This window comes from Typopeltis vanoorti, unplaced genomic scaffold (genome assembly GCF_054136105.1).
Source record: "Typopeltis vanoorti isolate ZY-2024b unplaced genomic scaffold, IOZ_Tvanoo_1.0 HiC_scaffold_24, whole genome shotgun sequence".
Classification (NCBI taxonomy): domain Eukaryota; kingdom Metazoa; phylum Arthropoda; class Arachnida; order Uropygi; family Thelyphonidae; genus Typopeltis; species Typopeltis vanoorti.
In genome coordinates this window covers 2,361,431-2,505,609 of record NW_028328064.1, presented here as the reverse complement: position 1 = coordinate 2,505,609, position 144,179 = coordinate 2,361,431, and the positions used below count along the sequence as shown (strand labels likewise).

At 33.9% G+C, this 144,179-nt stretch overlaps 1 protein-coding gene across 4 annotated transcripts; it reads left to right on the top strand.

The window, feature by feature from the left end:
* Positions 1 to 69,578: 69,578 nt before the first annotated feature.
* On the top strand, positions 69,579 to 139,254 carry LOC150092171 (ETS homologous factor-like). Of its 4 annotated transcripts, none has more exons than XM_090415226.1 (10): positions 69,583 to 69,850; positions 106,722 to 106,830; positions 125,063 to 125,219; positions 127,779 to 128,036; positions 131,904 to 132,035; positions 132,557 to 132,670; positions 133,141 to 133,218; positions 133,329 to 133,524; positions 134,972 to 135,135; positions 136,802 to 139,252. In XM_090415226.1, exons 2-9 carry the CDS (start codon positions 106,798 to 106,800, stop codon positions 135,072 to 135,074), a joined length of 1,071 nt encoding a protein of 356 aa, XP_090271352.1. In that variant the 5' UTR covers positions 69,583 to 69,850; positions 106,722 to 106,797; the 3' UTR covers positions 135,075 to 135,135; positions 136,802 to 139,252. The 4 variants fall into 4 exon arrangements, with proteins under 4 accessions (XP_090271353.1, XP_090271352.1, XP_090271354.1 ...); XM_090415225.1 differs by having other exon boundaries at positions 69,584 to 69,850; positions 134,972 to 135,473; positions 136,802 to 136,861; XM_090415227.1 differs by lacking the exon at positions 134,972 to 135,135 and having other exon boundaries at positions 69,579 to 69,850; positions 136,802 to 139,254.
* Positions 139,255 to 144,179: the final 4,925 nt, after the last annotated feature.

The window sequence follows — 144,179 nt, the reverse complement described above, 5'->3', positions numbered from 1 at the left end:
CTTTTAATCAATGTAATGTTACAACTGTGTATACTCAATAATTATTTATTGAGTATAGTGATTATAAAAGGGTGTTATTATAAAAATATTTTTTACAGTCATTAATAATAAAATCATTAAGATTAAATAAAATATATCTTTATAATTTTTATTTATATTCTTATTATATAAATTGTTTAAGATCGTGACATACGAAACAAGATTCCAATAACTGCGACATTTTTGATTATATCATTGTCCGAATATGGCAAAAATATGTATAATAGATTTAGTGTGATTTCTGATAAAAGTATGTACAAAAACTATTTGAATTCGTCTCTTCATTTCCTGTACTGGAGAGTATGGCTAATTCAAATATATGTTGGAGGAAAACAATTTTGCCATCTTTTCAAATTGAAAGATATTCTGCCATTTTTCTTGCTTCAAAGATTATAAACGCATATACATTCAAGTATCATGACCTGGATAAGTTTTTATATTTTTTGTTTTTAATTTTTATTTTATAACTTTTTATATTTTCTATTTATTTATTTGCATAATCCAAAAAATCTTAAATTAGAAGCAACAGTTTAGACCTTAAATAAGTAAGGCGATGGTCTCACATCAATTAATAAAATTCATCTTATCTAAATTTATATCATAGACGCTTCCTGACGGAATTGAGGATTGATTCATTCACTCCGATATCCTTGGAGGGTAATGGATGGCAATGCTGTAGCCAATGAAGTTCTAACTGAGGCTCGGCTATTGCTGTTACTCTCCTGCAATGATCAGAGCTTTAATTGCTTAAAAACACCTTATCCATACACTGTCCTCTACAGATAACGGGGAATATGAAAAGCATTCTTGCTTCGCCCCTTTAAGCCAGTCCTTATAAGGACTATAAGGAGGGAATTGAATCAATCGACCGTCAAATGCGGTGATTGATTCATTCAATCCAATACCCTCGGAGGGTAATGGATGGCAGTGCTGTAGCCAATGAAGTTCTAACTGAGGCTCGGCTATTGCTGTTACCCTCCTGCCATGATCAAAGCTTTAATTTCTCAATAACACATTATCCCTACACTGTCCTGTACAGATAACGGGGAAGATGAAAAGCATTCTTGCTTCGCCCCTTTAAGCCAGTCCTTATAACGACTATCAGTTATTAACAATCAGTTGAAATTGGATTGTACTAGAAAATGAAATATGTGGTCGTGAAACAAAGAATAAAAGGAGGAAATGTAGAGATACTTAGCAAATCGAATATTAAAAGTCACTTTTTTATTATTAAAGAATTACGAGCTTTAAGTTCACACACACACACACACACACACACACACACACACACACACACACACACACACACACACACACACATATATATATATATATATATATATACTGGACAAAATATAGTAAATAAAATAAAGTAGATAACTAAATAAAAATATTTAATAAAAAAATAACTTAATAAACAAAGTTTTAGCTTGGAAAATAACACATGCAGCATCACCATTGCAAGTTTATGGAATTCCTACTTATCGAGACATACAGTATCATAAAACTGGAGTCTTGAGCAAGTACTATTTTTGCGTAGCGAGTAGGATTTTGCATAATTTGTCTAGCACAATTAATATGAGAGGCGGATAATGGAAAAGTTTATAATTTGAAAACTAGTCATATCTTACCGTTTTTAAATTGTGCAGTTACCACAAGACAAAGAGCTGGGTCACTAACGTCTGCCTATTCTAATAGTTCGTTTTTAATCATTTGTTTTTTCGGTATAAAAACGTTCTATTTTTTTCCATTATCTTTTCTTTATTATAAATTACTTTGGTTACTTTCTTTTGTTAGTTTCTAACTTCGACCAGTTATTTGATTTTACTTAAATTATCTCAAGTTATTTTATGAGCTTAAAAGTAATTATAATCCAAGGGCTGCAGTATTAAAATGACTTTTGACCGTTGATTATTGCTTATGAAAAGAAATTGAAAGCTGTTAGGATTTTTAATTGAAATCTGCGCAAAACTGCAGCATAGCACCATTTGTTTACATTTGAAAAGGTACAGCTATTGTTTGATCAATCACTACCAGAAGCAAGTTGTTATCCAGTTTTTATATTGCGGTGATGATGGTGAGGCTTTATACTGTTTTCTGAAAACACTTTGATATTCATATACAAAAATATAGAGCCAAAAGGCTTCAATTTGGTAATAATACAGAAATGGAGGATATTATGAAAAGTTTCGAAATTTAAGAAACTTCAACAACTCCAATGCCAAAGGTTATGTTCTCATAAGCTATTTTTTAAAGTTTTCGATATTTAACTATAAAATTTAGATTGATCTATAATATTTTGTACTATAATATATATCAATTTATTTTTAACTGTTTTTTTTAACAGTAAATGAGCATCTATCAGATTCACTTTTCCATCTACTGTATATCATTTACTGAATATATAAAAGAAGCTCTTAAATCTAAATAGAACAGGAATCAATCGACCGTGAGATGCGGTGATTGGAGGGTAATGGATAGCAATGCTGTAGCTAATGAAGCTCTAACTGAGGCTCGGCTATGGCTGTTACCCTCCTGCCATGATCAGAGCTTTAATAATAGCTCAATAACCTTATCCCTACACTGTCCGCTACAGATAACGGGGAATATGAAAAGCATTCTTGCTTCGCCCCTTTAAGCCAGTCCTTATAAGGACTATAAGGATAAATCTAAATATTGCATGGAGGCAGATATATGAATACCCTTGGAGGGTAATAGATGGCAATGCTGTAGCCAGTGAAGTTCTAACTGAGGCTCGGCTATTGCTGTTACCCTCTTGCCATGATCAGAGCTTTAATTGCTCAATACCACCTTATCCCTACACTGTTCTTTACAGATAACGGGGAAGGTGAAAAGCATTCTTGCTTTGCCCCTTTAAGCCAGTCCTTATAAGGATATAAATATTGCATGAAATCCTGTATGTTTGGGATATCTGAAATGTTCCAGCTACTCTACTTTTAGTTAATCGGAGCTTTCAATACTGCAAATAGTTCGCAATCACAGCTCACGATTAAGAGATATTAAATGACCAACGGTATTGAAGAAGGTCTTGTATTTTTGATATTAGGAGAAAAAAAACACTAGTGACTACGTTGATTCGAAGGTTTGTAACATTTACAACACGCTTGTTGCAGAGAATATGTGTTATACGCTATGAGATTTTACCTTTATGTAGTCATCCATCAGTTAGTATTCTCTCGAATCAATTCAACTTGTCTATATTTATTTCTTGTCTTAGTGGCTGAATCAGTAAAAGACTAAAGAGAGTTTCATTTGCCTGTTACTGAAATTTGTGTATGTAATTAGACTATTTATTTTTGGTTTCCTTGGGCCTCTCTTTCATTCCTTTCAGTGCCACTTAAAAGTATTCCTCATGACATTCCCTTTAAGTACTGTTTAAATCTCTTCTGAGTTTCCATGCGACTTCTCGTGAATCACTTTTGTTTTTATTTCATTTTATTGCGAATTTAATTTCAAATTTATTCGCTTTTTTTGTTTTTTTCTCTTTTACCACCTTCACTTCACCACTGTGCAACGACGTAAAAGTAAAACGGCAGTTTTATGACATCTTAAGTTCTTTAAAACAACGTTTCCTTCTACTAGGTGGTTTCTAATTTCTTTATATATAATATCAGAAATATTCTGAGATTAATAACTTGTTTTGAATAGTTTAAAATGTACTTCAGGATCTTCAAGTAATGTTCTTAGTTAGTTAAAATTATGAAGTTATTCTATTCGATTATTATTATTATTATTATTATTATTATTATTATTATTATTATTATTATTATTATTATTATTATTATTATTATTATTATTATTTCATTCACATAATTGATACACAGTCAAAACAAGATATAATATAAATAAAAATATGACTGGTGATTCAGAACAATTTAGATTCTACCCAAGAATCTAAGAATAGTCCGTCAGGCAGTGTCGTAAAATATGGACTGTTCCAAATAATGCTATTTTTGTAGGTCATATGGGGTCACTTCATTGATTTTTAATTGCTGTAAATAGTTGGACAGCTTCTTTGAAGTTGCACCAAGTGCACCGATAACTATTGGAATGAGTTTGGCGTGTTTAAGTCACAGTTGGCAAACTTCGATTGCCAGATCTCGATATTTAGTAATTTTTTCCAGTTCTTTGTTGTTGATGTTATCACTGGGTACTGCAATATCGATAATCCAAACCTGTCGATGTTCGATAATTGTGATGTCAGGTCTATTGTGTTCCAACTGCCGATCAGTTTGTATTCTAAAGTCCCGGAGAATTTTTGCTGTTTCGTTTTCCAATACAGTCTCTATTTTATGCTGCTACCAGTTATCAGAAGTAGGAAAGCCATATTTTTTGCATGCATGCCAATGAACTATTTTGGCCACTTGTTCATGGCGGTATTTATAATCAGTTTGAGCTATTTTGCTGCAGGCACTGATTAAATGATCTATACTCTCATCTTTCTGATCGCATAATCTGCATTTGCTGTTATTATTGATGTTGAAAATTTTTGCTTTGATTGCATTAGTTTGTAATGCCTGTTCTTGAGCTGCTAGAATAAACCCTTCTGTGTTCTTTTTAATGTATCCGTGTTGTAGCCATTGCCATGTCTTGTTCACGTCATTTTTGTCCTCAGTATCTTGAAGAAATTGGCCATGCAAGAGTTTACTTTTCCAGTGCACACATCGGATATTTTGTTGTTCCTTTTTGTAATCGTATTTGTTTCCTGTTGCTTTTAGAAGGCCTCTTGTGTAACTGCTTGAAGCATTGACTCAGAGCTATCGTCGACGTAATTTCTTAAACCAATTTCTTCTTCTTCCACAGTCTGTCTCACTTGCAACAAATCCCGTCCACCTATTCTCCTCGGTAGGTACAACAGGTCAACATCACTTCGTGGATGTAATGTATGATGCATAGTCATTAGTTTTCTATTTTTGCGGTCTAGTTTGTCCAGGTCTTCTTTTGTCCAATTTATTATGCCAGCTGTGTATCGGATCACTGGTATAGCCCAAGAATTCATTGCTATAATTGTGTTTAATCCATTTAGTTTTGTTTTCAGAATATTTCTAACTCTTTTGATTATTCTGATGCTGCCTGTTGTTTAACTTTCGAGTGGAGAATATCATTGGCTTCTAATATTCGTAGGCATTTATAGTGTTCGTCAGCTGAAATTGCTTTTATATATTTCTCTTGATTAAAATTAAAATTTCTAGTGTCATTAATTTTTCCTCGTTTAAGAGATAAAATTGCGCATTTATCTAAACAAAATTCCATTTTGATATCCTGATTGAAAATACGAACTATGTTCAATAAAGAATCTATTTGCTGGGCCGATTTTCCATATAGCTTCAAGTCATCCATATACAACAGATGGGAAATTTTAATATTACATTTAGGAATTTCATATCCAAGTTTTGTTTTCTTCAGAATCATAGACAAAGGTGTCAAAGAAATGCAGAAGAGCAATGGTGACAAGGAATCACCTTGGAAAATTCCACGTTTAATTCTGATATCTCCAAATCCTTCATTATTCAATATTAAAGTTGTTTTCCATGATTTCATAGCAGTAGCCAGAAATGAACATATGTTTTTGCTAATTCCAAATATTTTTAGTGATTTTAGGATCCAGGAGTGTGGGAGGGAATTGAATGCTTTCTTGTAATCTATCCATGCCATGTTTAAATTAGTTTTTCGTCTTTTTGAGTTTCTGAGAATCATTTTATTAATAAGGATCTTGTCTTTTATTCCTCTAGATTTTTGAAAATTGCCTTTTTGTTCAATCGGATAAATCTGATTATCTGATAAGTAGTGGTATATTGAATTTGCTATAATTGCGGTGAACAGCTTAAGCATAGTTGGTAGGCATGTTATTGGACGATAGTTACTTGGGTCTGCATCCTTATCTTTCATGAAGAGAAAAGTGCGCCCAGATATCATCCAGTCTTCCACTGAGCCAGACTGCAACAAATAATTAAATTGTTCCACCATTGGATCATGTAGACTGGTTAGATGTTTTAACCAAAATCCATGTAGTTTGTCTTTGCCAGGTGCACTCCTGTTTTTTAATTTTCTAGCTTGAGAACTGACCATTTCTTTAGTAATAATGACATTTTGCATTTGTGTTTGTTTCATTTCTGATTCTATTTCATTAATCCATGAAGCATCTTTATGGTGTTCAATAGTATTATCCCAGATTGACTTCCAAAATTTGAGTGTTTCTTCTTTTCCGGGTGAATGATGGTTTGCATTTGTATTTCTCTGGAGAGACTGGAAGAACTGCGTTGATTCTGTCGAAATTGCATATTTTGTACATATTGGTTTATTCTTGCTTCATATCTTTTAATTTTCTGTACAGTCGCTGTAATTCTTTGTTTTAGCTCTTCAGTAACTTCAGCAATTGTTTTGTTGGTCAAATTATATGTGTTAATCGGTTTGTTTTTGATGTTATTATTTTCAACCGTCCTTCTTTAAAATTCTTTAAGTTGCTTAGATCAGCTCGAAGCCTGTTGACCTTTCGTTCTAACCGGATTTTCCATGGTGCAGATTGTTTCATCCTCGGCTTTTGCTCTTTCGGTTTGCAACCAAGCTTCACTGAAATGATATAGGCTGTGCTGTATAGGAGCTGATTTGTTTCCTTTATACTGTTGGTTGTGATGGTTTCAATTACAGCATTTGCGTCTAAGAGTAGCTGTTTTAGCTTAGATTGTTGTAAAGTTTTTAATGATGGTAGTCTTATACGGTCGTTTATGGAGTTCATATGTTTCAATATCCCTGACTTCATTTTACACTGCCCTTCTGTCAAAACATTCTGAGGTATGTCGTCCGCTTGATGTTTACTGAGTTGAATTCCAAAGTTTGATATAGCTACCTCCTGATGATTTTCTGTTACTGGAGTTGTTGGTTTATTACGTAACTCTTGCAGCTCAAGTTCAGTAAATATTTTGTTAGAAAATGGAATTCTTTTGGTCCATAAGTCTTTGTTCTGTTATTGCAGATTCTGGGAATTTTTGTTTCGAAATTAAATGCATACGCTTTCTGAAACCTCGTTTTTCTAGTGTTTATCTGTAAAAACATTTGATAATTTCTCGGTTTTCTTCTACAGTCCATTTTTTACGTTTGGTTTCTTCCAGTCGCTTTTCAGCTTCCTGCCCTGATTGCCCAGCAAGGAGAGCTGGGTCCTGTAGCCCACTTGTCGCCTGATGCCCAGGCTCCCCAACATCTGACGCAGTCCTTGATGACCCGGGCGTCGACTGATCCGGTATGGATCTCTTCTTCCTTTTCACCATTAAGATTGGGGATGGAACACTGTTCGTCTGGCTCCGCAGTTGAGATCTGCCTGACAAGGGTGGCCCTGCTGGCAGCTATGCAACCACCAGAATAGCTCTCAACATCACTGAAGCACGCAAGCCCCTCCGCGCCACGAAAAAAACGTGTTCCTTCGGGGGGATTATTATTATTATTATTATTATTATTATTATTATTATTAAACTACACTACATAAAAAGGAAAATCCGATGAAATTATTACAGGCCTATATCCTAGCTGTCAGTAATAGAAAAAATCACAGAAAAAATAGTGAAAAAATATCTACATATCTAGAGAAATTCGAAATAATATCCAACACTCAATACAGATTTCTTAAAAATTAAGAAACCAGTATCTTATTGGAATATCTTTGTGATATAATTAAACTCTTTCCTGGACAAAAACTACTTCGTATTGGCACTTGCTCTTGACTTATCTAAAGCTTTTGACACCATAAAGCACACAATTCTTTAAAAAAAATAAATAAATAAATAAAATCGAAGCGTAGGCATAAGAGGAAAACTCCACAACTGGTTCGAAGACTTTCTGAAAAACAGAACCAACATTACAAAAATAAATCGTACACACAGCGACAAAACTGAAATTAATTGTGCCATTCCTAAAGGGACAATCTTATCGCCATGCCTTTTCAATATTTTTGTAAATGATCTCTCCAACCTACTGCTATATAGTCACATCTATCAGTACGCATATAACACACTATTCATATCCATATGCAAAGACGAGTAATAGGCTTACAACATGACTACAGATGTCTCACACATATCACTGAAATGGCGTACCTCACATTGTACAAAGAAAACAAAAACCTGTCCTCACCCAAAAAATCCAGGAAGGTGCAAACCTCAAATACTTAGGCCTGCACTTTGACTACAATATATGATAGAACATAGATATTATTCTTTAAAATGCATCACTTACAAGACATGTTACCTTCAAATACTATGAAAATTATCTACAAATCCGTAGGTGAGCCTGTATTGAGATATTGTGTATCTTGCTATAGTTCTGCACAGCAATACTTAATGAAAAAAACTAAACTAATTACAAAACAGACTGACAGCAACAACAGCTATTAAATGCCAAAATAGTTCCCCTCTTTTTCATCCATCAACATATACGAACAATCGACTTCTGACTATGCCAAATCTTAGACATTACGCTATCATGTTAAGGCACTACTTTCCCGAAAATACAGAACAGCAGTAACAATTCCATATCAAATAAGATCTGAGCATATGACATACATTACAAGTAATTATAATAATGCATATATGGAAAAGCAACCCATTAATTTTATGTACCAGATCTGTTAAGTAAGTTTCCATACAGAATGAAGAACCTAAGTTCATATACTGCCCTAAAGAGCGCTTTACGGTCCCTCTACTCACACACGGTGATAACAATGCCTAATATTCAAGTTGCCACGTGGCAAAAAAAAAAGTAATCTAATTATATACTTATTCTTCTTCACATAAGCCATATATCGCCTTCGAAAGATGTGAACAAAATGACAAATATACTGCTAAATATGTTGTACTTGATCTTACCATTATTATAATTACGTATATTAAAAAAAATGAATGTCCTTATCATTATACAATAAATATATCAGAAAGGTAATAATTATAATACCTTAACTGCACATATATCATAATTCTGTACACATAATAACAATAATAATAGTATTAAGCATACCAACTGAAGTGTATAAGTTTCGTCTTTCTAGAATACTTAATCGGGTGCATAACACATAAAAGATAAAAAAAAAAAAAGAAATGCATTAAAACAATTACTTGGTACATCACCGACGTTCTAAATTTGCTCACATTAGAATGAATGAGGGCGTGATCTCGCGACCCCCCCATAACTGAATAGCAGAGGAGTAACCATCAGAAAGGTAGACATTAAGGTCAACAAGATTTGTAAAATTTCTGTTGATTCTAATATTTTTCTTTCAAGTTCATCATAGCATTTGTAAATGATTTCAGATCCATACACGTTTACTTGTATAGATCTGAAAGTATAGTGCATTGATGGTCATTGGGATCAGAAGAATTAAGCACATGACTGGATAAGGCCGTGGCCCTGGTTCTACCATAGGAGATTATCTCTGAGATGTTCTTCCATACGAAGCTCAATTCATTTTTAGTTTGTCCATAATATGGGGAAATTGCAGCCACACCAAAGACGGTACACATCTGGATACTTCAAATTGTTATGCTCAGGTTTTACTGGTTGAAGCCAGGGTGGAATATTTCTTAAGGGGATGAATAAGGTACGACTCTTATATTTCTTGAGGATTTTTGTTAGAAATAGAGCTGATATACGGAATGGTGATATAACCTTTCACATCATTACTCTCTTCGGCAATGTGTAGGAGGATTAAATAGGGGTTTAGAAATAGACTGTTTACGATAACCATTCTTCTCAAAAAATTGATAAATACAGCTTTAATTCTTTGGCGATCTCTTCTTCATCGCTGATGAGGATACGCACACGAGTGCCTAAAGTAGAAATAATACCAAACTTCTGAGGTGGATAATAATGGGACTGAGCGTGAAGATATCTGCTGGAATGTGTAGGCTTTCTGTAGATGGAGATTTTTAGTGTTTCAAATGAACAAGTAAGTTTTACACCAAGAAAAGGAAGCGAACTGTTAACTTCTAGTTCAGCTGTAAACTTTATTCTAGGATATCGGTTGTTAAGATGGTTCTCGAACTCTTGGAGCGAATCTGGACCATGATATATCTTTTCCACAATCTCGGTTTCAATGATAAGGAGTTTATTGCTTTTTTTCTGAAAAGCTTCTAAGTATATATTTGCTAGTACAGGTGACAGAGGGTTGTCCATGGCTATCCCGTAATTTTGCTTGTAGATCGTGTTTCCAAAAATGAAGTAGCCTGAATTTACACCGTAACTTAAGAGTGTCAAGATTTCTTTTTAGATAATTTATCCTATAAAAGAACTAATACTTCTTCTGTGGATACATTAGTAAATAAAGAAGTGACATCAAAGCTGGCTAAGGTTTCATCCTTTTAATAATTTTGCCAGATGTTTGGATAACTTATAAGTAGGGGGGAGGGGGTCAATACCATCTACAATTGGTCTTAGTGGGGTGTTTTCTTTGTGTATTTTGAAACCTCATACATGCGAGTAATGAGGAGATGCAGGGACCGGAAAGATAATCTTAATTCTCTAGAGAATTTTAAAATATTATTGTTTTCTTTCTCTCTCGGATCTCCTCATGTCTGAGGACTCGTGATCTTCTTGATGATGCTTCGCCATTTCTTTCTCTCCTGTGTTTCTCTTATTGCTTATTCTAGTTTAAGTTAGGTGATTCTTGATATTTTTGGTCAATCCATCTGTTGGGGGTTTTCCCTCTTTCCACACGAAAAAAAAAAAAAAGATGGGAAACCTTACTCTGGATGATTATTTTTTCTAGGCCTAAGTTCACTATTCACATTACTGTTGAATTTAGAAGTAAAGTAATAAATTTAGAAGTAATATGGAATGGAATGTTCTTCCACATTATTATTAAGGATCCCTTTTATTTAGATTTTATTATGGTTTATAGATATCACTCAATTTTTAAAATGTTTTTTTAAGTAATCTTTGAATTTTTATATTATATTATATTATATTATATTATATTATATTATATTATATTATATTATCATTCTAATTAAATTCAGATTTCTGAAAACATAAGAATTCTTATATCCTAATATTAACATATTACATTATATACACAAAACTGCATTTTCTATAGGTATACAAAGGAATCATTAGATCCATTTAAAAACGCAACAATTTTTTGCATTCTTAAATGGAAACATATATGTAGTCGATAATATAATATAATATAATATAATATAATATAATATAATATAATATAATATAATATAATATAATAAACGTTTAACTCGGTTTTCTTGGAATTTTATTCATTAATAATTCACAGAAATATGAAAATATAATTGTATAGTCTTACTTTGATTACCGCAACAGATGGTTATTTATTTATTTATTTAAGCCCGTATTTGTAGTGAATGCGAAAACCAAATACCTTCAAAGTTATTCATGATTGCATTTATAACAACATGCAACTCGAGACAACTAAACAACTGGCCCTACTAGTTTACTGTAAACAGCAAGGAACATGACAATAAAAGTGTGATAAATAGCAGAGGTTAAAGACTAAAATGTGTAATGAAATATTTAATGAATTTTCTTTATAATGATTAGCATAACAGGTACACTGTCAGCTATAGTTTTATTCTTCGCTCATAGGTGGAGCTAGTCATTCAATTTATTGTACTAGAATCATCCACTTTTATTTATTTATTTATAATGGTCTTCCGTTACGCTTGATATATCATTCGTTTCTGTTTTGCTAGTTCCTGATTAACTTTGTTTTCACGGAAATTTACTTTCCCGTGTCAAGAATTTGTTGATGCCGTTTGCCGATTTGACTGTTCGTTGCGACCTAACGGAAGGATTTTAACTAGACATTTCCGTTTTTGTTTGGTCTATTGAACTTGAACGTCCGCTAAACTGTGGATATGAATATTTTTCATAACAAAACACTGGATATTACTTTAGATTTCCAGAATGATTGCTAAAATTTTAATTAATTTTATTCATGCTGGTTTAATAATGTTGCCAAGATATCACCAGATCACTTATTACATGTAGCTGTACGTGGTGTATATGCTTGACAATGTCAAACCACACACACACACACACACACACACACACAGTTTGAACATTGAACAATCTAATATAATCAATTATTAAAACTCTGAACAGTTAATAACCTCCAGGAAATGCTGTAAAATATCGATGGGTAATTATGTTAGACAACAATTAGGTATACTTAACGTAAGATGTGTGCAATAATTAATTCATCTATAAATAAATGGATTTTTTTAAGATTTTATATGGTATTCATTAAAGTCAATTTACTTTTTTTTTCAAGTTTTTATTTTATAAACATTTGAAAATCTAAATAATAATTTACACCTTTTATTAACATTTCTCAAATTTTTTATAATTGTTGAAAATGTTAATTACGATTAATTAAGTATAAATTTAAATAAATAATTTACACTTTTGTATTTAACTTTGTAAGTGTTAGTAGAGCAATTCGAAAGTCTAATGATAATGGGTTTTATATATGTTTTTTGGTTTTATTTTATATTTTATATATATATATTTGGTTTTATTTTATATATATATATATATATATATATATATATATATATATATGTTTGGTTTTTGCTAGCGTGGTAGGCTGTATCTTGTTAAATGTGTTCTGAAAAATAGATATATTTGGAAAAGCATCGGAAATGCAAGGGGGGGGGGGGGATGTCTTCTTTCAGAATTTACTCAGACTAGCAATGGACTTGTACGATTTGAAGTTAAAATGAACTTTTACTAGACAAAACGAAAAAAAAACAAAATCAATTATATTGACACAAAAACAGATGTAAAAATATTCTTTGAATCTCACATTTCTTGTAATTACTGTTATAAAAAAGAAAGTGATTTTTTCATCACTGTATTAAATAAGTATACTCATTATTATCTTATTTTTATTATTACTTTAAATACAAATATATTTCAAGAGCGCATGGATTCAGTACACTTTTCAAGGAAAATACACTGGGTTTATTTGGCCGTAATAATATACAAATTGAAACCAACTAGTTTCGCCGCAGTTACTTGTAACATTATTAATATTACTAATAATGCTACTCATATTAATGTTAGTAATATTACTAAACTTCAGAGCATATAGGAACTATAACAGAAACCATGTGAAATATGGAAGCTGGCATAGGTTAATTATTGTACAGTGATGTGTGCAAGATAGTTGACTGAAAAGAATCTACCATATCCGGTGTGCAGACTTTTTTCACTTTTCAGCTAACTATCTTGCACACATCAGTGAACAATAATAGCTAACGCTTGCCAGCTCCCATTCGTCACGTGGTTTCCGTTTTCAACTCGTATCGTAATGATTCCTTCATGTTCTGTATTGTATTAATGTTATGGTTCATGTTAGCCTTTTATTGTATTTTTTATCTTAACCAAGTAACTGCGACGAAACTAGTTGGTTTCATTTTTTATATAATTACGGCCAAATAAACTGATGTATTTTCTTTAAAATTGATTTTACTGGTCGAAAGTTTACCTATTCACCAAGATTCAGTACAGTATTATTGTTAAAATGCGCATGCATGTAACTATGGCAGAAAAATGTCATACTTTGATTTTATTTCAGCACTTAAATAGATTAATGTACTGTAACTTGTGGGCAGTAATATTGCAACATTTGTGTGAAATTATATAGAGAAATGAAGAAAGCGAGTATATAATGTTTTAGTTATATTAAATTATCTTTTAATAACATATTTTATTTTAAATAGACACTTCTTTTAAACAAGTATCTTAAAATTTCGATATCTTCATATTCAGGAAGAAAAAATTTTAATAACAGACTTGATTATTAAAACTGAATGCTGCTTTCATTAATGTTTTATTTTGATTTTAAAAACTTGTTTTAAAATAAAAATATGATAGTATTAAAAGTAAGATTTCTATTTTAACTAAAAATCTGTTAAAAATTTAAGAAATATTTCAAAAATTTATATTGTTTTCCTACACCTAAAAATTATTAATATCAATTTTAATTATCAGATCTGTTGCACATTAAAGTGTGTTTGGAGAGTGAAATTTTATTTTGGAGGAGAAAATCAATCGACCGTGAGATGCGGTGATTGATTTTCAATCCAATACCCTTGGAGGGTAATGGATAGCAATGCTGTAGCCAATGAAGTTCTAACTGAGGCTCGGCTATTGCTGTTACCCTCCTGCCATGATCAGAGCTTTAATTAATAGCTCAATAACACCTTATCCCTACACTGTCCTCTACAGATAACGGGGAATATGAAAAGCATTCTTGCTTCGCCCCTTTAAGCCAGTCCTTATAAGGACTATAAGGATAAGTGTGTTTGGATGGAAGTAATTCAATCCAATACCCTTGGAGGGTAATGGATGGCAATGCTGTAGCTAATGAAGTTCTAACTGAGGCTCGGCTATTGCTGTTACCCTCCTGCCATGATCAGAGCTTTAATTGCTCAATAACACCTTATCCCTACACTGTCCTCTACAGATAACGGGGAAGATGAAAAGCATTCTTGCTTCGCCCCTTTAAGCCAGTCCTTATAAGGACAAAGTGTGTTTGGGGATATATGAATCAATCGACCGTGAGATGCGGTGATTGATTCATTCAATCCAATACTCTTGGAGGGTAATGGATGGCAATGCTGTAGCCAATGAAGTTCTAACTGAGGCTCGGCTATTGCTGTTACCCTCCTGCCATGATCAGAGCTTTAATTGCTCAAAATAACACCTTATCCCTACACTGTCCGCTACAGATAACGGGGAATATGAAAAGCATTCTTGCTTCGCCCCTTTAAGCCAGTCCTTATAAGGATAAAGTGTGTTTGGGAAAAATTTAATTTACTTTTTGATGCTGATTAAGAAAAAAGTCCTTTTTAGGACTTCCAGGGTAATAAATTGCAATGCTGTAGCCAATGAAGTTTTAACTGAGGCTCGGCTATTGCCGTTACCCAGCTATGACTAGAGCTTTTTAGCTCAATAACACTCCATCCACACAGATTCACTTCATTCAGATAACGGGATAAAGAGTCAAGGACTCAGTCCATCGCCCAGTTCTTTTAAGAACTTTAAGAAAGTGTGTTTGGGTTGTGGACCGTGAGATGCGGTGACTGATTCATTCAATCCAATACCCTTGGAGGGTAATGGATGGCAATGCTGTAGCCAGTGAAGCTCTAACTGAGGCTCGGCTATTGCTGTTAGTCTCCTGCCATGATCAGAGCTTTAATAGCTCAAGAACACCTTATCCCTACACTATCCTCTACAGATAACGGGGAAGATGAAAAGCATTCTTGCTTCGCCCCTTTAAGCCAGTCCTTATAAGGACTGTAAGTGTGTTTTTGCGACTGGTGATGGATTAATTCCCTTGGAGAGTAATGCTGTAACCAATGAAGTCCTAACTGAAGCTCGGCTATTGCTGTTAACCTCCTTCCATGATCAGAGCTTTAATAGGTCAATAATGCCTTATCCCTACACTGTCCTCTACAGATAACGGGGAAGATGAAAAGCATTCTTGCTTCGCCCCTTTAAGCTAGTCCTTATAAGGACTATAAAGCGCGTTTTTGGGAGGGAAATGGATGGCAATGCTGTAGTCAATGAAGTTCTAACTGAGGCTTGGCTATTGCTGTGACCCTCCTGCCATGATCAGAGCTTTAATATCTCAATAATGCCTTATCCCTACACTGTCCTCTACAGATAACGGGGAAGATGAAAAGCATTCTTGCTTCGCCCATATAAGCAACTCCTTATAAGGATAAAGTACGTTTTTAGGTGGGGTGGGAGGAATGAAGTGAAGGGATAAAGAGTCAAGGACTCAGTCCATCTCCCCGCTCCAAACGTAAAGTGCGTTTTAACTGATCATTTTTTTTTTCCTTTACAGGAATTAGTTTTTGTTTTGGGTAGTAGGACTACCCAAACTTTTTAATTTTATAGTTTTAGTTAACAAATAAAATATTTCTCAAACACGACATTTGTCACTACTCCATATTGCAAAGTAAATAATGTTGCGTTATTTACTTCGCTGTTCTCGCCCATGTCTGCTTCCGGTTGGAAACCGGAAGTACAGAAGGGAGCAAACATTACGGATGTAGGCTAACATCAATGGGTTTGGAGTTCAAGAGAATAATGAGAAAATGGAATGTGTGGTTACGCACAGGAGAATAATGAAAGGTTTTACGAAATCCTTTGCAAATTTAAGGAATGCCAACCAACAGAAAGTTTAAAATGGAAAAGAAAATATTTTCTATCTCTGGAAGATATTATTCTAATTTATCGTTGGGGGGGGGGGGGTAGTTCCCCTCTAAACACATATTTGTGTGTTATGAGGAAAAACTGAAAACAGTGTTCTACTTGTCGGCAACATCCAAAATCGTATGTATCTGTCAAACACTCAAAGTAAAAATGATAATACATAATGTTAATCGATGCCTCTTCGCATGAACTTCTGATCTTACAAACTGGCTTACACTCCTCATGCTAAGAGTATCCGCAATAGTACCAGTTAGGCAGCAATCTTCATCTCATCTGTTCATAGCGTCTTCATGGTCGCGCGATGAACTTATGACCAGGTTGTGTGTGTAACCTGGTGCGTTCTCTTGACAAGCGAGTCCAATATTAGGAGAACAGAACGTTGATGAAGTTTTGTTCGTCATTATGAAAAGTAATATTGTACGACATTACAATTTGTTTACACTTCATCGATTAAAAAAAGCTCTTGTAAATGTTCTTTGCGTCTTGGAAGGAACTAGTAAAGCTAGGTGTTTCCATCTAAGAAGAAGAAAGCTGTTGACGGATTTGAGTATTACAGGGAGATCGTTCCACTGGACACAATTACAGAGAATAAATGAAGAAGAAGAAAAATTCGTTCTGTGAGTTTGGAACTGAATTACAAAGAGTGATGATTAGGCTCTGCCTGTGTCTGAATAGACTTAGGAGAATGGAGAAATTACTGATGTTATCTCTGATGAAGAGTAACCATGGAAATATTTGTAGAAAATGTAAGAATTTTACGAAGCTCTTAAGAAGCCGTTTGGGACATTTTATGAAATAGATTTGTGTCCAGAGAGAAAAAATAACACCTTCAACGAAAGAGAAAACTTAATTACAGAGGATTAAGTTTTCTTTCTATCCTTTAGGACAGGAAAGATTGACTGGTTTATGCCGAGAAGAGAAATCTCGTCTTGTATAGAGATTTCGAAATTCAAATGTAAGAGTATCAGAGAGAGAGAGAGAGAGAGAGAGAGAGAGAGGGAGAGAGAGAGAGTCTCATTTTGAAAGAAATAAGATAGTTTCGGCTTGCTAGCATGAAAGTTAATATTTTCAGAATACTAGTAAAATAAGGTTGTTTAGATCCGTATTTAAGTGTGGAAGTAGATCTTCTAGTAGCTTCGTTCATTTAAATAGTTTAATATTTGTTAAACATTAAAAAAGAGCCTCTGTATCTCTGTCGGTATAGACGAAGTCCTTCGGTCGGAAAGACCTGGGTTCGCTTCCCCCTCAGTGACATGAGGAACTTTATCTGGTAGTCTTTCGACGAAAGGTGAGTTAGCTGGTCTCATACAAAGGTAGGGTTTTTTTCCCACCCCGAAACTTGGGTTGTTCGTCCCCCAGAACAGGCAAACCGGCCCCGTGAAAACACATATTAGGGAATGCAGCAAGAAGTGGCGACCCGGTTGCATTAATTAGCTGTAAGCCTCCTCAATAAGGGAATGCGGGGAACTCAACCCATCCTAGGATTGGATGGACAAGTAGATATGATGAAACATAAAAAATGTTGACTGGATTTGCAAATTCACAATCGGTCGAGAAGGAAGAGCATTAAGGTAGGAATGACTTTATTCTCCTTTGAAAATATGTCATCACGAATTTATTGCATTAGACAAGTAATACATCATTAACTGAATATTAGTCATGTATTCCGGAAATACATTAAAAGTTTTAGCATTTTAATGGATTATGAATTCCAGTTTTTATTTATTTATTTAACTACGTGCTTGTTGCCCGTTTATATTTTTACGGCTTCATCCAATTGACAGTAGAATTACTTTGGCCATTGACGACTACACAAGCAGGACTACTTCCCATTAGTTCTTTTTAAAAAGGGATTCTGTCCGTCTTTGTTATTAAACAGGTTATATTTTTTAAATAAAAATATTTGTTTATTTTTGAAACATATTTTAAAAATATTTAATATAACACTGAAATTTTGTATCGTTTTTCATTTCATGTTATTTTATTTTTTCCTCTGGTTCAATAGATTGGATTAAAATATATAAAGTATATACCTTTTTTGTTTGTTTGTTTTTATACGAATTATCAGTCTAGGTCAGCTTCCGATAGATGGCGTTATATGCAAAGTGTTTTGTGTAGAGATCTCCTTTATTGCCTGCCACGAACGTGCTGGATTGTCACGTTCCCGGTGCATACGTTACCATTAACGATTTTCTACGCTTTCCCTCCCCCTCTCTGTTCAACAAACGCACTTCGAGCTCGTGCTTCTACACCTCCCCCTTCCTCCTCCTTTGTGTTGTCGCCATCACATCGTCGATCATACGATTACAATCCCGAGCACGTTTGCTGTCGAAGACAGTGGGATCCAGTTTTTGTACATATATGAACGCACGCGGCGAGCTCACTTGCGAGTAGTTAGTCTACTCTAGTGACGTCATCTTATTGTACTGGTGGAAGCAGACATGTGCACTAGATGGTGCAATATACCTCGAATATTTTGATACTTTATAGCGTTAGCATGCAATAACGCCCCCGCGTGCGTTACTGGTAGCATGAAAACCATGCAAACTATCAATCACCAATTTGTACCTACACTCACCACTTCATCTCATCCGTGTTCTTAACCTTATTTCTATGACAACCATTGATAAAAGTTACCGCAATCAATCCTAGTAAGCTATCCCAGGACGGGCAAGAAATTTTATTTATTTTACGCAAACAGCTTAATTTATAATGATAGTGGAAAGCCTACCGGATTTTTCCCCTTTTGTTAGCAACAGCATACAAACGTATCATCAGGAAAAAAAATCTTTTCAATAGGTTTCCTATTCCAGAGAAACCGAGTGGCATAATAACTGTTATTATGTTATTATATATATATATATATATATATATTTGTCAACAGAGATTCCTTTTAGTGTGTGATGCAGTTTTTGACCTTTCCAGCACCTCAATAAAATTAAACAGTTGAGAAGGTATTGGTACGTTGGTCCTTCAGAGGACTGGATGGCAGAAGACCTCTGTCAGCTTTTTTTTTTTTCAAGAATATATTCCAGAACAGGCGAATAACTGCGTATCTTCTGCAGAGACTTGAGAAAGCAAATGATTCCGAAAAATGTACTCTTGATTTCAAGGGAGACTAAGCCCGACCGCCCTTGTGGCATAGCTTTCAGAATTCTGAGTAGGATTTACAGTTTGGTTTATTTTGTTTCAAACTAAACGCGAGCATAATTACTGATTTCATATGATGGAAAAAGTCTGGTAAGTATTTTGAGAGTATGCTTCAGAACGCACACTACCATCTGGTTCATGATTATTACTCTTTATCTGAATGAAGAGATTTGCTCGTACATAATACCGTTTCCCAGGACTTTGTTGAAGGGGTTGCATAATTCTGTCTAGGTCAGTATTTTATAGGTTAGGTTGTTGCCCCATAAGTATTTCTATCCCTAACTTGATCAGTTCCATTTGATTTGGAAAGTCGGTTCTGGATTTCCCGTTTTTTCCCCTGTCAATAAGTTTTTTTCTTTTTCCTTAAGTTTGTGTATTTATTTATTCTAAATCGGCACCTTCTGTTGAATTGGTTTCAGTTATATTGACTGTTGACTGTTTCATAAAATAATAAATTCATTTTTGCAGACGATTTTGTACTGCACTTTTACAAAAGAAATAAAATATGCAAGTTTTTTCTTTTTTTTTTTCAATATCATATATCAATATCATATTTACAGACATTACCTACTCTCAAACAGCTAACTGTGAGTATTTGACGATATGGAAAAGAATTTAGATGAGCTTCTTTAAGGACATTAAATTAAGCATGATATAAATATATCATGGCTCAGCATAATAAATATCCAATTCTCTGAAATGCTGTTATTTCCAATGTTGTTTCGTTTTCACAGTTTTATTGAAGTCCGTATTCCAATATCCATCTTGCTTCTATTTTCTTTGAAATCCAGAATCTCTCGTACGATCCTCATTACACAAGAAGGAAACTTGTCTTCCATTAAGATATTTGATCCATCACTCTGAAAAAATCATGATGCGGGGAGACATTATGCCTAATGGAGGCTCCGAGCTACAAGTGCTGGAGAAAAGGACTACGAGTGGAACGATATTGCAACGAGGTTCTTCAACGTCATGTTCGATTGTTCTGTGGTGCTGTAGGCGAAGAAATACTTTTTATGGATGACAATGCCACACTACATTGTACACCAACAGTGCGGGTACTTCTGGAGACCGAGGATGTTAATCCAATCGAGTTGCCAGCGGGCTTCCCACATCTCATCCCCATAGAACACTTTTGGGACGCAATAGGGTAATGCATTGCAGCTCGACCCCTCCCTCCACAAAACAAACCAGGCCTTACTCTGAAGGAGTGGGGCAGTTTGCCTCAAGAACTCCTGAATCACTCGGTGCTAAGAATCGTAAATTGTGAGAGCTGCGTCGCATTTCAGGGGTGGACATATTCCATACTGAAATGTCTCTTCGCATAGTTTTCTGTAAGCACTGTACATTAATTCCTTAACTATGTCCTTAGGAAATTTGTAATGTTTGCCAAAAACGCATTGCAATTGAATTTGTACGAGATTTATAACACATTTTAGTATAATATAATTTATTAGTATGCTGGCAATAAATTTATGTCCACATTTGGCTGTAGGCCGGAATGTTTTTTCATATACAGGTAAAAATATAGTTTGCCCTTAGCTTTGGCCACTAATTTATATATATGTTTTATAAAAATATCGTAATCAAAACCTTTGTTCCTCATAGATCTGCCGAGATTCTGTAAATTCCGTCGCTTCAATGGTTCTTGTTTGAATAGTTCCTTATGGTAAATAGGTGTACTTATCTCTCTCTCTCTCTCTCTCTCTCTCTCTCTCTCTCACACACACACACACACACACACACACACACACACACACACACACACACACACACACACACACACACACACACAGGTATTATTTCCCCTCATCTTACGTTTTCTTGTTCTCGATTGTGCTGAGGTCACGCAAAACTATCGTAGAAGAGCGTGAGGTTCCAGCCATGACCTTGTGGGTTTCGCCAACTAATTATGGTGATAACGGTGTCTCCCACCCTCTTGTTATCTGGCATAGTTTGTGTCGTATCTTCCCGATTTAGGTCGCTGATGGCAGTGATAAAAATGAAAAAGTATAGGGCGAATTCCCCTTTCGTATATAGCTTCATTTAAAAATTATCCACTTGGGGGAATGCACACACAAAAAAAACATCCCCTTTAATTTTAGTACATTTACATTTTCCTTTACATTTAAATCTCTCTCTCTCTCTCTCTCTCTCTCTCTCTCTCTGTGTGTGTGTGTGTGTGTGTGTGTGTGTGTGTGTGTGTGTGTGTGTGTGTGTGTGTGTGTGTGTGTGTGTGTGTGTGTGAGAGACAGCATGCACTCTTCGTTTGCCCAAAAGGTGGGGGAAGTAAATCACGATTTAAATGATATCTCGAATCATTTGGGAACTCTTGTATTGATGTTCGTTGCGCTTAATATATATTCAAAGATGGACAGATTATTTATCTTTGCAGCTGAAGGTCTGTCATATGAAGAAGGTTCAATACTCTATGACAAACTAAAAGTATGCACTAAGCTTGCTCCACTTACCTTACCTCGTACACTTCTAATAGATGGAAATTTTATTTATTTATTCGTGTGGGGTTCCCCCCGTTCCTCTACCCCCCTCCCTTAGGATTGGTTGGGCCCTCCTAATGAGGGATTATGTACTGTATCCTATGACTGTAGCTTGTGTGTGTACGCGGGGCAGGTTTGCCTGCTTGCGGGATGAAAAACCCCGAGATAAACTGAGGGGAAAAAACCCTACTCTCCACGCCCAAGACCGGCTAACTTTGCTATGTCTGACAAAGATCCTCTAGCTTCTCATGTCGTCGACGGGAATCGAACTTAGGACACTCCTTTCCCAGGCATATGGTTGCGAAGAGCATAGCCACTAGGCTAACCGCGCGGACATAGACGGAAATAATAATTCATAAAGGGAACAAATCTTTGATCATATAGGAAATGTCCCTAGTCATGGTTGAATGTCTTTCGTTATTCAGATATAAATGGTATACTAGAATCATAATATACATCAAAGAAACAAAAAAAGTGTATTCTGAGAGGCTACTAATTCAAAATCCGGGTATTATTACCAAATCACAGTATCCATAAAAAGTTCCCCAGATTGAAGAGGGGAAATTTTTAGGGCAACAGGATAAACTTTTCGTTGAATGTTGATTAAAATCTTTCTATCTCTCTTTGCAAGTTAAACACAACCATTCTTCTTCTTATTATTATTATTATTATGTGACACCTCCAGGGAGTTCAGAGATACATCGAGGGAGAGTGTGCCAACAGCATCGAACGATTTACACCCTTCCAACTACTAACCGCGCTCAAACTTGCTTAACTTTTTGCGAGCCATTAATAGCAGAGGGTCTACCAACCTTTGCTAAAGTTAGTTTTCGAAAATTCCCTCAATTTTAAACTCTTAAATGAATTTTGTTTTCTGTTTAAAACTGAGTGAATTTTTGAAGACGTTTCGATCACTTTTTACCAATGCAAAACTGTTACAGTATATCAAGACAGTACATCGATATCCTTGCAATAATTAAACATTCGAAATACATAAATAAGTCATTCAAAATAATCTAATTTTAACTTTAGGTCATATATTATTTTCTTAAGGATTCATTTAGCTGAGCTGAATTATATTTAAAATGTAATAAATTTGACATTATTTAATTTATTACATTTTAAATACTTAAAACATAATTGATTTAATTTCATTATATATTGCAACAATCCAGCCAACTTAATTAATTAGTGTTTAACTTGATTAGAAAAAAAAGTTATTTAAATGTATAATTTATTCAGGGAACGTGTTTCCTAGGTTTTCTGTTTTAGCGAATTCACGACAGAAATCCTTTGATATGGGGATTTTATTCTCTAGGGAAAATTGGCACAGTCTACAAAATATTGTCCTTGGAAGTAACTTGTTTTCGTTCTACTAAAAACAACAAAATACTCTGTTAACGAGAATATATATGAGCAAGTTCAGTTCAAATTTGTATTCAAATTTACGTTTGACTTCAATGTATTAAATTAATAATTCACTGATCATGTATAATTCCAATAATTAATTATGGATTTACAATGAATTTTAAGTATTAATACTTCTAACCAAAATTAAATAATGATACATATAATAATCTATTAAACAGGTTTCTCATAACGGACGTTGTTCATTAATAAGTAAAAGAAGCTTGCTTAGTGGGTGAAGCCCAGTATACTAAAGATATCATGTGTTATTGGGCAATCACTTATCAGTCGAAAACATGCGTGAATGCGTTTATCAAATGAAACATGGAAAATCCCAATATAGAGGGGACAAGCAATCGAATTACTTATCAAAAAATCTTTGGAAAAACCTAATCTGTTAACTTGCAATAATTATTTTAACTATTTTGGTTTATTATATAATAATATAACTCTTAAAAACACGTGAATAACAAAGTTATTCTAATACACTAATTTAAAGAAAATATCAAAATATAATAAAAACTCGTTAGTTGAGTGGTGAATCGGGGGATCGGGAAATTTCAATCGACCGTGAGATGCGGTGATTGATTCATTCAATCCAATACCCTTGGAGGGTAATGGATGGCAATGTTGTAGCCAATGAAGTTCTAACTGAGGCTCGGCTATTGCTGTTACCCTCCTGCCATGATCAGAGCTTTAATAATAGCTCAATAACCTTTTCCCTACACTGTCTGCTACAGATAACGGGGAATATGAAAAGCATTCTTGCTTCGCCCCTTTAAGCCAGTCCTTATAAGGACTTATAAGGTGAATCGGGGATCGATCGTGAGATGCGGTGCAACACCCTTGGAGGATAATGGATGGCAATGCTTTAGCCAATGAAGTTCTAACTGAGGCTCGGCTATTGCTGTTACCCTCCTGCCATGATCAGAGCTTTAATAGCTCAATAACACCTTATCCCTACACTGTCCTCTACAGATAACGGGGAAGATGAAAAGCATTCTTACTTCGCCCCTTTAAGCTAGTCTTTATAAGGACTATAAGAGTGGTGAATCAATCGACCGTGAGATGCGGTGATTGATTCATTCAATCCAATGCCTTTGGAGGGTAATGGATAGCAATGCTGTAGCCAATGAAGTTCTAACTGAGGCTCGGCTATTGCTGTTAGTCTCCTGCCATGATCAGAGCTTTAATAGCTCAATAACACTGTCCCCTACAGATAACGGGGAAGATGAAAAGCATTCTTGCTTTGCAACTTTAAGCCAGTCCTTATACGGACATACGAGTGGTGAAATGAAGAAAAGTCCTTTTTAGGACTTCCAGGGTAACGAATGACAATGCTGTAGCCAATGAAGTTTTAACTAAGGCTCGGCTATTGTCCGTTACCCCGTCATGATTAGAGCTTTTAACTCAATAACCCCCTTTCCACACAGATTTTCTTCATTCAGATGGCGGGATAAAGAGTCCAGGACTCAGTCCATCACCCAGTTCTTTTAAGACTAACGAGTGGTGGAACGAGAATCTCAACTGAGTCCCGTTTAGGACTTACAGGGTAACGGATGGCAATGCTGTAGCCAGTGAAGTTTTAACTGAGACTCGACTATTGTCGTTACCGAGCAATGACTAGAGCTTTTAGCTCAACAATACCCCATACACACAGATTTTATTAACTCAGACGATGGGATAAAGAGTTAAGGACTCAGTCCATCTCCCAGTCCTTTTAAGGACTAACGAGTGCAATATAAATGGAATTTATTTTGTACGTTTCCCTATAAAAGATTTTCAACAAATTGAAGTTTAAAAAAAATTACGATTTAAAATTTTTAAAAAAATTACAGTTACAGTGATCTCGGAAAAAAGTTCATAAATTAGGTACATCATCTGGATTTATAGATAACATTTAAAATCACGGGCATCACCTGGATTTATTTATATATTTAATAGCTTAAATTAAATACTCCAACCAAGGAAGCAAATAAACTTCAATACCATTCAGAATACTCGACATATCTTAAATTCACGTACCATTATTCACGCTTGCTTACATGTGGCTCAGCAATATAAACTCCCACACAATCTATTTCGCTGACCCATAATATCTGTTTCTACAACAAAGCGGTCACATAAAAAGATCAAAGGTCTTGAAGAAACCATAAGTTAAATATAGCGTGCTCGTTTGTCGACCTAGGGTTACTAGTAGCTTTCAAGCATAATGTTCAAGTACAGCTTGCTTCAACATTCCTTTAGGCTGTGGAATGCAAATGAAATTAAATTTTATTTCCCATACCCTTGGTAGGGATTGCAATGATGTAAAAATATTTCATCATGGTCTACTAATTTTAGATAAGCAAACTTTTTATGGAATTCATTATTACTTTTAATCCAAATTATTAAATTTTAGTTCTAAATTTATCACATTTTTGGACAAAATTTAATCGAAATTATTAAATTTAAAACTATTTTTTTAAATATTTATTTAAAAAATGTATATATTTATGTAAAATATATAATCAGAATCGATCATTTTTAAATCAAAAATTAAAACAACAAAAAATGTATAAACTAAATCAAATTATCAAAAAAATTAGAGATAATTTTTTGAGGTTAAGTTTTATTGGATGGTTTTAATTTTTTTTTTTTTTTTAAAAAAAACTTAAGTAATTGTTTTACGTGATCAGACATATTAAACAAAGTGGTCATTTTATAAGAGCAAATGTGGGAAATTCACTCAGTAGTCTCCCAGTATCATAAATACTGTACGTTTACAAGTACACGGTTACTTCATATTTTAAGAAAGCATTTTGTAATATTTAAGCGATATCCCACATCGATGTTATCATTCAACTGAAACAAGTTTTGTTACACAGGCAGATGAATATGTGTCCAGAATATAATTAAACGCTTGCATATTGCATATCGGTTGCATTCTTTTGACACCATAATTGCTATTCTAATATATATTCTCAAATATGGTGTTTTAATTTGTAAAAAAAATATTGATTTTATAAGAAAATACAGTTATTTTTACAAAAGTTTCCTCTTTTTTTTTTCGTTTTTCTTAAGTTTTAATAATCTATTAGATTAACTCAGAGATATGGCTCTTTAAAATGCTTTTAAATGTAAGTATATTATTAAATATACTTACAAAATCATATAACTGGAAATTAGTATAACTTGAGAGATTATATTCAAATAAGAAGATTTATTTGACTGGTGAACGATTAAAAAAAAAGTAAATGCATATCCTCATTTAGCATTATATGAAATTACGAAAATGAAACAGTAGAAAGAAGTAATAAAAACAGTCAAGTGACATCAGACGACTGATTTTTTCATCTTTAGCGCCTTTTTGCCATTTTGTTCAGTTTTGGTGGCGCGCTTTCCCTTTATGTACTTCAAATAATGTGTTTGTATCTTTATGTGAACCCCTTAAACCTTTCGCTTCTTTTTTAAATGGAAAAATCTTCGGCTGGGTACACGTTTCGCCCTAATTTAAATATTTCAGTCATATTTAGCCTCAGGTCATCACTTTTAAAGACTTAGAAACGTTTAGAAATATTTCTCATATTATTTGAGTTGAAACGGAAATATGTTGTTTATTTAAATTCTCTTTTTTTTTAACTTCAATTTTTATTTATTTATTTTTTAATTTATTGAGTCCAGTCGCTAATTTTATAGAACTTTGCTCTTATTTCGAAATCATTTTTGTATATCGATCCCCCCCCCCTCGCCTTTTTCTTAGAGTATCGAATTTGTAAGGCGACAATGTTGACTAACACGTCAGCTTGTCACATTTTAATGAAAGAAAAATTTATTTCAACGGATGGAGTTTTAAGTAATCTTGCGCAAGGATAAAATCAATTTTCTGAAGTTTTAAGGAATACTATCGAATAAACTGGCTTGCGTAACTTGGTCGTTATAGTTCAACCTCTTCGGTTGGAAAGGCTTGGGTTCAAATCCCATCTGGAACGCGAAGAACCTTTATCTAGGACTTTTCGGCTAAAGGTCAGTCAGCCGATCTCGTATGCAGATTCTCTATAATAAGCGATCTCTCTAATAAGCACTAAATAGGAAGATAATGATAGAAGTGACATGCAAAATTCTCAAATGTTGTCAACAGCTAGATGATTTAAAAGCATAACGCTCCTGCCAGGATGGGTGAAGCAAAAATGTTTTTCATATTCCCTTTTGTCTGTAAAGGAAGTTATTTGGGAAAGGGAGTTTTGTAAGCTTTACGCTCGCCCTCTGGGGGCAGTTGTATTAGTTATGATCAACTAGGAGTAGAATAGCCTTCGGTCTTTTGTATTTGTAGTACTCTGTTTCATTGTAAATGACAGCTTGTACGATCAGCGGGTTTGAATGCGAACTTGACTTCAAGAAGAATTTTTCTGAGAGATCACGAAGAAGGGAGAAGATGTAGGGAATACCGGTTTCTCGATGAATCTGTGATTTTCTGATGAACCATGGGGCATCTAGATCATCCTCAGGCACTTATTTTGGATTCTTGGTAGTTTTGAAATATTCGATCGTGAAGGGTGACTCCATGCTGGTGAGGCGTAGGTAATCACTGGACGTATGACCATCCGGTAAAGTAGTAATTAATTTCAGTTAGCTCTTGCGGTTGATCATTGGGTAGAGCTGCGCTATTACTTTGGATGTCTTGGAGCCAATGAGATTAATGTGCTTGTTAAAAAGGAGTTTCTTACCCAGTTGTGCCCCAAGATATTTGGTCTCTGATTGCCATGGGAATCTTTTGACCAGAGAGAAAGATATATTCTTTAATGCAGACCTTTTTTCTATAGAACAGCATGACTAAGCTTTTGAGGGGGGGGGGGAATACTTGAATCCTCCAGTTGGTGAATCAGTTTTCCAGCGCGTTGATACTTCCTTGGAGTCTACTGATTACCAGGCGAGGGCCGAGAGACCTTACTAGAACGTCGGCGTAAACGGCTGTAATGGTTGTTCTTGAATTTAAAGGGATGTCAGATACGTAAGTTGTGAACAGTAGTGGGGCCAGAAGAGGGCCTTGAGGTACTCCAGCTAGAATTTTGCGCCTTGATGAAACAATTCCGTTAATCTTCATTTGCATGTATCTTTTTCTAAGGTATGAGAAAATAAGTTTCATTAACTTAATTGGAATGTTGTTTTCAATAAGTTTGAAGATAATGATTTAAAGGTGGAAGCTTGGAAAATGCTATTAGAGGTAGATAAATTAAAAATTATACTGTTTGGAATTATTGTTGCGATGTGATGGGTAATTTTTCTCACAGGCCTAATTCATTAATACATAGGTCTTCGATATATGCTGACCAAAGTAGGTTTACGATGAGATCTTTATTATTAGTAATGAAGGTCTACGTCCTCTAATAGAAATTAAAAATTTTTAAACATGAAAGATGAAAAAATCGTCTTATAAATATTTTTTGTTTGTTCTCAGCCGAAGTAAGTAGAACGGAAATAAATTCGTGGAAATTAGAAGTTAGTCACATGTTTATAGGCGAAGGCTTAACCTTCTTCTTCCCTTCAGGTATTAAGCCTGGTGGTCTGTTACGGAGCTATCTTTAGCCTTTCTAAGTTGTGCCCGTCTCAAGGATAGGGTGGCTAGCCCTATGTCTGTAGCTGCGTGTGTTCACGGGGCCGGTTTGCCTGCTTGCGGGAGGGAAAAAACTCAGATAAACTGTGTTTTAAAACTTAGGCGTGGACTGAAAAACCCTTCAGTCCAAGCCCAAGACCAGCTAACTTGATTATGTCTGAGAAAGATCCTTAAGCTCCTCACGTCGACGACGGGAATCGAACCCAGAACACTCCTTTCCCAAGCATATGGTTGCGAAGCGCATAATCACTCGGCTAACATCACGGACAACGCTTAACCTGATTTCTACAATCATAGAATCAGATCCAAACCCGAGAGTCTACAATGGTCTGATTGTGTTTGGTAGAAACTAACAAACACATCATCTCCGTATATAATTTGATATATATATATATATCCACTACTGTGAAGAGGTGTCTTGATATTTTTGATCAGATAGTAGTTAGTTGTCTGAGATCTTGTTATACGATATGTAGATGTGGCTAACCTGTAGTTGGCATCAAAGTAATATTTAGTATAGCTGCACAGTGACATAAGTGTTTTACTGTTAGTATTTTTATGTTCTGTCATTGTAATGCAGATGAAATTGGTATCATCTCTTTGTTTCTAAAAATATCAACTTCATCATTTTATATTGTAATGATATTAATCTGTATACATAAAATATAGTCTGCACAAAAGGGTATACGTTGTATTAGAAATAAAGTGAATGTGTAGCAATTGCTTGCTAACATCCGGAGTTTGCTTTTATGTAGGTATTCCAATTCATATGTTCATTAAGATAAATTCCAATGTATCGCATTGTTTCGAAGTGACGATGGCAATTTAATAATAAATACATAAATAAATTGTTGTAAAGGATTAGACCGGTCTTTCCCACTTGTTTTACTATTTAACAGCTACCGACAAGTGAGCGAATGTCCTACATATACTTCGTCCTAAATATGCCAACAGAAAGAGCTTAGAGAATCCGCCTACTTGATTTCATTCACGCGAGTAATAAGTTATGACTTGCACCTTGTGATAATTGCATAACGATCCTGAAACAAGGAACTAACCATTCGTAACGGTTATTGGCTGGTGAGGGAAAATGTGGCAGGGAAAGCCTATGTGAGTCCAGCGCTGTGTTTTTCCCGACACGTGACTCACTGATACTTGACTGGGAATATCCAACGATATCTTTATTTAAAGTTGCAGACAAGGAACTGCAATCTGTGGGCGTGGATAAAAGAACGTGAATAGTAGGAAGTGCAGACTTGACATCTACTGTTTCACTCGATATCACGGAGTGCAAAAGGTCGGCTACTGGAGGATCTTTTGATGTTATCGCAACAGATGCGGATTTATCTTTCTTCGGCTTATTTTTGTCCTCCCTGTCTGCACTTTCTTTCGGTTTTCTCTATCTTATGGAATTTCATCAAACCAAGTCTACTTAAAAGCATTTCTCGATGTCCACCCTCTTTAGAACTAGTATTTTAGATTTATAAAAAAAAAATATAAAGAAATGTATATTTGTATATAGGAATATATAATTTATATTCTAGTAAAATATTCTATATAGATTAAATATATAAAATAAATTTTAAATATACGAAATTTATTAACATATCGTTTGGTTTTTATACATATAACGGAAAAAATTTTAACACACCCTTTTGTTTTTTATATATGCATTACTGGATATGAAACTCCTTTTTAACAAGCTCATCAAGACAGGCGGTGATTAATACCCTTGGAGGGTAATGGATGGCAATGCTGTAGCTTTAACTGAGACTCGGCTGTTGCTGTCACTCCCTGGGGCACAGAGATTCGAGAGACTGAGTCGCTCTCTTAAGGTTTTTGCCTTAAGGGAGCAATTTCAGTCCTCGGGGAAAGTGTTCTCCGGTGAGGGGCTTTGTCGGTGAATGCTTTTCTTCGGAATATGGGCGGTTCTGCTCGGTGGTGGCGTGTGGGTGGAAGGCCAACGCTGAGATGAACGGTCTTTCGCCTACGATTGAGTGGCCTAAGGATCGTCCGAAGTTTTAGAGACCGCTTTATCTTTAAATAAATATGGCAATGCTGTAGCCAATGAGGTTCTAACTGAGGCTCAGCTATTGCTGTTACCCTCCTGCCATGATCAGAGCCTTAATAGCTCAATAACACCTTATCCCTACACTGTCCTCTACAGATAACGGGAAAGATGAAAAGCATTCTTGCTTCGCTCCTTTAAGCCAGTCCTTATAAGGACAATCTCGTTGGCTCCACGATATCCAAAGTAATAGCTTAGGGTTGACCATTCGGTAGACGAATGGTCAACCCTAAGAGTAAACTGAACTTACAAAATAAATTACTAATTTACCGGATGGTTATACGTCCAGTCATTACCTACGCCTCACCAGCATGGGGTCACACTTCACTATCAAACATTTCAAAACTACGAAGAATCCAAAATAAGTGCCTAAGGATGATTCTAGATGCCCGGGTTCTTCATAGATTCATCGAGAAACCGGCATTCCATACTTCTTCTTCCCAATCTTTCAGAAAAATTCTTCAAGTCAAGTTCGCATTCAAACCCGCTGATCGTACAAGCTGTCAATTACAATGAAACAGAGTACTACAAATACAAAAGACCGAAGGCTATTCTACTCCCAGCTGATCATAACTAATACAACTGCCCCCCAGAGGGCGAGCTTAAAGCTTACAAAACTCCCTTTCCCAAATAACTTCCTTTAGAGACAAAGGGGAATATGAAAAGCATTTTTGCTTTACCCATCTTGACAGTAGCGTTATACGTTATATACGGAGTGTCTTTTATGCTGTCCTAAACATCATCTGTCTTGCTTTATAAGTTTTGTAAATTCAAAAGTGTTTATTTTTCGAGAAGAGTAATAAATTCAACAGTATAAGGAATGCTATAAAATAATTATAAATAATATATAAAATAGTTATTATAAATTATAGCATTATTCAAAAATAAAATGATAAAATAATGAAAAGAAAATACGACTGTTATTTAATTAACTGATACTAATTACATTAGCTCAGAATGAGAATTCCGTTACTCAGATCCTGCTGGTTGTTGATCACTTCTATTCTATAGGATAATTATTTCTTCACCACGAACGATGTAATAAAACCGAGTTGAGTGGCATATCTGATCAAAGGGCCTTGCCATTAGCTAATGAAATTAAACTAACAGACATACCTTTAATACAGTTTAAAGCCCAAGGTCAGTCGTTATCTGTGGTTATTAATAACAAATTATCCTTTCATCCCACTGATTTGCTGTCGTGTTAATTTATCGCGTCTATTATGCTACATTCATATGGATTTATACCGCTTGCAATATTACAGCATACAAAATTCTTTTTTATAAAAAGTGAAAATAATAATAATATTATATTTCAGATAAAAAAATAAAATAAAATCACAATTCTCTGATTTGCTAATAGATGGCGCTGAGGCATCGAACTTACACAGCTTGTTTATAGCATACCATGGGTTTTCAGTAATTTACATCTCCTGTGACCGTATTATCGGTCATGGCTATGTTCGCTGGCAGCTGATGCGTCAAAGTTCTCTATGTAGGGTAATGATAGTGCCTACGGTTCTGCAATTGCACCATTTTGTCTGGAGCAATTTACCCATAAAATATAGAGATGCATAACAATTAGAATGGGGAACAGGATTGGGGGCGAGAACATGTCTCGCTAATTCATAATAAAAAATACCTTCATTTTACATGGCAAGAAGTAAATAATAATAATAATAATAAACTAAGAAAATCATGAAATAAGTATAGTTTTAATTCATTGTTCATCACAAAACTTTGATAACGCCAAAGTCTGTTGAACATGAATTCTCTATTCGACCTAAAGTAAATATATAGCAGAATAAAGTAGCCTAATTTTATATTTTTTTTATAGATTAACATTTGCTAATAATGAGTCTATTTTACATTTTCGTTTCTTTCAAAAATTTTACATTCCGTTTATATTTAACTGTAATATAAAGACTGCAATTATCTCACATGAGACCCCCAAGGTGTTCTGAATAGTTGAATAGCTGTTAAGAGAACTTAACTTGCGGCAAATTCTTTTTGAATATCTTATTTCAAAGTCGGCTTCCTTCTCCGGCCTATTATATATTTCATTCATCCCACCTCTTGCACTGGCGACCTTTCTGGAAGTATACCCAATTGTCACTTAAGTAGTGCCCTATTGCAATGCTTGTAATGTAGGCTCCCGAAATACCAACACTGTTCCAACCAGCATATACTACATGAATACCAAATAGTGGTCTAACAGCACGCACCAGTAATCATGGTTTAAAAATGCATCACATGAACTACAACTCAGTTCAAAGACCCTGGTCTGAAATTTAAAGGTCAGCTGACACATAACGTGCTGTTATCTCTCCTCATATGAACAATAAATAATAGTTATATGAACGTATTACCATTTAAGTTGAAAATATCAACGCCACCAACGTAAATTTACCCTCTTTTGTTTCAATCTGCATGCTTAAGAATGAAAAAACAAAGCCTGTAAGTGTAAATTATTATGATTTCCGATGTTCTACACTTGTTTTCAACCTTAGAAAAGTTTGGCTTGAATACCGCGCCAAAGAAAAAGCTTAGGTATTCACCTGCAATATCATTGCTGCTTCCTTCTTCTGATAGCTACAAAATAAGCTATGAACGAACAACTAGTATCTCAGTGCTCAGATCCAATGTTTCACAGCTCGAACCATAGAGTAGAATGAACCAAAGAGCGAACTTAACTGTAAACTACAGCTAACTTCATTCCTTATAAGGATTGGCTTAAAGGGGCGAAGCAAGAATGATTTTCATCTTCACCGTTATCTGTAGAGGACAGTGTAGGGATAAGGTGTTATTGAGCTATTAAAACTCTGATCATGGCAGGAGGGTAACAGTAATTGCCGAGCCTCAATTAGAACTTCATCGGCTACGCATTGTTATCCATTATCCTCCCAAGGTTTTTGGTTATATTCCTCGCTAACTTCATTCATTTTCTGATTCAAAAATACATAGAACATTTATAGATATAATTAAATGGTGTAATAATATATTTAAGTATTTTTTTAAAAAATTAGGTTATATAATTATTTTTTTAATATATTATAATGTAAAAAATATTTTATATTAACCTAAATAATCATTTATATATTATAAAAAATTGTGACTTTTCTTGAAATGAATTTAATCAGCTATATTTTTTTAATATTAAATTTTTGAAACAAGTGAACAAGAAGCAATTTTAGAAACAACTGAAGTAAAACGTGATTTTATTGCTAAACAAAGTTTTGTATCGAAGCCAAAATTAAGTGTGAAATAGATTTTTTAATAATTCTTTTTACATATACAAAGCACATATCAGTTTCATAAAATGTATCTAGGTCAACATCTTCATTAATTAATGACAAGCCGGACTTCAAAATTTCCCAAACATTAAAAACAAATTCATAAATTTGCAAATATCTTGATTTCAGATGGTGGGTTTTTTTGCCTTGGCTTGTAATGTTGTTAAGCTGTATAGCGAGCCCTTCCGAAAGCCTGCCAGCAAATTTCTGAGAAATGCAGTTGAACAAATAACATTCCAGTAACATGCTGATTAAATGAATGAATAATTTTTGTCCTGATTTGAGTATTAATTAGAAATAATAACGCTGACATAAATATAATAAAAGAGTCAAAATGCGTGATAAGATTTAATTATTTTATTGTGTCTTAAGAACAAGTTTAGAAAATCATTAAAAATGCATTTGAAATATAGACACCATATTTTTAAACGAATACTATACATATAAATAATACAGATGGGCGTTTTTTTTTTTTTTTTTTTTTTTTTTTTGAAGGAGGAAATCAGGTCGCCCGTGAGATGCGTGATTAATATCCTGGGAGGGTAATGGATGGCAATGCTGTAGCCAATGAAGTTCAAACTGAAGCTCGGCTATTGCTGTTACCCTCCTGCCATGATCAGAGCTTTAATTGCTCAATAACACCTTATCCCTACACTGTCCGCTACAGATAACGGGGAATATGAAAAGCATTCTTGCTTCGCCCCTTTAAGCCAGTCCTTATAAGGACTATAAGGATAAAGTGTGTTTGGGAAAAATTTAATTTACTTTTTGATGCTGATTAAGAAAAAAGTCCTTTTTAGGACTTCCAGGGTAATAAATTGCAATGCTGTAGCCAATGAAGTTCAAACTGAAGCTCGGCTATTGCTGTTACCCTCCTGCCATGATCAGAGCTTTAATTGCTCAATAACACCTTATCCCTACACTGTCCTCTACAGATAACGGGGAAGATGAAAAGCATTCTTGTTTCGCCCCTTTAAGCCAGTCCTTATAAGGACTTGCTTTTTTTTTTCTCTCTGAAATCCGCATATACGTCATTTTCAAATTTAAATAATAATTTTTGGTTAGTGTTTATTGATTAATATTATTATTATATTTATATTATTAATTTTGAGATTATTATTATATTTATATTATCAATTTTGAGAACTATTTCAATAAGTTATATTTCAATGTGGTAGCGATAGCACATTATTCAGTTGTTGCTGTGACAAACGGGGTTTCAAATTCACATGTTCTGCATTGTTTTATTCAGCTCAAGGCAAACACAGAACGTAAACGTACATCACCAGATCTAAGAAAACTTTTTTTTTTTTTGTTATTTGATTTTGTGTTATATTAAATGTTTAAATCGGGTATGAATTTCACTTGTCTAAATATGAGAACACAACTGTTATTCCTTGCTGAGACAGTATCGTTGATATCTTGTCCGTAACAATATATAAGGAAGCGATACCTCTGCTCTATATTCTTGGTTTTTTTTCTCTGAGAGAGAGATATTCGAGTTGCTCTTGGCTTCTCTCCCACCTACTTCTGGAAAACTCGAAGAGTTTTTAAATCAAGTTTTTTTGACTGTATAGGACTGGTATAGGACTTTGTATGGAAGTATCGCACGGTGTGCCTTGTTTTGATACTAAAAATCCTAAATTTGTTCTGAAACTTCCAGGAAAGTTTCTAAAAACGGTTTCTAAAAACTGGTAGAGATATTTAGACAGAGAAGAGTGTGGGAAGCAGGGTGTCCGCTATTGGGCTGAAGTGGTATTTTGCTTGTGTATCTTAAAAGATCCGTAAATTTTGGGAAGAACTAGAAGATGTCTAGCATCTAGATGTGAGAGATGTATGAGTCACGCCAGGTTCTAAATTTGAGTTCCAGCATTACTTAAAATCCTTAGTTCACGATACTAATGCCCTTTAGCATTTTGTGGCTTTGGTGGTATAAAATAATTTTATTTTTATGATTTGTTTCTATAATTTATGAGGCACATTTTTTCCCCATTTTCTAGGATTTAAGATTTTGAAAAAGAAACCTATCAGCCAGTGAGTTTAAGTACATTTTCAAAGAATTCTGTCCAAAATATCCAAATCTCTTCCCTGGAACATTGAAACAATAGCAAATCTCAGTGTTGTATATACGAAGGATAAAGTGTTTTATTTTTGATGGTGATGGCCGAAATTATTCAATATCATATGATGCAGTGTCTATATAAGAGTTTATTTGTCAGCTAACGTGGTCCTCAAGACCAGTAAAATAATAAACAAACAAAAAAAAAAAACATCTCGCTAGCAAACAGTAAATCTTAGTCATACTGAAAAATCATACAACGTTGGAAGTAGTTGAGAATTACTGATTAAATACAAAAGAGTACAATGATATATTTCTTCGGATCAACATTTCAATTAATAGCAATAGATTTAATAATAAAGTGAAAGTTATTTAAAGTTTAATTTCTTAAAGTACTCACTTAAGATTACGAACATTTCGTCTTTCAATAAAGATCCGATGGTAAAGTAAAGAAAATTATGCTGACCACACACACACGCGCGCGCGCGCGCGCCAGCAATTATATAGACCGCTAGTGTGTGTGTGTGTGTGTGTGTGTGTGTGTGTGTGTGTGTGTGTGTGTGTGTGTGTGTGTGTGTGTGTGTGTGTGTGTGTGTGTGTGTGTGGTCATCATAAATTTTCTTGTTTGGCCGAAGAGGAAAATAGATAAACATATTCCTGTCTGAAAAGGCTTGTCTTAGACAAAATTTGAAACTAGGATTTTTTTCCGTGTGATAAAGTGATGTGTTACGAAACTATTACGGCCACGAAGATGTTATTCTCTTCAGAATTGCGATCAATGTGTGTGTACGTGCATTTAAAAAACGTACACGTATTTGAACAGATGTAGCTGACAAAGACATTGTACCAGATATGAATAATACTGTGAACTTCAATAGGCAGCCTGAGTTCAAATACATCTCGTTCTTCTTCATTGATGCACTGCTCAATGGAGAAAACTGTGCAGTTCTTTTGTCTCTCAGTGGCGAAATATTTCTATTTGTCCAGTGAAGGTATGTATAAGTTCTTTTCACTTAAACTTTGATATCATCCAGGTCTATCTACTCACTGATGAGACCTCAAAAAAGGTTGAAACCGGTCTGGGTAGTGCCCTCTCCTCATAATGTAGGGCAGTATTACATCTCCTAAGAGCTGTGTTTTACATTATGAGAAAATATCAAGGATAGTGAGGGAGCTTTCTCCACCTTTGCTTCGAGTTGCCTTGGTGTTGTACTATCAGGTGTTCACTTACGCTTGGATTCGCCGATAGTTCTTCGGCATGAAACTCTTCGATCGTAGTTTTCAATCTTAGAGTTTCGCATACTGGCTGTAAAATAATAAGGGATTTTTATCCCCTTAATTTAATAGGAATATACCAGTTGCCTCAGATTTATACGAGTTGCCTCGGTATTGCAGGACTTACAAAGATCTTGAAATTATCTTTTTTTTTTCTCTTTTATTAGCAGGACGTTGGTAAGTACTATTAAAAATTGAATGCCTTTCGACTTTTAGTACACACTCGTTGTATTCATTTATCATTAATTAATTATTCCATATAATAATTTCAAGTTTTAAGATTTATCGAGAAATAACTAATAAAACTGGATGGTTTTTCCCTCCCGATCACTGTTTTTTTCTTTTGAAAGTACATTCAAATATCGGGTAATTTAACTTCCTGTGGAAAAAATGGGACCTCTGTAATGACGCAGGACCAATTTCTATATTGAAAGATTCGTCACTCAACATCCTTTATCTACACTCGGTCCAGGCGTGTGGTTGCGCACTGCTTATCAAATATTTTACCACCTTCCGCCAGCCAACGTCCGCCATGGCTATCAACATTTACTTCTCTCTTTTTTTTTTTCTTTCCGGAAACGGAAGTCGAACGTCACAATTTGGATATCCCTTTCAGTCGTCTGCATAGCGCATCTTATCGTCTGCATCGTAGATGATGTGTCATGTGATTATCCAAGCTCATGCGCAGCAATTACAGTAATTTTCCCCTGCATTTTTATTTTTGGAAAAATTTACTTCTCCCCTTTCCAATATAAAGGATATAATGATGTATTTACTGATCTTAGAAAACAATGACGTCAGTAATGTACATTATACCTTGCAGTAATCAAATGTACGATGCATTTTATTAACTTTCAACCCTCTCTTACCATGTCGCACAGTGTTCGTTTATGTTCTTTCTCAAGTTTCGTTCTCCTCTTCATGTTAATTACTAGACTGAAATCTATAATTTAATCAGCATCATATGTGAATTGTATTACATATGATAAATACATCATATGCACTGCTTGGAAAGAAATCAATCCTACAGTAAATCAGTGACCAATAGGAATTTTGGACCATTCTTTCTGTAGGTATTTAATGAGATCCTGGACTGCTCTGGGATGGACGTCCCTTAACCTCACCGATGCCCCAGTTCATTCCTCGGATGTTCAACAGTATTGAGATCAGGGTTCTGTGGAGACCAATCAAGTGTGGTGACGTTCATTTCAACAAGCAACGCAGTCACAGCAGCGGCCTTAAGATACGGTGCATTGTCTTGCTGAAAGAGACAATGGTCAGTTCCATAGAAAAAGTCGTAAAGTAGGAACCATTGCATTTTCCAGAATGTCCAGATACCTCTCGGAGTTCAACGTTCGTGGTACCACAAACATAGGTCCGAGGCCAAACCAAGAAAAACAGGACCATATCATAACACCGCCACCTCCGAATCTCTGGCAAGAGACGTTCACAGGGCATCTGCTCGGTAGAGGGCATAGCGTAATTCGTCACTCCATAACAAGCTTCCACGTCTCACTGTACGCGCTCATTGTACCACTGAAGACGACACTACATGTTGGTTCCCATATTACGGTCTTACCATGGAAACCCATATCGTGAGCCTCGGTTCTGAATGTGCAGATTCGTGTTCCAGTCGATGCTTGGAACTTTGCATTCAGCCTGGAGCTACGAATGGCGGTTTTGATGTATTATCCTTCGTAGCACTCTACGGTCACGTTCCATGAGTCGTCCACTGCAGTAGCATTTGTGGTTGACTCTCTGCACTTCCATCTCAGTATGGTATAACTGATTGTTGACCTGGGATGGCTCCATTTGTTAACAATTTGCAGAGTAGATATGCCTGCGACATGGCATTGTATCGCAACGCCTCTTTCAAACTCTGTCAGTTCCACTTCTCGCAGCCATATTCCTTTAATTTATACCGTGACTCATTACATGTCACAATGTATTTTGCCCATTGGGGGTGGGGGGTTTCTGTTCACTTTTTTTTCTGACCAGTGTACATTGGGTCAGTTTGTTAACTAGTAACTGAAAGGAAATTTTTTACAAAACAATAAATACTTTTTATTGTGATGTGTTGTTATTTTTAGCTTTTTGCTCTCGTAATTTTTTGTGTGGGTGATAGTTTTCTATCCTCTTTTTTTTTTTTTTTTTGAAATATTCGAATTTCTTTGTCCTATCTATCCCAATGGCTTTAACAGGCCTTTAAGGCCCACAACCTTCCAAGCATGCTTGGATTTCGTAACCAATACGAGGATAGAATGGTCACTCCTATGCCTCGAAGTATTCTTGGCTGTATCCCTGTGTGTTCACGGGGCCGGTTTGCCTGCTTGCGGGATAAAAAACACCAGATAAACTGGCGGGGAAAAACCCTGCTGTCCACGCCCAAGACCGGCTAACTTGGCTATGGCTGAGGAAAATCCTTCAGCTTCTCACGTCTCCGACGGGAATCGAACCTAGGACACTCCTTCCCCAGGCATATGATTGCGAAACGCAAAGCCACTAGGCTAACCGCGCGGAAGAATTTCTTTGTCCATCTTATCAAATGACTTTAATCAAGAAACAATATAAGAAAGTGAAAGTAATTGGTAATTTGCATTCAGATTCATGTCAAAACTTTGTTTCTATGTCACCTTTGCTATGGAAATATAAAGTTAAACGTGTCTTCTTACTTGCCGGTACTTGTTGTGTAACGTGCAATCAAAAGTACTCCGAGTTCACTGTGAATGAAAAATATGCTATCATTAAAGTTTTATAGTCAGAAGGGATCACATTTTCCTAGATCAGAGAAGAATGCCAGCAGAGTATAATAAAAAATATACGAGCTTAAAGAATAGTATAGTAGCGAATAAATTAATCTGAACACTCACATTTTAAAGAAAAATTTTAATTTCAAGAAAATAAATACAAAAATTAAACTCCTACTTTACCAAATAAGTTCATTAATTCGCTTAGGCAGGATTCTTCTAACATAGAAGACATTTTTCTTATTTCTGCATCTCGAAACCATACTTTTATAACGGATTGTATTAAATTATCCTTTGTGTTACAATTTAATTTCCAAGTCTCTTTTTGACTATGGCCCACAAATTTTCTATTGGGTTGATGTCAGGAGAGTTGTCTGGCCACTGAAATAATTGGATGTTGCGATTTTTGAGGAACTCTTTCATTTCATTTAAAGTGTGGCATGGAGCAAGGTCCTATTGGAAGATGAGTTCTTTTTCTTTCTAGATCTCTGGGATCACTCTTTTCTCCAATATTTTTATGTATTGGTCACTTTTCATCATACCATCAACAGTGATCCTGGACGATTGTGTAAAAATCTTTTTATGTGGGTGTTTTTAGGAGCGTGTCGAATGTGGGCGGGAGAAATCTTCTCAGCCGCTGATTTGCGAACATTGGGTACCGCTCTCCTTGGACAAATAAATGGCTCTCGTCTGAGAATATGACCTTCTATCACTTCTCAACAGTCCAATCTTTGGACATTTTACCCACTGGGGCCTCTTTTTCTGCATAGCCTTCGTCTACAGTTGTTTCTTTTTTCTGGTGTGGGCAACCTCCCTGCTTCCAACAATCTTCGATGAACTTTCGTGTCAGAAAAGCAAACAATCTTGGATTCATTTTACTTTTCCTAACTAGTAAACGATCTTGAGTAAGTGTAGTTTTCTTTTTTCGCCCACATTTTCCTTTTCTGTCAGGAGAAAAGGTACCTGTCTTCCTAGATCTCTTTTAAATTGCACTAATGTGGGCGAAAAAAGAAAACTACACTTACTCAAGATCGTTTACTAGTTAGGAAAAGTAAAATGAATCCAAGATTGTTTGCTTTTCTGACACGAAAGTTCATCGAAGATTGTTGGAAGCAGGGAGGATTGCCCACACCAGAAAAAAGAAACAACTGTTTCTTTTTTCTGGTGTGGGCAATAATTTTTTTACAATATTAAACCCACAACACTATTAATAATAATGGTACAGTCGGTTAAAATATAGCACAAAAAAAAAAAAGTAAAAGTAAACCGAAACTAAAACCAAAAGTATTATTAATTGAAACAAAAATCAAACCAAAATCAAAAACTTGACGAAAATTTGGCTAAATTTTTTTAAAAAAAGATTTGGCCATACGCAATTTATGACAATAAATTAAGGTGTATAAAATATATTTAATTGTTTTCTGATTTATTTAGTCTTTGTCGAACTTTAAAAAACGAATTTATTATTTTCTATGATCTAAACTTACATCATTAGAAAGTAAGCTTACTAAATATCTGAAGTTTTAAGCCCAGTTTTAAATTAAGAAAAAAAAAAAAACTATGATACCTTATTAGATTAAATTAAAGACAATTTATGACTCTTCCTTAGCTTTGAATATACAGACAGTTTCTATTTTTATAGGTTTGTTATTATTAATTTATTAAAAATATTAAATTAGTTTTTTTAAAGTTCGACAACGACTAAATAAATCAGAAAACAATTGAATATATTTTATACACCTTAATTTATTATATTCAATTCATATCTGCTAACTGATTAATTCATCAAATACGTACGATTAAAAATTAAAAAATATCCATTTAGTTAATTTTTAATTTTATTAAAAATATTATATTTATATTTTTAAAAATATTTTAATAAAAATTAGAAAAAAATGAATCGTTATTTTATACACCCTAATTTTTTTTATATTATATTGCTTAAATTAAAAGTGAAAAGCGTTAGTAGTTTATTTATATCTGTTGCCTAGTTTCACAATTGCACGTGAATCCATAATTAAAGCTAAAAAAAAATGTTAAAACTGTTACAATGGAATTAACAATGTTTACCATTTCATAAATGTATTAAAATGTTACATTCATTCTTTTTGAAATACTTTAATAAACTTTGACATTGAATAAATAGATTTTTTTATTAAAAAAATATAATATGTTTTATACGCCTTAATTTATTCTATATATAAGGGTGAAAACAATACTCGTTTCTTATACGTGCTGGCTAATTTTAAAAATGCACGTGATCCAGAACTGCTGGTGACACTGATAACAGTAGAACACTCGGCACAGTACATCTATCATCAACGAAACGAATGCACACTACTGGATGTACGTGTAGGACAGCACATGTCAATACAATTCTAGCAAGTGCTGTTTGACCTGTGTTGAAGAAATCGGAGAGTGTAGAAGCAGATGGTTGTCTGTAACGTGCAAGAGTGGGTGGGATTTATATAATGCAGTCAATATGACCCGTATTCGGTACTACAAATATGACAATTGTTGAAATGTTTTCTGCATGAATTTTGTTCACCAATTTTCGCATCAACAATGAGCTTATTCTTAAGTATATTGTATAAATATTTTATATATTATTCAGTAGGGAAAATTCTACCCCAGTCATCTTGAAGTATTCGACTTTCAGATTAGGCCTTCATAATTATGCAATGTATTCATGCAAAGCTTTTATTTATTTTTTATACACATATCTGAACAGTATGTATTCATGCAAAGCTTTTATTTATTTTTTATACACATATCTGAACAGTTCGGTCGAATATCACTTCTTCTAGCTGTCCACATTTCAGTAACCTGGTTTCTTGGGAATGTAATTAATGCTATAATAATCCTATCTATAGTTTAAGTTAAGGGGATAATAAATCCCTCATTATTTTAAAGCCGAATAAGAAACTTGAAGATCGAAATCTAAGAGTTTCATGCCGAAGAACTTTCGGCGAGTCCAAGTGTAAGTCAACACCTGGTAGTACAACACTAGGGCAACTCGGAGCAAAGGTGGAGCAAGTTCCGATCACTATCCTTAATATTTTCTCATAATGTAAAACTCAGCTCCCAGGAGATGTATTACTGTTTTACATTATGAGGAAGGTCGCTGCTACCCAGACCGGTTTCAACCTTTATTGAGGTCTCATCAGTGAGTAGGTAGACCTGGATAATACCAAGGTTTAAGTGAACCCAACTTACATACTTTACTATACGAATTGCCAGAAAGGTGTACTCATATATTATTACTACAATAAAGAGCCAAGAGGCTTTTTTTTTTTTGCGTAAATTAAGTTAAGGGGATAATAAATCCCTCATTATTAATCTCATTATTAATAAATCCCTCATAAATCTCCAGAACTCACTCGCCGGAAGTTCTTCGGCATGAAACTCTTAGATTTCGATCTTCGAGTTTCTTATTCGGCTTTAAAATAATGAGGGATTCATTCCCCTTAACTTAATTTACGTCGCCGAAAAAAAAATCCTCTTGGCTCTTTATTGTAATCCTATCTATTTTGTGATCTTTGTCAACTGAATGTATGCTACGGTTGGGCTGCTTTTTATTCCGTTTGATGATACAACGGCCGTGAGCCCCTTTTACTGGGAGGTACGACACCATCTCAATCCCCCTATTTTTATCCGGCCTCGGGATCAGCATAGCTGACGAATCAGACCTATGGCTAGAGGGACGTCTTAAGTATTCTTAACGGTAATCCGTGTGTGTGTGTGTGTGTGTGTGTGTGTGTGTGTGTGTGTGTGTGTGTGTGTGTGTGTGTGTGTGTGTGTGTGTGTGTGTGTGTGTGTTCCCGGGGACGGTTTGCCTGTTCTAGGGGGACGAAAAACCCGAGTTTTCGGGTGAATAAATCCCCTACCTCCGTATGAGACCGCTAACTCACCTTTAGTCGAAAGAGACCTCACGGGAATCGAAGCTAGGTCTTTCCAGCCAAAGGACTTCGTCTATATCGACTGAGATACGAAAGCTCAACTTCGTTGGATAGCTTGTTTTACGGTATGAATACGGATAACTTACCTTCAATTGATAACACGAATAACACTAATAAAGGTTATTCGTGTTGGAAACGGGATTCAAACCCAATTCTTTCATCGATACAAACTGTGCTATAGAGGCCCACTTCATGATATTTTCTGTATTATTTCCAAAATCTTCCTACTTTTTTTTTTTTGATTGGCTATTTTTACACATTACTTAACTTTCCTAGTTTGTTTGTTATTTTACTGTATTCTCTATGATCAGATGTGGTTTATTTAGCCAAAAACTTTCGGTATTGGCTTCTTTACACACACTTGCAAACAGGTCATTATCGACTTCTTATTTTTCTGTCCTCACACACACACACACACACATGCACAACTTCACCACATGTTTTCCTGTCTGAGTCAATGTGTTCTTTGGATTTTCCATATTCAGACTGTTAGATCTGGTTTTTGTTTTTAAACTCTATTTGTATCTCTGAATCTACAGCTCACAGCCGAGAGCTATTCAAGTTTGATTCTTTTTAAAACTTTATATATATAATATTCATCAAAGCTTGATTTGCTTCCTCAGTCTTAAGAAAAGGTTGGTTATATTCCACTAATTCGGGCCCTACCCAAGGGCCTATGAGTTGTGGAAATACTTTCTGAAAATGAATGCTGGGCCGAACAAAGCGGCCTTTTGCAGCTGCCCAATTTTTAATCCATCTAACTCGAGTGCTTCTAGATGTGTGTATATATATCACAAACCATTCCTGTAAGTTTGCAAGTCATTTCCTACTCTTCTGTTAGATCTCCAAGAAGAACTAACGTTTTCCTTTTCTTTATATCAACTACACTTTCTAATGGCTCAAACATTTCTTTTCTCTCTTCTCTACTGGTGCCTCCATTGTGTCTACAAGGACAATTTAGTCCCAGTGTTCAATTTCCTATTTTTAATTTGTCCAAATCACTCTTTTTCATGGTCTGCCTTTCAGGATGTTCATGTTTAATGTCAAGTGCGAAACAGCTACTCCTTTCCCTGATTCTTATTACCTAAATGAATTATCTTATACTTATTTTTTGAAAAATGTTACTTTGGTTAGTCCTGTTAATCACGATAACACCAATCATATCGACATGATGTTTCTATAATTAATCTACAAGCGTCACTTCTTTTTTTACTGCATTTTCTAAACTCCTTTTATATGAGAGATATGATCTTATGATACACGCGGAGATAATTCGAATTATTTAAATAATAAACCACAACCGAAACGAAATACAACATTAAACAGAAACGAAAATCGATTATTTATAAATCTCGAATTAAAAATGAACTTCAACGAATAACCGAAATAAGAAAAAAGGACATTGAATTGGTTAGCTTGTTTGAGCATAATTTTATGTTGTAAGAGAGAAAAAAAAAAGGGGGGGGGGAAATTGCAGTGTAACAACTTCAGAAATTTATACTAAACTCTGAAGGTGTCAATTGTTTTTTTTTTTTATTTTTTTAATCATCAGCTGGTCATTAAGCCCACCTTGACTGTGAACGCAAGTGCTGTAATGAGACAGTAGAGCTGTCTTTAGAGTTTTAGGTGTTCTTTTACTTTTGGAACCAAAGTATAAGAACACATTTCATCCATATAAACATGAATCATTATATGATTATTTGTCCTACAGGTGGTAGACGCTGTTGATAATTTTCATTTCATTAGATCAGTCTTTCTCAATTACTATTGCGACCCACTTTTCACTGTTAGCAGATACATTGTCCCGCATTAGTAAATGTCCCGGATAATGAACGTTTTTTTTTTTTTTTCGTTTCAGTTTTTAACAGTTTTTACCTTTAAGTCAATAAAATATTACATTATGTTATGATAATATTCGCAGAGACAGAACCGCGACCCATGTGAAGTCTTTACACGACCCAACATTGGGTCTCGGCCCGTATGTCGCAGTCTGATATGAGACCACTTTTTAGAAACCTGAAATGACTTGAAAAAATGTCATTTGGGTTCTCTAGAATAGAGTTCTCTGATGTTATGATCTTTAGCACGTCCATGGTATTAATGTGCTATAAGGTAGGTTTAGAGCTGGTTCATAGGAGGGATCATTGTTAAGAAAATGTCCCTTTCCAATCTTGTATATGATCCGAAAGTGTCAAAGATCATTTTCTTCTGAAGAATGATGTCTCTGTAGATATTAGGCTTAGGTTTCACCACGAAGAATATATCGATTTCGTGAGCATCATGTATTATTAATAATAATTAATAATACACTTAACATATACACAACCTTTTTTACGTATTATCAATACGTAAAAAAGGTTGTGTATATGTTAAGACATAAATTAAGTTGTAATACATACATTTACTTAATATATATATAGCGAACCAAGTTTCAAACCCTATATTGTTATTTTAATAAATGACAATAGCACTTTCTTCCCTTAATTTTTACGCATTATCCTCAAGGTTTACACATGCTTAATTTTTATTCAAAATAATTTTTTGTCATATCTAAAAAACGTTTACTTGTATCTACGAACATATGAACCAACGGAAAATCAAGTAAATAATGATAAAATAAATAAAGTAAAATGAAAAGCATGAGAAAAAGAAAGAAAATAGTTTAAATTACAGTAATAACAGCAGAAAGACTGTTTTGAAGGCCATTTAGAGCAGCCACTAATTTTAACGAAAAAATGAAATTCACGGTCTGTCAAGAAAGTCTGAATTTATCATTATATTGTTACGAAACAATACTAGAAAGAAGTTTTTTCCCCCCTCATCTAAAACTGCGGATGATGAAAATATGCATTAAAAAGAGATAAAACATTGTAAATCCAAACATTGGTGACAAGCTTGCTTGACGGTTATTGAGTTTCATAACAAAGCTCTCAAGGCTATAAGGCTACTTTATTATCTATTATTATGTATGTTGCTTATGCAGTTTGAATGCTTTTAAGGTTCGAAACCCAGTTTCCCGCTACCTTCTCATGAGACCAGATTCTCAACAGGATTCGAACCCAGATCTTTCGCACCAAAGCTTTTGCTGTTCTTCCGACTGCGAGGTGTATGCTGGCTTAATAGGGATAGTTTAAAATATGTGGATTAAATTTATTAAGTGAAGAATCCAGAAAAAGACCGAATATAAAAATGTACATAAAACATTCAACACATCACTGTAAATAAAAGTACGCATGGATAAGGAATAAGCAATTATAAAGGCTATTAATAGAATCCATTCCCTTTATTCTGACGAAACAAGACTGATGTCGATCGTTTCTGACAATGTGTACTGTATATTGTTTGCAAATGTTTGTTTGAGGAGTAAAGTTATTCAAGGTTTACCGGAAGAGGCTCAACAGTTGAATTTCGTAACTTGTAAAACACCGCTGACCAGTCAAACCACTAAATTATTGACTGGGTCTATCAGAATTTGCAGGGAATTTTTAGATACCCCTGGCTTAGAAGCATCCACCCATGAAATATCTTTCAGTCGTTTTTTTTTTTTTTTTACGTGAATCTCATTACCTCGGTGTCGCGGGTGAGCTAAAGGTCATATAATCCGAACGTCCTGCTACACAGATCAAGTATGGAACATCTTCCTGTTACATCAGGTCTCCGATAAGTGGGACAGTGCTTCCATCCCGGGTCATGAACCATCCTTTCCCTCCTCTAAATTGAGACGTAGAAAATTAGGAAAATACGATAATTGTATCATATTAAAATCGTTTTTCTTCGAAAGTTGTTAAAATTGTCTGCATATATATAGCTCATGATATGCAGAACATTTCTAAGCCTCATCCTGCTCGGCTTTGTTAAATAATCATGATTCGTAAATCAGATTCAATAAAAATAAATATGTATCTTTAAATAAAATATTTCTGTGTTAAATAAATAATATAAAAATTTCCCGACAGAACGTTTTCTCTTTATGCATTCTACAAAAATGAATTTACTTTCTACAATAATGCACATCTCCAAGTTACAAAGTATATACAACATTATTGAAATATTGAAAATTCATATTCTTTGCCACAACTCTTAGTTTTACTAAAATTAAGAGTTGTTAACAAGTTATCGGCAATGGTGAAGTTTTTTATTTTTATTTATTTATTTATTTATTTTTCGAAATAGAAGACAATTTTCGAGTATTTAGAGAAAATCTTTAAGTTTTTAAATATTTCATATAATTTTTTTTATTAAAAACTATTTACAGTAACTTTATATTGTATTTGAGTAAGAATTTTTAAAGTTATTTCGAAAAAAATATTAAGTAGCGTTTATTTATTTATTTATTTTTAAAGAACTAGGTGTTGAAAATGACAAAAACAATAATTTTATTGATTGGTGAAAAAAAAAATCAACTTAAAACCCCCACTTAAAACACTGGGTTTTCGCTAAGATACCTAAAGAATGATCAACATTTGATTGCAAAGAGAAAGAGTACAAACGTAGTATCCTATGCGTAAGGAAGATGCTACATTTCTTTTTTTTCTCTGGATCAAATAGGATGATCAAGATTGTGGTGAACGATCCAACGCTTCTCGAGATACCAACAACGAACGTCATAAATTTTGGAGATATATAAAATGAGTCAGATCAAGCCAAATTTATGTCAAATTTATGATAATGAGAAAGACAGTGAATCCACTCTCCAACCAATAGATTATTGAGCTTAAATCCTACGTGTGCAAGAATGTTTATGAATCCCTTTAGGTGATAGATCAAGACCAAGGTTTCGGTAACCCTTTGATTCCGAACTCTTGGCGTGTGTGTGTGTGTGTGTGTGTGTGTGTGTGTGTGTGTGTGTGTGTGTGTGTGTGTGTGTGTGTGTGTGTGTGTGTGTGTGTGTGTGTGTGTGTGTGTGTGTGCGCGCGCGCGTGTGTACATCATTATTATTTGATAATGTGCATGCATTAAACAAATTATATAATAATAGTAACGAAATAGTTTTTTTTTAATCCAGTTATTAAGCAGATGTCATCTCTCCATTTCAATGACATTTTTTTTTTATTAATTTACTAATTTTCCTAACTACTTTCGTTTTCTTCTTATTGCCACAATAACTTTTCATCTTCACTATCTTATTATAATTGCATTATGCATTGTTTTCCATTCTGTTATCTCATGTCAACATTGCGATTCATTGCACATGATTTTTTTAGTTCATGATTGATAATCTCGAAGAAATCCGTATAAATAACAACTGGCAACTTTAGCCTTTTGACTTTTTTTTTTTTTGATAATTTTTATTTTACATTATTTTCTTTTTCCACGCTTACTTTCGAATTAGATACATTCTAGTCTTTTTTATTCCACTTGTCACAACAATGGATTATCGAAAACTATTTGTACTGGAAAACAGACCACGTAATATGTCACATGACAGTATCATAGCAACGTAAACATTATTACGCTCTATGAACAGGAGTTTTAGGACTTAGTCAGTGAGGTCAAGCGAATATAAAGTAACCAAAATGTCTCACTCGAGAAAAAAAGAAGTTCACAAATGAATGCTTGTGAACACAGTAATGTAAACAAAATTACGAACAGGGTCGACATGCTTTCGTGGACCTTGATGTAAACAATAGCATCCTCTGTGAACTCTCCCAACTGGAACCAACTACTTTTCTTACGCAATGATTTTGTCCTAATTTTAACTTTCTTCGCGGTGTTATTTTTCATTCCCAGCCATCAATCAAGGACTCTTCGCTGAATTAAGTAATACGTGTATAGATGGTATTGAAGAAGCATTTGGAGTCAGTTCGTTGCTCTCTTAACATAAGTTGAGGCAAAGAGAACACTTTCATCTACGTAGTCACTATTTCCAACTAGTGATGTATTTAAATATAATGAAAAGTTTGCTGGATCTTTATTGGCTGCTTATGGAGCAATCAATGGACCTTGAAGCATGGCAAAGCAATCGATACCGCTTGTCTGATGTTAACTAATACTATTTTGACATCAGACAAGATGTCGAAAAAGATGAATAAACTTTTTTTTTCCTGTTTCAGGAAAGATACATTCATTTTAGATGTTTTCTTTCTTTCCTTTTTTTGGGAGTGGGGGGTGTTCTATTAAGTTAATTTGTTTTATATCATCTCCTCACACGAGAGATAGCGAACTTTATAGCACATCAGTGTCATCTGTGCACAAGTAGTCAAGGAGAAAGAAAGAACTTGTTCATATGTTATTCGAACAACAGGAGGTTATGATCCTTAGAGGAAACTATGTGGGAAAAACTAACACAGAGCTACACGGAATGTATGCGGAAGAAGAGAAGTCATTTAGGTCTGTTTGCAGCTGGACTGGACCGGTGTTGATCGGTAGTTGCTCCCTTGTTTATGGGGTTGAGGAAAAGTAGAATGGTGGCAGACTTTTTTATTGAAACTTTTCCTATGAAAATACCTGTAGAAGAAGTAGAAGTCTGAAAAAGTGAGGAACTTTGGGTAATATGGAATACTATTTTACACACAAAATGGTATTCGGTATTACTAGAAGTTTCTTTATGTTTATAAGAAAGTGAATGGAGTAAGTTCGAGCAGATCACCTACTTCTGGATAGCATCGATCATCAATAGGGTTTGGTGTCTCACTTATGACAGTGAGAACAATTTTCTAAGAAGGGAGGATTTTGAATTTATACATTGAGAAGTAATGTTTTGAGTGGAAAAGGACAAGTACTTTTTGGAAACATCGAAAGCTATTGATATGATGTGCTTACGTTAAATATCTGCTCACTTTTCAGGATCTCCGTATTATGATGGGTGAAGGAAAGATGAAGTGTGGTCTTTCTTGCAAGAAATAAGATAGGAATGTGTTTTATGAAAGATCTTAAATCTTGGGTTACTAAGCTACAAGATCTGTACTGTAAGAACTGTCACATGAGCACTGCAAGGATTGTCAATTGAAAAGAGGAAGGAGTGGAGAGTAAGGCCATAAACAAAACCGTGCATAAAACTTGTGGCTAGTGATAGAAGGTTAAACGCATATAGTTTTGGAGGAGTTTAAAGACGATATAGAATGGACATCCATACCGTCTTTAATTCTATATTCTAATTCTGGAGCACATGTTTCAAGAACAACCGGAGGGAGAGATGCTTTCAGGACCAGAAATTTTGTTTGTATAGCTATTTAGGATTATTCTGATATTTTTCTGACGAAAGAACTAGAGGAAGTATGCAGTGTGCACTTCTTTTTAATCTTCAGTGCAATAGTTGCGGGGGACTGCAGGTAAGCCTGGACCTTTCTGTTTTAGTTTGATGGGGAAGCCCATAGTTTTTGGTCGCAAGTCACTTGTGATAGGTCTCAATTCTTTTCTTCGCCTGCTTGAAACACATATTGGAAAACTAATGTTTGTACATTGGTCTGGAGTTCTGTGTGTGTGGGAGATAGTTTTCTTTCCAGAAACAATTACGTTATTTGGTAGAGCAGGTGTGTGGATTAAAAGATTATATAAACTATAATTATCCCAAGGAAGGAGGAGTAAAAATCATATAGATAATTCAATTTGACACTTGGATACGATACTGAGAGTGACTGAGTGAACGGGGGTCTAAGGAAAGGAGATCCGTATGAGAATCTAGCTGGACTTACAAAAAAAAAAAAAAGAATTGATATCTACAGTATTTTATCAGCAAAAGGTTTCAACACTCCCTAAACGAGATTACTAGGAATTTCAGACAGGTGTGTTCAAAAATTATTTTTTCCTTGTGTATATTCGTTTTATTTTCATTTATTTCAAGAAACGTTAGAGTTTTTCTAAAAAAAAAAATAATAATAAATATCTCTAACGATTTTTAGATATTTATTTAAATTAAATTCTAGCTTTAACTTAAGGCAATGAATATGAGTAACAAACATGGTTGCTCTCGGCTATAAATATGTTAAGAACCAGCATATTACTGTGCGCAGTAATAAATAAATAAATAAAAACCGAGTTCTGTATTTTTTTCTCTTCCTTCTTGTTAATTATTATCATTATTATTGTTGTTGTTGTGTTGTTGCTCTTCAGAAAACCTTCATACACGTTCCTCATAGCGGGATAATATTCCAATCCAAGTTTTTTTTTTTTTTTTTTGAAAAAACGGCTCATGTTAATTGACTTCTTCCAATTGAGCTTCCGTAAAAGAATAAAGTTTTAATCTCTTCCATAGAAATAAAATATATTACAGTTGTGGTCATTATCTATAACCATATTGTTTGTAATTTAAAAGATAAGGATTAAAATAAAGCAGCTTAGGGTATTGATAAAGCATCAGTAACTAAGTAACCACTAGACAGCCGCGATCTTAATGCTTATTGGAGCTCTGTTTTGTGTCTAGAGCAGAGTTTCAGATGTAAAAAATAAATAAAAAATACAAAAAATTCTAAAAAATAATAAATCATAGAATAAAAAAATCCTTAGCCCACTCATGATACTAATGTACTATAGAATTACAACCTTTCGTGAGTGAAAACAACATAAAAATTAGGAGGGGGGGAAAAAAAGGTAATTATACTTTTACCACATTGTATATAATAAGTAATTAAAATAGCAATAAATTGTATTTTAACCACAATTCAATAATTCGTACATTTGCTATCTATGGATGTGAAACCTGGATATTTACGGCAAGAATGGAGAATCTGATATCAGCTTTTTAACACGTTCATTGCCAATCACGAGATATCGCGCGATGCGAGTTCTCACCAAACGGCCGATCACGCGTTATCGCGTTGACGTCGCTAACTAAATAAAAAAATATAAAAAAATTTGGCCACCACACGAAATTCCAATGTTCAGCTTGGCAATGAAAGTGTTAAAGGAAAATCCTTAGAATTTGACCAGTAAATTATAACGGTCTCTGAGGAATGAGACACAACCATGAATTATATCAACTTTATACAAAGACCCCATAATATCCAGTATAATCAAATTCAAAAATAGGCAATGGGTAGGACATGTTTTTCATATGAAAAATGAATGTATTCTTAAAAAGACAATACATAGTACAATTATCAGCAAAAGACCAAAAGGAAAACCTAGAAAAAGATAGATAGTCAACATCATATTAAAATATCCAAACTATAGAAGTGAAGTTTTGGACAGACAAGGTTGGAGGCAACTAATCCAGGAGGCCAAGGCTCCATTTGGGCTGTAGATCCATAAGAATAATAATAAGTTTTAAATCATAATATGAGAAATATAAGAATAAAGATAATATCACGTCATGTGATAAGTTTAAAATTATGACAGAAAGAATAATATTCATGATAAAGATGATATTGGATCACGTGATGATAGTTTTAAAACATTCCAGTATCCTGAACATTAATCATGATAAAATTTATATTATTCCCGCTGTAGTCCTTATGAGGACTGGCTTAAAGGGGCGAAGCAAGAATGCTTTTCATCTTCCCCGTTATCTGTAGAGGACAGTGTAGGGATAAGGTGTTATTGAGCTATTAAAGCTCTGATCACGGCAGGAGGGTAACAGCAATAGCCGAGCCTCAGTTAGAACTTCATTAGCTACAGATTGCTATACATTACCCTCCAAGGGTATGGATTTTCTTTAATCCTCCCGCTGTAGTTGAAAAATATAAAGTAATTATTATATTTTATTCATAAAAAATTAATGGTGTAGCAATTAAACTAAAAAAATTAAATAAATTTTGCAAAAACTGATTTAAAGTTTTAGATTTTTATAAATATGTTAATTATTTCTTTATATATGTTATTAAATATTCTTTCTTTCTTTTCTTTTTCTTTACGCTTCCCCATAACAATTTATGGTCAGAACTATCACAGGAGGAATCACCATATACACTTTTAGAAAAAACAAATAGGCACATAATAATAAAGAAAAAGATATGTTTTTTATGTGGATCGCACCCACGAAAATTTGTATTTCATATTAGTACCGTGGATCGCCTTAAAAATGGAAATTCAGATTTACAAAGATTTATTTATTAAGATTTATTTCGAATTATTTGATATGAAGCGTGTCATTGTAATGCATGTTGCAGTTCAATTTACAATAAGTCACACGTCTAAACTCTTAAAAATTACAAATAAATAGATAAATAAGTCTTACAAACTTCCCCAAAGGAAGCAAGCAAGCAACGTTTATTATTATTATTATTATTATTATTATTATTATTATTATTATTATTATTATTATTATTAACGTCACCAAATTTGTTTAACAGCCTATCTCCACTCGCACTCATCGCCAGTAGTTCGCTACTATCGATGTGTAGATTTATGGATGATGAGATAGCTGCTGACACTTCCTCCATTTGGTGTTCCTTACCCTAACTAGGTCAAAATATGGCTACAACTGGAGCAAAAAATGCAGGATATCCGCTAATATCTCATGAGGTGGGGAAAAAAAGGAATACACCCGGTTAGAAAAATAATAGGGTTACTGTATAAGATGCACGGAGAAGCAAAGACCAATAAATGGTCGGTCAGAGGAGATGAGAGTAGACAACATGGAAGATTGTAGAATAAGGTATCACTTTAAAAGTGACATCTCACTTTTAAAATTTCTACATTTCGTGTTTATTTTTTATTAATAAGTTAATTAATAATTTTATTAATAAACCATGTCATTTTTATTGTGCGCGAGATAACAAGTAATCATATCTACTCTTTAGACCAAATGAAAGAACTTATTATTTGCAAACAAAGTGATAAATGAATTATTCACGCTTAATTTTAAGTATCTTTCACCCAAGAAAGGTTGTAAATCTCTCTTGGGTTTATAACTTTTCTTGTGCCGTGTGTGGTCTAATGATTTTAATTAATTTTAATAATAAAAAAATATTTCTTATTATTAAAGTAAATTTTATTAATCAAATTATGTGATTAAAAAATAAATATATAATATTAAATTGACTAATTATATGAAGAACCAAAGGCTTCATATAATTAGTAAATTATATATTTATTATAAATTAATAAATTATTATAAATTATAATTAGTGAACGGAACTTGCTCTACCCTTACTATGAGTTGCCTTAGTGTTGCACTACCAAATGGGTCATGTGTTGCACTATCCGGGTATTTGCTTACGTTTGGACTCGTCGGCTATGAAACAATAAGGGATATTACATTCCATATTGTTTCATAGCCGATAAGAAACTCAAAGCGTTTCATGCCGAATAAGGAAACTACATAAAGCATGAAACGTTTTGAGTTTCTTATTCGGCTATGAAACAATATGGGATGTAATATCCCTTAACTTAAATAACTTTATTAAATTTACTTTTACATAATCTGGAAACTTCAACTTACAGAAAAAACATGAAATATTTTCGAGCCTGCAATTGGAGAGGCTCTCACTGTGCTATTTAGAAGATCCATGATTTTCATTGTCTAGGGTAAAATCGAAACATCTAGATCTGGTCCAACCAGAATAACAACGTACTTATAGTCCTTATAAGGACTGGCTTAAAGGGGCGAAGCAAGAATGCTTTTCACCTTCCCCGTTATCTGTAGAGGACAGTGTAGGAATAAGGTGTTATTGAGCTATTAAAGCTCTAATCATGGCAAGAGGGTAACAGCAATAGCCGAGCCTCAGTTAAAACTTCATTGGCTACAGCATTGCCATCCATTACCCTCCAAGGGTATTAATCACCGCATCTCATGGTCGATTCTCCTACAATAATGTGTTGGACGCAGGACGCAGGACATATATGGCGTAGAGGGTGAAGCTTTACACTTTTTATATTCCCTGTTGTCTGTTTCGGGAGCAGTGATGGGAGAGATTTGTAAGCTATTTTAGCTCGTCCTGAGTGGGCAGAAGCCTACAACGGCGTGTAGCCAAAGTGGGCTACACGCCGTTGAGTGTTAGGATGGCTTTCGGTCTTTTATGTTTCCAGTGGTCATTACGGTCATAGTTTCCGGCTTGTTGTATTAGTTGATTTGGATGCGTCTTCATAAAGAATTTTTCTGCTAAGGAGCGTAGTAGTGGAGAGATGTAGGGGATATTTATTCCTGGTGGACCTGGGCGTTCCTGATGAACCACGGGACTTCCTGTATCATTCGCAGGAACTTGTTCTGTAGTCTTTGTAGTTTGAGGATGTTTGTCTTGGAGGTATGTCTCCAGGCTAGGGAGGCGTATATAATTGTGGAACGGATCACTGTCTTGCAGAGTAGAATTTTGTTTCTTGAGCTGAGTTTGCCTGTGTCTGTTGATCAAGGGGTACGTTATAGCTGGGCGATAACGTTTGAAGCTTTGGTGCATGTGCTCTTGATGTGGCCGTTGAAGCATAATCGTTTATCGAGAAGTATTCTGAGGTATTTTGTTTCAGTTTTCCAGGGAATTTTAGAGTTGAATAGGGTGATGCCTCCTTTGGGGGATGCACGTCTTCTTGTGAAGAGTATCGTTGTGCTTTTCTTGGGGTTTAATTGTAGTCGCCAATCTGTAAACCATTTTTCTAGATTTAGGATAGTGTCTTGTAGTTTTTTGGTTACGAGATGCGGTTGGCGGGATCTGGCTAGTAGACAACAACGTGCTTATAGTCCTTATAAGGACTGGCTTAAAGGAGCGAAGCAAGAATGCTTTTCATCTTCCCCGTTATCTGTGGAGGACAGTGTAGGGATAGGTGTTATTGAGCTATTAAAGCTCTGATCATGGCAGGAGGGTAACAGCAATAGCCTAGCCTCAGTTAGAACTTCATTGGCTACAGCATTGCCATCCATTACCCTCCAAGAGTATTAATCCACCAACCTTCCGCCAACAACAACGTGCTTATAGTCCTTATAAGGACTGGCTTAAAGGGGTGAAGCAAGAATGCTTTTCATCTTCCCCGTTATCTGTAGAGGACAGTGTACTGATAAGATGTTATTGAGCTATTAAAGCTCTGATCATAGCAAGAGGGTAACAGCAATAGCCGAGCCTCAGTTAGAACTTCATTGGGTACAGCATTGCCATCCATTACTCTCCCTGGGTACCAATTTTAGTCGCCTCGTACGATACGACATGCATTAGCTACATTGGTGCTATTCTTATCTCGGAAACCACACGGGGGAAAACAACGGGGTTAAACTTACTTAAGTAATTTTATGGTGTTGCAATAAAACTATTAAATTTTTTACGAAAAATTTAAGTTATCTTAAAAAAATTTCATGAAATATTTATTTACTTATTTAAATTTCTTTTTAATTGTAAGCAAATTAATTTATTAAAAAATTAATTTTATTGACAGTTGGAGATTAAACATTATGTCGTGATAATCAATTTTAATATTAATTTTTTATTACATGATTCTTTTATTATACTCTGTGCCGACTCATTTTTTATCTTTTATTTCAGATCGCCAAAATTCGTATACAAAAAAAAAAAATAAAATAAAATGACTGTTTTAGTAATTGTATATAATAAGAAATAGATGTCTGCGTGAAAACTAATGCTTGGTGTCGTAACAGGTGATGAACAATCTGTTGTAAACATTTTATTTGGATTGTCATCTAGATTCAGATTCTAAGATCTAGATTGTCAAAAAAAAAAAAAAAAAAAAACATACTGTTGTTTGCTAAGCAGCTGACAGTTCTTCAGGTGTCAACGAAGTTGACTATTGATAATCTTCTGCAATATGTTGGACAAAACTGAAGTGAAATCAATAGGTAGATAGCTCGATGGTAAACATTTACCACTTTTTTTAGGAATTGGCTATATATGTGCCTTCTTCCATGATAGAGGGTGGATTCTAAATGAGTATAATATAGCGTATAGATGATAAAGAACAAGTGTTGGTTCAGGAACATATTTTTTCAGCACAATGGGGGGGGGGATTCCATTAGGGCTAGCTGCTGCCTTTTTGGTATCCTGGCGGGAGATCACTGGAGCATGAACCCAGGACGTCAGCATTGTTTTTAGGTGATGATACAATGCTACCCTTAAGGTGAGAAAGAGGAGGTAGCAAAGACGAACTTCTGTTCATCTTTGCTACACTGCCGGTTGCACAGGCGGCAAATTTTATACATTTAGCGCTATTAAAGTCAGATTTAGTTGCGGCCAACTATATGGGTTGTGAAGGAAACTAGGGTTTTGGTCTGAAGCCACTTATGATAGGCTTTTTTTTTCTTTCTTTTTTTTTTCTTAAATCACCTCTTGGAAACCATGATTAAGATATAGTGTGGGAATTTTTGTACAGAGTGAGGAATGAATGCCTCAACTGAATTACGGATTATTTCTTCAACAAGATCATAACGAGTATTTGGATCTGAAGAATGAAAATTGAGTCTGACCATGGAAATTAGGATAAGATGATGTAAGTTCCCCAAGTGGAATTGTTGTAGTGCCAAAATATACGAGTATGTGAATGGTTGAGAGAAGAATGTTCCACTGGAGATGAAACTTGGATGAGATTTTGAATTGAATTACCAAAAGGAACAGTCGCCGGAACAATGCACTTCGAAGGAGGACTAGTAAAGAAAAGGTCTCCGAAATGTTAGGCGAGTGATGAGGATTGTCGAGAATTCTGGCAAGGAGATGAATGATCCGTTTTAGATCACTGCTTACAGCAAAAATAAATAAATAAATAAATAAAAAATGGAGAACGGGAGCAGTTAGAATTATAAACATTAGTCACCAATGAATATTACTTGACTGTTTGGGCATTTGGAGTGAATTAAATCAAACTTCGAAATTAAGAAGTCGGAGTGATTTATAGAATTGAGAGAACGGTAAAGAACTACAGATTAGTCATTTTTAGGGAGGAACATCCTCTCCCTTGTGTTGAAGAAAGAATCCTAGAAAGTATAATTTGAGCAGTTAAGATTGACTGTAGTAGATGAAGCAGAAATTTGAAGTTTAGTTCGAAATACAACATCCGGTTTGGATGTCTGAAGGTGATGATGCTTTGAAGTTAGTGTTGATGTCACAAATGGTAAGGTAAAGATGGAATTTTTTTTTTGTGAGATTTTTAACTTTTTAGGAATTTTTGAGGGAGGCTTAATTTTGATTTAACCGTAGTGACATTATAATTATTCAGATTTACTCTCATTTTAATGTTTCAAAAGTGAAGATAAAAAAAAAGTGGGGAACATGTAGTGAAAGAAAAACAGACTCTTAGACATGTCCCCCATACAGAGAACATCCAATCTCTAAAGCATGACATTGCCTCAACACTGACTCCCTCTCCACATACCATTATACAGCCTCCCTCCACGCATAACCTGGCTGTGCATATGGCAGCGAGATTATGCGTGACAGCTGATCAGGAAGCCTCTTACAAGACGCGTTACCATCTGGTTCGGTCCCGTACACTAACTGGCAGTCAGATGTGCGGTTGCTTTTCTGATGTACCTTCGTAGATAGGGGGAGGAGGGTTCTGGATCTTTGTCAGGCATGCCCTTGATGACTATCAGTCAAGGTACATGTTGAGGATTGGGAAGGAGGAGGGAATATATCTGCTTCTATCAAATGGATTGTTATTCACGCACCGTCTATTCTCTCTCTCTCTCTCTCTCTCTCTTGATAATGGATTTTTTTTGGTTTATTTTTCTTATTGTTCATCTATTCTTTTTGGTCAGTAACTAAGAAACTTTTATCCCAATCATTTTTCACTCTCTAGCTATTACGACATGTATGCTGATAAGAATAAACAATTATTTGCTTTCAGGTTTAATAAAAACCTGTTTCATTTTTCTATTACATTTATTTTCTGATAACAGTTATTCTTCAGCACCACTAACATTAGCATATAAAATGAACTCCTTTAAGTAATCATGAATTTCCTATCTTGGTATTAGCATTAATTCAACCTTATAATCTTTGTGAAGATAACTGAAAATCAAATTCTGTTTAATTCCGAACTATTCTCTGGTTAACAATTTTTCTTTCTCATTTAAAATGACAGTAATCTTTGGAAGTCTAGAAAGACAAAAAGTGTTTCTTTATCACATGAGAAACAAGTTTAATGTAGCGATAGTTTCCGTATGGATAAAATACGGACATCACATCTAGAACTAACATCATGCTTCAGTGATAAAGTCTGCTGCTAACATTGTGGAAATGGGAATAATTGAATATATATTGTATTTTATTCCATCTACAGTTACTGACCAGCTAGCAAAATGTACTCGCCATAAACGAGTGGGCGAGTGTATTTATCGAACCCTACACACGCTCGTGCGCGCGCGCAACATATATATATATATATATATAGCGTTTCCGAGTCTTCAATCTGTTAACACAGGAGATAACAAATTTTAACTGTTGGGTTCTTTACTGCAAGAAAACATTTTAATGACTTCAACTATACATTGGTTGTAATGAAAACTTTTTTTTTCCCGAGGGAGAGAGAGAGAGAGAGAGAGAGAGAGAGAGAGAGAGAGCGTTATTTTTCTTAGCAGGAGTTCTTAAGAAGTTAAAATATGCAAAACTAAAATAATAATTTTATAGATTTTTGAATTTTGTTAGCGATTTTCCATATCAAGTTTTCTGAAAATTTCACATTATTATGTATTCATATAGAAATAAATTTTATTAATAAATAAGATCGTATAATAAAAGGAATGTCCAGTCATAACAAAGTCAAAAATAAGGTTCCTACAGAACCTTATTTCTGGGTTTCTCTCCTGAGTCGTCTCTGATTTTCCGTAAAATAGGGTTTCGTAATTTAAAGGAGCCATAAAATCGACCAGTTCCAACTTTGTCATTGCTTGTGAGGTATATTTGTTTACTCGAGATTTGTGATTCAAATACATATTTTTTGTAATTTTCATATTTTTATATAAGATATATATTTATAAAATAAAACATATAAAAATAAAAATAAATTTTTGAATTATTTCGGGACATTATCGAATTATTTATGAATTTAATAATAACACCTTTTAGTAATTTTTATAATTTAAAATTAAATAATTTCCATTTTCAGGATCAGGGTCGATCATGCTAGTAGGCCATTTCAGCTTGAACTTCTTTTGAAGTTTATTAATGAGTATTTATTAATGAGTATAAGAGCAAATCTCTTCATCAGCAAAACCTTGTGCTCCACTATCAGTGATCAGATGAGTCTTTTCATCTTCAATCAATCACTAATTTACAACACCAATCACTCTGACAATCCTGAAGAAAACATCGTAAACTCAAATAGAAACGTAAACCACCTAATCATCCTCTCTCTCATGACTTAGAAAAGCAGCGCAGCCCATCTTATGATAACCTGAACTTCAGTCATATTTATAAAATCCACCGCCACGTCAGACACGTACTAAAACAGTGTGATACTTGTACCAGCCAACTCACACCTACTTCTCCAGCCGAAATCTACGACATCATACAAAATTTAAAAAATAAAAAAGCTCCTGGACCTGATAGCATCTGCTACCCCGAAAGGCCATTGTACATCTTACAACAATAATAAATGCCATGCTTAGATTCAAATACTTTCCCTATGCTTCGAAGTTGGCAGATGTGGTCCCTATTGATAAGCCTGGTAACAGCTGCCACAAAGTTATCGCCCCATCAGTCTCATTTCCAATTTGGGCAAAATCGCTGAAAAGTCATCCTCTCCAAAATTCAAGTTTCTGTTAACAAGCTAAATATCCTACCTATAGAGCAGTTTGGTTTTCGTAAACTCCACAGCACTACTCAACAGATCCATAGACTAGTTGAATACATTACCGCCAGTTTCAACTGGCATCAATACACCAGAGCAGTCTTTCTTGACTTAGAAAAGACCTTCGACAAATTATGGCACTTTGGACTCCTATATAAGCTGATTATAGCCGCCATTCCATTGGATCTGATCCACCTCATTAAGTCCTTTCTTTCTGGAAGACGCATGCAAGTTAAATTAAATGGGGCGATATCTACCCTGCAGCGGATCTTGGCTGGAGTGCCTCAAGGATCCCTCCTGGTGCCGATGCTTTTCTCGATTTACATGGCGGACATCCCACATAACCTGATGTCATCTATCATTGCTCTCTATGCTGATGATACAGCAATACTGGTCAGATCTCTTAAACCGCATCTTGTTACAGAGAAACTACAAGATAACCTGCTGAAACTGGAACGCTGGTTCTCCATTTGGAGATTACAAGTAAACCCTCAAAAAAGCAGTGCCTTTCTGTTCACAAAAAATTCAACATCTCCCAAAGAAGACATCCTTCTATTTAACATCAAGATTCCCTGGAAAACAGAAGCCAAATATCTCGGCGTACTGCTGGATAGAAAACTAACCTCCAGCCATCATACAAAATCCTTATGTGCAAAGGCATCAAAAGTCATAGCACAGCTTTACCCTCTTATCAATAGTAACAGCAAACTAAATATTAAAATCAAATTGCTCCTCTACCAGTTGATGATTCGTCCCATTATCACTTATGCATCCCCCACCTGGAGCCATACTTCAAGCTCAAATATCCTTAAACTGCAAAGACTGCAAAACAAATGCTTACGCATAATCTTAAATGCTCAATGGTACATTAGAAATGTTCAACTTCATCGAGACACAAATATCCCTTATATCTACTCTTTCCTGCAATCTCTCGCAGTAAAATACTTCTCAAAATCGTCCTCACATCCAAATGAATTAGTCCAACAAGCAGCAAATTACGATAAATCGGATTTATGCAAATATCGACGACATAAGGCCATCCTAGTTCCTTTTCAAGATCTATAACTTGCCCAACTCGGGCTGAGCACGTAGCTCATAAATTTTTCCCTACACAGTAACCTATCAGATAGCAGGGATTAAAAGCATTATGCTTCACCCTTATAGATAGTAACGTTCCGCGTTCTGCTGCGTCCATCATGAATCAGATTTCTCCAAAATATAGGAGACCTAAGGCCATCCTAATTCCTAATGATGATATTTAACTCGCACCCACCTGGGCAGAGCACTTAGCTCATAATTTTTCCCTACACAGCAACCTTATCAGATAGCAGGGATTATAAAAGCATTTCGATTCACCCTTATAGACAGTAATGTTTGGTTTTCTGCTATTATTATAAATGAATTATTAATTTATCCCAACTTTTTTTGTTCTTCATTAATCGCGAATTCGTTGATCGTTTTCAATGTATTTGCTAACCTTAAATTATTTCGCATTACTTTTTGATCTTTAATTTAATATTTAATGAAATAATATGAATAAAATTAAATATTGTTCCACGGTGCAGTCATCTCGGAATTAAATAATTAAAATTAACTAATTGATTAACGAAATAATTTATAATTTCAGTTTAATTAATAAAATAATTTATAATATAATACAGTATAATAATTTGAAATGAAACGATAAATTAAGAGTTTTAAGCACATGCGAAAGCGGACAGCATGTATTTAACATAGTATTTGCATGAGCAACACAAGAAGGGATGAATGAATTTTAATGAATTTTAATTTTAAATTTCCATGGGGAAAATTTATCGAGCAGATTTAATTTGTGTTAAAATAAGGTAATAATAGCTACCACATTGCATGAAGACCAAAATACATTTTTTCACTATGATAGCGATTAGAATAACCACTCTGCTATTCACTGTGGAATTATATTAATTCCACCCAGTGATTCTAACGTTATCCCTTTTGCTTATCGTCGTATCAAGCAACATATGATAACATCGCAAATGAAATTACAATGTTACTTTTGCAAGTTTATTACCCTCTGTTCCAGATATTTAATGGGTGTCCTTGGACTAGGGAGCGGGAAATCACAAAGTTGGAAAGAAGGATTGCTTAGAGCAGCACAGGCTTCTTTGGCTGGATCTTCATACCTTTGTAATAAGTGAGATGTCTCATTAAGGGTCTTGAGAACCTAGAGGATGAGAAACCCTGAGCGGTACTGGATCCTACTGGCCCAGAGACTTCGAGTCGCCATTCACATATCCAGCCGATTTCCAAAGTATTAAGTTCACGTATTACTTACTGATTTTTTTTTTAAATTATGATGCAAATCATCTGATTTTCTTTTAATAGTAAATCCGTTAGATTAATATAAGAATTTATCTGATTATTTACTGCTGCCTACTCTGAATTTCGACCAAAATTTCATATCTTTTAAATTTATGATTACCGCAGTACTTAAGGCTTCAAATAAATAAAAATTCTTGATCAGCAACTTGTAGTTTGGTTGAATAATAATAGCAAAATGGGCGACTGATATTTTTCTACCAATTTTCTCAAACTCGGATGAGGCGTTCGGTGTGAGTAGACATGCAAATCAGGCTGATGTCCCTCACTCCCATACGGAGGTAGTAGAGTTTTTATATTCAGTAAAACAGGAAGTCAGCCAGAAGAACAAAACAAATTACAGACATAATAACACTGGCCTAATAGCTTTAGTTGCTTCAGAAGTAAATCCAAAACAAATCTGAAGTAATAATTAAGATTATAGAATTTACATCCATAGGTGGGTAGACAGTACTTTGGTCTTTATAGAGGAGTTCTTTTTTGCCACAGAGTTGGATAAAGGGAATAGATCCATTACGATTTCTTTAGATTTTCAAAGGCATCTGAAGAACTCCACACATGAGGCTATAATACAAACTCAAACAGATGAGTATGTACTTTGTCATGGATTGGGGCGTGGTTATCTGACAGGCGTCATAGAGTGATATATGGAGGAACTGAATCTAAGAGAATGAGGGTAACAGGAATGGTTCAATTCGGAAGCTCTAGGATACCACCACAGGATTCCTTATGTGGACCACTTCTACATTTCAGATTATGCAAAGTTGGGTCAGATGATAAGGAGCATTTCTGATACAGATTGTTTTGCTGGCTAACTTGGACAAAATTACAAATGTCGATCATGGTATGTGTCAGTTTAATGTTGCTAGGCAAGGTTATGCATTTTGGGTTGACGACATTACAGAATGAGTATTATAGTAATGAGAATTTGTTGTATTTGGTTGATGAAGCTAGAAGCTATTAATGTATATATAGGAATAATATGAGTTAAAGTTTGGAGGCCATGCTGCCCAGGTAGTTACAAGATAATGTTAGTTGAAGAGCGGGCATGTTAATCACTCAGCTATCCAGGCTGACCATTTGGAGATGTGTAATAATTTCCAATGTCATATGGCTGCTTGTGTTTAACTTTAATTTAACATTTAATATTTTTATCCCTTGCAGTAATTACTATAACGAAAAATGACAAAATTATTTCCTACGTCGTTGTACTGCTAGGGTTTTTAAGTTATTCATCTAAAATAAGTTTATTTTCATTTAACTAAGAGCGGAATGTTTCTCTTTGCAATTATTATATGACCAGCACAAAGTTTTTCTAGCAGAAGTTATTTAAGCAACAAGGAAGCATTTTAAGTAATAAATTGCTCTTCACTTAATTGATAATTATTCTTGCTTCTTTGATTATATGACCCTTGCAGCTTGATTTCCGTAGTTCAGCTACCTGTTCATCAGTGATTTTAACGTCCCTAATTCTAACTCCAGTTCCACTGACCAATCTGGAAGAGATCCAGAGGCATTTTTTGTAAACAATTATCTAAACCAATCAACCTATCAACAACATCCTTTATCTATCCTCTATCTTTGGCTATCCAAGTATTTTACTACAGAAGTCACCACTCCTCTCGGCAACTCAGAATTCAGCACCCCCCCCCATCATTATTAACATCCTGTCCTTTGGATTACAATGCCATCAAATGGAGAAGCATTTCTGTTCTTCCTTTAAGTGGTCAGACTGATGTTTTCATTCTCCAGATCCAATACTTGCTCTCATTGAGTCACAAACTTGATGCTTATTGGAGTGAACGCTTTGATTTCTAATTGCTTCAAAATTCTTCCCTGAATACCAAGCCTTGGTTCTTCTGCAAGTGTACCAAAGGACCAGTAATAATAAATAAATAAATAAATAAATAAAATCGGTATATCGTAACAACCTTGAAACAAAAACTCCAACTATCAACTAATCTAAATCTGACCTCAAATGAGATAAATGCAGAAGATTCTGTCCATAGTAGCACAATTTACAGGAACATGGGACCTCATACACGCCACGTAGTATCAGAGGTGAAAGTTTGTCTTTAGGAGAAGGTAACCAACTGTCGACTTGGTTGATTGGTTTATAGGTAGCAGCCAATTTATATTTCCTCATAATTTTTGAAAGACGTTCGGAAATGCCTTTGACATAAGGTCAAAGGTATTTCATCAGTCACTTCCCCACACATTTGATGTGTGGGGAAGTGACTGATGATTTTTTGAGTTGTTTTTAGGTCGTATCCATTTTGTATGGCTGTATTTTTGATTGTTTCCAATTCTTGGTTTAAAGATTCTTCGGAGGAGCAGAGTCTGTGTGCTCTGGTTACTAATGATTTAACGATGCCAAATTTTTGAGATGGATGATGAGCCGAAGAATTGTGAATATAGCTACCTGAAAATGTCTGCCTCCTATAGACAGAAGTGAAGATAGAACCATCTTCTTTTCTTTGGATGTGTACATCCAGGAAGGAGATGCCCCGTGGAGATTCTTTTCTATCTCCTTCCTAGATGTACACATCCAAAGAAAAGAAAAGAAGATGGTTCTATCTCCACTTCTGACTATCGCAAGCCGACATTTTCAGTTCGCTACATTGGCTGCTACCTACAAACCAATCACTCAGATCAACAATTGGTTACCTTCTCCTGAAGACAAACTCTCACCTCTGATGCTACCTGGCGTGTACCATGTTCCTGTAAATTGTCCTAGTATGGATAGACAGGTAGATCCATTAGCAAACGCATTTCGGAACATCAAGACTATATCCCTCTTATCAAACCGCTGAAATCCGGCCTCGCACAACACGGAATTGAAAACCAAACCACAGGATCCATGAATATCAACATATAAACTGAAGCCCCTACGTCACAGACCCAGTTTGAACAGTAATGACGTTCTTACCATCCCTAAAGTCTGGAAAATTGTCATTCTAAATTGTGTAAAATTATTCTATATATGTTATCTCATTTTAATGTAACCTTTTTTTTTATCAGATATATTTTAATTTAATTCTGTAACAGGCTACTGCACGCATAGAGGGATTCCATTGTAAGCATGCGTCCTAACTGTACCTAGTATTGCTTGAATTAACTGTACTGAAGCTGTCCTATGATACTTAGGACGAAATATTTACTTATTAAAATATTTTATTCCTGGGTTACGTGTGTATGTTTAGTCACTTCTATCCTTTATCATTGCATGGCCAGTTTTTTTTTTTCTTTTCTTCTTTCCCCTGGATTCATTGTAATTGCAAATTCCAAATGCCACCAACTTTAAAATATTATTCTCAAATTTGATGTGATACAACAAAAATTTCCCTAAAAATTCTTAATACAGTTTCAAAGATGACATTCGGTTAATCGATATCCCCCCCCGTTCCTCAGAGACGCATTCAAGCCACAGTCTCATAGCTGTTTTTGCTTTATGCCTTTTCTGCAGATATCCTCCTCTCCCTATAGGCGGTGTACCACCAACCAGGAAACCATAATTTCCCTTTCCCCTCATTTCCGATAATATTTCTAATAAGACAAATAATGGCTGTCCAACAGATTTGCTGTCCTACTGTTAACCATCGAACCTCTATCTTTGTAATCCTGATGAAGTATATATATATATATATATATATATATATATATAATTTTTTTTTTTTTTTTTTGGCCAGATGGGTGAAGCAAGAATGCTTTTCATTCCCCGTTATCTGTAGAAGAAAATGTATGGCTGGGGTAATATATAGCGCTATGAGCTCTGATCATGGCAAGAGGATAAAGCAATTAAAACTTGATTGGCTACAGCATTGCCATCCATTGCCTTCCCTGGGTACCCATTTTGGTTGCCTCGTACGACATGCATGGGCTACAGTGGGGCTTTTCTTATCCCGGCCACTACACTGGGTATCGCTAATGCCGTATGTTTTTTTTTTTTTTTGGCTAGATGGGCGAGGCAAGAATGCTTTTCATATTCCCCGTTATCTGCATAGGACAATGTAAGAATAGGGTGTTATTGAGCTATGATCATGGCAGGAGGGTAACAGCAATAGCTGAGCCTCAGTTAAAACTTCATTGGCTACAGCAATGCCATCCATTACCTTCCTTGGGTACCCATTTTAGTCGCCTCGTACGACATGCATGGGCTGCAGTGGAGCTATTCTTATTTCGGCCACCACACGGGGAATATGCCGTATGTCCTTATAAGGACTGGCTTAAAGGGGCGAAGCAAGAATGCTTTTCATATTCCCCGTTGTCTGTAGAGGACAGTGTAAGGATAGGTGTTATTGAACTTTAAAGCTCTGATCATGGCAAGAGGGTAACAGCAATATAGCCGAGCCTCAGTTAGAACTTCATTGGCTATAGCATTGCCATCTATTACCCTCCCTGAGTACCAATTTTAGTCGCCTCATATACGACATGCATTAGGCTACATTGGTGCTATTCTTATCCCAGCAACCACATGGGGAATGCCATATGGTCCTTATCCTTATAAGGACTGGCTTAAAGGGGCGAAGCAAGATTGCTTTTCATCTTCCCCGTTATCTGTAGAGGACAGTGTAGGAATAAGGTGTTATTGAGCAATTAAAGCTCTGATCATGGCAGGAGGGTAACAGCAATAGCCAAGCCTCAGTTAGAACTTCATTGGCTACAGCATTGCCATCCATTACCCTCCAAGGGTCAATGCCATATGGAGTATTGATATAAATTATGTTTAGTAATTTTATTTATAATATATTTAGGTGTCTAGTATTAATTAATTTAAGTTAATTAAGAACAAAGAGTTTCTATTTAGTAATGAAAATCTACCTTATTATTTTAAAATTTCTAATTTTTCTTTTCTCCATACAATATATGCTTATTATATAAATAATTTAATTAGGTTGTGTAATATGTATTAATTTCAAGTCACATGACGTAGTGGAGATTGCGGACTAATTGAAAACGCCACTTTCTGAATGTGATAATTGTGAGTACTATTTAAAACATGAATTAATCGTTCACTGAATGTGATTGTTGATTGAAAACGAATAAATATTCTATAATTATTTGAAAGGAAAAACGAATCAGTTAGTTTCACTATAACAGTCCCTGGCGCTTTATCACTTGATATCGTATCTTGCTCTGTTATTTCGCAACTTACTGCGCGTTGTGCTATTGGCTTATTACTAGCCAATCACAGTGAAGATCAGTGACGACTTTTACCCCTAAGCGGTTTTCCCAACGCTAGCACACATGTACATTGCAACTCGGGCTTCGTAGACTTTCAAGTCTGATTCCATGAACTGGCGACGTTATAAATAAGACCCTACGAGCGGCAAGGACTTCTTATCTTGAAAATTTATGTTCAATGTGGACGCAGAGTTCTTTTAGCTTTCGTTGCTTGTTCGACAGTGTGTTTGTATTTGAATCTCAATGAAAAGTATCAGCTTAATTTTTCTGTCACCGATCCTGGTTTTATGAACGCAACAAACATTAGGGAATAAGGGCGTTGGTCATTACACGTGCTATACCGCCGAGGCGTCTATTAGGTAAGCATCTCCGTTTGTCAATATCATCTAATTTAAAATTTCGCTTTTAATTAACTCGATATTTAGGAAGATTATATGAAATACGATGATATCATTTTTACATGATATAAAATAAACTATTAAATTAAACAATAATATAATTTAAAAAATGAAAATTGAAAATATGATTTTTATCTTTTTAAGCAAGTTTGATTTTTCAATTATAAAATACTAAATAGTTCAATTTTATAATTGTAATAAATCTGTATCTTTATTTTTAAATTGTAACATAATTATTATTCTAAGTTTATTTTTTATTGTAATTGCAACTAATTAATAATTTATTGTATTTTTCTTTTGTTTTATAAGTATAAGTTAAATCAAATTGATTTAACTTAATTTTAAAGTTTTAAATTTAATTTCGATTGCTCTAAGTTAAATAAAATATAAGATAAATGATTTTTTGTTGCAGTTTAGGTTAATTAAAAACAAAATAAATTAATAAAATTCCAATACTTTAAAAATAATTTCTTTTCTGATTGGTTAATACATTTCGTATTTATATGAACAGACGAATTCATAAGCTTCCCCTGCTGATAATATTTTATGAAGATGATGTTTATGGATTCCAAAATTAGCATTTATTTATTGAATCTGTACAAATAAAGTAATTAATATGGTGTTTACGTAACCTGAATTACTTGTAGTAGATATGAAAAACACTTCATCACTAGTAGGAATAATTAAAGGGTCATTTACATTAGGCAATAATAGGTCTCTGACATGTAAACGATACGGTTTATTTACACTGAACATATAAATGAATCATTTGTAACAATCATTTATGACAAATAAATAAGATAAATATACCTCGCACGTGGATTTACATGAAGAGAATCACGGTGATTTTGATCAACCTCTTACTACAGAACTGAATGACAGGTTATTTATGCTACACAAAAATATGCGATCTTTAAGTCGTGGCTAACTGACAAGCTGATGTGCTCCAAATGATGAGTCAATCACTCAAAAGATAATAATCATCCTGATAATAGGACGAGCTGCTCAACTAGAGATGTGCAAGTCCCTTCTCTAAAAAGCGAGTACTGTACGTTTGAAACTGGTAACAAGCCTCGAAGGGTTTGCATTTATCTGAAGTGGAATAATTGAGACGATAATGTTGAAGAGATCTCTCTTGACAGCGGTAGACAAATAAGTAATGTACACAATTATGTCGATAATTTTTAAGCGGCTTTTTTTTTGTGCAAAATATCTTGGTTATTTTTGAAAATAACCAAGTGCGTTTGCACTTTTGAGATAAACATATATCAAAAATAAACAGAGCGTAGAATTATTTTCATTGCCTGTTTTAAATTTAAAAATTTAAATCCTCTGTAAGCAATTTGTGAAGTACTTCTTTTATATACTTAACAAAAATAAGTGGAAAACTTGTAGGACTTTTTGCTTATGAAAACAAAACAAGCTGGTCTTAACAAACATCTTTTAACTGTTTCGTTAATAATAATGATAATAAAAAAACTACATTTGAATTGACTTGTTAATGTTTCTGCTTTTAAATGTTATTTTATTTATTTAGCAAGATTAGCTAGGAGGTGCATTTTTTTTTTTTTCAATTTTATTTTCGTTAACTAGTTTGCTTATGTCCTTCCTACTATTGACCCCCTTTCTTGTACGGTCATTGCCATGGCTAACTGCACTATTCAGAATTCAAAAAGTGAAGCTGTGGTATGCTGCTATTTAGTCATGTGCTTTTTTTGCTTTTTTTTTTTTTGACACACTTTTCCATCCGGTATTAAAATATAAGAGGTCAGTTGCTTATCCAGATTGCAATCTTAGAGCTACGGTTATATTTTTCACTTCGTAGGTGCGATTTAAAAATCGTGGTCAGTCGATGTTCTATTTATCATCATAATTTTTAGCTATCGATAATCAAAGTAGGGAATGGTAATTTATTCAAAGCGATTAACTCTGATTACGCAATGCCAGATAGAACCCCACATTTTTTAATTTTTTTTAATGTTACCTGTAAAATCAAAGCAAAACTCGATTTCTCCAGCAATTTTTTATCATTAATATTTTTTACAAGTAAACTACTGATTGGTGCATAAAAAATAATTAATAAAAAAGAGCTGAATTGCTTAATTTGGCAATATAAATTATATAAAAAGAGTTAGAATTAAAGATACAACATTATTTCAGAGTAAATTATTTGTAAAACTAATTAAAAAGCGATTATATGAACGCTTGAATAGCAGTCGTGTTCTTTTAGCGGAAACTAAGGCAAATCTGGTGTCGAGGATCGTATTCTCGATAGCTCTCAGGTCAAACTTTTATAGGTTCTACAAAACTTCGACTCTGAAATAATGTTGGATCTTTAATATCCACTACTTTTATGCATTTCTTTTTTCTTTTTTTTCCCCATAGTTATTATGATGTAACAGCTCAGAAAATTGAGCTTGTTAACACTGGAAGAAAATTTGTTCTGTGAGTTTGGAGTTGAACTTTGAAGGAATGTTGAATACCTGTGTATTAACATATTGAGAAGAGAGAGTAGACAAGTATCGATACCAATTGACGAAGAGTGAAAGTTGAAATATCTACAGAAAAGATACATGGGGGAAGAAAGTAAACGTTGTGAAAAGAGCGAGTGGCCATTAAAAGATGGGTCACTTAACTCGAATGTACCTTCAGTTCTTTGACTTGTTTGCTTGAAAAGCGATAGGACAGCTTTCGCTCTTCAACTCACCAACAGGCTGGGATTCACATCCTACTGTGGTCATGGATGTTTGTTGAATGCCTTTAGCTAGGAGATGAATTTCATCACTACCTTGCTTATCGGAGGCCTAAATTCAACAAGTTCCACGTTTAGAGACACTAGACTAGCTATTCAGATAATATAGCCTTTACGCTGCTCGTGGTGATAATACTACAACTTTTCCTGGACAGAATTCACATAAAAAAGGTGAGAACAGTGTCCAATTGTTGGACTGATTTTTGATTATTTTGGGATGAGAGTTAAGAAGGTTATCAGAACCTCAATGAAGAGTGGTTTGGAAAATCAGAATTTCGGAATGTAGAAGAACGTTTTCTTGTTTATGATGACATTACAATGAGAAATAGTGTAGTGTAATGCCATAATGTCATCATCAAACTATGCAATCCAATAGAGAAGATCGTCGATATACAGAAGGTGAAAATAGTAGATGAGAGAACTTATCCTCGTGGAACCTCACCATTAATTGCTAAGTCTGAGAATAAAGATCCATTGACTATCCACTCAATCGATGTCAATGATCTTTTTCATCAAGTTAGCAACTCCGTGCATACGACAGACCACGCGATTGGAGTTCGCTTAATAGGCTTTTATGGAAACTTAATCGAGTGCCACAGAAATATCAAGAGCAATCATATGAGATTTCTCCAAAATTTTCTATGGCATTTATTCAAAAGTAGTAACTGTATGTGACTTGCCGTTTTGCTTCAAAGATAATTTTTGGCATTTTCTTTAAAAGTAATCTTAAAATAATGTATATCAGCGCATTATGGTAGGCGTTATGACACTGAAACGTTATAAAAATGGCTTCGACCTTTTTTTTTTTCCAATTCAGAAATTCACCTTTGCAACTCCGACTTGCAAACTTATGTTTATTGCTCAAAATTCCAAGACAATTCAGCTAAGAATTATTAAAATGAAGTCATTTTTATAACTTCTCCAAACAATCAAAGGAATGGGATGGAATAATTATGAAAAATCATTCAAGAAAATTAGAATTTTATTAAACTGATAACATTCTATAAGCATCAATGGTTCTTTTTTATGTTATTTGTAGAAATCATATACAGTATATTCATTATTCAGCAATACGCTGTCACAAGCTGGATATATACACCATAAACACAAATTAATTAGTGAAATAATTTTAAACATATTTTTAGTTTTTTAAAATAATTAATATCATATTATAAAATAATAATCTAATAAATAAATATTATTTATTTAATTTATATCTTAAGCAGTTTGTTTTAAGTAAAAATAACGTACTCTATACAAATCCACCTTTTTTCATTTAGAATATTCTAAGATATAAATTTCATGTGGGTGTTGATGGTTTTTATTTAATTTGGAGAATTTTTTATTATTTAATTATTTTCATGAATTAACTCTTACTGATAACTGAATAAATCGACTCAGTTCCTGCTTTATTCGTTTCACGTATAGTATACGTTTTTCATAACTTCTAACGCGGCACCATTTCCTGCAAATACCCTGCTGCTTTCTGAGAAATTGCGTTTATTTACTTTGATATGGCCTCATTCCACGTAGAAGCACCTTTTTTTCCCCTTCCTTACTGAGGAACTTGCAAATGTGTCCATTTACGTCATTTAAACAGTATGGTATCTGATTAAACACCATTAATTATTTCTCAGACACTGAAGTGAAAAGGTGCATAGACATCATTAATTGTTTCTCAAAGACTACGATAAAAGTTTTAATATTCTCAAAAACATGTCTGAAACACTTTGAATTGTTCGATACCTATTCTGGTGCACCGGTGAATGTATGATTTTCTTAAATATCATACAGCAAATTTCCTTTAGTCATTGCAATTTTAATTTCTGGAGCACTGTTCTCATTCTAGAAAAAAAGTTTGTTTTATTAAAAACTATAGATGTAAATAATATATTATTTTATATAAATTAATGTATTTTAATTATAATTAATTAGAAAACTTTTACTTAGTTTTATTTTTATACACCTACTTTAAATAGAAATACTGTTTATGGATATAAAATAGATGTGAAAGCTTTTTGTGTGTGCGTGTTGTGTGTGGGCAATTGAGAGAGAATCGACCGTGAGATGCGGTGGTTAATACCATCGATGGCAATCCTGTATGAAGTTTAACCGAGGTTCGGCTGTTGCTGTTTACCCCCCTTGGGCGATGAGATTCGAGAGTTTTTGAGTTCGCTCTCTTAAGGTTTTTGCCTTAAGGGAGCAATTTGGGTCTCCGGGGTAAGTGTTCTCCGGCACGGCCCGCTGAGGGGCTTTGTCGGTGAATTATTTTCTTCGGAATTTGAGCGGTTCTGCTCGGTGATGGGGGAGCCCGTCACTGAGTGGAACCAACGCTGAGATTAGGACGGTCTTTCGCCCACTATAGAGTGGCCTAGAGATCGTCCGATTTTTTGAGATTTCACCTTTACTTACATAGTCGGTGATTAATACCATCGATGGCAATCCTATACCAATGAAGTTTAACTTAGGTTCGGCTGTTGCTGTTACCCCTTAGCGCTGATATTTGAGAGTTTTGAGTTCGCTCTCTTAAGGTTTTTGTATTAAGGGAGCAATTTGAGTCTCCGGAAAAAGTGCTTTCCGGCACGGCCCGGTGAAGGGCTTTGTCGGTGAATGCTTTTCTTCGGAATAAGAGTGGTTCTGCTCGGTGGTGGGAGTGCCCGTCACTGAGTGGAACCAACGTTGAGATATGGACGGTCTTTCGCCCACTATGGAGTGGCCTAGAGATCGTCCGAATTTTTTTGAGTTTACCTTTACTTAAACAGTCAGTGATAATACTCTTGGAGGGTAATGGATGGAAATGCTGTAGTCAATGAAGTCCTAATAAAGGCTTGCTGTTACCCTCCTGCCATGATCAGAGCTTTATATATATATAGCTCAATAACACCTTATCCCTACACTCTACAGATAACGGGGAAGATAAAAAGCATTCTTACTTCGCCCCTTTAAGCCAGTCCTTATATAAGGATTTTTTGTGTGAATAGTTTTTTTTATTATTATTATTCTGTTCCTCTTTCTGATTTTGAGTTCACTGGTATTTTATTTTATTTTTAAGTAGTGAAAAATGTATAACGAGTTGTCCTATGAGACTGGTAATATAAATAATGGCTTTTACGTTACTGCAAAATTAAAGAACAGATAGTGGAGAAAAAAAAGAAACACGAAAGATAAATTTCCTTCGGGGAACGTTTATTATAATTCCGTTTTAAGAGAAATTAGTTAATCATAACAATAACAGATGGATCCTAATAAGTAAATAAAGATGAAATGAAATTACTATTACTTTACACCTCCACAAAGTCCAAGGTCTCATCGAAGAAGGGCATTCTATTCTATTACACACAACTCACCGTCACCCAACTGCACATAAAGTCGTTTCCATCGCCTACACACAACGCCATCTACTGCCCACCACGAATAATAAATTGTGTGTGTGTTCTCCTGGCCAATTTACCTGTATACAGGATAAAAAACCCGAGTTTCGGATAGAAAAATCCCTACTTATCTATTGTCGCCAGGATGACAATGGAATTCAGGTGCACGATGTTATAATATTGAATGTAATAAAATTCTTTCTTCTCTAGAGTAGTATTAATAGGTGAAAGGTGTTCGAGATCTGCCCTAGTAAGTGTGAAGGAAATAGAAAGGAATTAGGTGATCAATTCATGCAGCGAATATAGTGTAAACAAAGGCAATCACGCGAGGAACAACAACTCAAGCATTTTTTTTTTTTTTTTTACAGAATCGCTGCTTCAGTTTTTCATCAGGCTGTATCACAATAATTTGCAGTTTCCACACCAGTAGAAAATTAGATATTCCCATTCAAAACCGCTGATATATATATTTTTTAATTTCTTCATTAGCCGTGGAAATCTATTCATCCTTGGAAAACGTAACTAAACAGCTGTGATGATGGTATAGCTCTAGGAATAAGGAAGTTTACTTATTGCTTGTGGCAGTACAACGTACTGCCTTCAGTACGTTGATTGAGTCCTTGATCATTTAATCCCATTCTGTATTCTACATTTACCATTTTTACTGTCGTATAGAAATCTGGTCTCTCTTTAAATGATGCAATATTGTTGAAAAAAAAATTATATATTAATAGCTATGTTAATTACCAATCTCATAGATCTCTACCGACATAACATTTGGATGCAAATTACATACATTCCCAAATAAGTACGCGAATTATGTAGATTTTTTTTGGCAGCAGGAAAAGTTTACACGTAGCTTCTAATAATTTTTTATTTATTTATATTTAGTTGTAAACCAGTGGCTGCTCGTGGCTTGAAATCGTGGGGGTGCTGCAACTTTCGAAATATACATACACACTGTAAGTACAGTGTATACATGTTTGGATAAAATATCAAAATTATGGTCAAAATTAAAAAAAAAAATTAAACATGAAAAAATATTGTTTATTATCAATAACTTGAATATAAAATTATATTCAAGTTTACTTAAAAATAAATTCCATTCCTTTAATTGTAATTAAAGGAATGGATTTACAATTTTTGGGTCTAAATATTTAAAGAGACGGAGTAAACACGATAAGCACTACGAACACTCTACTACTGGCGCAAACTTCATATAAACAACAGTGGAACTGCGCGACGGACAGCGCCGCATTACGCTAATAGCTGTCATCTCACTATGACGTGCATATGCTTGCGCGCGTAGCAATATGACACTGTGGTAAACACAGTGCCGCTAGCGTCCTTCGCCCTCCTAAGTGCTACAAGATGGATTTTTATTATTTTTTATACAAAATAAGAGAATTGTATAGGATTGTTGATGATAAAATTAAATATTTCAAGCAAATATAAATAAATTAATAAATATATTTATATATCGAAAAAATTGGGGGTGCTGTATTTCCGCAGTGCTTAAGCACGAGCCGCCCCTGTTGTAAGCAATTAAGTGTACAGTAAAACCTCGATATAACGGACTAATTCGGGCGAGGGGGGGGGTGTTCGTTAAATCCGAAAGTCCGTAATATAATAAAGTAGATTTTCCGAATGCGTATGTTAAAAAATTGACAAATTAGCTAATTTACTTGTTTTTACTTATGTAGCAACTTTTATGTAATTAAAATTAAGTACTGTATCTATGAAAAGTTTAATTTCACAGAAAAGTTTTCTATATGTATTACTGCTTATAACCTCACTGTGGTTTTGAGACTCTAAAAACAAGTCTGCGATTTATATAGAAATAAATAAACATTTTCCCGAAAATAAGCTTTAATAACAGGAAATTAATAGCAAAAAATAACCTGTTAATTTAATTATAAGCAAATTTTGGTTAAAAGCATTTTAAAATGAACAGAGTGTGAATTTTCACATATGACATATGGACCGGAAATTTTGTTCATTAAATCCGAGGCCCGTAAAATCAAGAGTTTACTGTAATTTAAAATATTTTATTATTGACTTTGATTAATTTTTTATAGAATCTAATATAAAAGTAAATATAAATTTAAAGTTAAACAATTCCGTTTGAATTTTATTCTAACATTCAAATTTAATTTTAATCTATAATTCATTTTATCGGATCATTGTTTGGATCATTTTATCGGATCTATATGTTTGTCATCACTAAGTGGTTCATAATTAATTTATCAATCCTCGAGAGTAACTCAAACTTCAGATTGAAATATGTGACTAAGAAAATCAATATATTTATTTATTTATTTATTTTTTTGGAAATCGAAGTAAATGAGATGTGAAATAATAAAGTGGACTGTTCAGTGCCTGGTGGTTATTTTGATTTTTGTAATAAGACTACGTAACTCAGAGTTCAAATTTTCTCAATAATTTCATACATCTTGCGGTAAATCATTTGATTTTAATGATCCTGGTTTATTGGAATTTTCTCTAACTCAAAATCGCATGATATTCTCTAACAGTAACACATTGGTTGAGATGCAACGATTGCAGAGATTGAATCAAGGGTAGCATTGTGACGTCATTTCCTTCAAATAAACGTTTGGAAGTAAATGCTTATTAAAAATAACAAATATGAAAAATGACCGCGTATCATAAATAGATGGGTTCGTACCTATTTATAGCCTATGACTGATCATTACGAAACAGGATTAGCATTGCGGACAACTGAAGTCCAGTATGGAGAAAAGAGAGAGAGACGTTACATAACATAGCATAATTATAATTGATTTTCAAATCTGCGCATGATGGAAAATTTCCATAAGTAGTAGTAATTTTTAAACCTTAATTTTTCTTTTATGTTACAATATATTTCTTATATACTATAATAATCTACTTTAAAAAAATAAAATTTATTTGTTGATACCGAAATTTTGAATTTAATCAGAATATAATAATACACCATTTTATTCTTTGCATGATTAAAAAATATCAACTGATTTTGTATCGGCAATCATCATCTTTCATATCAAAACCACCATTACGAAGTATATATATATATATATATATATATATATATATATATACTTCGTAATGTATATATATATATATATATATATATATATATATATATATATATATATATATATATATATATATATATATATATACTTCGTAATGTATAATGTATATATATATATATACACCTCGTAATGGAAGGTAGTCTTCGTAATGGTGGTTTTGATATGAAAGATGATGATTGAAGGTAGTCATTGTGTTGTGTTTTATTATTAGTCTTGAGTTTTGAATTGATTGATAAAATGTGATTCAAGGAATTTAACAAGTATATTTACTGGCAGTGAATAGTTTTACTGGTATAGTTAACCGGTTTGGTTTTCAAACAGGTTCAAATAATCAGCTTAGTAGGTAAGTCAACCTTTTTTCAAAACAAGGGCGATACGCTTACTGCCATCAGTATCGCCATTGTTTCATTTACGGCATTAGAAACTGTCTATTATTACTATTGTAAAAAAAAAAAAGAAAGACATGTCTTGCTCTACAGAACAAAACTTGGGTCCAACTATGGATGCACCATATGAGGAACTTAATTTCAAGCAGCTCCTAGCAATTTTTAAGCAGATAGGAAATCTACTTCACACAAAGTGGTCAGGAAAGGTGGTAGTTCACGAAATACAAGAAGTTGATACAGACGACGCTCAACTTTTAGAACTTCTTCAAGACAGCACTACCGAAATAGCAACAACGGCTGAAGATAATTCCCTTACTGACCACACTGATTATCAGGAGGTTCGCGCACGCAAAAAGCGCAAAACTGCGACCTCCGATCCACCAAATGTGGATATAGTGGAAGAAGATGGCTCTGTCCCAGACTCTCCTACCTCTTCAAGGGAAAAGATCCCCCCGATTATTCTGCGCTAAAAGAATAAATGGATGTCACTAAAGAATACAATGAGCAACTTGCAGATCTCTTATCACTATGCAAAGAATGTCACAGAAGGTGTTAAAATTCACCCCAAGACTGTAATGGACTATCATCGGTTAACATCCGAATTAAATACCAGAGGAATTCAGTATCATACTTTCTCACTTGGTTCGGAAAAAAATCTCAAGGTAGTGATCAGAGGTGTGTCTGAGGGATGTCTCCACAGACGAAATCACTACAGATTTACACCAGAATGATTTACCACCAGTAAAGGTCAGCAGAATGATCAGGAGGGACACGACTCCAATGCCAATAGTGTTGATTGAGATTAGTCAAACCTACAAACACATATATGACTTGACGACCATCTGTGGATTGAAAATCTCGGTAGAGCCGTTAAGAAAAAGAGCTTCAACTGGGCAATGCCATAGATGTCAAAAGTTTGGGCATGCCCAGAAAATGTGTAGGGCCGAATTTAAATGCTTGAAGTGTGGGGTCGGTCACCCAACGAACACAATGCTCTAAGCCAAAATCTACCCCGGCCAACTGTGGCGGTCCTCATACTGCCAACTACAGAGGATGTTTGCATAATCCACTTAACAGAAAATCTGAAAAAGGAACATTCTCTTCCTCTCTTAGCTCACCTACATCAGCGACTACTTCACAGCCTCCTAAAGTTCAGAACAAAGACTCAGAAGCCCATCTGCTGAAAACTGAGGCCCCCCCCAAAAGAACAACTCAAAAACAGCAGTCTAGGACATATGCAGATATAACCCGCCCTAAACAGACATCCCTAGAACAGTCAGCATCATGCCGAAATCTGACAGCTATCATTACCGCTTTCTTGGCAAATATGCTGTTAGATTTTAGCAGATCCAATCCTTCACAAAGTTCTACTAACAGATTTCTAAAAGTCGCCCAAGTCATCATTTCAGCGTTCACTAATGAACGGTAAAAAATTAAAACCAGAATCCCTAGAGATCATAGCCTGGAATGCAAACGGCTTGAGAAATAAGATCCTAGAACTTCAAAATTTTGTCCACAGACAGTCCATCAGCCAGATGTCCTTTTACTAAATGAAACGCACCTAAGACCTGCAGACAATCCCAAAATTTATGGATATCAATTGTACAGAACTGACAGATCAACCCACAGAGGTGGAGGCACGGCAATTTTCATCAAGAATTTTATCTCTCATCACTCCACAAACATTCCTCCTGCCTTCAATCTTGAGGTCACTGGTTGAGATTCTTACGAGTTCTGCCGGCAAATTAAAAATGTTTACAGCATACCATCCCCCACAGAAATCATTATCATTTTCGGATTTGAACGCCTTATTTGATATTGGAGAGCCTACCATTGTGGCAGGTGATTTAAATGCCAAGCATTCTACCCGGAATAGCCACTCCACTAACAAAAATGGACAGATACTACAGAACTATGCTAGTTTCAACAACCTTCATGTAATAGGTCCTGCTGATCCCACCCATCACAACACTTATGGTAGGGCTGATGTATTGGACATAGCCATACTGCAGCACATCAGACTCCAATACAATTTAATAACAATCAATAATCTATCATCAGATCATAACCCCAATACTGTTAAAATTAGGAAATCTTGAAAAATTACCCCACACCTCACTCATTTATTCCTTGGGAAAGGCTCTCCAAGGTGCTTCCAAAATATATTGGTCCTGTTCCCATCATTAAATCAAAAGAAGAAATTGAAACAGCTGTCAAAAATCTAACAGAACAGATTACAGCAGCCGGTGTAGCAGTTTCTACCCCTTCAACTACCTACAAACCCAACACTTGCCTGAAGATATTATGAATCTGATTAGAGAAAAAAATAAGACTAGAAAAATATACCACAACACCAGGGCGCCACAAGACAAGCGGATCTTAAACAGGTTCAATTCTGCAGTGAGAGATGCACTCACAGCTCATAGAACTCAACTCTGGGAAGAAAAACTGACCTCCATCTCCACTGACAATCACTCTGTATGGAATCTTATCCGAAAGATTAAAAATAGAAATAAACCTCTTCCCCTCTTCAAACAGATTCAGGTCTCATCCACAGTGATGCTGATAAAGCTGAGGCAATAGCAAATCATCTTGAAAAACAATGCAAACCCGCATACGACCACCTTGACATTAGTCATATCTACAAGATCCACCGTAACGTCAGATATTCGCTCAATTCAGCTCTCACACATTCCACTCAAATTGCACCCACCTCACCTGCTGAAATATATGCTATTATTCAGAAATTCAAGAATAAAAAGGCTCGTGGATCCGATGGTATCTCCAACAAAGTTATACAACTTCTACCACGTAAAGTTATTGTTCATTTAGCAAATATAATCAACTCTATCCTTCACTACAAATATTTCCCTTCCTACTGGAAATTGGTGTACATAATACCAATTCATAAACCTGGAAAAGATCCCACTTTGCCTCAAAATTACAGACCAATCAGTCTCATCTCTAATCTCGGGAAAATTGCCGAGAAGGTAATTCTTACTAGGCTTCAAGATTCAGTACTCCGATTAAATATCCTGCCAGAGGAGCAGTTTGGCTTCCGACAGTTGCATAGCACCACGCAACAAATACACAGATTTGTAGGACATATCATCACAGGTTTTAACTGGCGTCAATGCACCGGGGCTGTTTTCCTAGACTTAGCCAGTGCATTTGACAAGGTTTGGCATTATGGTTTGCTATACAAACTAATATGATCTGGTGTACCAATCGGAATCATTCAGCTCATCAAGGCATACTTCTACGATAGGCGCATGCAAGTGAGATTGAGTGGAGTAGTCTGTACACAAAAACACATCTTGGCTGCAGTTCCACAAGGGTCCTTACTAGCACCAATCCTATTCTCCTTATACTTGCATGATATACCACACAACCCATTATTTTCAATTAAAGCTCTTACGCTGATGACACAGCGGTATTGGCCAGATCATTAAAGCCTCACCTAGCCATCAGGAAACTGCAAGAAAACCTGCTGCAAATTGAACAATATTTTTCCAAATGGCGACTCCTGGTGAATCCTCTGAAGAGCGTAGCCGTCTTATTCTCTAGAAGATCAGTGCTTCCTAAAGAAGATATTCTCCTATTTAACACAAAAATTCAGTGGAAAACAGAGATCAAATATCTTGGTATAGTACTGGACAGAAAACTGACTTTCAACTCCCATATCAAACTCTCTGTGCAAACACATCAAAAACCATAGCCCAACTCTACCTGTTAATTAACAGAAACACCAGAATCAAACTTCTCATATACAAACTGATGGTTCGTCCAATACTCACCTATGCCTCACCGGCCTGGAGTCATACTTCAAACTCAAATATTATCAAATTACAACGCATTCAGAACAAGTGTCTTAGAATGATTCTGGGCGCCCCATGGTTCATCCGAACTGTCCAACTGCACCGAGACACGGAGGTCCCCTATATTTATACTTTCGTGCAGACTATAGCAACCAAATTCTTCTCAAAAGCAACTGTGTCCCTAACAGACTGATCCAACTGGCTGCTGACTATGATGCAATGGACTATTCTAAGCACAAAAAACCTAAAGCTATCCTCAACCCCAACACTGAGGATTAATCTCCTAGCCCACTCAGAGCGAGCAATTAGCTCATAAACTTTCTCAACTCACAGTCTCTATTAAGATAGCCGGGAATATGAAAAGCTTTTGCTTCACCCGTTAAGTCAGTAATGTTAATAGTATTAAGTAGTTCATAATAGGGCTTGGCATTAACACTTTCTTTTTAGTACCTCCAGGGTAACGAATGGCAATAATAGAAGAATTAGAATATTCATTGGCTACAATGCTGTAGCCAATGAAGTTTTAACTGAGGCTCAGCTATTGCCGTTACCCAACCATGGCTAGAGCTTTTAGCTCAATAACACCCCATCCACACAGATTTTCTTCATTCAGATGACGGGATAAAGAGTCAAGGACTCAGTCCATCTCCCAGTTCTTTTAAGAACTAGTTGGCGATATTCATCATGAATAATAATCATAATGATTTAAACATGAGCAGATGTTAAAGCGGTTGAAATTGAAATTTTAATTTTAATATTTAATAATAACAGGAACATGAGTAAATATTAAATTACAGCGGTTGGATTTGATTTTTTTGAAATTGAAATTCTTGGTAGTAATAGCTTTATGGTGTAAAAAATTAGTGCAACGGATACAACGTGTGGTATAAATAAATATCACTCAAAAACACAATTAGTGAAATTAATAACTAACAGTATTTTAATTAATGAGTTATATATTTCAGAGTAAAGAAGATGAAGAAAACAACCCTAGCTTCTAAAAATAAATAATGATAACGAAATAAGTAAATGAATTGCAGCTGCTTACGTAAATCTAATGAATAGACAAATATTTTATCTATCTATCGTGGCATTAATTAGGTTCATGTGAAACCGAGATACTCCATGACAAGCAAAGTATCTTGGTTTTAAGACAGTTTTATTATCTTGAAGTTCAGCGTAACACGTTAAGGAAGAAGCAATGACTGATGAATTAAAGAAAGACAGAACAGAACAGAGGTAGTCATTAGCATAAAGAAATACGATTAAAAGAATCATGGTCAAAATCTAAACACATGAATTTCAATGCGCTTGCTTATAGTTGTCCAAAAATACAAAAAATGGCTCACTATTAGTCTCCCTCTCGGACAGGCCGAGTTAAGTTTCGATTAGACAGTTGGCACTAGATTGGACTAATTATCCTTTGTGCTAATTTATTTACTTGGCTATTTTGACATATAAATGTAAAGAAATTTGAACCATTTTTGGAAACTAGATTTATAAAATACTGAATTAACTTTCGAAATGCCAATTTATGTAAGCAAAATTATCATTACGTTGATTTGGGATATAAATTAGTTTGGATGTCAAAAGAAACACTATCTTGCAATATCACATGCCACTCTCAAAATATCAGAAACTGCTTGACTCTTCCCGATGGAACCTATCAACATTTTAATAAAATATAAATCAAATGTCAACCTATTGCCATGTCACCGAAACATATGAGCAACATTATAAGTCCGTTGGGGCTATCTCAACTTTGGATTTAAAATTATTGTATAGATATATTTTTTTAATTTTCTTGTTTCCAGATTAATGCTTATTTTATTCTAACGGAATAAGCCCTGCAATCATCATACTAGTACTGGCAGCAACTAATAATTCACCTCCCCCCCCCCCCGAAGTTATACACTGGAAACTGACATGAGTAAAAAAAAAAATTATAATTGATTTTACAATTAACAATTTCACACTGTGGGTTTACATAGTTCAATAAACAACACAATTAAAGTGCAATGAACAAAAAGTTAATACAGATTCGAGACGGACTTTTTTTTTTTTATTATTATTAACTGACAGCTTTCAGGGATCTAATCATGAAACTTGATTTCCATGTGGTCTCACTGTTAAAACCTTACAACCATCTGTCATTGATCTTTTCCGAAAATTGTAAATCCTGTGAATTTGATGGGAATGAAGTCCAGCTGTGGTCATATTTGACGTCTATAAATGTTTCATATTCGTAATCTTTTAAACAGAAAACCAAAATAATGAATACCAGTATTAAAACTGTCCACACTTTTTGGTCATTAACGGATATCATTTCCAGATTGCTTATGTCAACTTCAGTTTTTCTTTCAGTATTCCATTTACGCTATATATATATCAGCAAGGATAGATAGATAGATATAATTCGGGATAAGTGAATGATGCTTAGCATACGGTCTTCTGAATTCACTCCACTATATTTAAGGTTAGCCTATTACATGAAGCATTTACGTGTGCTGTCCCTTCAATTGAAAATAATATATTTTTATTATTTAAAGCTTAGCAATAAAAAAACACCTATACTGTCTCTCTCTCTCTCTCTCTCTCTCTTTTTTTTTTTCATACAAAGCAGTATCATTTATAGCGTGTTCAAGACAATGATAATTTTCCTATCATCTTCTGTGATCAATAAAGATAAAACATACAATGTAGATAAAAATTAACTATAGTTGAGAAATTAAAGAATTTAAAATGGAACTAATTAATTTACGCTGTTAGTTATTATTGGATGTGCTAGTAGTGTACATTAACAGTCTACTTGTTCTGTACGTGTACATTAAATTCTCTTGTTAGTTGTGGTTTTCCCTATTAACATTCCCCCCAACGTTTCCAATCAGTTGTAGAGTGTTGACACAATTCAGCTGATACAACAGTCAGCAGTAAGGCCGTATCTCGCTGCGAACTCCAATGTACCTGTTGAAGACGCCACCACCCATAACAGGAAAATGTGCTTCTTTTATGTTAATGATTTTTAAATTGGGAACCTAAATATAACTCACATTTCGTTTGTCTATGTTTAAAATTAATAATGCATTATCCAGTTTTATTTTTTTTAACTTTATTTGAGGTTTAACTTTAATAAGAAACGCAATTACTTTGTGTGTGTGTGTGTGTGTGTGCGTGTGTGTGTGTGTGTGTGTGTGTGTGTGTGTGTGTGTGTGTGTGTGTGTGTGTGTGTGTGTGTGTGTGTGTGTGTGTGTGTGTGTGTGTGTGTGTGTGAATACACCATAAATTATCCAAAATAACTGGATTTAAAATAATTGGAAGCAATTCCGGGGTGATTAATTGATTCAGTCCAATACCCTTGGAGCGTAATGTATGGCAATGCTGTAGCCAATGAAGTTTAACTGAGGTTCGGCCGTTGCTGTTACCCCCTTGGGCACTGAGATTCGAGAGTTCATGAGTACCCTCTTTTAAGGTTTTTGCCTTAAGGGAGCAATTTGGGTCGCCGGTGAAAGTGTTCTCCGGCACGGCCCGCTGAGGGGCTTTGTCGGTGAATACTTTTCTTCGGAATATGAGTGGTTCGGCTCGGTGGTGGTGTGTGGGTGGAAGGCCAACGCTGAGATGGACGGTCTTTCGCCCACGATTGAGTGGCCTAGGGAGCGTTCGAATTTTTAGAGACGGCTTTACCTTTAAAAATGGCAATGCTGTAGCCAATGCAGTTCTAACTGAGACTCGGCTATTGCTGTTACCCTCCTGCCATGATCAGAGCTTTAATAGCTCAATAACACCTTATCCCTACACTGTCCTCTACAGATAACGGGGAAAATAAAAATCATTCTTGCTTCGTCCCCATAAGTCAGTCCTTATAAGATGGAAGAGAGAGGTTTAGGGTTTGAGAGGCGGAATCGACCGTGAGATGCGGTGATTGATACCTTTGAAGGGTAATGGATGGCAATGTTGTAGCCAATGAAGTTCTAAGTAAGGCTCGGCTATTGCTGTTACCCTCCTGCCATGATCAGAGCTTTAATAGCTCAATAACATCCTATCTTACACTGTCCTCTACAGATAAAGGGGAAGATGAAAAGCATTCTTGCTTCGCCCCTTTAAGCCAGTCCTCATAATGATAATAATTGCAAATTGATATTGCCTTCAAATTAGTAGATGAATGGAGATGGCTTATGAAAGCATAAAAAGAGGAATATTGTAGGAAAACACTTGCTGTAAATAATTATTATCATTATTCGTTTCTAATATGCACATGATGACTCAGTAGATAATAAACATGCAGTGTGCCTGGAATTGCTTAACATTTCACAAAGGAGTTCGTGCAAATAATGAGAAACACTCATTATTTCCCAGGAGTTTTTATGTTTCGTATTTTTTCGTATTTTACCTTTCGTGACACAATTCTTTTGTGTTAATATGAACTATACTAATATATTGAATTCTACCTTTCAAAAAAAAAAAAAAAAAAAATGCTGAATCCTTAGATGTAATTTTAACAGTAGCGTATTCGATATTGAGTATCAAAATGGTTAACATTAATTCTCATTGAAACAGATTTTTAGCTATTTCATTTCAAATAATAAATTTAATTTTCTTTTTAAAAGGTGTATGTTATAGAATTCAAAAATCGAAATTCTAATTAGAAAAGATCAGAAATTATTTAATGTATTGTTCTTTTTTTAAATCGAAATACTATATTTCATATGAGATTCCAAGTTTTACGAAGGTTTTTTTTTATTTATTTTGAAAGCAAAATGAAAATACGATGTTAGCTGAACAGTAATCATCGGCAAATAATAGCCTATAGTATCGCATTGCTTAAATGACATGGGTTGCGAAAAGTCTGTATATTATTTATTTTATTTATTTATTTATTTTATGTTTCACAGTGAAACCTTACTATTTGTGCTTATTTATTTCAGTACAAATTTTTTTCCTAATAATTCTCATTAAAATTACTGTTTTAGATGAGGTTTTGTAATTGCTTATGAATTAACAAATTAATTTTAATTTAATAATTAATATACTCTACTCCTTTGAGTTGATACGTGAACATATTGATTTAATTTAGAAATATACGTTGTATTTTAAAATTATCAGTATATTTCATAATAACTATTAAGAATATATTATAAGTTGTTATATTTATTTAAGAATAATAATTTATAAATATTTTAATTTCGTAATTTTTAAAAATATTTGCTAAAATATTAGAACACCTTTTTAAAAAGCAGATAAAAATTATAAATTAATATTTGCATTTTTAGAATTCGTATCTGAGGAGGTAGAAAAAGAAAACATCCCAGTCCTTTTTAGGACTTCCAGTGTAGCTGACGGCAATGCTGTAGCCAATGAAGTTTTAACTGAGGCTCGGCTATTGCCGTTACCCAGCCATGACAACAGCTTTTTAGCTCATAACACTCCATCCACACAGATTTTCTTCATTCAGATGACGGGATAAAGAGTCAAGGACTCAGTCCATCGCCCAGTTCTTTTAAGAACTTTAATTCGTATCTGAGAGTCCTTTTTAGGACTTCCAAGGTAGTGGATGGCAATGCTGTAGCCAATGAAGTTTTAACTGAGGCTCGGCAATTGCCCGTTACCCAGCCATGACTAGAGCTGATAGCTTGATAACACTCCATCCACACAGATTCTCTTCATTCAGATGACGGGATAAAGAGTCAAGGACTCAGTCCATCTCCCATTTCTTTTAAGAACTTTAAGAATTCGTATCTGAAATCTCAAATGAGATATTCGGTATCTGGTATGGCTAGCTCGTTGTTTATTAGTGGATTAGTTTTCTCTAAGCTTTCATTTTTATGTTCAAATTTTAGCTAATATAATATATAATATAATAGCCATTTAAGCCTTAGAAAATATGTATGTTCAAATTTTAGATAATACAATAGCCATTTAAGGCTTAGAAAATTTCATAGACATTAAACTGGGATTCTACTGTACAATTCACATCTCAACCTTTTGTAAATTGAAGCTGAGTAGCCAGTGGCAGACAGCGGTGAGTGCGTATTTCTGTTCCCGTAAACAGGCGATAAGGCTTGAGAATAACGTCTGTCTTTTTTTTGCTCTCCCCCTTTCACTTTTCTTTCTTTCTTCCTTTACATCCGTCGCAAAATGCAATGTAGATCAAAAGAAATCTTTAAAATGCTAATTTATATTACCATTATACACATTATTATTACCTGGTCCGCATTTGCAAGCATGTACAGACCAGTCCTATAGTTTCTCAATATAGCAACAGAAACAAACCCGTTGTTAAAAGCATTGTGAGAGTACAAAGAAACCAACATCAAGGTTACGACAAAATAAGACACTTGGACGGCTTTCTGTCACATTTGAAGGCCATGCTATGAAGAACCAAAACGCATAGAAATTACTCTCTATGATGATTATCCGAAAGTAAAAGTAATATTGATAAAATACGAATTAATTTCTTGTATTATTATGCGTTTTTGAGAAAGAATAAATGATATTCGCCAGATGGATTAATTTTTTTTTCTTTAATATTGACTAAGATAATTATTTGAATTGAAATCTAAAGCTGAGTAGTTATATATTAAAGCATGAAAAACATTTGGATGCTTACAAATATTGAATTAAATAAAAACTGACTTTTATTCTGTTTCACATTTGTGAACGTTAATAAAACAACCTATGTTTTATTTTATATTCATAACACTGAGGTAGTTAGTCTTTTCTATGTGAAATATTGGAGAACTTCAGGTTTCGTTTACATCAGTTATATTCGAACTAGCTGAGTCAAGGTTAGAATCTCGGAGAAATTAGAGCCTTACTGTGAGTGATAAATGGCTGCAAAATGTGTCAGTGAAGACCTTGAAACGGGACGTGACTTGTGACGTTATGCAGACATTAACCATGACGGGAAAGAGAAGGGGATGTTTACATTACGAAATGCTGTGTGCATTATTATGAAAGCGCTTTTCGAAATCTTAAAAAAAAAAAATAATATATAAATAAAATGAACATACTGCTTTGCTAGACATGAAATATTAAAACTCTGATTACGCTAATTAACGTTCACGTTTCGTGCCGCCATCTGCAGGCGGAATGTCGAACTGTGAGTGAATATATTATTTAGTTTAGTAACTACGTCTGACGGACAACTTTGGATTTCCTTGACCTTCACGAAATTTCTAGGTCGAATGGAAAATATTATAATAATATCGTATTTTATTATGTTCATTTCCAAACCTGTATCAGTATATACGATGTATATAGAAAGGTCTTCAAAAAAGAGAATAAATAATTGTAAAATAAAGTGCTTTAAGTTAAAGAAATTAAAAAATAATCCAAAAAAATAAAAGAAAGGATAATAAATAGTCTGTTTACTACTGTAGTTGCAATTCATTGGCACATCATCGTAATAGCTTTCTGTGTAGCTATTCTGTTTGTCTTCATTTCTCATTTTGACTGATAACGTGACAAAACAGTGATTGAGCCAGCAGTTAAATCATAAATCGTACGTAAATATTGCACTTTGCTCAGAACCGCTCGTGACGATGTTTCTACGGAAAAAAGAAGAGGGGAGGAAAAGCTATGAACAACTAAACAACCAGCTAAAACAGCACTGCGATATCCCAGTAACTTGTGCGATACAAAGAATTAAACATAACTAAGAGGTGTCCAATAGAACTTTTTGTTTTATAACTTATCACTGGCATTGCTTCAGCAAATTCTCTGTCCTTTCTGCATAACAGACTGTCACTGTATATGTCCCGGTTCTCTTCTATTACCGAAACAAATAATAATTACTATTTACGTAAGGAATGACGTCATAAGCTATCTACAAGGATAGCTTTATTAGGAAACCTCAGTTAATTATTATTTTTAATGCGAATTTTAGCTAAGGAAGCATATAAACCGTTATTACATTAGTTCCACGGACTACTAAGGATCGGGATGCCTCCTCGTTTAGAGATCAAACAGGGACTTTTTGAAGACACTTCAGACCTCCAATAGTGGGATTTGAACCCACAACCTATAGGATGGAAAACAGAGACGTCATCCACTCTGGAATTAATTGTAAATAAATATTTTCCTTTATAGTTTCCCGACCAGGATATCTTTTGTTGTCAACAGTTTAGCTTTGATTAACTACCTATAAGAAAGCGAAAACTCTCTGAATTAATACTATATTTTCTTCATTTACCGCGATAGTTTATGAAAAGAAATAAAAAAGGCAATGTTTTTTTTTGTCCAGCAAAAACTGCGAGAAACACTAAAATATGAGTAACTACTTCAAAAAAATGACCGTAGAACACACAATTTTACACAATATATATATATCAGTTATGCTTTATGACCACGAGATGGCGGTACTTTTTTGCTGTGATCTCGCCTATGAAAGCCTTGATTCACTGATTGTTTGAGCTCACTCTTACTGATGGCTGAAGAGTGGAGACCGTCTGTTCTCGATCTTTAAAAGTCAGTAAGGCTAAAGGAGCTCCTGGCTACTACCGTTGGGAATAAAAGGGGTTATAAGATTTATGGGAAAGGGTCACATGGATTTATCGATTATGTTAAACAGACATTTACACAAAAATAAGTACGAAATTATTTTTGCTTGAATTTCGACCTTGTTTTCCATGTAAATGTTTAGATTACATTCCAGATTACTACTAAATAAATAAATATAAACAAAATCATAACGACTAGAACTCTCACGATACGCTGAAATCAAATGGCATCATTGGGTATTAGAATGGCTTTAGATCTTCTGTGTTTTGTAAACATCGTTTTCGCTGTAGTCTGTAGTTTGTTCTAGCAGTTGATTAGGATGCAAAGTCGCTTTCGAGAAGAATTTTACTGTAGAGAGAGCGAAGGAATGAGGAGAGGTGTATGGGGGGTATTTGTGTCCCGGTGAATCTGGTCATTTCTATCGAACCAAGGAGCATTTAGTATCATATGCAAGTATTTGTTCTGCATACGTTGCAATTAGAGTATGGCTCCAAGCTGGGGAAGCATAGGTGATTATAGCGCGAATCACCATCTGATAAAGTAATAGTTTATTCCTTGTGTTTAATTTGCTGTGTTTTTTGGATACTTTTGCACAGATGTTCCTAATGTGGCTGTTGAAGATCAATCTAGTATTCCAAGGTATTTGGCTTCTATTTGCCATGGAATTTTAGTATTAAATAGAACGATGTCCCCCTTTGGGAGATGCTAATCTTCTAGTGAAGAGTATGGCTGCATTTTTCTGAGGATTCACTTGCAGCCTCCAGTCAGAAAACCATTTCTGACTGGAGGATGGAGTGATCTGCCGTGTCATCTGCATAAAGGACAGTGATGGACAACATTGGGTTTTATGGGATATCTGTCATGTAGATTGCGAACAACATCGGGGCCAGCTGGGATCCTTGTGTAACTCCATCCAAAATTTTACGGTGAATTGAGTTAGTTCTTCCGCTTATTTTGACCTGCATTTTTCTGTTCATAATATATGATTTAAATAAATGCATCATCTTCAGAGAAATACCAGAAATAATGAGTTTGTGAATTAAGCCATAATGATAGATTTTGTCAAAGGCCTTTGCAATGCCGAGGAGTACAGCACAAGTATGCTGTCTTCAGTTGAATCCTATAATAATGTATTCGATCAAGCGATGGATTTGTTCAATAGTTTCGACGAAAGCCAAACTGTTCATGCTGTATGATTATTAGTTTACAACTGATTCTTGAATTGTGAAGAGGATGATTTTTTTCTGCAATTTTACCTAGATTTGACATCAGACTGATGGGGCAATAATTTTGAGGTGAATGTGGGTCTTTGCCCAGCTTATGAACTGGGACAATGTCAGCAATTTTTCAAGAAGGAGGGAAGTATTCCATTTTGAGGATTGCGTTTAATGTTGACTAGATGCGCTATGTGTTTTCGAGGTAATAATTTGATATTTTTGTCTTTAATGCCATCAGGACCTGGAGCTCTATTATTCTTGAGATACTTGATGATGTTAGTTATTTCTTCTGGTGAGGTAGCAGTAATCAGATTTTGATACTTATCAGGTTGTTTTAGTGTGAGTCTGACTTGGCGATGAATCTTATTATATATATATATATTACTGATATTTAGATTCTTATATGTGGGAGTGCACTGTTTTTCCAAATGAATTGCTATGGCTTCTGCTTTTTTCAGCATCAATGTGTGCTAGACCCTGATCTGATTGAATAGAGGGATGAGATTTACGTTTGTTTCTGAGACTTTTTTTGAATAATTTCCAGATGTAATGATCTGCAGGATCTATAGATGATAACTTGTTGTCCCATTGTTGGTTTCTATAATTTTTGAGAACTTCTCTAATTAAACTGTTCAGTTTGTTGAGGAGTTCTTTGTCCCGAGGAGCACGTGTGTTATGATGTCTTTTCCCTGCTTTGTTTTTTCCTCTAATTTTGTTTGATGTCTTCTGGAAAACGGTTGGGCTTAGGGATAGCTGTAGTTTTGGTTACTTCTGCTGCTGCTACGGCTTTGTTGATTTGATTCATGAGATTTTCTATTAGGTGATACTTTCTTTTGATTTTATATTATGTATACGGCCATTGTGTTCAGGAAGTATTTTGGATAATTTTTCCCAGGCTGTGAAGGAGTGAGAGAGAGAGTTGTTCTTGATTACTTAGAGTAAGCAAAATAGGGTTGTGATCAGAGGATAATTCATTCAATGATTGAATGTTGTACTGAAATTTAATATTTTTTAAAATTGCATTATCTAGGACATCAGCACACTCCCAGTAGGACTGTGATGAGTTGGCTCAGTAGGCCCAGCCACTACTGCAAAGTTTGAGCCTGTGTAATTAAATAAAATAGGCCCATTTTTTGTTGATTGGTTTACTATTGCGAGATAATTGCTTTGATTTGCGATTCCCTTGCGATGATCATGGACTCCCTTGTGCCAAGAATGGCGTCTAAATCAGTTGACAGTAAGGTACTTTTTTTTGTGGGTTGTAGGCAGTATAAATTTTGAGGTGGCATGCACTTCAATGCCTGTAATTTCTAGATTTGTAGTTGATGGGTTGAAAATTGTATTATACTTAATGTAGTTTTTGATAAAGATGGCAGTACCACCATCACCTCTGTAATCCAGTCTATCATTTCTATGTAGCAGATATCCTCTTAATTTTGGATTGTTTGCAGGTCTTAGGTGGGTTTTATTTATCAAAATGAATTTTTTTTTTTTTTGAGCGTCGTGAGGTTGGGGAGATTCTGTTTCCGTTATCTGTACGTGAGGCTGAGAGATATATTGCCTATTTCTTATTGTCATCTTGTTCTTTGGACAGCGAATGCACCCCTATAATTGGCCAGGGTGATTTTAGGCTTCGTGCGGGTGTTTGTGGGGTGGTCCTCACCACATTTCACACAGCTGTAGTCAGCTCTGCAAACACTTTTTATCATACCCATATTTCTGACATCTGTGGCACCATATTTCTGACATCTGTGGCACTGACGTGATGTGCTCGTTCCCTTAAAGGTTCAAGTGTGATCTTGAGACCACAGACCGATGTCAGATCATATATATTTTTATAGGAATTTTGAATCTCTACAAGAGCTAGTGGCATCAGGCTCTTGTCAGCAGGTAATATTCTGTTGACCTTTATTGGTGGTAGTCCGTGATAGCAGAGATCTGCTGCTATCTCCTTAGTGTTGATATTTTCTGCCACTCCTTCAAATTTCTCTCCGAGCTGAGAGAGAATGTGTGATATTGGATATGCCTGTAATTTCTAGATTTGTAGTTGATGGGTTGAAAATTGCATTACACTTAATGTAGTTTTTGATAAATATGGCGGTACCACTACCATCAATATCCGTAGGAGGCCCCTTCTCTTTAGCAGAGCTAGACGGGTCATCATTAGGGATGTCTTCCTCCATCCTGTCATTCCTTAAAGTCTGTTGTGGGTGGGTAAACCACCAAATCAATCTTTTCCTCCTCAGCTCTTATGTCTTCCCCTTCACTACTTGTCATGATCCTGGCCATTCCTCATCAATTTTTTTGAAGTAGCTCAAAAGCAAGCTATTATTTCTCCATGCTTTGGATTAAATTGTCCGAGTCGAGATTTTTCATATTTAAATGACATCCGTATATGTGCTAACACTTTTTCCTGATAGTCAAAAATTCCGCAATATCAAGTTTATAATAAAAAGACTACATAATTCCGTAATCACTAAAACACCTTCAATCGTATCAATGATGAGATGACACTCATCGTTTAATAAATATCTGACACTCACACTCGATACTCATCGTTTAATAGTTCTTAAAAGAACTGGGCTATGGACTGAATCCTTGACTCTTTATCCCGTCATCTGAATGAAGAAAATCTGTGTGGGTGAGATGTTATTGAGCTAAAAAGCTCTAGTCATGGCTGGGTCAATAGCCGAGCCTCAGTTAAAACTTCATTGGCTACAGTATTGCCATTTGTTACCCTGGAAGTCCTAAAGAGGACTGTTCTCCTACCTCGCTTATCTAAATACCCGTCTCATCGTTTAATAGTCCTTATAAGGACTGGCTTAAAGGGGCGAAGCAAGAATGCTTTTCATCTTCCCCGTTATCTGTAGAGGACAGTGTATGGATAAGGTGTTATTGAGCAATTAAAGCTCTGATCATGGAAGGAGGATAACAGCAATAACCGAGCCTCAGCTAGAACTTCATTGGCTACAGCATTGCCATCCATTACCCTCCACGGATATTGGATTGAATGAATCAATCACCGCATTTCACGGTCGATATCCATCTCTCTCCATCGTTTAATAATTAATTAATTTAATTAAAGCTCTGATCATGGCAGGAGGGTAACAGCAATAGCCGAGCCTCAGTTAGAACTTCATTGGCTACAGCATTGCTATCCATTACCCTCCAAGGGTATTGGATTGAAAATCAATCATCGTTTAATAAATATCGTTACTGTATAATTCAGTTTTACTGATATAGAAAATTTAAAGGTGTATAATATATTTTTTTAAAATTTATTATATTCCAAAAATTTTTAAATATACTTCAAATATTTGAAATAAATTATAAGTTATATTATTATTTCTAATAGAAATATAATAAAAATAATATTATAATTTTGTATAAATGATATGCACAATCACATCGCTCTCAAACTATCAAAAGATGTGTATAAGTATGGCGTGATTATTGTGGGAACTAAATAATATGATTATGAATTACTCATAAAGATCGTCCCTCAAAACAGGAAGAACATACAATTCACAGACACAGTACACTATCAGGTCTTTGGACCGTAATTCCAAACAACAACTCAGAAGGAAAGCAGATGTTGCCAAAATAGTGGAATATTTTTACGGATAGAAAAATGAAAACTTAATTTTATTAGCAATCTAAAAAGCTCAATGTTTCAGTTTAAGGAATTATTACCTTTTTTATTTATTTTATTAATTTTAAGATTTGTTTTATATCTTTATTAAGAATTTAATGTAACATGCTTGTATTATGTTTAAAAGTATATTTAAGGTCCAAAGTTAATTATAATAGTTATTATTAATCAATAAATACTTACACAATAGATTTTATAGAATATAACAATGATACAAAATAATGGCGATCCAAAATATTAACCTAGGGGAAGCGTGAGAAGATCTTAGTCCTTTTTAGGACTTCCAGGGTAACAAATGGCAATGCAGTAGCCCATGAAGTTTTAACTGAGGCTCGGCTATTGCCGTTACCCAGCCATGACTAGAGCTTTTTAGCTCGATAACACCCCATTCACACAGATTTTCTTCATTCAGATGACGGGATAAAGAGTCAAGGACTCAGTCCATCGCCCAGTTCTTTTAAGAACTTATTAACCTAGGATTAACGTAGGAGGAGACCCTGAGATGCGGTGATTAATAAATACCCTTGGAGGGTAATGGATGGCAATGCTGTAGCCAATAAAGTGCTAACTGATGCTCGGCTGTTGCTGTTACCCTCCTGCCATGATCAGCTTTAATAGCTCAATAACATTTTATCCCTACACTGTCCTCTACAGATAACGGGGAAGATGAAAAGCATTCTTGCTTCGCCCCTTTAAGCGAGTCCTTATAAGGACTACTAACGTAGAGAATCGACTGTGATATGCGGTGATTAATACTATTGGAGGGTAATGGATGGCAATGCTGTAGCCAATGAAGTTCTAACTGAGGCTCGGCTATTGCTGTTACCTCCTGCCATGATCAGAGCTTTATTTATATTTATATTATATATATATATAATATTATATATTTATATTATATATATATATATTATATTATATATATATATAGCTCAATAACACCTTATCCCTACACTGTCCTCTACAGATAACGGGGAATATGAAAAGCATTCTTGCTTCGCCCCTTTAAGCCAGTCCTTTTAAGGACAATATTAACGTAGAAATATTCTACGTCATATTCGTACTAATATTTAATGAGTCACTTAAGCACGTGATTTAGGAAGTTAGATATATAAATATAAATACAGGAGCGAGATAAGAAAAAATCGCTGAGTACATGCTTTGAATACATGCTTGGAGTAACTGCTTAAAACAAAATCCTTACATACCGCAGATTATTTAGGATGCATAACCCTTAAGCTATACAAGGGGATCTAATAATAATTAATGCTACCTGCTAGACTTCATTGAAATTCAGTCGGCAGTGCTATTAGGATAATCCAGGAAAAACATTGAGCTACTGAATTCAGGAAGTCATGAATGAGGATGCTATTATAGTAGATGGAGGAGAATGCTCGGCGAACGTTAGTTGTTTTGCCGTATTCCTAAAAACTATCATAATTTACTGCCCGCGAAGGTAGGAATTAAATCATCTTATCGCAAGCGAGCATAGTAAGTCCTTTTCTTACCCTAAGAAAAGCAAAAACAACGTTAAAAAAAAGTGATATATATATATATATATATATATATATATATATGTGTGTGTGTGTGTGTGTGTGTGTGTGTGTGCTTAAAAGAATAAAAGTCAACCTTAAAGGAAAAAAGTTATCCTTTAAAAACCTTACCTTTTGGCGGATATTAATCTTCACTATTTCAAAATTCACGCTATCCTTTAAGAGCTCAGAGTGCGTGCTTTTAAACGATATACTGAAATGAGAGATTCTTAAAGGGGGAAAAGATAGATGAGTGGTTATGTTAGGGTTGGCTTGACATCACATCACAACACCTCTCATAAGTGGGCTCCTTAGAAATCTATAAAAATAACTGCATTTACAAATAACAAAAGAACGTAAATATTTTTTTTCAAAAAAAAAAATAATAATAATTGCTTTTATCTAGAGCCGCTCTAGTGACTATTTTCTTTCTCTTTGTTTTCTTGTAGTTCCTCCTTATTCTAAGCAGGTACATCTTAATAATTGCAGGTCATATTCATGTAAGATATATAGGAAGGACTTAAAGCTAGTTATCACTGGGAATGCAGTGGGATAGGTCAAAGGAACGGGACGTGGGGGGTTTGTAATGATACTTAAGGACTGTTGTTCAACATTCAAGGTAAAGGGTCGCCCCTTTTCCCTAACGCTAATGTTAAACTTCCTTACTGATACCATCAGTAGGATTTTTAAAAACGTTTTGACCCCTTGTTTTCTTCAGCACCCCCTCATCCTCACATTTGTCATGGATAAACAGACTAAATATGGTTTTACCGGATCTTTCTGTGCTGAGATAAACAGATATTTGGGATGTTTTCTTGCTGTTCTGAAGAGTTGACTTCGTTGTTTACAAGTTCGTTTGCTGGAGGATGAGGGGAAGTTTTGCTTACTAAATCAAAGACTTAACATTCTCTCACTTAGTGAGAGAATGTTTTCTTTCCTTTTCTTGATTATTCTTCTTTTCAACCATTCTGAAAAATATTCTAGAATCGCAATTATCCTTGACTGTGTCTAAATAATGAAGTTATTACTCCACATAAACTGGATGTCTGTGGATATCTAGATTCGAATCTGTTAATACAGAGCTTGACCTTGTCTTTTAGCTAATGAGAGATAAACGTTGTTTAACTTGATCTTCTTTTTTTTACCATGTTTATTTTCTGGTCACGTTCTTGTTGCTGATTCGTATCGGTTAAACTAATTTAGCCTTGATCGCCACTGAACGAATATCGTATTTGTAATTCTTGGAAAAGAAATTCAAGTATTTCTGCTGTTATGAAATTTCTCCAGTATCCAATGCGAAGAGCAAATAAAATATTTCTTAACAACAATTAGATAATTTCTAAGCATCGTTTGCTGTTGATAATGTCCATAAGGTGTCTTCTTAGCAATGAAGTTTAAATCAGGTAAAATTAATCAGACTAATATGGTTAAAAAAATAGCTCAGATCATTATACAAATGAAAATTGGCTCAAAAAAAAATCATGTAGAATGAAAAGGAATACAAACCTTTCACTGTCGAACACTCGTCGAGACTATTGAACGATATCAATGTTACAGCAGTTATCATGATTCTTGAACGCTAATTTACTTGGTTATTAGTTTTTTGTCTGCATACATGTTTACGTATTGTTTATCTATGAGTTAGCTGATTTGTTTATTTTTTTTTTTACCTACTTACTAGTAGGTAAAAAAGAAACTAGTATTTAATATTTATCTACGAGTTCCTTGACTGGTTGTTTATTTTTTGTTTACTTGTTTATTTTCGTGTCGGCGACAAACATAAAATAATAGTCTAGACAGTATATTAAACGTTAAATCGGTTAAAACATTATATATATATATATATATATATATATATATATATATATATATATATATATATAAAGCTTCAGAGGTAAACGTTTCTTTGAGACGAATGTGCCGTAATATTTCTATGATGTCACATCCGGTTTAGTATCGTCAAATAACTAAGTATTATTTCGTGCAGCTAAAATACTGTATTGTGTCAAAATAATGGAACAAGTTCGCTAACGGACGTATGTTTTTAATGCGTTCGTATTATTTTGTTGCTATTTGATTTTTTATTTGTTATAGAACTATTCCGTTCCTTTGAAAATGAGTAGGTTTTTTAAAAGGAAGTCAATAACATCACTAAGAAAAATAGGCGAAGAGAGTCGAAGTTTTCAATATTAGCGCGATATGCGCACTATAAGGTGATAAACAGTACTGCGAATTAGTACAGTACGTGTGGTGAAGGACTTAATATAATAAAAATATTATATTGCTGTTAACTTTTGCAGAATAAATCATATACTGCGTATTCTTTTTTTTTGAATTATTTTCATTCCCTTTCTCCTCCTTCATTTTATTCTTTCATCGTAATTCTTTAAAAAAGTTTAAAGAATATATATATATATATATTCTTTAAACTTTTTTATTCTGCTCCATAGAAGCTTATCAAGGTCACTCATGACTACATCGCATAGTGTAGTCGACCTTCAGAATGTATATGCAATCACATCAGGCTAGAGTTTTGCCTCGTCATATGCGTGTGCAAAATGCCGTGTAGGATTAACCTATCAAGGTTATTTGAGCCTATTATCAAGATTACTAAAAAATAATAACCAATAACATCTATATGCAAGTAAAATGCATTGACTTATCAGGCTATTTCCATCTAAATCGTTGGAATTTCCTCAAAAACGTAATAAACAGATGTTGCTTGTTTAAGAGCAGCGTTTTATATTTTTCTGCTACAGCCGCCATCTAGCGAGAAATTCTATATAGTAAACTGATTTTCTTTTCAAGAGTAATATTCTTATAGTTGAATAATTCCTCAACTATTTCAATTACAGAATTTAATTTTATAATAATTAGGATTGTATTTTGATAATACTGTATTTTCAAATACAATATTAATGTGATATTTTTAATTCACTTATTTAATATTTTTACGATTTAATAATTTTGATAAAGCGAATATGTCAAAATTATTTTAATCTTTGAACATAATCTAAAAATATTTTTAATTTATCAAAATTTAATAGAATAGGACGAAATACAGTGATTTGAAAATCACAATGTAATATACTGTATTGTTTTAAACGTAAACACGATATTGATATAAGAAGTTCTGCGTTAATATAAGTAGTTAGCTAATGAACGGGGGGGGGGGGGAAGAAAACAGCGAATTCTTTTGATACGCAGCCAGCATAAGAAAGAATAATTATGGAAGGATGATACGATTGGCGACAATGGTAGAATGATAACCACTATGGAGATATTAAATGAGCAATTTATAAAGGTATTTCATTCTCATGAATATAACACCATGCAGAACGCAAGTGCATGGGAATAGAGAGATAGAGGAAGGTCTGATGGTGAGTGAACAGGAAGTATATGGGGGAATCGAGTAAACTCGATGTTAATAAAATGTATGGCTTAATGATATATCCCCGTATGCTGTGAGGGAATGTGCCATGGAGTTGATATCTGCCTTGACGTACTTGTTTATGTGAGTCACTGTCACAAATTCCATGGAAAGAAGGCAAAATTGTCTGCAAATTATAGGCTAATTGGTGTAGAGCGTGGTTAAAGCGGAGAGGTTAGTAAGGACCAACATTCAGAACTGGGTTGACTACACCAGCAATACTCTTTTGAATGGATAGCATGGGGTTTGCTAAAGAAATACCATGTTTTAATACTCTGCTTATTTATTATAACCACGTGACAAATGCATTGGACAAAAGTAATACATGATGGTGGATAAGGACCTAAAATTAAGGGGACACATCACTAAAATTGTTAGGGCAGCACATCGGATTATGGCAAAGATGCGGAGGACAATGACGTGTAGGCTGGTGTGGTTCCATTGTATAAGGTCTTGATTAGGCTGCGTATGGAATATTGTTCACACTTTTGGTCACCTAGTTTTCAAAGGATGAAGAGATATTAGAAAGGGTTTAATGACGATTGAGATGGTAGCTGGAATGTTAAGTATAAAGAAAGATGGAGGAAATATAGTTCAGAGTCTCGTAGATAGGAGGGAGAAGAGATATCATTGAGGCATAAGTTGTTAATTTTGTTACAAGATTAATCTGGAAGAGTGTTTTTCATATCCCTGGAAGCTGTATAAGGACGGTGAGTAGGTTTTTTACCTAGAGACTGCGGAGATGAAGGGCATTTATGGCAAGATATGTATGATGAGCTGTGTGTGACAGTGGGTTCTCTTACGATGAGTTTTTCAACTCCATGGAGGTCTGATGATGATGATAAGAGCCTAGCGTTAGTAAAAAAAATTTTCAAAATTCTAAACATTTTTTAAGTTCTTTTCTTAGGTTATCTAAAAATGATCACTAAAAAGTTGTACAACTAAAAAATTTGCATTTTTTTTTTCTGAAGTTATTATTTTTGGATGTTTTTAACTCTATACTCCCCTTTTATGCATTTTGTGTGTGGGTGTTTAAAAGTCCACCGCTTTTAAACGTCTGCCATACTCGGTGATACTCGAACGTCTACATTTTCAGCTAAACTTTTAAGTATTCGTGCGGTACTGGAAAGATAATATTCCCGAAAAGCCTGCGTAGTTCTGTGGGTTTTGACGAAGCCTTTTAGGTGGAAAGACCTGAATTCGAACCCGTTCTATGACGTGAGAAACCTTTATCAGGACTTTTCAATGAAAAGAGCGTTAACCAGTCTCGTATGGAAGTAGAGGATTTTTTTCTTCCGAACACTCAGGTTTTTTTTATATCCTTCAAAACAGGCAAGCCAGTTCTGAACACAGCCATAAAATATTTACCCTAAGAGAGTTGATGGATGGAATTTTCCAGTACCGCACGTATTTCTCAAATGAAATCATTCGCTAGATCTCCGTGCATCAATTTTAACTTTTTTTCTTGGAATTTTTTTCGAGAAATTTAATTTTTTAAACTTTCAACTGCACAATCAACAAAACAACATGTGTCCTTAAAAAGTGCCGGATTAGCATAAATTGAGTGAATCAATGTCAAATAACTGGCGATGGCATGCTATAATAAAATATTTCAGACTTTCTAAGTTTGCAGTTCTCAGGTAGAGATCTTCTCTGGCTAGGAAACATTCTTAATGAGCTGCATTGATTTAAATTAATACTGAAGCAGTTAAAGTTGAATGTATTATGTGTTCATCGGCTGATTTGTCTATTTTGTGAGGGGGGGAAAACCTTCTTTATCTGAAATAGCTTAGTAGAATAATGCCAATGATATCTGAGTTTACTGTCATATTCAAAGGATAGAATTTCTCCTTCCCCCCATTGCGAAAAAGAAGTATATGTTTAAGAGGGACCGCGTTGGAAATTTTGCATTACTTAACTAACGAACTCCTTCTAAACAAAGATATGAACCCATTTTCTGTTTGCCCCTATCTACGAGCTTTCCAGCAAGACCAACACATGTCGGCTTCGATCTTTATAAGTTTAACTGATTAGAGCAATGGGAGAAGGTTAAAATACAAGTACCACTATATCTTTTCTATAATCTATCCGACATAGTGAGTCATATCGCTTGGTAGGTGAGCACTGATAAATGCTGCTTTAAAGGTAATGTTCATAAAAAATATCTTTCGAAATGTGCTTTGATTAATTAAAAGTGTTTAAATTAACATAATGTGGATTCCAATTACTTAGGCTTTTGTAAAATTACCAAGACGCTATCAAATATAGGGATTAAATTTTTTAAATAAAAGAAATTTGAAGAATAAATACATAATAAACTTAGAATGTTTTTTTTTTTTTAATATGACGAATAAAATTTGAAGATAAATAGTTCCATTTTATTATCTGTTATTTATTTATGTGCATAAACACCGTTGCCTAGAGTTAATGCAGTTTGATATCTTGTTCTATGATAATGTTATCTGCATTTTACGAGTAATTCTCAAAACTTCAGAATTTGAAATGATTCAATTTTTAAAGTACATAAGTTGTCATAAATATTTGAAGTTTAATTTTGTTAGCGAGCTACACATAGCCTGGGAATTTTGTAATAACTAATAATTTAATATTTTTAAATTATGAGAAGTGCATTTTAGAACACTGTATACTAAACTCATGACTAGATTTAATTTGTATCATTATTCAAATAGTAAAAGTAATTCTTATAGAATATAATTGATATATTAATATAAAATTGAATTAAAGAGAAATATGAATTTTTAGTTTTAGAATTTTTTAGATTTTGTAATATAACAAAAGAAACCAATCAATTATATCTATAATATTTATATTTAAGATGTACTACTGAAATTAATCCGATGACGGATGGTAGACCGTGAGATGCGGTGATTAATGGATAGCAGTGCTGTAGCCAATGAAGTTCCAACTGAGGCTCGGCTATTGCTGTTACCCCAATGCCATGATCAGAGCTTTAATAGCTCAATAACAACTTATCCCTACACTGTCCTCTACAGATAACGGAGAAGATGAAAAGCAATCTTGCTTCGCCCCTTTAAGCCAGTCCTTAAGGACTATTCCGGTGACTATTGCGATCATAAAGTCAAAAAAGTCCTATGATAAAAAATTATTAATTGTAATTATGAGAACAAAAAAGCATGGCAAGCATTGATCTGTTAAAGAGGTCTGAAATAAAGACTTCCTTTTTGGAATGATATATTTTTGGAAATAGAAGGCGTGTGGGTGTTATGGACGTATATCACTTTTGCCATTTAAACAACCTCTGAAGTCTCTACTTGCCCGTCATATGCACATACGAATAAGTAGATACTGATACGTAATTTCTCATTTGCAAGAGCTGCAATGCACCTGTTCACAGCTTGTGCTTAACCAAACTGTCACAGCTGTATAAACAGAATCCCCCCCCCCTGCTAGAACAACAGAGCTTCACAGTTTCATTCCATATTATTTGGAGATGCATATTTCGATTGTGATTTATTGAACTTAAAGAATTATGTCTAATTATGTTCACACATAACAATCATAAATTTTAAAATAATTTAAACACACTAATTACTGTTTATAAAAACAGCAATAATATTATCAACAACACAAGGATTGAAATTATAGTGTAATAATCTTTTATCATATGAGGAAAGTTATCATTCCTGATTATATGTTCTGGGAAATCGAATTACTTTTTCTTAGAAGCAACATCAAGACAGCTAAGGTCATATGGCAGGTTTGTTTACCGTCTTCTGTTTTGCTGGAGGTAAATTGATGAAAAATATTGTTCTTACATATATTATTCCATTTTTTTTGTAAGGCTTGGCTGTCATGATTTCGTTCACCTGTTACTAACGAAAACCTCCAGTGAATTCAATAAATGATTTGACTGCTATTTTCGATTCATAGGTTTGTATGTTGAATATCCAACCAATTAACAAGCTCTGTGTTTTGAATAAACTATTTCTCTGTTCGTATCTGTAGTTTCTATGCATATTATAAGGTACAGGAATTTTCAATGTATAATGTTTTATCAAAATTTATATATTGATTTTGCAATATTCTGCAATTCTTATGACTGTGTCATGCGATTCACATAAATATCAACTTCCTTGACAAATATAAGAATAGTTTCATATGGTAATGAAAAAATATCTTTTATTAATATAAAAAGCCATAATTATTTCACAATAGTCCATCGTTGTAAAAGAAGTCATTTTTATTCTGCAAATGACAGTGGTTACCTTGGCAACAGTGAAATGTTCACTATTGTTACGTAGCGAAGTGTAAACGCGGTTTCGTACTTGAACGTAGGGTAGCAGTAGCAGATGCGCCTCTTGTACATATTTACCGTATTTCGCTTTCACTCCCTCCCCCCCCCCCCACCTCCTTGCTTGGGATAAAATAATAATACTCATTTTCGTTTATTCGTGTCATTCAAAAATTGATTTTCATCAATATTTTGTTATTCCCAAATGATTCTATACGTTAGTGAAACTTTTGTTTATAACGGCTTGTTGAATTTTTTTTTGATTTTGAAATGTTTTTCACGAAATTACATGTTGCACTTGTGTGTCAAGTATGCGTGTGCGTGTGCGTAAACGATTCTCTGAAACTGAAAGAAACTGCGCAACCGAACAAGTTGGTGACGTAACTTGGTCACCATAGTAACCACACAGAGAGCTCCAGAGCCTTGTCAACACGTGCATGTCTGGCGGTACTTTGTCTCTGCAGGTGTGCAACCGGTCGAGCTTAATTTTGAAAACGCCGGCGGGTGTGCTTCTCGCTGACGTCAGAACTGAAGTGTAACGAGTGGTAAGATTGGAGGGAGGGAGGGGGAAAAAAAACAGGCCTTGCCGACAGTGTGTGGCAATGAGGGACCAAATTACCTTGATCATTGCTTTTGCGACCTTGGGGGAGAGCGTCCACTAAAAGCCGAGTTAGTGTGCAGACAACGTTGGCTTCCAGTGTATACATACACACACGCACGCACGCACGCGCGCGCACGCACACACACACACACTTACCGAGCTTAGTTTGCTGTGGCACTAGTTGGGATTAAGTATTGCTTTCTTCTCTGTAGGAACTTCTACCAACAAGGAGCTCCGCCAGTTCCTCCTCCGCCACCACCACCACCTCCAACACATCCGCATCCTCGAATGATGTTGGGCCCCGAGCTACAAACGGATCAGGTAAGTCATTTAATTATTCTTCCTGTAGTGGAACCCCCTCATAGTGTACACGTGGCTGCAGTAGTGAAATGAGTAGATACTGTTCGCTTGCAAAACAACGGTAACACTGTTTAGATAGCATTTTCTCTTGGTTGAATACTTTCAATGTTTTCCATTCATTACATATAGCGTGTATATGTGTGTTTATATATTTATATATATAATTCATTTTAGTATATAATCTTTAGCTAAACATTTTTCTTAATGAAAAGTAATGCAAATATTATTAACTCTATAATTCAAATTCAAATATTAAAAGATATTTAATATTTGATCTTTAAAAATATATAAATTTAACAACACCTCTATAAATTAAATATATGATTATTCAAATTAATATTGTACCTATCGTTATTTATTCAGAATCGGAATTGAAATTGGTAGACCTCAATAGCCAATGTAGTTATAGCTGAGGCTCAGCTATTGCTGTTACCCTCCTGCTATGATATGATAAGAGCTTTAATAGCTCAATGACACCTTATCCTGGAGAAGATGAAAAGCATTCTTGTTTCGCCCCTTTAAGCCAGTCCTTATTATAAGGACAATACGGTTATTTATTCTGTGATAAATTCATTCACTGTAATAATATATAATCTTCAGATGTTTTATGTGCCATAGATTTGATTTGGTGTATTTGTCGGTAAGTAAATACGAATAACTGTAGCTACGATATGTTTCGGAAAAAAAGTTCACGTGCCGCAGCCTAAGAGAAACTCCTGATGAAGTTGTAGACTGCTGAGACATAAAAATATACATCATTCCTTATATGGGACATTCCCGTCAATACTTGTAATCGCGCATTTATGACGAAATGAATTTAATTTGTAAAGAAATGGCGAAAACTAAATAAACAAAGAAAGCAGTAAGAGGATAAACAATATTTGTATTTTTGACTGATTTACTTATATCATCTGTTTCTATGGACTCATCTGCTGAATCTTTTTTTTTTTTTTTTTCATTTTGAAATCAAAATGTCGCATTTAAATGCACAGACCTGCGCACTTAATTTAACTTCACTTTTAAAGAGCAAATAACAATAATAATTTGCTAATAAATAATAAGAAGAAAATGGTGTCTTACCCAAAACAGATCGTTGGAGTCAGCGTGACGAACACAAATTTTTCGAGCAAAACTATCTTTTATATTTATTTTTAAAAATGGTGTGTTAATATTTATTAATAATATTTAAAAAATTGATTTTTATTATTTTTTAAAGTTATTTGAGAATTCAACTAAAAAAACATTTAATATATATATATATATTCTTACAAACAATTGTTTATAATAATTGTTAAGTTAAATAGCATTACTTTTATGTTTACATTGTGACCTGGAAATATGTCACTAATTTTAACTAAGATAAATAACGCAGTTTAATCACTGAGCACAACGATGTTTGTTAATGTCTATTGAGTGATGCTTAGAAAAAAAAAAAAAAAAAAAAAGAACTATTTTTCACGGACCAACATCAAGTAGTAGCACACAGAATGCTAGACTTTGGGCGGCCTTGAGTAGCATATGAATTGTCTCAAATTTCTGACTCGGAATCAGCCCACTTTTAAATACCGGTAGCAGCAAATTGTAATAAATTATTTTACTTAATTTGGTTTGCAAATATTTATTTATATGTAAAACTATTTTTCTAGTTATGTTCTTAAAGAAAATTCTAAAAAAATACCATCAAATTAATTTTTTTTTTAAAAATTACTAACAAATAAATCATACACCTTTTTAAAAATAAATATGAAATATATAACAGTTTGATGAAAGTTAGTACTTTCATCAAATTGTTATTGTTATATATCTCAATAACACCTTATCCCAGATAACGGGGAAGATGAAAAGCATTCTTGCTTCGCCCCTTTAAGCCAGTCCTTATATAATAAGGACAGTCTTTAAGAATAAGGTACTTGAATGTGTTGAATACTGAAGTAGATTTTGTTAAAATCAGAGGGTGCGTCAGACGTCATTTCTTAATTTGCAAAGAGAGAGAAATTTTTAGTGTAAATGGTTTGAATGAGCAAAGTTGGGATTATTAATATTATTTCAACTCCATTTTATTTTGACAAATTTCTTCTCATATATAAACCACTCATTCTAATATACATTTCGCAGATTTTCAATGAAGTGGCAACACAAGATAACTATTTTACCGCCTATTTATTAGACTACTGACAAATCTAAGGTGTAAAGTATATTGCAATATGGCCATCACTTTCGGATTAGAAATTCAACATTACAGGACGTATTATGATATGAAATGTTGATTTAAACACAAGTTCTAAACAATGTTTCAGATATTGCTAGTTAAGTGTTACATGCGGAGACAATAGTGGAAATTAATTTAACTTATTTTGATTTTCCTACAAACACAGGAAGGATCCAATACTCACTTTTTTTTTTCTTCTTAAGAATTTCCATTCTTTTATTAGAAAGAAAAAGAATTTTGTAGAAAAGTGATTCAAAAACATTTAAAATCAGAAATTAAATCATTATTTTGTTTTTGTTTTGAATTTTATTTAGCAAAGATAAAATTTTAGGGTTACCAACGTGACAGTTTAAAAAAGTTAAACGAAGAATCTTGAATTTTTTTAGAATGTCTTCATTAAAGTTTTAAAATATTAATTACTTCTATGATATTGATGTAAGCTTCACACCAACTTTGTACATTGTCCAAAATATAGACGTACAAATAAAGGACTATAAAAAATGATGAAAAAAAAATCAGCTGTTATATTTATGAGAAATATAGACAATGCATAATTTCATACATCTTAGTTGTATTTCACGTTCATCCATGCAGAAAAGAAGGGTAAAATCTAGTACTTGAGTTTACTAGGACCAAAAGTAACTATATTAAGTATTATACAAACAGGAACAAATTAGCTCTCCCTGTAACAAATTTGTATTGACTGAGAAACTGAAATAATGTCATTGAAGAAGCTTGTGATGCAGTTATTCAAAACACGTATAACAAAGGCTGAGAAACAACATAGCTTACATTAGGTTAGAGAATAATAGAAACCAGTCCATTCAGTGCATGGTAAAACAGAAGTTGCCGTAGCATTATTAAGGAATGATGTTTTTAAACGAACAAGTGTGGTATACGCCATTGTAGAATAATTTGTTCGCTTCCCCTTACAAGAACTTCATCTTATGCATTCGTGTCATACCAGTAATCAGATCAGAATAACATTCACTTTTTGGCACGAATTGTAGCCATTTAGAACAGAATATGTGATAAGTATAAGGGGGTGTTTCATTCAAAATTTAAATGCATATGGTGTAGTTTCCGAGCTATTTTCATTGCTGATTTTCTGTTAGTTACCAGTGACATCTCTACATATTGATTTCCATTGGATTTTTTCAATTTCATCAGTTTCGATGAGACATCTCCTAACATTTGTCAGATCCGCGAAAGAATTGCTGCTACAACATTCTTTTAATGACAGGTGATCAATCACTCTTATCCTATAGAGTGGCCGTCCCGTACATCTGACCTCACTTCCTTGTGACTTTTCTTTGATGCAGGAATTAGCTGAAGGGCAAAATACACTGTGGACATTTTCGTTCCCTTGGTGGATCTCATTGTACACTGTAAGAAATCGATCCAACCATCCCCCAATGTCTACGTTTTGCTGTTAAAACCTTTGTTACTTGTTCTGGGTATACAATGTCTTTATTTGAATATACAATAGAAAACGTATAGAACAGGCTTATAGAGTGATATATGATAGCGCCACTTTTCCTCCTACTGGCGAAATGCAGTTTCGATGCATTTCATTTTTTACAGGTCGTTTTGTAACTCATTCCCAATTTTGATAAACATAAAAATTTCATGTCCCTTTTTTCAAATCCATCTTCCTCAATAATTTTATTTGAATATCAAAATGAACAAGAAAACTAAACAATTCAGAAACTGTAGTAACTTTGGAGTGTCTATTGATTTATCTGTTTCTTTGTACACTATATATGCTTGAATTGTCATTAATGTGACAATGTTTATGAAATACACAGTCATAAGTCTTTAATATGTTTTTACAAACTACACACATTCCTCATCCCCTCGAAATCGTGATATGCACGACAGGGCACGGGATACTAACGGTTATGAACCTCCATTCTATACATTTGAAACATGCTGTCTTGTCTTGTTATATTCCTCCCATACTTAGAATTCCATTCGGTTTTGAGTTCTATTATACTTTTCTATTATACTGCAACAAGGCTATGACATTTTGGAACCAAAATAATAGCAAATGTTTATAACAAAATAAACAGAAGACGAGCGTGTGCATGTGGGTCCAAATCCGCCTTCTCAGAGAAGTAAATGGTATTAAGCCTAGCAGAAAATGTCCATTAGCAACAAGGGCCACTTCATTCACTCTTCTGGATTTGATGATCGTTGTCAGATCATGGTCTTGAAGTTATGTTGAGGTTTTCCCACCAGAAAACTATTGCACAAATAGATTTCACACATAGCAGCAACACTACTTGGGCTATGTGCAAATAAGGGTTTTCCCCCCCTCGAGTTAGTAAGGTTTCCCCTCGGTTTCGATTATGATGATCAAACTTGGAAAATTCCACGCGTTATTTCGGAAATAAGGGAATAAAACAGAACATGAGAAGGTCGGGATGGTCATTACTTCCGTCTGCTTTTCATTTTGGCTGTTTTCCATAAAACAATCATTATCTGCATTCATTAGAAAAACGGAAAATACATATATTGATAATAAGAGTCAAGGTAGGAAAATAGGCAGAGTCACTGATTAAACCACGCATCATAATACACAGCATATCCGGCATAGTGGGTATCGTATCCGCTCTTTAATCGACAGGATGACGGTTCGACTCCCGCCGCGCGTGCCTTTAAGTGGAAGATCAATTTATATCCCGCTATGATATCACTTTTCCCGTTTATCTGAGGTCTGAAGTAACTTGAAAAGTTGCATTTTTGTCTCTTTAGCAGAGTTTCTGTATCCACCTTTACCACGAGTTGCCGGTCCTGCACTACCTGCAGGAGTTGCCTCAGTCTTGCACTACGTGCAAGCGCAAACTTGAAATACTTGTCTGTTTGTTTACTTGGGAAATAGAATTAAAAACCAAGTTTATATAAAATTACTTGGTATCTTAAATACATAATATACCCAAGTTAAAAATTTTCTACATATATAATATAATATAATATAATATAATATATATATATATATATATATATATATATATATATATATATATATATATATATCCTTAGCCTGCCCTTAGAAAAATATCCTTAGCCTGCCCATCCTACTAATATATGATACTATAGAATTACAACCATTCATGGACGGAAACAACATGAAACATCATATATTTGATTAAATACTTTCACTACACTGGAAGAACATCTTGTTTATTTATTTATTATTATTTTACGATCGTATTTCTGCGAGTGTGCTTGCTGAATAAAAAGGAATATTCGGTGATAATGCTAGGGCAAGGCAATTTCTACTAAAAATATTTTCTAGTTAAACTCTAACAAAAAGAGATTAAAATAAGTAAAACTTTTGTTTTCATAGAACGGTAAATCTTTCTGGTTAAAATTATATTAAAGTTGGAAAACAGTCCGATCATTTTCTACTTAACAAGCTCGAAGGTTTTTGGACAATAAATCAGACTTACATTAGAGGCATACATTGGAGAATTTGTAAATGTATTGAAGATCATATTACTCGAAGCATATAAAATACTATTATTTAATTAGTAGAAAAAGTGTTCTATATATATGTGTGTGTGTGTGTGTGTGTGTAATTCAAAAGAAAACGTTATTTGTTGTCGAAATAATCAAGCGTGACGTATTTGTTCCGTGTTTCCATGGAAACAAAAGAATCAATAGTAAATCAGGTTTTTTATTTCATTGATTTATTTTGTTTTAATTAAGTAATTTGATTATCTTATTTATTTATTTTTAAATTATTTATAATTAATTATATTGATATCGTTGTACAGGAATTTAAAGTGCTGAAGAACATTTCGCTATCATTCTATTGTTTATCGAAAAATATTCCGAATAACAAATATAATAAACATTAAAAAAAAAATAAAAATAAAATGTTAGTTTGCCGGAAGAGAGACAAGAACTATATGCTGATTCCGACCGGGAAGCGATGGGCTGCGGATGTCACATGTCGTAGATCGGAAAAATGTTCACGTGTAGAGTTAATATCGTCAGCTGGTGTAGTTATCCGCACTTTACAGTTGCGCTCTTGCACAGATAAGAAATAGTCCTCGTTCACAACGAAGCGGTTGTGGTTTTTGGTAATACACAAAACAACCAAGGCGAGTAATTCTTTTTTTTTTTTTTTTTTTTAATTGTGAGGGTATTTTCCCTGGTGGTTTGCAAGAGAAAAACCAGTTAACTGACCTTCAGAAAATTGTTGTACAGCATTCGAAATCTCATTGATCTTTATTGGCTATGTTGCATTGTTAGGTAAGTGCATCTACAATAAGCTGTCGTAGATTCACTCACTTACTTCTGTCAAAATAAACTATGGATCTCTCTCTCTCTCTCTGTTTTTTATAAAATAATCTTTAAGGATTTCTAGATATCGTACTTTTCTCCTCGTAACAAATATTACATCAGATATAATAGAATAACATTGAATCCTTCTTTATATTTTTTTCTATTTTGAAATCTTTTATGTGAATCATATAAAAGGATTTAAAAGATTAAACTAAAGGAAAGTAATTAAAATAAAGATGGAGAAGGAAACGTGTTTTCGTAATCTGGCATAAAATTGTGCTGACAATTTTCTTTTTTTATTTTAAGAAAATTTATTGAAGATTTTTCCTGTTATTTACAATATTATATGCTTCAAACTTATTACCTAGAAACAGGATATGGACTATCAAGCAAATATATTATTTTTCATGATGCCATTAAATATCAAATTACGCTACTGGTATCTATGGGCATGACGAAACTTAAATACATTACAAATTAATTGTGCTTGACGATTTTGAATTGAGTGTATCAATACATCATCAGCATTCATATGTTTCAGTTTCTACAGGATAAGCAGAAATCAGTACTTACTAAAAAGTACTGATATGTTTGTCTTTTTGTCCGTCTGTACGCAATAAAAACTCAGTTCTGGCCAGATAGATTTGACGCTTGGTATTTGCATCTTTACTAAAATGTTTTGTGTCATTTCAGTATTGGATCAAATCCCACCAGTTTTAATGAAAAAAAAAAAAAACTTAAAAATATTTAGTCCTGAAAACTTAAGTTAAATCTCGGCTATAGAATGCAAATTAAATAAGTTATTTTAACAAAGGTTAATATAACTTATTCAAAATGTTGCAAAAGGAGCTTTATTACCCAGATAAGACGGACTAAATTAGGTTTTCCCTTTAGAATATTAGAAACAATCAAGTCACGATCTTTTGGAATAAATATGCAACAAGAATATCTCATCACGTATCCATGTATATTTTGTTTGTTTTAATATCACGTTATCCAACAGTTAGTGATCATGGTACATAATTTAGTACTTGTGAAAAGCACCGAAAAAAAAAATCTAAGCATCATTATCTGTTGGTTATGATATATACTATGACAGAACATCATGACGCTTTGTTATTTCTTTGCAGTGTTACTTCTTTTAATCGTAATAGATGTGCAATTTTTTCCAAAGCATGTAATATATATATATATATATATATATATATATATATATATATATATATATATATATATATATATATATAAATAAAAGGATAAAATTTCCTTTTAATTCCGGATAAAACTTTTGGAGATTGTTATAATTTTCTGCAGTTTATGTCATTTGATATTTCATTAAAAGTGAAAAGAACAGTATCAATCGAGCGAATTTCTGAGAATACATATACAAAGTTTCAAAAGCGAATTTTAAATACCTAGATTGCGAAGTTCGATTAAAGAAAAAAAAAAAATGACATTAGATTCAGTTGTGTTTATCTTATGCTACTAATGAAATAAGGTGCTGATGTATTTCTCAATTAGGTAATTAATATTTTAATTTCTTTTAGTAATAGGGCAAATTTTGTTTTCACACTTAGAGAGGAAGTAAATACAGTGATAACTAGCGATAATAAATAATGATTATTTAATTAATTCATGTCACCTGGGCATCATGTCCTTGAGTTGTCAAAAGTTTTTTTTGTTTTTTTTCCTCAAAAGCGATGACTAGTTTTATTCTGAGATAACAACGGATTAGATATATTAAAACCTCATTAATATTTATATTATCACGAAGTTTCTTTTAATTATTTGTCAGGCTTTGCTTTATAATAAAATAAATTTTATAAAAAAACAACAAAAAACATAGCCTTTTAATTATTTATTTTACAAAAATAAATAAATAAAAGGCTACCTAAATAAATAATTTTAAATAAATAAAGATAATAAATATATTTTATTTATTTATTTGTTTTTGTGAAATACTATGTTTAATTATTCTTTTTGAAGGTATCGGTGTTCATTATTATTATTATTATTTGATAATTTTTAAAATTAAATACTGAGATTCAATTATATTTATCTAAATGAAAATTATTTTGCTAAGTAGACTCGAATGCGTCTGGAAGAAAAAGCAGGACTCAAATCATTGCGAATGATCCTCCTTTCTAAAGGCATTTTTAACTAAAAAGAGACAAAAATGGAAAAAAGAATACACCCAATTTGTAGAATACACCCAAAATTAAATTACAATCAGTGGCGATATGTTGCTACAATCTCGTATCTGCCTTTAGCATATGATCTCACGAATCTTCCTATCATGATACGCTAAATAATAAATAAATACACAGAAAATCCCATGCCTAAGGCAGTAGGGATTATGAAACCGACGGTTAGTTTCAACTGCACAGAATCGCTCAGTTACCTTTATCATCATCTTTTCAGGGATTTTAACCCACTGGCCTATTCTCTCATTCCATCTTTTCCTTGGTTGTCATGACTTCAATCTACGTCCTTCAACTGGGTAGCATTGATCTATCTTTGTTCATATATCTGTCCATTCTTTCGGCATGGAAGTATATCTTGTTCAATACTGAGTCTGTTTTTAGTTCTTTACGTATATCTGTGCACTCCCCCCCCCCTAAGTGAGTACAGCCTGCTATTTTCGTGGGAATTTCATTTCTTCTGCAGTTTTTTATGGTCCATAATTCAACTTCCATAGAGTAGACGAGGTTTTACCCACAATTTTATGAACTTTTATTCGTGAATACTTTTGAATTTGGTTAGGGTCTGAAAATATTATTGATCATTCCTGTTATCTTTAAAAGAGTCGGAAAATTTGATATCAATGTAAGCTTCTTTTGTACATGATATAACGCATTCAAGGTACTTGAAGCAGTTAATTTGTTCTAAATTTTTATTTTCAATCATGATTTTACTTCTGACAGGACATGGTCCTTTATGGAGTCACTAAAATGCGTTTGCCATCCATAAAATACAAGGAATTATTTACTTTCTTCTAGGTTCTGGTTTCGTCTATTCTTTTATACATGACACGAACACATAGGATGATAAAAGGCTGTGTCATCACAAATAACAGAATAAGTTATTTTGATTTCAACATTTGGAGCACTAAATTACGATAAATAACAAAAGCATCGGTGTGTGGGAGTCAATCCGACTTGTAGAGGATGCAGCTGGTAATATACATCTAGGGGTTGTCACCAATGTGATTTATTGTGAATCGATGGAAACTATCAGGTTTATTGGTTAGTGTCCTTAGCTCTGGTGTACCGCTAAGCATACTGAAGTTATGTTCTTGAACAAATACGAATACCCATTGGCTGGTTGCCAAAGGGATAGGAAACGGTACGCTATGTCACGAGGAAAGATGTACTAAAGTTATTTTCAGATTTCTTTTATTTTTTTTAATATACTGTCTATTTGTTTTTTTTTTTCATTGATAAAGATGAGTAGGGTTTCCACTTAGGTACTTTTAGGAGGCTAATATATATGCGTCAAGCTTGACAGATTGTTTGAATATTGGCGATATTCTTAGATTTTGGTTTCTAATATTAAAACACTTGTCAAGAACCTTCCCTTTAGATATCTAAACCTCCATAAGCATGTGCGTACTATTATTTGTATACAACAGGGTACTATCACACACAAATGAAAGAAAGAGTTACGATTTCCTGAAGCAGGCTGTTTTAAAACTCAGCTATTCTAACTGCTAAATGGCTCAGATATTTCGATGAAGTCTTTTCAAGTAGTCTCATAGTTATGATGAAACACAAATCCACGATTAAAGTGAGAGTTAAACATAATGGCTCACAAAATAATTCCCATTTGTCCCTGACAGAGAAACCAAATATGATATCGAGCAGTCAAATATATGATCCGATGTTCCCTTCCGTGTGTGTGTGTGTGTGTGTGTGTGTGTGTGTGTGTGTGTGTGTGTGTGTGTGTGTGTGTGTGTGTGTGTGTGTGTGTGAGAGAGAGAGAGAGAGAGAGAGAGAGAGATCGCTACCAAGATATGTTAGAGCGAGAAAGTAATATCAGTGAATTCGGCAGCTCTTATGTATTAAACATTATATACGGCTTTTTGGGGATATCAGTTTTGGATAGAAGGATGAGGAAAGTAAGATAGCATATGGTAGGAGTAGGTTTTTGATACATTTCTCGAAGCCCGTCTGGCGTCTTGTTAACTAAAATATCTAAAAAGCAGTTTATTATTGTGCTAAATATCAAACGTAAATACAATAACAAAATCCAGAAAGTGATATATTTCAAAAACCTGGCTGCTCAAATCTGCGGGAAAAAAATCTCGTTGTTAGAGGACTATAGTGGCTTGAGGACAGTTTTTTTTTTTTTTTTTTTTTTTGAGCACACTGAACTATGCAAAATTTAAAAATAAAAAAAGATAATAAAAATAAAAAAATAATAAAATAAAAAAAAAAAATATATATATAATAGGAGATTACATAAAATATGCAGACTACCATAACCTTAACTTAACCTGCATCTTAAAGGAAAAAGAAGCCCGGCTTAATTGGTCATGTGACATCAAGCAACTGCTTCATGGACTGGTCTAAGACTACTGTACTTTATTTAGTAGAAAATTTCTTGGCTCATAATTTCAAAAAGAATTCAGTGAAATGAAACTTAACCCTGCAGAGGTTTAGGTCGAAAAAATTGCAGCGTAGATCGCATGTATCTGAGAGATACATTCATTACTAGTATGTGCTAAAATGAGATAAAACTTAAAAATAAAATAAAAAAACACTGCAAATATAATACATGATGGTTTACTTATTTTCAGTTACCATCTAGAAATTACTGAATAAAGAAACAAAGAAAAAACAACAACTAAACCAATACTATACTGACATCGGAGGTCGCGGTATCTCTCAGATATAATGGATCTATTGGCACGTTGAGCGTGCCAATAGATCCAGAGTAGTTTCAAACAACGTAATTTCTTGTTGTCGTTTTTTTTTTCTTTTTCTTTTTAGGGTATCAGTTGCCGCATTTTTTTACTGTATGCTTGTGTTTCTTTAAAAATGTTTTTTTTTTTTTTTTCTGTATAATTGTACCTGAAGTTTTGATAGAAGGACGAAACTAATTATGCCGCTGAAGTAATAAGAATATTTTTTGTTTGTTTCTTCGGGAATAATCAGCCATATAAAACTATTGTCCATTTAAATGCACAATTAGTTTCGTCTTCTTAGAAATCTTCATCGGGTGCATAACATGAAAGGAGAAATACAAAAAAAAAAAAAAAAAAAAAAACTCCTGTTTTTCAAACTCTGTTCCTTACTCGATACACCTAAACTGAAACGTGACAGCCTAAAGTATCCATGAGTTTATCGTTTAACTGCATTGTGCCCTATTTTGATCAGATGGAGAAATCTACCAAGTTGCATATTGAAGAACATATGAGAGACATTACATATTACAGAACTAGGGCACTATCTAATCAATTTCTTAATTCTGCTCGCCCTAATGAGGATGATTCTGTCATTCATCTAGAGATCTGGAAGAAATCAGTAAACATTTTTGATGCCACGATCAATTGGAGAAAAGAATTGTGGAATCAACAGAAATTGTCCTCGATCCAGTCCATCTTAATCCTAACCTTAACTATAACCTATAATATCTGATTGTCACTCTTCGGCTATCCAGCTTTGACGTACACGAGATCATGTCCGCGTGAACGTGCCCAACAATACTATGTCATCCAGAACGCCTTTAAATATCAACCATACATTTGCAAGTTAATTTATAGCTGTTGTTCTCTTGTAACGTATATTTTAGTATTTCTTTTCATGTTATGCAGCCAATGAAGTTTTCTAATAAAATGAAACTAGTTGTGCATTCAAATAATATCTAGTTTTTCTTCTGTTTTGGTATCTCTCGGCTTCCAGTTATTAAATTTCTTAATATAATATAGCCAAGTAAATTCGTTGCGTCAAATATATATATCGTATTATTAAACAAGAAGTTATTGTTGAAATGCCTGCAATGTCTTTCAAACGTTTTTATAAATGCGTAATAAGAGAAGTTATTTTTTTCCTTCATAATTTTTAGTTGTAATTTAAACCTCAAATAACGGCCATTAGGCCTTAATGGACAATGTACTCCGTGTGTTACATAGGGTGTGCTTTTAATACCGGTAACGACTCATTCTTTGATTCGGAAAGGATACGTTCACAAAAAGATCAGATTACTTATTTTCTCTAAAATAGAAATGTGACGTTAATGGTTGTAGGTTCTTTCGAATTAACAGAATTTGCAGTCCCTATTTAAGTATTAAAAACAATAAATCAATTGATATTTGAACGATAATTTCATCTTTCACATGCATATAAATGAGTGAAATCTTACAGAACAGACGGTACAATTTTAGCCAATAGTATTATGGATAATATAATGATTAGGGAAAAGAACGCTTTACGTGCTGCTTTATTTATAATTAATTATTCATAAGAACAATAAATAAGATGGATTAAGTTCTTGTTTTTTTTTAAATAAACCTCATATTTTTATTAGTGTTCTAGATGCAAATATATATTTCTGTTGAAGAACTTTTGTCTGCCTCCCCCTTCCCCCCAGAGTCTCGTGAGAACACTAGGATTTACGAAAACCCCAGATAAGAAGGGATATTCGATTATTCTTAATGCAATACACACTTTTTTTCATTTTATATTAAAGAACATAATATATCGTATCTCATTAAATTAGTTTGGTTACATCTAAGTAACAAAATGATTTTTAAACATTTTCGGATTGTTCGAAGAAATTATTTAATAAGCTTATTTAAAATAATTTATACGGAATGATCAAAATCCTACAAAACTGTTCCACAATAATATAATATAATATAATATATATATTATTATATAATATAATAAATAAGTTCTTAATAGAACTGGGAGATGGACTGAGTCCTTGACTCTTTATCCCGTCATCTGAATGAAGTAAATCTGTGTGGATGGAGTGTTGTTGAGCTAAAAAGCTTTAGTCATGGCTGGGTAACGGCAATAGCCAAGCCTCAGTTAAAACTTCATTGGCTACAGCATCGCCATTTGTTACCTTGGAAGTCCTAAAAAGGACTTTTGATTAGTCTATGGCTTTTTCAAATTTCTCGGCCCCTATATATATAATATATATATATATAATATATAATATAATAAATAACAGTAGTTCCATCGCTATATATATTATAGAGATTGTAGATAATTAACGGTGTCTATTTGACTATATAATTTAATAATATTTAATAATATTTTTTAACAAAATGAAATCCTATTTATTTTTACTTATTATATTTCAATTTACTTATTTATAGAAAAAGTGTTTTGTATTTTATTTTATCTAACTAATATATTTACATTTTACTGCTATGCTGTGATGCGTGTGTTTTAACAGTACACGCTTGCATTATAATGAGCTAAATCGATAAAAAAACACAACAAACACAAATGCATGAGCAACAATATAAACAATATACACTATCCTTCAACATGTACTGGTATTTTAAAAAAAAAATCAGGATATCGTCTATAAAAAGCAAAATTGTATACAGCATCAGACCACCACCACTACCTTGTATCATTCTTCTCAAAGTAATGACAAGTTTTATAGAACATGGTCATATTGGACTGGTTTGATTCTTCACTTCTCGTTGATGTGTTCTATAGAATTGAGGTCGAAACTCTGTAGGATAAAGCAGATTTGTACATAGTATTGCACTCAAATCACGAGTGACAGCACAAAGGGAATTGTACTAATAATCAATGCAGATAAAGCAGAACCGACTAGAATGTGATGATGCCTCGTACTGAGAATTTTATTCACGACAGCTATCGAATCAAAGCTAAACCACATGAAACAATGCTCATAACTTTAATGTCATCTTCCGACATGATTATATTGACATTGAAGATTGGTCACTTAATCCACTCTAATAATAAAGTGGATTAAGACTGGTTAGTGTATCCACTTTCCAAACAACAGACTACGGGTTTGAATCTCGAAGTGCTTATGGATGTTTGGGATTATCTAGATAGGAGATGAATTCCATCGCCCCGTGAGACATCTGTCCGTGCATTACTTGTTCTTCTGTCTGAGAGGATATTTACATTCCCTAAGGATGCATTTATGAATTCCACAAAGGTTTTCTAGTCATTCTCTCTCTCTCTCCAACCACAACCAACAACTCCTTTTCAATCAACTTTTGTGTGTTTTCTTAACTATATAATATTATTGTTAGTGAGTCCTGATTATTCTGGTATGAGGCCACTGTATTATGTCTTGTAATTACGTATGATTTTCTGGTTGGTTTGCAGATGAAAAATCTGAGAGACTGCATGATTCATCTTCACTTAAAAATCCCTTATAAAAGATTCCTTTGCATCCTGTATGGAATTCGGACCCAGCTCCTGCCCAACAGCAAACAGTATTGTAATTATCGAGTTATGAGAACTTTGTGGTATGGCCACACACGCACGCACACATTTTTTTTAAATTGGCTTTTATTACTTTGTTATATTTTGGACTTTATATACTGTACTATATGAAGAGGGGGGAAATGACAACTGCTACGATTAATTTGAACTTTGATAATATTAAGTTTATCAGATTTTTTGCTAAAAGGTTGACATTTATATTTGATTAGTTTATCTTGCGTTAAGAAATAAAAACAAATGTAATGCTGATAAATATTATCTATCTTAAGGTACTTGAATTTTCCTTATTAAAACAGAGCATATTAAAAACAGAAAACATTTAACTGCTTGTTTACACACCAAGCTAGTATTTCTCAATCTTGATTTAATTCACATATTAATTATTCTTATAAAAATAAATAAATAAATGAAATCAAAGCTTTAAATCTGTCTTCTCAAAATAATTTTCTCTAAATTTCAAAATAAATGATAAATTTTGAATTAAAACAGAGAGAGAGAGAGATTTAAGTCTACTTAACTGTTTTGAAATCTTGAGTAGTGTGGAGAACTAACAGCATTTTTACTATAGAGCAAAATTATATTATTAAATATTAAATTAAATATGTTTTCTGGGAATGGATTCATTGATTGTAACCCGCCCTCTAGTGGACACGCTCTACCGATTGGAAACTACTATCCTACCATGAAATCCTTATAGTCAATTGGGCTATAAAGCTCTGATCATGCTTGTGAATATCTTATGAAGTAAAATATTCAATTTTTAAAATACTGTGTAAATTAAATTTAGAGAATATTGAACTCTATAAAGAAATAATGTATTATCTTTGATTTATAGTTGTTTCATTATATTTACTTTGATAAACCTAACAAAAATAATACTTTTTATGTTCTTAGCATATCTACTAGAGATTACCAACGGAGTTATTCAAACAATGACATTGGTACTTGGTTTACTTCGTTTTATCAATATTGTACCCACTTGATAGCGGGTTGCTTGCATTTATCTTCAGATTTCTGTAGCTTTTTTTATTTCTACCCGAAGCTCCAATTGTCCACATGGTTGATCACGTGAATAATTGCTGAGGAGTCTCGCTTTTCAAGGAAGCAAATTTCGCATTCATAGGACTGATTATCTGCTAAGAAAACGAAAAGATGTTGTTGTTAGTGTGCAAACGTTCAGCTTTTATTGGATTCTAAGAAATGCAGCCGGGATTTAAAAGAAATTATCATCGAAAGTTGACTATTCAATTCACCCACTAGCTTCACTATCTCATTCTTGTGTGGTTAATACCCACTTATAATACGCTGGGTGTTTTTAATTTCGGGAAAATAAAAAAATGTTTCGCCATTTACAACATTCATTCTACGAAAAAGAAAGAAGATAAACATCAATGCTTTATTAATTTGACAGTAATCTTTTATTCCCACTAATTATGCGCAGAGGGGGGAATACAAGTAACAGGTTTGTGACATTGAAATACTTGGACATTCGTCAAATAGTAGATCCACAGATGGTGGTTAGTTGGGTTGTCTACGAATGATTACTTCTATATAAGTGAAGGCAGCAAATCTTTTTATTTCTGTATGTTTTTTGGCATCCAATCATACGCATACATTTATTTAAAAAAACACAAAAAAACCCGACATTTGCATATAATTGGTACAGTGCCAAAAATCTATAATGGTATCGCTAATAGATTGTAATGAGCCAGTAAGAGTTCACATCAAATTTCGTCCATTTTAAATATACCCGATTATATAGACTTAATGACAAATTCGTGTTATGTTATATATACATGATGGTTTTAAGAGGGGTGAAATATTAATATTCCAGAGATTGCCCTAAGGGAAAATGCTAACTTGTAATTTATTACAGTCATGGACACCGCTGTGAAAATCTGGTTATTTATGTTTAGAAAAATACGGTTAATTACCCTGACCTAAATACCATTTCAGTTCTACTTTGGTGTGCCTGTTTTGTATCGCTTAAAATTATCGGTTGTCATATTAATCCAATAAACAAAAGCCAAAAAGGTGACGTATTCTTTCAGCTAAGGTGTTGTAAATAAGTTTTAGTTTAGTAACTTTAAAGTCAAGAGAGCAGTTTTGATTTTGTAGGCTTTTTTTCTATGCTCGTGCACTAACGAAATAATATGAAAAAAAAAAAAAAACATTAAGAAAGTTAAATATTCGATCTGTGGGGTTCTTTGATATATTGTTGAGAGTGTAACGAAAGATTTGAGCTTTCTGCCTATTAGCAAAATTATTCATAAAGTAACAGTAGAGATTCTTACCATGATAAAGCCGAATTTGCCACTTCGATTCACATTTCCGCATCTTGTGAGTATTGTGAGTATAGTCCAGAAAAGTTTGATTGTGATGCAAATACGTATTCCAAGTTGGTACTCCTTAAAGATGTAGGACAATAGGACATTTATCTAATACGATAATTAAAATTTTGATCGCAAAATGCACTGAATTATATTTTGTTCTAGGTGAAGATATTTAAATATCATGGGTTATTTGAAAAGAAATATTACCTTTTGTAATTTGGCACCGTTGTCATACCATCAGGTACATACACGTCATCAAAGCCGAAAATATGTAATGAATACATTGATTATATTGTTAGGGTCAACTACGCTTCTCCTCTACATAAAAAGTTTGATTTAAAATCCCATCTAGATTCTTTTGCAAACTAGCTTCATTAGGCTTAACAACCACACAGCCACCAAAAACAATTCATCTGTGACGGCCTCTCGATGGTTTGAAGAACATCCGCTTTTGTTGTTCTCATTCGGAAGTATAAATAAAATCGTGCGAGCTGGCCCTCGCCTTAGTTCAAATATTAATAATTTCGTTTTATTGTATTTTATTTTTATTTATTTATTATTATTTATTTTTATTTATTTATTTATTTATTTTTTTGTTAGACAAATATTTTTACTGAGTTAAGCAATGATCTGTTTCGATATCTGTTATTTATATTCCGGGTTATTAAAAATGCTGTAAATTCAATTTTATGCAACGCTTATGTATAGGAGCATTCCTCTACCCCCAATATATAGGCCTAGCTATAAAATTTAATTTAAAACATTTTAACAACATTATTGGTACGGAAATGTTACTGCAGTTACTAATAGTAAACAGGTGCTCGTTCTGTGCATTTTTTTTTTAGAGAACTGTTGCTCAATTTAAACTATAAATGGCATTTTATATGTTATTGTATTTTGTCTTACAGTACGTCTATATGGACGATCCATTCTACGACACAAACAATTCCAAGAAGGACGTCTCCTACCATAATCTGCAGCCTATAGGCTATTCCACGCCACCAGTGTCTTACGCAATTCCTACTGTCCTTGACCCGCTTTTCCAGAATGGCTTCGCGACGGAAGGTGAGTAACTAATTCTCTGCACTTCTGAACAGCAAATATTCTCGGTATACCTTCAAATTCATTACTTTCGCATTTTCTGTGTCGTACATACATTCTAATACAGTTTAAAAAAAAATATGTGTTAATGGATTATCCCCCCCCCCTAATTCTTTCATTGTGTTTAAATAATCATATTTCATCTCTTTAAGTAATTCCATTCATTGATTTTTCTAAGTATACAATGTGTATTTTTAACGAAATAAAAAAAATACATATTTTCAAAATTTTAAAGAATTCTCTTCTTCTTCATAAATTTAAGCCATCTATTCTGTTTCTGTTAAATGTTTCATATTCCTTTGGTCTATTAATTCATTATAAATTAACATATTAAAATTATAAAATATAATTATAAATATTTTAAAATATTTATAAGCTAAAACAAAAATATAATCAAACAAATGAATGTATATTAAGACAAATATAGCATCTACATAGTGAAAATATTTTTAATTAATTATTTTTTTAATTTATTAGTTGATTTCATTATTCATAATAAATAATTGCATCTGTAAATGTTTACACCTTATTAGCCAATCAGTTTTTAACTCAATTTTCCCTCGTTGTATTACTGCAGTCATCGTTTAATGATAACGGCAAAGAAAAAAATATATATAAAAAAACATTAGATAGCGTTTATTATTTAAGTATTTTTACTAAATCTCTTTATATTTCGTTTTCTAATTATTATGCAATATGTTAATAGTTAAAATGTTTCAAAAATTTCTATTACGTGTAATTTTGGATTTTTCGAAAACAAACACCATTCATCGATCAAGATAACACAGCTATGTTAATTGACCATATACTTCGACCGAATGAATCGGTAGGAAGGGGGGGATCAATCGACCGTGAGATGCGGTGATTGATTCATTCAATCCAATACCCTTGGAGGGTAATGGATGGCAATGCTGTAGCTAATGAAGTTCTAACTGAGGCTCGGCTATTGCTGTTACCCTCCTGCCATGATCAGAGCTTTAATAATTTAATAGCTCATTAACACCTTATCCATACACTGTCCTCTACAGATAACGGGGAATATGAAAAGCATTCTTGCTTCGCCCCTTTAAGCCAGTCCTTATAAGGACTATAAGGACCGAATGAATCGGGAGGGAACGAAGGGATACATTCAATCCAATACCCTTGGAGGGTAATGGATGGCAATGCTGTAGCCAATGAAGTTCTAACTGAGGCTCGGCTATTGCTGTTACCCTCCTGCCATGATCAGAGCTTTAAATGCTCAATAACACCTTATCCATACACTGTCCTCTACAGATAACGGGGAAGATGAAAAGCATTCTTGCTTCGCCCCTTTAAGCCAGTTCTTATAAGGACCGAATGAATCAATCGACCATGAAATGCGGTCGATTGAGATTGATTCATTCAATCCAATACCCTTGGAGGGTAATGGATGGCAATGCTGTAGCCAGTGAAGTTCTAACTGAGGCTTGGCTATTGCTGTTACCCTCCTGCCGTGATCAGAGCTTTAATAGCTCAATAACACCTTATCCCTACACTGTCCTCTACAGATAACGGGGAAGATGTAAAGCATTCTTGCTTCGCCCCTTTAAGCCAGTCCTTATAAGGACTATAAGGATTTTTTACAAAGTTGAGTGGAGACCGTGAGATGCGGTAATTAATAATTAATACTCTTGGAGGGTAATGGATGGCACTGCGGTAGCCAATGAAGTTCTAACTGAGTTTCGGCTATTGCTGTTACCTCCTGCCATGATCAGAGCTTTAATAGCTCAATAACACCTTATCCCTACACTGTCCTCTACAGATAACGGGGAAGATGAAAAGCATTCTTGCTTCGCACCTTTAAGCCAGTCCTTATAAGGATTAATTAATTTTTTACAAAGTGATGTTTTGAACACATTTGTGTTTTTTTAATGATTCTTTCGCGTTTTTTTTATCAAAAGAAAAAAAAAAGAAAAGATGTTCATGTCTTTCTTTATTTTTTCGTGTTTGTCCATACGGATCTTATTTCAAATGGAGCTATATTAAAACAATTTTTTGAGTAGAACTTCCGTTTGCAGTATATGTTTACGTCATGATTCAAAATTAATCTACAACGGTTACTAAATATTATGGAAGAAGGAAGTATAGAAGACGGTGCGGCTGTCTTTGAAGATGATCAACGAGGAAGTAAGGAGTAACCTTTAAAGAGTGAATACCCTTTACGAAGGACGTATGCAAATTTCTGGAGGAAATGAGGAAATGTTAGAAACACTATTGATTAATGAGCCTGTACTCTCATTTTTAACCTCTTGCATATGACAGAAATGTATTACTTCCTTAGTTATCGTTTGGTTTTTCTTTTGGAGCAAAAACACACACGAAAAAACCTTTATATATCTATTTATTTGTACCATATCTATTATAATTAAAATTTCCCTACCCAATCGACTTTTTTATTTATTTATTTTTTTATAGCGATTTTTTAATCTTTTATTTCTGATATTTAAAAAAAAAGTATTTTGTAATATACTAATACATTGCTTATTATTATTGTTGAATTAGATGTCGCACTTGGCTGGGATCCCGACAATTCATTTCAATCTAAACCACCCAGTCAGTGGGCTCCTATGGATGTTTTGGACTGGATATTTCACTGGTCTAAAGAAAAAGGAATCGATCTTCTAGAAGTAAATATGAGAGAGTTAAACAGTTTTTCTGGTCAGGATCTTCTACGGTTATCTCGTGCAGACTTTTATTCCATTGATGAACAATATGGAGGGTCTATTTATGAATATTTTCAATATTATGTTTCTCAACACAGTAAGTTAATTATTTTATATAATGTTATATACTAATTAACTATTACTAATGATAGATGTAATTTTTAAGATAAGTGGAATTTTTTTAAAAATATTCTCTATAATTTTAGATTTTTAAGACAAAATTTATTATACATCTATTTAAAGATTATTTTAGCTGAATATAAATGAATGTTCTGGAAGGTAAGAGCAGTGATGGGGATTGGATAATCTAAAGTCCTTTTCAGGACTTCCAGGGTAACAAATGGCAATGCTGTAGCCAATGAAGTTTTAACTGAGGCTCGGCTATTGCCGTTACTCAGCCATGACTTTTAGCTCAACAACACCCCATCGACACAGATTTTCTTCATTCAGATGACGGGATAAAGAGTCAAGGACTCAGTTCATCGCCCAGTTCTTTTAAGAACTTTAAGGAGCAGTGATGGAAAGCATCAAATTAAAATCGACCGTGAGATGCGGTGATTAATACCCTTGGAGGGTAAGGGATGGCAATGCTGTGGCCAATAAAGTTCTAACTGAGGCTCAGCTGTTACCCTCCTGCCATGATCAGAGCTTTAATAGCTCAATAACACCTTATCCCTACACTGTCCTCTACAGATAAAGGGGAAGATGAAAAGCATTCTTGCTTCGGCCCTTTAAGCCAGTTCTTATAAGGACTATAAGGAGCAGTGATGGGATTGAGGGGAATCAATCGACCGTGAGATGCGGTGATTGATTCATTCAATCCAATACCCCTGGAGGGCAGTGGATGACAATGCTGTAACTAATGAAGTTGAGGAGCAGTGGTGGGAGTGAGGGGAATCAATCGACCGTGAGATGTGGTGATTGATTTATTCAATCCAATACCCCTGGAGGGTAATGGATGGCAATGCTGTAGCTAATGAAGTTCTAACTGAGGCTCGGCTGTATTGCTGTTACCCTCCTGCCATGATCAGAGCTTTAATAGCTCAATAACACCTTATCCCTACACTGTCCTCTACAGATAACGGGGAAGATGAAAAGCATTCTTGCTTCGCCCCTTTAAGCCAGTCCTTATAAGGAGCGGTGATGATTGATGGAGTGATGATTACCCTTGGAGGGTAATGCTGTAGCCAAAGAAGTTCTAACTGAGGCTCGGCTATTGCTGTTACCCTCCGGCCATGATCAGAGCTTTATATTGCTCAATAACACCCTATCCTTCACTGTCCTCTTCAGATAACCGGCAATATGAAAAGCATTCTTGCTTCGCCCATCCAGTCCTTTTAAGGACTTTATGGAGCGGTGAAGTTAGGATAGAGAGAGAGAGAGCCCTTTTTGGGACTACCAGGGTAACGAATGGCAATGCTATAGCCAATGAAATTTTAACTGAGGCTCGGCTATTGCTGTCACTCAGCCATGACTAGAGCTTTTAGCTCAATAACACCCCATTCACACAGATTTTCTTCATTCAGATGACGGTATAAGGAGTCAAGGACTTAGTCTATCTTCCAGTTCTTTTAAAAACTTTAAGAAAAGGAGCGGTGAGACCTTAGAATCGACCGTGAGATGAGGTGATTAATATAATCTTGGAGGGTAATGGATGGCAATGCTGTAGCCAATGAAGTTCTAACTGAGGCTCGGCTATTGCTGTTACCCTCCTACCATGATCAGAGCTTTATATAGCTCAATACCACATTATCTCTACAGATAATGAGGAATATGAAAAGCATTCTTGCTTTTCCCCTTTAAGCGTCATTTTAAGGACAATTATGGTGCGGTGAGAGCTAGGCAGGGTGAAAGAAGATCACCCAGTCCTTTTTAGACTTCCAGGGTAGCGGATGGCCAATGAACTTTTAACTAAGGCTCGGCTAATGCCGTTACTCAGACATGACTAGAGCTTTCAACTCAATAACACTCCATCCACACAGATTCTCTTCATTCAGATGATGGGATAAAGAGTCAAGGACTCAGTCCATCGCCCAGTTCTTTTTACAACTTTAGGAGCGGTGATTAATACCCGTGGAGGGTAATGGATGGCAATGCTGTAGTCAATAAAGTTCTAACTGAGGCTCGGCTATTGCTGTTACCCTCTTGCCATGATCAGAGCTTTAATAGCTCAATAACATCTTATCCCTACACTGTCCTCTACAGATAAAGGGGAAGATGAAAAGCATTCTTGCTTCGCCCCTTTAAGTCAGTCCTTATAAGGATGAGGAATGATCAAATGAGAGAGTTATTGAACATGACTATCCTGGGAGGGTAATGGATGGCAATGCTGTAGCCAATGAAGTTCTTAGGCACGACTATTGCTGTTACACTCCTGCCATGATCATAGCTTTAATAGCTCAATAACACCTTATCCCTACACTGTCCTCTACAACTAACGTTGAAGATGAAAAGCATTCTTGCTTCGTCCCTTTAAGCCAGTCCTTATAAGGATAAGTTAATCATAAATCAAAAATGATGTTTAGCGGCTTGTATACGTAGCTTTGTTTTACTTATTTGTTAATTGTGTAACAACGAAGATTTGGATTTCATATTTAATTTCAGTGAAATAATTAGCATTTTTTTTTGCACCTATACTGCGTTTGTATCCCTACGTCATCACTTGAGTCCCTATGGTTTTCGGTTATTACGCTACAGACTGTCTATATTTTGGTGGTCTAATTTCCGTAATAAGTGATGTTGATCCATTATTTGATTAATGAAATATTTTTCCATATAAAATACGAAAGGAAGCTATATATCGAATATTAGTAGAAAATATTTGTTTGAGTAACAAAATTTATGAATCACAAAATGAATATTTGGATACAACTTTTTATTTTTACTCACCTAGAGTTTTATGGTGAGTGTAAGAACACGGAATGAAATATATGAGAAAAAGTTTGACAAGTCAGTATAGATACTGATTAGTTACAAAAATTCATAATTTGCAATTGTTTTGGACATTTAAATTGGCCAACTTTAATTTAGAAGGATAAAGAGAGATAATTTAGTAAGGTTTGTCATATGTCCGTTGGAATATTTTGTCTATAAATTGCATACTCTTTTGGCTGGAAATAATGAGATTGGTTAACTCAACTTCAGTATTAAAAAAAAGAAAAAGAAAAAGAAAAAAAAAGTTTTTCGTATGACACCGTATTCGCATTCTAATCCAGGTTTTCTTCGACGTAAAGGCATCGTCAATACGTGAATTTAAGATATGATTATAAATTTGATATAAAATCTTAATAATGAATATTTTATAGTTAATAAAGAGAGACAGAAGAGAGGAAGAAGTCTTGAAACTTAAAACAGTTTCGAAATGGAGAAAGTTGCTATAACTATGTTTGATCTTTACAGCAAGGTTCCTGAATTACCTAATCCCCAGCAGTATTAAAATGTATTTCCAGCTTTTCATGAGTGGGAATGCCATTAAAAATTCTGTTAAGTGGAATCAGATGCTTAAACGTTATATTTTTTGTATTACTTTACTAAGTTTGAGCTATTTTTTATTGAAAATAACGATTTAATTTTTTTTCTTTTTTATGTTTAAAGAAAATTCGCCTTACATTAATATAATTTTAAGTATTATATTTGCATGCGCTTGAAATGTGTGGCAAAATACAGTATTAAGTAAATTAAGTTGTATCTCGGACAATATCAGAATAGTAAAATCATTTCGAATGAGTTATCTAAAATTTCATGTTATATAATTAAGAAAACATTTTCCATTCAATTAATGTAATATATTTCGGTGAGATATTATTTAATTTCTCGAGATTGTAAAGTTATCGTATTTCTACACCATTTATTAATTAGGATACCAAGCTATAATAGCAGTTGCTATTTTTGCGTTACATTTATCAGTATGTGCAATTTACAGCAGTAAAGTTAAAGCTAAATCCCACAATTCCTTGCTTCACAGAACAGTCGTCTCATGTGCCAACGGACTTCTCTACTCTCTTCCGGACAGAAAATACCTTTCCAGATCTGTCAGACTGGACCAGTGATCCTTTCTCCCAGTGGCCAACCCTAATGGGTCCTGATATACGCAATGGTTAGTGCATTTTTCTCCCTCCTTTTTTTTTTAAAGAAGCTATTTTGCTTTGTTAAGGTGCTGCCATCTATTTTTTGGCGTGATTTAATGCTGACACCTGTTGTTGGTTATTAAAAATAATTCGCATGGCTACTAAAAGAATAGCAAATGACAATAAAATATGCATTTATATTAATAATCGATTGGTGTTTTACGCTAAACAGCGGAAGTATTTTTGAAATTCCAGATAAGAAGCCTAATATTAATTTATTGTGCTATCATTGTTGAATATCAGGAGGTCAAAATGGGTTGACCAATACAGCATACATGGTTTTTAAGTTATTTATATGCAAACAGCATTTTGTTTACTGCCTCTACTTTTAAAAAAATGTTATTACGATATATTTCAATTATGCTAAGCGGTTAATGCAAGAATATAGGCATTGCGAGTTATATTAGAATTTGTAGCATGTCTCATCATGCGATATACCTTGACGATATTTCTTAACTTTTTTATATGAGTGTGTCATATTTCTTCACAGAATCAGACAGAGAAGACAGAGAAAGTACAAGTAGTACACTAAGTACAGTAAATGAAAAAGCACTTGGAGATAACCATTCTTTTCTATCATCTCATATAGGGACAGAAACTACAGGTGAGTTAAAATAAATAATTTATGCTTTACTACTACTAATAATAATAATAACTTAAAATGTCTTTGTTCTTGGATAAATTCTAGAAGATAATGTAAAGAAATTAGAAATCTGACAAGTTGAAACTGTTAAGGAGAAAATTATCAATGCAGATTAAAAGGAAATTGAGGGAGAAATATATAAAAAAATTAATCTCAAACTTGAAATCAAAAGTTCTTTTTTTTTTTAATATTAATAATATTGCCAACCTAGTTGACAAAAGCAGTTAGTGCATCCCCTCAATGAATAGTCTGTGGGTTTAAATCCCCACCCATAAGTAAGCATGTTTGTGATTGTGTAGTAAATGCTGGAAGTGGCTAAAAAGTAAACGTAAAAAAGTAAATTTAAATTAATTTCTTAATCAATTCTCTTTATTTAAGAAGTTTGCATAGTAAAGAGTATTTATCCTTTTTCTTTACTATATTTTCTTTAGATCTAGACAACACAGACGACAAAAAAGGTCGGAGAGGAAGGCCAGTGAAAGGGGAGACAAAGAGCAGAGGTCGACAAGGTAAAGTATTTTCACTGATTGTTGTAACACATCAAAGCGTTCATTTTCTGAAGTTTTCGATTGATTGAATTTGTCATTTATAACTTCAGATTGTTAATTCTATTTTTCAGGTAAAGGAACCGGTAAACTATGGGAATTTATAAGGGATCTCTTACTTAACCCTGCCACTAATCCTAGTTTGATACGTTGGGAACGAAGGGAGGAGGGCATCTTCAAGTTTGTTCAGTCAGACAGAGTTGCCAAAATGTGGGGTGAAAGGAAGCAAAATAACAAAATGACCTACGAAAAACTCAGCAGGGCAATGAGGTAAGTTATTTTACTACCTATTTCAGTCTGGAATACTAATAATTATGAGTAGTCTTAAATTAGAATAATCACTATCGAAAAGCACTGGGAGATTTATTCTTGATTTTTGGTTATAGCCGGTTTTCGGTTAGGTTTGTAAATCATAGGCAAGTAAAGTTGCCCACAAATCTCTCTCTCTCTCTCTCTCTCTCTCTCTCTCTCTCTTTCATTTTCAGATCAAACAGCAGTATGAGTATGAGCACTACACGTGCCAGACAGAGATTCATTACTATCTGTGTTGTTACTATTGCGTCATTGTTTTCATACCGGTTTCGTGATTGCATCGCAACTTATATCAACATAATAGAGATTCCAATTAAAAGCTTAATAAATCTAGGAAACTGCTTGGCTATTTCGAGCAGTAGTTTTTATTTATTTATCTGTTTACCTTAAATATAAATATAACTATTTAATCTGGAAGAATAAAAAGGTGAACATTTTATTTTCGTCATACTTATTATTGTGGTTGTTCTTTATATATATCATTTTGATCAAATTTATCTCTCTTTCTGTCTTTCCCAGATTCCATCTTATTATGCTTAGATAGTCTTTTGGTGGGTTAATCAATTGGTTTTTCTTTCTTCTTTCTTTCTAAATCCTCACGTTTTACCTTTTATGGTGTCGAGGAAAGTATTCTTGGACTTCGCAACCGTAACTCGAGGATAAGGAGGTTAGCCCTATGCCTCCCGGTGTGTCCTATGTCTGTAGATGCGTGTGTTCACAGTTCACGAAAATCCCCATTTTTCGGGCGAAAAAATCTCCGTATAGAACTTGCTAACTCACCTTTCGTCGAAAGAGAACCAGAGGTTCCTCACATCACTGACGGGAATCGAACCCAGATCTTTCCGACCAAAGGGCTTCGTATAGACGAAGCCGTTTGGTCGGAAAGGCTTTCTAAACAATATTCTGAGAACGAAGAAGGTAATTCTCTTTTAAGTATTATTTACGAGTAATCTAGATTTACATTTTAAGAAATAATTACAGTGGACTTCTTACTAGTGAAGGTTTTTTCCTTTTCTTTTTTTATTTCTTTTATTTTTATATTAAAACATATGCTTAGAATAATAGGCTTTGCTTTTTACAAAAACAATAATCTTTTTATTCTTTTATTGCTAAAAATATCTATAAAGAAATTGCCAAATCAGATGCCTTCCTTCATAGGCTCAAATATTTTAAACATTCCAACATATAATTGTATAAATGAGGACCATCTAGCGAGAAAAAAATGAAAACTATTCACTATAATGGAATTCCACTGCTTTTTTTTTTTTTTGACTTATCCGACTGTAAGTTATCTCATGGAATTTGAATCTCCCAAATACAATCTCATTGATAGGTGATAATCCTTATAACACCTGACATTGAGATGATAATCCTTGTCACTTAACCTTTATCCTTCTTCTTCTAGGACATACTATGCAAGTCACATACTAGTTCCTGTTCCTAAAAATGAAGGCTTGCCAAAGAAACTGGTGTACAAGTTTGGTCCTCGGGCAACAGGGTGGTGGTGAAATGATTGATGCATGGTCTTCCTGCCTACCAGATTGGTGGTTGGTGATCCTGGTGGTGGCGGTAATAACTGTGATGATTACTATGACTCGGTCACTATTTAAAACATATGTGCGTGCATGAACTAATAAAGACTAACTTAAAAACAAGCAAGCACTAATCTGTATAGCAACTAATTCTTTCATTTTGCACTGGTATCGGGTTTAATATCTTATCATAATACCGACTATCTTCTTTAATGCCTGCTTAAAGTTTCAATTCACATCCTGGAAGCCGTTTGATCGTATAACAAAAATAAATAAATTTCACATTTCATTTCCAGTGATAATGGTTCGGCATATACCATTCCTTGCTATTGTCGAAGTCAAAGTAGGAAAATAAATGTCCCAAATCAATTTTTGGTATTTATTATATAAATATAATTTTAAAATTTTAATGCTTAAATGGTGTATTAAAATTCCTTAAATAACAAAATTTATTTTTGGTATAAAGTTATAAATTATTAAAAATTTATATAAAACTTTACTATAAATTGGCTATTTATTACACATATGCATATATTTGCAAGGATTAATGATTCTTTGTATGATTACAGTGGAAATGAAATGTTAAGTTTATTATACCGTATTTCATGAGTGAATTAAGAATAAATAAGTGTTAATTATAAAATTTCAGTTTTCGTTATATTTCTAAATCAGTAGTGTGTTTGTAGAGCATTATTATAAGGAAATAGCTTTATTTCAGAGTTGACATAATGTAATATATAAATTAATATTATGAATTTGCAGTAAATAGTAAAATTTTTACATCATAAATACTGGATTTGGATTGTGTCAATAGACCATATTATTTACTAAGATTGGTAAAACGTATTTTACGAAATATTAACGTTTGAAACAAATTACCATCAAATTCCTATATGTTAAAATTATATTAATTCAGCAGTGTTCAACTTTTTTTTTTTTTTTGTCGACGAAAGTTGAACAATGTCGATAGAAATTGTCTGGTTAGAATGAAATTAAGAATACGTTTTTTTAGAGATTTCAATTACCATTTTCGTTAAATTCAATGCAGAAAAAAATGGAATTGCTATCATTTCAAATAGCGTTGGCAAAACAACTGAAACTATTGTAAAAATAAATGATTTTTGCGTATATTCTAAATGCCCAAGTTAATTATACTTAAACTCGTCACAACTAAATTATTGTTTATTGGAGACCTGAAGTAACTTGAAAAAGATGCTAGGTCTATAAAGCAGGATTCCCAGATTATCTGTCCCTTAGCCCACCACTGTGCTAAAACTTAAAAAAAAAATCACTTTGCAAATAGTGCAATTAAAACTAAAATTGAAATGTATGAAAAAATGTTTCTAGAGACTCCAGATATAGATCAATAATATCCGTCCAACTAGAGCCAAGGAATGACATACTAAGACAGATAAAGTGTAACCATTAGGTCTAATGCATTTTGCAGAGCCTGTCTTAAAAAATAAAAATAAAACAAATGGCATGCGCCTTATTTTTTATTTTCATTAAAAAAGAGTTCTAAGTGCATGAAACTGGGAATACAAAAACAATTATAAAAAAAAAGAAAAAAAAATCAATGCAAGTCCAGTATTGAAATTAAGATAACTAGCGTTTAACCTAATGTTACTTCCCCAATCCCTTCTTATAACCAAAGAAACAAACAAAAAATTCCTGTGATAATTATTAACTTCTTCCAACTTCAGATACTACTACAAAAGCCAGGTTCTGTTACCTGTTTTTGGAAGAAGGCTGGTTTACAAATTTGGACCAAATGCAACAGGATGGAGACCACAGTAAAAGTAAGAAGTGTTTGGTAACCAACAAATGTTCTCATTATTAAAAAAAAAATCAGCAAATAAAAAAAAAGCCAACAGTTCTGATCATTATCAACACAGGACCAAATATGTGCTCTACTATAGCACTTTCACAGAGTTCATAAACTGGTTGTGTACAGAGATGTTATTGTTACAGAAGTATTGTTAGTTGTTCTCACTTTGTTGTATAATGATAAAGAGATTATTAATTGCAAATAGTTTTAAAGTATTTCCTTGTATATCAAAAAAAAGTGATGAATTATAGAATATATGATGATAAAAATATGTTGGTTGTAATTGTCATTTTAAAACGATGCTTGGCCGTCCCCGTATCAGGAATGCCTATGTATATAATGTTTCGAAGGTTTATATATAAATGATGGAGGTTTTTCCTGAACGGTATTTAAATTCTTGCATTCCTAATTGCTCACAGAATGTATCCCTAATTAGCCTCTGTAGTGTTTAAGTGATTGATTTACTGTGAATCCTGATGCAAACGGGGGACCATTTGGTCTGTTTGGACATATTTCATTTTGAATGAGGTCTTTAATTGTAATACTGAGATTTTCTACATTGTTTTTCGATTTTTTCCTCAAAAATACGACACTCGGGACACACACACACACACACACACACACACACACACACACACACACACACACACACACACACACACACACACACACACACACACACACACACACACACACACACACACACACGCACACACACACACACGCGATTATTGATAATACTTGTAGACAGCATTATCCTGTAATGAAACTGCTGCTTTTTTTTCCGAATTATATAAGTTTGTTAACAGGGCATTATGGGTATCTTCTACGTAAATCACTCTAGAGTGATTATTTTTGTATAGAGTAGTTGTAAACTCCATAAAGAACTGTGAAAATGCATTGTATGTTCGTGTGCGTGTATTATGTATATGAAAGTCTTTTCTCATGCAAAAGAGCCCTAGTCTCATTCGAAAGGACAGTATATAGACAGAATGGACTGTAATGTAAATAGAATTACATTAAAGATATCAAATATATTTGTTCATGCATCTTCGCCTGTTTTAAATATGAATTTCTTGAGCAAAATCTTGACCTTTCAGTAATAATCATCATTAAATCACTCGTTTGTTTATTTTTAAGATTGGTGTCTAGCCATAACTGTTATTTTTTTTACTGGTATACATAAGAACTTTCATCTGATCTCTCTCTCTCTCTCTCTCTCTCTTTTGGTAAAATGACATTGTCGGAAAATTAAGGTCTTGTATATTTGTTGTATATACACGCATATATAAATAAATATTATATATATATACAAATGAGATGCAATATTTTCTTTCTGATTTAACTATCATTTAAAACTAAGTGCCTTCCCCCCTCTCAAAAAAAAAATGTCAGAGTTCTGTACTAGCTGATCCTGACCAACACTCATTAGATTAAATTACCGTGCCAAAGTGTTAAATATGTGAACTGCAAAACGATTTCAAATTTTTCCGATTCTTATAATGAATAAAATGTTTATTTCTTCAAACACTTCTCATTATTATGATTAAAATATTCAAAACATCATTTTCCTATAATAATAGTACGCACGTTTATTTTTTGCATTAAGTCGAGATAGATATAATATTTTTTCTCCTGTTTTGTTACTATTTTTTTTCAATTTAGAAAAATTCAAAATAAGAAATTTTTTCTCTAATTACCTATGAAATTATATTAAATACGAAATGATTTCATAGCCAAGTAATGTTTATCTAGACTATTGATGCCCTTTTTTTTTTTAGATGGTTTACTTAAGCCATTCTCGTGATAAAGACACGAAACTGGTAATAGCCGTAGAGGGAAGATTGTTAAGCTAATAGTCATTTCATAATTTTTAACTGTGATAATGATTAAAGAACTCATTTTTTAAAGTTAAAAAATAATCTACTGAACGAAGAAGGAATTGTAATAATTTCTGGGATGATTTTATCTTTATCAGAAAAAAATAAATATATATATTTTTTCCAAACTAAAATCGGATTTTAATTCATATGTTGTGCTGTATTTATATACTCATGCCATTTATTTCAATCAATAATTTACTTAGATGTTTGTTGACATTGCAAATGTTCAAAATTACAGCATATTTTTCAAAGTGTGGTTCTCTAGTAATATAAAAAAAATTAAAAAGTAATAGATAGATTTCTTTTTTAAACTAAAATTTATGATAACATTTTTAAATGCAGAAATATTTATCTTTGCAGATATAATAAAGATAATATATAATAACAAATTAAGCAATAAAATATTATTGTCAACTTATGCAATAAGAATAAATTTCTTTGATTAAAATATTTATCTTTGCAGATATAATAAAGATAATATATAATAACAAATTAAGCAATAAAATATTATTGTCAACTTATGCAATAAGAATAAATTTCTTTGATTAAAATATACTTCTAAAAAAAAAAAGAAAAGAAAAGAAATATCTAAAGACCGATAAACCGTTTTATTTTATATCTTTATTATAAATAACATAACATATCTTTATAATAAATAACATAACAACCAACAGTTTAATATAAAAGCAAATTAAATATATATAAGATAAAAAGTAGTTGTTTTTAGAATAAAACGAACAAATGAAAATTCAATACGCCATTAAATATTCATAAAAGAATATTTATTTATGAATAATTTTTGTATTTTCATTTCAATTTTTTTATGTAAACTACAAAATGGTGTGACAAAAATTTATATACCTGTATCTTCGCAAAATAAACATATTTTATTTGTGACAGAATGATTTAACATCAGTAGGTTTGAAAACACGAAATTAAAGAAAATATGAGAATTGATGGACGGTGATGATTATGAAAACTTTAGAACCACAACTATTCAGGTAACAATTGATAGCGACATGTACCTTGAATACGTCACAAAAGTTATTTCTTTCTGATTGGAAGTAAATTACAAACATATTGTGTAGATGTTTGAATATTGCATAGAAAATGGCTCTTTAGTTATTGCAGTCAACATTTGTGATATTGAGAGATATACTTCAAAAATCAATTTAATTACATTTAATTTTATTCCTTATTGATAATACTGTTTTGGAAATAATATATGACAAATTTCTATTTTGATTATTAAAAAAAAAAAAAAGAAAAGAAAAGCTGTGTAAACGTAAATCACATTGAAACTTAGAGCAAATTATCACTGGACTGGTCAGTGTACAGTATTATATGAATTAAAATTAATATATATATAGATATATTAACCTCTTGTAAATTTTGTATTAGATTATAATAACATAATTTTTGGTGCTATTGTGAATATCACCTTCACCTCCTAAAGTCACGTGTGCCTTTCTGCGTAATGATGCCTTGTGAGGATTAATAATCCTGTCATCAAAGAATATTGTTCAGATCAAAATAAAAAACAAAATACCATAGAATAGGGAAGCTTCCAAATATAATCTAAGAATGATTGTTGAAATATATTTTTTCATTCCAAGTATGTGTTGTATTATGTCACTTTGATAAACGACAACGTGTGATGATGCCAGTTGTTACATATCTATATAAAAGAAAGCCAATGGCTCATTTTTTTGTTGCACATTGTACGCCAGTTGTCCACCTGTAAATAGTTTCATGGTTTTTTTTAACCATAATTTGCTCATTTCATCTGTATGTTTTATTATCTGGATAGAGTGAAATAAAAAATATATATATATATATATTTCAGATTCGGTGTTGGTTTGATTATTTATGAATGTAACTACCTTCTTTGAACTTTATACAATTATATAAAGCGATCTAAATTAAAAAAAAATAATTATTTAAAAAATTATGAAGATTAATAATTATTATTACATCTCCACAAGTTCTTCGAGTTACTGGATCCACAATGAGTCGAATATCCAATTCTACTTCATCGAATGATATTAAAATAAATATAATTAATTATGTGAATAATATTAAAGTTTTTAATTTAACTGAATAATAATAATAATACATAAAATCAAAATTATAATTCATGGTTTTGTTTTTATAATATTAATGGTTATAATTTATCATAATTTATAAAAACTATTATAAACAATAATTTTTGCTAATATTGTTTTATAATAATAATATAAATGCAATTTCTTTTACAATATCATTTAAATTCCAACACCATTTAATTTATTATATTTATTTACATTAATCACAATTAATGACGACTTATATTATATTATATGAATCGACCGTGAGATGCGGTGATTAATACCTTTGGAGGGTAATGGATGGCAATGTTGTAGCCAATGAAGTTCTAACTGAAGCTCGGCTATTGCTGTTGCCCTTTTGCCATGATCAGAGCTTTAATAGCTCAATAAAACCTTATCCGTACACTGTCCTCTACAGATAACGGGGAAGATGAAAAGCATTCTTGCTTCGCCCCTTTAAGCCAGTCCTTATAAGGACTGGCTTAAAGGGGACTTATATTATTTTATATATACATTATATATATATGAGAGAGTTAATCGACCGTGAGATGCAGTGATTAATACCCTTGGAGGGTAATGGATGGCAATGCTGTAGCCAAAGAAGTCCTAACTAAGGCTCGGCTATTGCTGTTACCCTCCTGCCATGATCAGAGCTTTAATAGCTCAATAAAACCTTATCCCTACACTGTCCGATACAGATAATGGGGAAGATGAAAAGCATTCTTGCTTCACTCCTTTAAGCCAGTCCTTATAAGGACTATATTATATATATATGCGTGGTTGAATTGGACTGAGATGGAATCAATCTACCGTGAGATGCGGTGATTGATTCATTCAATCCAATACCCTTGGAGGTTAATGGATGGCAATGCTGTAGCTAATGAAGTTTTAACTGAGGCTCGGCTATTGCTGTACCCTCCTGCCATGATCAGAGCTTTAATAGCCCAATAAATCCTTATCCCTACACTGTCTTCTACAGATAACGGGGAAGATGAAAAGCGTTCTTGTTTCGCCCCTTTAAGCCAGTCCTTATAAGGACTATAAGGATTATATGCGTGGCGCCCCAGGTCCCGACGGCATCACTAACAAGGTCATCAAGGCACTACCACGCAAAGCCATAGTACATCTGGCAAACATCATAAACTCCATCCTCAAATGGCAGCACTTTCCCAGTCATAAAATAGCTAACATCATCCCAATTCACAAACCAGGCAAAGACCCACACCTACCTAAAAATTACCGTCCCCTCAGCCTGCTATCCAATTTAGGGAAAATAGCTGAGAAAATCATCCTCATCAGACTCCAAGATCATGTCAACCAACTAAATATCATTCCACAAGAACAATTTGGCTTCCGTCAAAATCACAGTCCCACCTAACAGATCCATAGACTGGTAGAATACATCACCATAGGATTTAATTGGAATCAACACGCCGGAGCCGTCTTCCTAGACATCTCAAAGGCCTTCGATAAGATCTGGCACCAAGGCCTCCTTTACAAACTTATCATCGCTAACCTTCCACTAAACATGATACACCTGATCAAATCATACCTCTCCAACAGGAGGATGCAAGTCAAAATCAATGAAACAGTCTCAACCCAACGGAAAATCCTCGCTGGAGTTCCTCAAGGATCACTGCTAGCCCCGATCCTGTTCAACATCTATATGGCAGACATCCCTCAAAATCTTCTTACATCCACCTTCTTACATATGCAGATGACACGGTTATTCTAGCCAGATATCGCCAACCACATCTCGTTACCAAAAAACTACAAGACACCATCCTGAATCTAGAAAAATGGTTTGAAGACTGGCGACTACAATTAAACCCCCAGAAAAGCAAAACGATACTCTTCACAAGAAGACGAGCATTCCCCAAAGGAGACATCACCCTGTTCAACTCCAAAATTCAATGGAAAACTGAAGCAAAATACCTCGGAATAATTCTCGATAAGCGATTATGCTTCAACAGCCACATCAAGAGCACATGCACCAAAGCTTCAAAAGTTATCGTCCAGCTATACCCCCTTGATCAACAGACACAGCAAACTCAGCTCAAGAAACAAAATTCTACTGTACAAGACAGTGATCAGTCCCACAATTATATACGCCTCTCCAACCTGGAGCCATACCTCCAAGACAAACATCCTCAAGCTACAAAGACTACAGAACAAGTGCCTGCGAATGATACTGGACGCTCCGTAGTTCATCAGGAACGCCCAGATCCACCGGGACATAAATATCCCCTACATCTCTCCACTACTACGCTCCCTAGCAGAAAAATTCTTTATGAAGACATCTACGCATCCAAATCAACTAATACAACAAGCCGGAAACTATGACCGTAATGACCACTGGAAACATAAAAGACCGAAAGCCATTCTAAGCTCAACGACGTGTAATCACTTCTGTCCACTCAGGGCGAGCTAAAATAGCTCACAAATCTCTCCCATCACTGCTCCCGAAACAGACAACAGGGAATATGAAAAGCGTCAAACTTCACCCTCTGCGCCATATATGTCCTGCGTCCTTTTATGCGTGGCTGTTACCCTCTTGCCATGATCAGAGCTTTAATTTTATGAGTCGTTAAAATTGCTTTCATAGCTTTAGATCTGAATCTTGTTTGTAGACGAAAACCATCCCAGCGAATTTATTTAAATTTAAAACTTGAATACAAAAGGATATTGGATACATGTGAAAATCACTCTTTTATAAATTCGAAAACCACTTACATCCAAATGAATAATATTAAAGTTTTAGACACTATTAAAATAAATACATTACATTTGCTATTTTTAAATAATTAGATTGTTTCCATTCTAGTTGAGCGCATATATGTTTGGATTTTATTATTATTTTTTATTTCTTGAAATTAAGCATATCTTGCAATGAGATCCTTTACGCTAAAAACAAGCTCATTTGTATTAGCATATTTTAAATTATGTAAATTTGATTATTCTTACAGTTTTTATATTATTCGAAACATATACTATATTAATTTTCATGCAATCATTTTCTTTGTAAGCCTTAATACTTGGTCCTCATCTGTTAATTCATTTACTCAAAATGAGTAATTTTGAAAGGGAAAACAACAAATTTAATAATTGTAAATCGTACCAACATCACTCAGTTCGAGAACCGGCAGAGGAAATTCAGAAAACTACGTCCTACAAGTTTCCAAATCTGGACCTGGTTGGTCAATGGACTGAAGGACTTCAGTAGAGTGATCAAGTTCAATATTTGGTCTCCGGAGCATATCCCCTATCAATGGTTTTGCAACCT

Bases quoted from the DNA above. Each gene is read 5' to 3' on its own strand.
- LOC150092171 (XM_090415226.1), top strand. From the start codon at position 106,798: ATGATGTTGGGCCCCGAGCTACAAACGGATCAG. The intron at 128,037-131,903 runs GTAAGTTAATTA...CTTGCTTCACAG, and splicing joins ATATTATGTTTCTCAACACA to AACAGTCGTCTCATGTGCCA. The intron at 133,219-133,328 runs GTAAAGTATTTT...TCTATTTTTCAG, and splicing joins AAAGAGCAGAGGTCGACAAG to GTAAAGGAACCGGTAAACTA.